The sequence below is a fragment of the Rhipicephalus sanguineus genome, chromosome 4 (genome assembly GCF_013339695.2).
Source record: "Rhipicephalus sanguineus isolate Rsan-2018 chromosome 4, BIME_Rsan_1.4, whole genome shotgun sequence".
Classification (NCBI taxonomy): Eukaryota; Metazoa; Arthropoda; class Arachnida; order Ixodida; family Ixodidae; genus Rhipicephalus; species Rhipicephalus sanguineus.
This window is the reverse complement of record NC_051179.1, coordinates 13,860,851-14,005,029: the sequence shown is the minus strand read 5'-3', so window position 1 is coordinate 14,005,029 and position 144,179 is coordinate 13,860,851. Positions and strand designations below refer to the sequence as shown.

The window sequence follows — 144,179 nt, the reverse complement described above, 5'->3', positions numbered from 1 at the left end:
TCCCCGTCCCTTTGTGTACTGTAGTCCACTTTATTGCGCCACTTAAGGATGCCTTTAGTGCTGGGGTCAAGGTTTGTTATCTTTTTTCCTGGCTACAACCTTGAGCACGAGTGTTCGAGTCAATCCAGACAACTCAGAAACGTGAACATGCGCAATAATTCGTAAATGCGAGATTGTACTTAAAATTATAACATGTCATTATTCAAATTTGTGAGCTCCAGCATGCCTAAGACTGCAATTGACGCCTCATGAATTTCACAAGCGAGTCTATGAAATAAAATCATAAAATCATACTGCGCATAAATTGTATGCTGCGTCACGCGGCGTTATATTGATGCCCATGATTGTTCAATCAAATGAGCCGCGGCTCATGAAAAACATTTTTAAAAAACATGTTCGACTTGGGTTTTTAAAGATTGAGTTGTCTCGCACGACGATTTGTTTCATACCGCCTACCTTGGGCGAGCTTTTCGGCGCTCTTGGGGGGAGGGGGTCAAGGGGGGGGGGGGGGGGCAGGCGAGAATTCTGGCGGGGGCTCCAGCCCCCTCGTGCACTCCACTGGCGCCGCCCCTGGCTGCTTAGCGTCTAAGGTACGGGTAAGTAAAAGGCGCGACTTTTTCACGCGCGCAAAAACGCAAAGTGACAACGTATAAAGTAAAAGAAATACAAATATCTCGCTTGTGTGCGCTGCGTTCCGTCTCAAAAAGGTATACATGTAGAAAATGAAGGAGTATTTTATATATCTCACGCAGAAAATACGGGCGCAATTGTGGGACTACATTCATTAGCGGTAGGATACGTGCATTGTGGTTCTGTAGCATTCGCTTCATTGCCAAGAAAAGTTGCCCGCGAGTATAGTGAAGGTGCGAGCTTTGCTGGCGCGCCTTTCACTATTTCGTCGTCGTCTGACAATTTGAGAGAGGTACAGATAGACAGATGAACTGGGTACTGCTTTTAAAAGAAAATCAGTGTAAAGTGCTTGACCCTCTAAACACCGTTGTGTTGTGGAGTGTTTCACCCTATAACACCGTACTTAACGAACGCGTTGTCTTGAAAGGCGCGCTGCAAGGGCGAGGTAATGTTGTCAGTATAACTAAGATTTGATGCAGTTCCCTGCTGCAAGGTTATGTGCCTGAGGCTGAGGAAAGTGAAAAAAAAAAAATGGCGAAGCTTGCACTAAGCACTAAGCCGCTCAAGCCATGAAACAGCGAAACTGGACGATTCTGAAGACTAATCTGGTTGCATCTATAGGTTGTTTCTAGGCCTTATATAGCTAGGATATGAGGGCTGTTTCTAGGTTTTTCTAGGTCATTGCTAGGCTTTAGCTAGGTGATGCTAGGTTGTTTCTACGTTGATTCTCAGCGCAGAGAGGTTCGAGTTAAACCACACACCGTCACAGACACGACACGGATGTCCAAGCTCCATAGACAGGAAGTCGCACTGAAAAGCGTTCGCACCTCTCATAGACCTACGGGCACGTCGTCGTTGGCGTAGGCCTTCCATCATTTCGCGGTCTTCTCGCAGCCGCTGTTGCCTTTCCCGTCCCCTCGTGTTGTGTTAACTGTTGCCTTCTTCCTTTTTAGTGGACCAGTGGTGAGTAGTGGGATTTGCCCAATTTCTGTGGCACATGCCCGTTTATGACGATGAACAGTTTTCTGATAGGCCGCACAAACTTCTGTGGCACATGCCCGTTTGTTGGGCTAATGGTTGTCTTCTTCATTTTTAGTGGACCAATGGCGAGTAGTGGGATTTACCCAATTCCTGTGGCACATAGCTGATAGGCCACACAGAGCAGGACACACAGGGCAGGCCGCACAAATTACGGCTGCCTTAAACAACTTCGCTGTTAAAATCCCGCTCAACGTGTGGTAACTTGCAACAGCGAAAGTTCACACATGTACGTGACAATACGTTTGTATGTAAAGCTAAATAATTCAATTCAACCTTTCCGTTATCCATATATAAATATGAAAGTTCGTATATAGAGATTATACTGCCTTTAGTGATCGTTACCAATTGCGTAAAAGTGAAGCACAGCGCAAGGATTGCAATGGAAAGGTGTGAATATAGTTGCTTCCAAAAATAGTGTCAAACACTGTACGTGCTCTCCCTTGGAAATTTTGCACTTGATTCGTCAGCGTCGACTCTTCGAGGCAAGTTCCGTTGATCTTCGGTGTGCTTCGAGGATGTCTTCTTCGGCCACGTTGAACACGCTCCGTGTCCTACCATTTCTACATCGCAGTAAGAAAAAGCTAGAGTTATAAGAAAAAGAAAACAAGAGACACAAGGCGTGAGACCTGTCTCTCGAGCTCAGACGTCAGGATGCGCCACCGGTCAGAAAGCGGGCTTGTATAAGGTACTTGAAAAGCGCAAATGACGAAGAAGAAAGAAGCACATACAAAAGGACTAACGGGCGTTCCTTTCAGACGAAGCTAAATACGCAGCTTGCTTACAGTTTGCTGCGCATTCGGTCACGGTGGTCGCATTATACATAGCGGCAACAAAAACCAAGTCCTGGACGTCGGCGCCTGCCATCCTGCGTGAGCGCGGCCCACCGGTTCCGGCCACCATTAGTCGGCGAACAGTGAAGGCGCGACCTGTCGTTCTCAAAGATTGATCGTCCGCGGCCGATTGTGTGCCGATCGTCGTCAGCCGCAAGGAACGTCTTCGCTGCTGCTCCCGACGCACTGCGCAGCCGCCTGAAATTTCTACAGCGAGATCACGAGCGAGTCGGAAAAAAAAATTGAAAAAGGAACACAGGATTAAGAAACTTTTATGAGTAACAACTCTAGAGACAGAGAAATTCTTATCCACTAAAGCAGAGACGAAAATGTGCTTGGCTTAACATTGCGGGACGGAAGGCTCGACTGAATACGTGTGCTTGGACTCCTGTACTACACAAAGAAGAAAACGACAACAAAAAACAAAAAGAAGGTAAGGCCGGGTGATTAGCGAGGCTCTATGCGTATACATGTATACTGGATAAATGGGCCTACGAAAACTTTTCTTTTTTAGCGGACGCCGGCACTGTTGGGTTTATATTGAACTAAATGACAAAATGTACAAAGGAGAAGTCGAACGTCTCCCGCAGAAGCAGAAGGGTAATGGCCGCTAATGGGCGGATACCGTTCGTCAGAACGGGTACGTGATATCTTTCCGTAGATATATAGCGACGTCATAGGTGAGGACAGTCTGGCCGAGACGCCTTATGTCTGTACGCTCTTAATCAGGTACCGGTCCAAACGCCAGCTATAGCAAGAAAATTAGACGAAAAAGGTGTGCTTTCCTGGATATGTCTACCCCTTTAGGCTGTATATGATTAAGAGTGTACTTGACGCTTCAAATGCGATGTGGGCCTCGATGAGGTGGTCTATAGCGATTGCTATATTTTTTGCTGTTATGATTATGAAGGAATCCCGAGTACCAGCGCCTGCATACTTCGTACCATGCGTGTATAGGGTTGTTTCACATGAGTTGGTTAAGGTTGTCGAGCAGTACTGCCAGAAATCTGATAAAAGAACAGTAGTAAGTTGTGCGGGACGTTAGTAGGCAGCAGCACAGGCTCTGAGGTGTATGCAAATAGGCGCACATTCCTATCTTTCTCTGACTCATGATGCTAAACAGGGCAAATGACAAGGGACTGTTTGAAAAGAAAACAGGAAGGTTCTGTTGTGTTGTCTTTTCAATGGGTTCGTCGTGATCTGCGCTGTTTAACATCATGAATCCGTACCAGCTTGTCCAACTTACCACTTTAACGCAGTAGCTTCCTCTGTGGCCCTAACCGAGCCCGCGAAACCCCAAAGTTATCAACTCAAATGCAGTTATCGCAGCCGCTGACTTGACGTGAGCGCGTCAAGTTCCGCGAACGATTGATGATTAGATTCGAAAAGGGGGTGAAAGGGGGAGGGAAGGCGGCGAATGAGCCACAACAGCCGGCAGTTCAAACATCAATAGCTCTAACATAAGAAAAGTTTACGTTACACAAGACGATTACGAGAGTTTCTTCAAGAAATCGGCATCGGTCGTTGACTCAGTCGTTTCTGCAGTATCATACTCCGCCGTTAGTGCGCTTGCCAACATGGAATGTGACAACTGGCATCTGTCGGCGCACATTTATGTAAGTAAGAAATGAACCAAACATTTCGAAAATCGCGTTGTACGTGTTTGGTGCCTGGGTGTGCGGGTGTGTGAATGTGCCGTGTGTAATTCTCCCGAATGTTTTTCGAAATTAATTACCAAATAGCCCAGCAACAGGTTCTTTTACTGAACCAAACAGTTTTGGTGATGATATTTTTATCACCATGACGGCCAGCGCAAGCGGAACGCGGGCGAGACAAAGAAACGCCTGTGTGTCATCGCTTCTTTTTCTCGTCCGTGCTCCGTTTGCGCTGGCCGTCATGAGTATTTTCCAACTCGCCCAACTCGCTACATTGTTATATTTTTATCATTCACACGCCGTGTGTTTCAACAGCCAATGCTGAACGAAAGAAGGAAATCTAAGGACTCGTTTCTTTGTTTGACACAACCTTAAGGAAAGCCAACGGGAAATAAAGACGAGGAAGGTATGAGGGACGTTAATTGTACTCTTTTAACTGCATTGTAGGAATCATGACATAAGTGTGGGCGCTGACTAACACTCCCAGGTTTGCATGAACAGAAATCCGAAGGTTGCAGGTTAATTCGGTCCCTGCCAGCGGCAAGTTGTCTTCTCGTCCAGATTACTTTCTTCACACTTATATCGTTATCACTAGAATACAGTTAAAAAAGTACAATTGACGTGCCCTATACCTTCCTTGGCTCCATTATCTGTTGGGTTTCATTAACAGCCAATGCTGGGCAGATTTCAAGGAGGTGTGGCAGCTGCCAACGCGAATTCGTAACTCAAGAGTATACCACAGGTCTGCCGAAACTTTTTGAATTTATATTTCACACTTTCATGTTGTATGGGTTCCTTCGATCATAGGGAAGTGTGGTGGATATTACTTTGTGTGTTTCTATGGTTGCGTCTGCGACGTACTATAGAAACCGTTATGACCATGGCGTCAAAAAGCGGAAGTACTCACCCGCAAATTTAGGAAATCTCGTTCTTTCCTTCATGAATTTTGGTCTAGTGTATCCAACGTGCTTCCCTAAGCGCCCTCTGCCCTCCTTCCCAAAATACAACACAGTGAAAGGCGGTGCTGTAAAAATACTTCGACAAGCCGTAATCCCGCTGTGTGTCGTGCACGTTGAATAACACTAAACACTAGACGACAAAAATCGACCCAAGCCCATAGTTGCTAACTGCTCCTTTTCAAGTTCTCTTTCGAAAGCAAAATATCGTAATGTCTTCTGAATTCTATAATGGGGTCGATAACTGCATGCATCGCTTGCTGCCGCTTAAGACCTTGCTTGCTTCGAGAAGCTTGGGCAACTAGACTACAGAAGTCTTTTGTTCGACCAACTATTTCGAATGACTACGTCGTTGTCCGTACGAATGCGCGTTTCCGCACCTGACGAATGCAACAGTCGCGTGAACGCAACTCGGCGCTTCTGTCGGCGTGTTCAGGATTGCCCGAGCCGCCCGTAGACCAGCAGCGCGTATAGGTCACTCGTTTTACTCTACAGCTTGACTTCTCGCAAGTGTCGAACGGATGCCGACGTGTTCCGAGAATATACCGAACACGGCGACCGATGTATCTTTTTGCTTCCACTTGAAACGACCGGGTAAGTACCTCGAACATTTAGTCAATTTGGTTCTTGCGCGGTTCCTATACTAAGAGAGCGACTCTCGAAGAATAATATAGACGAGAAAAGGAGGAAGCATTCCGCAGAGAAACTTTGGTGCCTGTACGTTCGCTTTCGGGATGGCGGTGATACGACCTCGGCTCGAACGCGGTGAGATGTAGGGAAATAGAGACAAAAAAGTAAAGTCCCGACGGGAATCCGGGAGGCTAAAACCACGGGGGACGACCTTCCCCTTCGATGTAATTCCCTGGGAAGTCATCCGTCTTACGCGGGCCCAAATGGCTTAATGACCCGGTGGCGGCGTGTACCAGAGTATCCCGCTCGCGCAGGTATTAAAAATTCCCACCTCCTTGGATCGGGCCGCCAGACCACCGGCCTGTTTTGCCTCGCCGGCGACGAGGAGATTGAGGCACGCCGGTCACTGAGCCACGCCACTGGCCGCGGGGAGGGCTTCGCGCGTCCACCGCGCGCGAGGCTGCTCGCGGCTAAGGAACTCGGATCTTTCGGACAACGCGCAAGTAATTCAAAATCAATACTGCGTTGATACATCGGGAAAGAAGACGCTTTTTTTTCCTTAAAATGCACAACTGCATGCATCCTAAATAGAGCGTAGACAGCCACCAATCATCAGAGGGGGGGGGGGGGGGCACCCCTAATCATCTAAGGGGGGCGCCAAATCTTCCCATGCATACTTTGACTGAGTCGGACCTGTCTGGTAATTGTTTCGACTGTGGCGACAATGGACCACCGATAGACTGCGTGCCAAGAACTGTTTACTATACCAACATACAGCCGGGGACCAAAGGCAGGCAGAAGCATGTTATCGCTTTCTCTTACCAGTGAAGCTGTTTAAATGTTTTTGACCGGGTTAGTTGGTGAAGATGCATTATAGCTTACAGCGCACTCTGGCACACGGACGAAGAAGAGACACGAAGACAAGTGCTCGTCTTCGTGTGTCAGAGTGCGCTGTAAGCTACAATGAAGCTTATAGTGAACTACTTCTAGTTCACTATAATGAAGCTATTTAAGCCGGCCGTAATGTCGACCTTGCCGCAAAACTATCATCATCATGAACATCATATCATGCCACAGCATTCGGGCAAATCCCACTACTCACCGCTACGGCAGTGTAGCAAAGGGGGTAGGAAAGTGAAGTGAACGTGAGGAGGAAAGATGTGATGATATTCAATAATAATAATGTCTGGGGTTTAACGTCCCAAAACCACCATATGATTATGAGAGACGCCGTAGTGGAGGGCTCCGGAAATTTCGACCACCTGGGCATCTTTAACGTGCACCTAAATCTAAGTACACGGGCCTCAAACATTTTCGCCTCCATCGAAAATGCAGCCGCCGCGGCCGGGATTCGATCCCGCGACCTTCGGGTCAGCAGTCGAGTGCCATAACCACTAGACCACCGTGGCGGGGCTGTGATGATATTCACGAGGCGGGATTCGAACCCGCGTATCCTCGATCCGAAGGCGAGCGTGCTAACCACTCGGCTATCTAGGCACGCTAGCAGAGCAGAGCATAGCCTTCTTTAGTATAGTGTAGCAAGGGGGTGGGAAAAGGAAGTGAGCGTGAGGAAGAGAGATCTGGTGGTAAGGGGGAGGGGAGAGAGTAAAGCGTAGTACAGAACGAATGAGAAAGAGAAATAGAGACCGAGGAGGAAGCCGCGCACCTTGAAGCTAGACGTGTCGGTCGAGGGGGAGTACGAGCGGCGACGGGACCGTGCTTCGCTATGCCAAGCTTTGCGCGACTTAGTGCAAACTGCCCACAATTATTTTTGTATTATTTTTGCATCTATTGCGAAGTTTGGTGTATATTGTACTCGACCAATGAGGGGGCGGAGGGGCCACCTAATGGAGAACCCTGCGCATGCCTATGCCACCGATATTAGTCGTAGAGTCAGGCCCGTAGCCAGGAATTTTTTTCGGGGGGGGGGGGGTACTTGCTGAAAACCTTGACTATTTGAGAAAAACACCTATTTTCATTATTTATTTTTGGTAAAAACACCTACTTCACCAAAATTTCGGGGGGGGGGGGGCTAGGCCCCCTCCCCCTGGCTACGGGCCTGCGTACAGTCAAAGACGCATCTGTTTCGATCACGTGGTGGCTGTCGGCATCACAGTCGATAAGGGGTCCTGTTCTAAATCTGCACAAACAATACAAACTGATTTTGTTTGCCGTTGATCTTTTTTAGATTACACACATAGCTTTCGTAAGTTTGTTTTGTTCGTGTTGTCCAATCAACTACATCTGTGAAGGAAACAAAAAAGAAACAAGCGAAGCGAACAAGCAAACACAAGCTTGTTGGTTCTTTCATTTGGTGCTGCCATACTGGGTTTTAGCCACGGGAGCGCTTTTGATGCGTTGTGCATTTTCCTACGGGAGACAAAAACAATTGCATTTTCAGAGTAACTAAATTCAGTTTCATTTTCGAACGTTTCCTTTTTTAACACAGTTGTTGATTCTTTTTTCCGAGCTTTATTTTTCTGAATTTTATTTTTTATATCAATGATGAGTTACTTCTAAACAATTTCTTTCTAAACGCATTCTTTCATAAAGCTAATTAATTTCCCAAACAAGGCACCGTTCGATTTATGGTCGATACCCAGGGTTGGGTTGCGCCAAGTATCCGAGGAACAAACAACCAACAACCAACCTATCCATTGCCTTGTTCCCTGTAAAGATTTCGCCGTACAAAGGATCCAGACCGTAGTGCTATATAACTGCCTCGCGTAGCACAACTCTCCTTTCCCCTTCCCCAGTGCAGGGTAGCCTACCGGGCTCAGCCCTGGTTAACCTCCCCGCCTTTCCTCTATTCTTATTCTCTCTCTCGGAGGCAGCCCTGCGTTGCCTGGGTCGATGAACGTGCCACTTTCGTTATTCTTTTTTACGGTGAAGCTGGGTACGGCTGTCTGCAAAAGCTCCTAGCGCAGGTGTGTGCCTCAGAAATTGGGCAAACCCCACTTCTCTGGGACGCTGAAAATGAAGAAGCCGTCCGCGGGCGTATGTGCTACAGAAAGTGGGCGAACCACACTACTCATCACTGGTTCACTAGAAATGAAGAAGGGAACACACGGGCAGCAAATGCCAATCAGGATCGGGCACGAAACGCTACGCGCATGCGGCAAGCCAGACAAGACGGCGTAGGTCACGGTAAAGACGCGTGCTGCTCAAATGAAAAACTTTAAAGGAACCTATGCTAAATTCAAAAGGGGTCTCTGCACAGATATTTCGGATTTAGTTCCACGGTGTGTGAACGGCTAAGGTTCGAAATTCCGTGTCACCTCTGTGTCGTGTTCTAAGCAACCTCGCCGGTCATCCCTTTTCACCGAGTGGAATGGCTCCTCTCTTTTTTTTTTCTTTTTTGTTCTACCGCACCTGTGAACCGTTGGCTATCCATAACCTTGCACGGCTCGGTCGACGAGCGGCCCTCTTTAACGCCGTTTCTTCCAGCTGTCACTTGAACACGATCGGCGGACTCTCCTCCGCCTGCTACTAATTACGACAGACACGCTGTGAGACTGAAACGTGACAATCGCTGACATCGACGACGATGGCTCTTCTTCTAGATTTCATGTATACAGTCTTCTGATTTACTGAAAAGAGTGAGTGAGTGAATAAACTTTATTAAAAGTCCGGGCGACGTTCTTTTTTTCGTTTCTTATGCTTTTGTTCCACTGCTGCTCTTCACGGCACGGCACAGCTCGAAACTATACAAGGCTCTGGTCGCCTCTGAAATCCTAACGGATAATAATGTCAGTGCTCCCTGAGAGCTTCGGTAAGTCAGATCAGTTATTCAATCAATCAATCAGTTTCGTATAAAAATACTATTGTTGCAGACAGCACGCGATTCATTGGTCTGAGAACAATGCCACTGTTGGTCAACCTGGCACTAGACAGAACATATAAACAACTACAACAAAACTTGAAACAAGCGGTCGTGTAACAAAAGTTCATGGCAAAGATTATTTTACAAAATTCAGAACTGCGGAAACCAAGTTAATTTAGCATGCAGGGTTCTTTCAGGGCCTTTAATTGGGGCTTTTTCGGTGTTGGACCGGTCGAGAGAAACTCGCCGCTCTCATAGGCTCTGACTGCGCCATTTGACTTGGAGTATAGTGTCCATCGCCTCTTGTTAGGCGCCGGACACTCTCTGTGGCCAGCGATACCTCGCCTCGAAAGTCAAAGCTTGTGACCCCACCAGCACAGACGTCGATAGGTACCACTTAGCCTCGGAGCTGCGTTAGCTGCTGCCAGCTCTAGCAGAAGTCCCGGTGGTGCAGCGGTTACGGCGCTCGGCTGCTGACCCGAAAGTCGCGGGTTCGATCCCGGCCGCGGAGGTCGAATTTCGATGGAGGCCGAACGGTAGAGGCCCGTGTACTGTGCGATGTCAGCGCACGTTAAAGAACACCAGACGGTGTAAATTTCCTGAGCCCTCCACTGCGACGTGTAGAAAAACTTGCTCAACCTCATCTTGTGACCGAGTTCAAGAAGGGCGGCACAGCATTTGTTGCTCCCACTTTTGGGTTGCATGAAGAAGCTGCGCGTGGCTCTGGCGGCCTCCAAGGGCTGTTGTGGTGCTGCAACCTGTTGAACAACTTCGGCGAGAGATGTTCTCTGTGAACATGACGGCAGAAGACGTTATCGTGCTCTTTGAAAAGTTACATTCCCGTTGAACTCGATAACAATAATCTCATTTTATTTCTTACAGGCTGCGCAATATCCTGAATGGGCATAGTGGCCGCAATCGCAGTTCATGGGAAGGCTATCAGCAGCGCAGTCATCGGCAGAGTGCTCTTTCGAACCGCCGTTTGCAGAAGTAAGGAGCCCTCGGCAGCTTTAAGAGGCATGACTGAACGTCTGACATTTGAAACACCAGTGTGGATTTGGAATGTATGGTCTCGCATGCATCTTAATGAAGCCTGTTTCTATTGCGTCCGGGAATGTGCAAGAGCCAAAGGTGAGCATATCATATGTTTGGTGTGCATTTCCTCCTTGTCGCGCTTGATTTTACAGCGAAAGCTGTTATGAGATCACAGCATCGGTCGTTTTTGGCGCCGCAGTTGTCCGCCGCCGCTGCCGCTGCAGGTGTCCGTAACCGCTACCGCGCGAAATAGTAATAAAAAAACGAAATAAGAAAAGATATCCAGGATGGAAGGCGGTTCGAACCTCGGTCCTCTGCGTGGGAGCCCAGTATTCTACCTCAGTCACACAAACGGGGACAACAGAATTATGTTACAAGACAACACATACATGTACGCGCACATCTACCGTCAACCACTGGGTGAACAGTATTGTGATTTAAAATTCCTTCGTAGTAAGCAGGGGTTCTACCCTATAGCCAACCATGAAGGAAGACATTCTTTTGTTTCACTAGGTAGCCATGGCTTCTATACCGCCAGAGCCATGCCAGTGTTTGAGACTGCTTTGCAAAAAGACCCTATACAGGCTTCATTTCGGGAAGGAACCACATTAACATATGTAATATAGCGTGGTAGAAAAGTAAAATATAAATATATTACATATAGCGTGGTAGAAAAGTAAAATATATCGCCGAAGCTCGGGCTTGTCCCATGGATGTATATAGGCTCTGCGAGCCCCTTCGAGTCCATCTTCGCTTGCTGACCCGACACAGGCAACATCCCCTATCAGCACTCCCTGTTACCCACCCAGACCGCTGTTATTCAAGAGCTCTATCGCGGCACGAGAACATTATGCCATCAAGATTCTCTCCAACATCTATTCCTGTGACACCTCCGTGGGTTCTGCCTAGACCGCTTGTTAGGCTTCAGATACCTGGGATTACGAAGAAGTCCCTGGTACCATCTATCGGCCTAAAGCAACTTACCCTCCTGCACATTTATACAATGTATGGCGGTGCGGCACACGTATACACTGATGGATCTACCACCTCACGTGCTTCCGCCGCAGCCTTTGTCATTCCGCAAATGACCGTCGCTAGAAGTTTCAAGTTGGATCACAAGACCACTTCAACTGCTGCGGAACTTGTTGCTATTCGGGAAGCAATACGATTCATTTCAGCAGAGCCCGCTCGAAGATGGACGATATTCTGTGATGCCAAAGCTGCTCTCCAAACCATCGATTGCATCATGATACAAGGCCCGTATCATACCTTATCGATAGAAATGGCTGAGCTTCTTGGCAATGCTATGAAAAATGGACATCATGTAGCATTCCAGTGGATACCTGCTCACTGTGGCGTGATGGGGAATGAAAAGGCTGACGCCGAAGCTAAAACAGGTTTACATAGTGCCCCGGAAGTGTGCATTGCGTTTTCGCGAGCAGACACTAACGCCTTACTTCGGCAAGTAATGCGCACCTCGAACTTCGGAGCACTGGAACAAACCAGAACGCCGGCACAAGCGGCTTCATAAATGGGACCCAGAAATGAAGTTTCGTATGCCTCACAAGCTGAAGCGAAATATGACATGCATCATTCACCGCATTCGTCTTGGTGTGGCATTCACAAGACGCTATGCCCACTTGATCGGCTGCAGTGACACAGGTCCCGATTGTGGTCATTGTCGGATACCAGAGACACTTGAACATATATTTTGCGCCTGTCCAGCGTACGCACGAGAACGACAAAAACTGATCTCATCGATTGGGCAGTATCATAGTAGGCCTTTAACCGATGAGGTTGTATTAGGTCCTTGGCCTGACGTCAGCAGCACAAGTGTGGTCATAGAAGCAGTCGTAGCCTTCTTACAAGCTACTGGACTGAATGCACGTCTTTAGATTTGCCCCAGCGTCACGAACTATATTCTCATCTCCCTACCTTACCATCGTCATTCATCACTATTTCGCTCCCCTGTCCCCCCTCCCCAGTGTAAAGTAGCAGGCCAGAGCAAACTATAGCTCAGGCCGACCTCTATGCCTTTCTGTAAATAAACTCTCTCTCTCTCTCTAAAATAACAACCAGGCGTCACACAACGCGAATTCTGTAATCTGGCGTCTCATAATGCGAATTGCGCAACGAGTGGGTTGTTGAATGCCTCCAACCAATTACAAAGGGCTCTGCCATAATTCTTCCTCGTCATCATGCACATCATCAACAAGGTGTACATAATGCCTTAGAGGTGTTTAGCGGGTACCACGGTTCTCCGCAGAATGACGAAAAATGGCATAGTGGGACTTGTGTTTGGGCAAGTTGGTTCATACTTCATACGGACATACGAGCGCTATGGGACGGGGACATAGACAAAAGGCACACAGGACAGGCGCCCAAAAAAAAGAAAAAAAGAAAAATGAGAGCCTGTCCTGTGTGCCTCTTGTCTATGTCCCCGTCCCGTAGAGCTCGTATGTCCGTATGGCATAGTGGCTATTTCCCTACTTCACAAAAATTATGATTTATAGCGTAAGGGGTTCCTCGCAAGTGCACTTCTCTTTGTTGCCAAGGGAGCCCATAAGGCCCCCATGATCCATTTACTTAGGGTTTCAATAAAGTTCTTTCCCTCTCTCTCTCTTTCTCACGTTAACGTATGTTATATAGCGCGGTGGGAGACTGAAATAACAACTGGGCGTCACACAATGCGAATTACGTAACTATAATGGGTCGTTTAAAGCTTCCAACCCATTACAAAGGGCTCAGTCATAATTCTACATCGTCATCAGCCGTCGCATCAACAATGTGCACATGCATAATGCCTTACAGATGTGTAGCTGGTACCTCGCTTCTCCGCCGAATGGCGAATAATGGTGCAGTGGGTGCTTCCCAACTTCACAAATATTATGATTTAAGGCGTAGTGGGTACCTTGCTAGTGTGCTTCCATTAGTAGTCCCAAGAGAGTTTACAGCGGGCTCTAGAAATGCCGCTCTTCCAGCTTTCGCTGTGACTGTGCTGCGCTTTCCGCGCAGGCTTGGCGTTTTTTTTTTATACGTTGTCCATTGATAACACTTTCTTTTTTTCATCCATTCGTGGCTTGTTCCTCGGACAAATCTATTAGGTTGTTCATCTGAAACCGCACCCTAGACGGCGTTCATCGTTTGGTGTACATTTACAGAGATAGGGTTTGTGTCCAAATATTGCTGGTGTTTGTTAATTTTTCACACTGCGCTTTGTCACAGACATAAATGAGCCAGTCGCCACTTGCCATTTTGGTTCCTTTACAGCCCCGCCCAGTGGTATCCGTGAGGTACTTCGACATGCATATTAACTACCATAGTGGTATAGTAATACTGTGACAAACGAGCGCTTAATTGAGCGCCCGTCACCAATTTAAAACGACGAAGTGAAATCCCGGCGCCGGCGGTTACCCGTAACAGCGCGCGCAACGGGAAAAAAAATCCACGCATCTCCACGAAGTGAATCATGACGACTGGGCTGAGCTCTGGGTATCGCATGGGTGAGTAACCGTACGTTACCCCCATATAATGTAAATTTAGTGACATAAGGTGACATAAAGAGTCGACGACAAAGCTAGGTCCCATGGTCCATAATGTCTACAAGTCGCCGACTAGTATAAAGGGTTTGTGCTTGTAGGTGTTTTGTATTGTTTTGTCACAATTATGATTTATATTAGTCTATTGTAAACCTTTTTTTTTATTCACACACATATATGTTTCGACTATGATTTTCCATATACCGTGACAGCGGACAGTGAGGGTCGACGACAAAGCTAGGCCCTAAGGTCCACGTTGAAGTCGCCGACTAGTAAAAAGGATTTGTGCTTGCAGGTGTTTGATATGATTTTGTCACAATTAGGATTGATATTAGCCTATTGTTAAACCTATTGTTAAAACCACGCATTTCCACGAAGTGAATCATGACGAGTGGGCGAGTAGGTGTGTAAGCACGGAAACGGACGCCACACGGACGGACATGCCTCGGCCTTAAGGTGTTTCGCCCCTAAAACAAGTATCAAAAGGCGTCGCGCGCTCGCCGGCGCGCCTCCTATTAACGGGACAAGGACAAGGACAAGTGACAAGTAACGGGACAAGTGACATACAGATTAATTCGCCCGTTTCACCCGCCGCGGCGGTCTAGTGTTTATGGTGCTCGACTGCTCACCCGAAGGTTTCGGGATGGAATCCCGCCCGCGGCGGCCGCATTTCGATGGAGACGAAATGCTAGAGGCCCGTGTATTTAGATTTAGGTGCACGTTAAAGAACACCAGATGGTCGAAATTTGCGGGGTCCTCCACCACGGCGTCCATCATAATCATATCGTGGCTTTGGGACGTAAAGCCCTAACGATTATTATTAACTGGCCCGTTTATAATGTAACACTACTTTATATAAATGTCCTGCCGTTCTCATGTTCTTTGGTCAAGTGATCCTGAAGAAGTCATTGCTTTCGCAGTCTACATATTCCAGCTCTCATTCACTACTACGAAAATCATTCAGACAACCTTCACTGAGTGCGTTTTTGTGCCTCCGATGAACTTCAGTTCTTACGTGGCCCGTCAGCGCGCCATGGTCGTGGCTTTAAACGGACATGAAAGTGAAACAATGAACTAGTTTAGACTGAACAATTAAACCTTTGAAACCATAGTGTCGTTGATTTGACCACCGTAGGTTTATTAATAATTGAGGAAATAAATGACAGAAGTTTCAGTTTTAAATTTCCCGCCGAAATCTACGATGGGACGTCACGGATTTCAAAGTGTTTTTTCGCACCTTGGCCACATTGGTTCAACGAAATGTCTTGAAACTTGGTACTTTAGATATCTGGCTCCCTCGGAAGACTATGAACATCATAATTACCGATTAAGAACTGCGTCGGCCCTCGTAACGTCGTCAAAATCTATGACGTCACGGTGACTGGTGCGGGTACTTGAAGGTGGCGTCGCCACCCGCATTTTACTTTTGCGCATTTTCTCGCTTACCAAGCATTTTCCCGCTGCAAGCGAGGTGTTTTTGGAATTGTGAAAGAGTAACTTACTAATACGAGAAAAATCGTTTTTCTCTTTCGTGTCCCTTTAACATTGTCACGGTGTTCGCGGAATGCGCTCGGTCAGTGTATAGGGGGTGTGTGGACACCTTTCGATTAAGCAATCAGTTGCGGGTATTTTACCCAACCCGCTAACATTGATTTCGGTTAGGCTAGAGGGCGGTGCTTTTGAAACGAGGAGGCCGGACACGAAAACGAACGCCCGAGTCGAAGCCCAGGAGCACCAGCTGGGCGCCGAGCAAACAGCCGCATCGACGCACGTTGATGGACCTGGCTGTGAGTCGAGATCGGCGAGAGAACCTCTCTCGCGGACCGATTACGAGCTCTCATTGATTTTGTGATTTAAACCCGGTGGCATAACCTTCGCACCGCAGCACGGCCGCAAAATTGATGAACCTGTACACCGCTTCCGCGCACTGAAAAGAGGGCTCGGCTACATTGTGCGTCCGAACTGTGTTTGACGGGAGAGACCACTTCTTTCTCTGTGGGAGAGACGTTGGCAAAGCGAGCCAATGAGAAACAACCATTTCACGACAGGTGTGGTTCGGGCACTGACACCAATATTCACGCACTCGCGTGCGCAATAACGGTTCGTGAGAACGGACACCGGTAAATGCTGATAACGTGCAATGTATGGTAACGACAAACTAAAGAGCTTCGCGAATCTATTCGGGGTGCAACGGTGTGCAATGTCACCTTGGAGCGCAGTTGCATGCATAGGTCGGCAAAAAGTGGAGCTCACTCTGACTCACTCAAAAAAATGTATTTTCTTAGGGCTCACTCAGACTCAGACTCACCAAAACTTTTGTTAACCGGACTCACTCCGACTCAGGCTCACCAAAACATTACTCTATCGGACTCATTCAGACTCAGACTCACGGCTCGATCTGAGTCTGTGTGAGTCTGAGTGAGTAGACTCACGAGTCTGTTAGCGTAAAATTAGCTTTCTCGATCATGGTGTCAACGCTTTTTAACACCAATTTCTCACATGATCGGTGCTCTACGGTATGCCTTTTGATCTTGTTCATTCAAATATGAGTTATCAGTGGTTTCAATCCAGTAAGGACATTTGCATAAAATACGCGACTCACACGAGATATTTTTATCGAGAACTTCCCGCGAAACAGCTTGCGGGAGGACATCATGGCACCTCCCCCCCTCCCCCACTTTAACTCACGCCTCTGATCAATAAATATTGAGGTGGCGCATGAATGCTAGTGCGCTGAGATATGTGTGAATAGACTCGAGTATTAGCGAAAGCCGATATAAGGCTGATAGTAATGCTGAAGATGAGTAGATAGGACGTTATGTCGCCAATAAAAGGTAGAGCTCACTGAGACTCAGTCAACAAATATATTTTGCGCTTTGGGCTCACTCGGACTCAAACTCACCAAAGTTTTCCTCAACCGGACTCACTCGGACTCAGACTCACGGCTCGATCTGAGTCTGGGTGAGTCTGAGTGAGTCGACTCATGGGTGAGTTTGCCGACCTATGCTTGCATGTCGACGTAACGCACGCAGAGTGCTTCACTCTTATTCGAGCGCTATGTAGCCGCGGCGGAATCATTCACCGAGGGCTGAAGCAACGATGCCCTCCCCCTCCGTTGTTATTCACACTGCTAAGGAATAGAACGAGGGCTTAAAAACACCTTTATAGACATTCATTTATCTTGCGCGTGCTCGGACGTATTTTGTGTGTCTTTCTGTCACACAACGATAACCGTCATCTGTCTCGCGTGCCTTGCGTTATTGCCGCGCGGCCGGTATACTTACAGGTCACGAACGGCATGCGCGATCACAGCGCCATCCACATAGCATCTCGATACGAAAGTGGCGCGGGCACAGTTTCCGCGAGAGGAAACGCTAACAAGCCAGATGTCGATGTTGCTTGACATGAAGACATCCCAAATAGGCCCATTTTTTCTTTCAAGTGTGTACTGAGCGAATGGCATAACAGAAAAATCTGGGGCACCAACACTGGAATTTCTGCGAAATCTTTGCAAAATTATTTGACGCTATCCCGTTAAAAAGACACATAAACAGCAAAAGAAGAGAACAGAAGGCGCAATAAGCAGAAACATATGTAATCGACGCGGTTCTTATGCAGTTACAGTCACAAGAGCTCCAATCGACGGATGACTGGCGTTCGCCTCGTTCAGTGTGCCAGAGATGCCATGTTTTCACTCCGGTCGGCCGGGCCGAAGCGGTCCCGAACAGTGCGGCGTTTCGCAGACGTATCCCGACGACAACGAAAGCGTCTGGGTCATTCACGCTCCACCAGAGCGCCGGTCAACCAGAGGCGCTGCGCTTTCGCGGCTGCTCATAACGGCTCATTTGACATGTAGGCTGTCGCCAAAGGGCTGCGACGCCTCCTTCGAGAGTCGTCGCGGGCGACGTGCTATGGGCAGCAGATGCCGTTTTCCGAGCGCACGTGGGCTGCTTTCGAAAGGAGACCGGCAAGCGCCCATTTCGCGCAAAACTCCTGTCGCATACAGCAGAAACGGCAGTGACCAGGCACGTAGCCAGGATTTTTTTTCGGGGGGGGGCCCAAGGCCTAATTGTTCGAAAGACAATCTTTCCATGGCAAAAACAAAAAAAAGTTGCCTGGGAATATAGAGGGCTGGAAAAATTTCGGGGGGGGCCCGGGCCCCCCGGGCCCCCCCTTGCCTACGTGCCTGGCAGTGACTACGCGCCGTGCTTAACGTATTCGAAAGATGCTTGGACCATTAATAGTGAATTCGTGAAGTGCGGCGTTCTGCATATACACGAACCTATGGGATGATTTCTGCCGCCCCAGCGTTTGTATTGAGGAGAATGAGAACTGGCAGGATCACGATCATCCGCTGCAGCAGTTAGTAGGTAGTAGTAGTAGTAGGTGGTAGTAGTAGTAGTAGTAATAGTATATAGTAGGCGGTAGTAGTAGTAGCAACAGCAGTGATGGCAGTAATAATAGTAGCAGTAGTAGTGGTAGTGGTAGTAGTAACAGTAGTGGTTGGTTGGTTTAAGGGGTTTAACGTCTCGAAAGCGACTCGGGCTACGAGCGACGCCGTAGTGGAGGGCTCCTGGTAATTTTGGCCAGCCGGAGTTCTTTAACGTGCACTGACAGCGCACAGTACACGTGCCGCCTCCATCGAAATGGGCCGCCGCCGGGATCTAACGGGCGACCTTCGGGCCATCAGCCGAGCACCGTAACCATTGGGCCAGCGCGGCGGCTAGACGTATAGTACTACTATAGTAGTAAGTGCATGGTTGTTAATATAAACATTACAAGTAAAAATAATTATGAAGGAAATCACAGCGGGCAGTGCTAACTCGAACGGCTTACATGTGAACGACGGTCCGCAGATGCATGGAAAAGGGTTGCGAAATCTCCGGAAATCGAAAGAGCCCAGCTGAAAGAATGGAGAACAAGATGAGAGCTATATACAAGGTTCGTCAGTATGTTCACTGCAGTTCACGTGTTTGGTACAACACACGGCGCCGCATGCCGCCACTGAAATTAAATCTTGAGATTCCGGGAAAACGGCGGCATCAACCCCAACAGGACTCCTACGTAACAACTCAGTCTAGCTCTTCTCGCAATTTCTTAGGCACCAACTTCTCCTCTCAAAGAAATGAAAATTTAAATCTAAAGCTCTGCATTTATTTCCTCATGCTTATAGGGGAACAAAAGTGAGTCAAGGGCAATCCATAACTCACCGGTCACGCGCCAGAGTTTTCCTTGCTTCACCCAATGAGATGCAAGGGATGTACTTAAATAGTAAGGATCTCGGCCTAGAAGATCACGCGACTTAAAAGGGCCTTCTAATGATTCCACCTATAGCTGCATGATGGTTCATCTGGGGGATTGTTCTACAAGTCTGCCGGTTAACTCATTTTCACAGCATAAATTAGGTAAATATGTTAATGATGTCAACGTAGTGAAACATTCATGATGCATCTTCAGAGAAACGAATTTCCGTGAAATAGGCGAACCATGCATCTCTTGTGGCGCCAACTGATATTGGGGACAGCGGCCCCATTTTAATTTTGTCCACTAGACCGATGCAAGGACGGGGATCCTTTTTCTGCACAACAATTATTTCTTTGGTCTGACTGCACGAAAAAGAAATAGTTATAGATAAAAGAAAGCACAGCGAAACGTTTTCTCAACACGCCGACCATCGCTTCACACACCTTCACCACTGATAATGTCAGCGCCATGCGCGCAGGGATTAAAAAAAAAGAGAGAGAGAAAGAAGCCGTAATGTGACTGCGTGGCAGATGAGCATGCATGAGCAGGCGTGTCATGAACTTCTATATGCATGTGCTTTTGAGCTTGAAGGAACCAATGCTGCATTCAGTTTAGCTGCCCTACAAAGTCCCGTTGTAAGCAGACTCATGCATGCAGGACCGCTTTTACATTCGTATATAGTCTAACAAAAAACTGACACCTGTCATCCGCAACTCACTTAATAATCTCGAAGCTTTGATTTTTTTTTTTTTTATTCAGACCCTTTCGTCGGGGACTTCTTTAGAAGGAACATTCGCGATCGCGTTGACAGGTGATTCAGAGTTACCGCGCATATGCCCATTTAAGCATAACAATAAGAAAAAAAAAGAGCATATTGATTAAAGGCCCTCGATATTTCTAGTTCGATAATTTTGATCGATTCCCAGCCCGGTGCTGCCCCTCGATCTACAGGCAGGCTTCGGGCGCGCCATGTTATCCGCGTTGTTACGTGCAATGTTGTGCGCGCACCGTGCGGGTTGCGTAACTTGCGGTTGTCTGGTTAGGTTACTATAATTGTAATAACATTCGACAATGCTAAAAAGTTTGTACCGGCTTATAGCACACACCTCGCTAAGCGCTCACTTTCTCGCGTAATGATTTCTGGTGTCGTCGTCCAGTTAGCTTCCTCGCTTCTTCATTCCCGCTCTCTCTCACGGCGTGCAACCTTACAGGAATAATAAGCTTCTGAATACGCCGGATTACTGCGAGGTTCGCAGTGGGAGGGACATCGTGAGACAAAAAACAAGTGGCTGCCTTTCCCAGTGCCAAGACTCCCGGGCGTGCATCTTATAGCATCCCCACAATCACGCATCCCCGAAAGGGTTTCGCAAAAGCCAGTGAGGCGAGAAATGGTTAGTCCCCCCCTGTAGGAACCCTTTCCATTCATTGTGCCAAGACGTACAATGAGAGCCTCAACCCTTCTGCTCCGGGGCCCGCTCTCACGGGGCTCCAAGGTGACCTTAGGTCCTGACCCGGCGACGATCGCGGTTGCATAATAGCACGCGCGCGCTCCTCCGCCAGGTCGGCATATGGCATTCCCATGCAAACGCCGGCGGCAGTGGCGGCAGCGCGTGGAACTCTCGGCGACCCCGCTTTCCCGCGGCTCGAGGTCAAGAACCGCGAGGTGCACTTGGCGCCCAAGGGTTGCGCGAGGGGCTCGCATGCCTCCTCCTTTGCTGGGCATGTATACACGGCGCTTGTTTCGAGATCAACGGGAGAGAGGCTGAATGAATGGGAACACCGGGCACCCCTCTCTGTGGCGCGCAGCGGTGTCAGTGCCTACATACGCGGGATCTCCTTTTCATGGATGTTGCGGCATGCTCTTTTGAGGGCGCACCATTCTCTGTCACGACCCCCGTTGCACTTCACGCATAAAAAAAAAAACCAAAGGTAAACTGCGAGTGAGGGCGAGGAATTGAACATATATGCTGCAACTGAAAACCACATCCCAAGAACGCAAGTTCTATGAATCTTCTGAAGACACAACGAATTTCACTTCTTCGATACCGAACAGTCAAGTCGAACCTGATTTATATTGGTGTAAGACAAAACATGTGGACTAGTGCGTTCAGCACTCGTGGAAAAGTGAGGAACATGAGTGTTGATATAGCGAATTTCAGTACTTCAGTGCCTCCGCGAAGAAACCCCTTAGTGGTATTCAGCGGTTGGTTTGCAAAGTAATGGCAGGGACAAGAGACGCAGTAGCCTATATTATGGTAATCTTTATCTTGTCAAAATCCGATTCGAGCCGGCAAGGTGATAGGCGTGCTTGTATGATCGGCTGACACTTAACAAAGAATGCGTATGACAAGCTTGTCACGGCTTCGAGAAAGCGCGGCTTTACTTTGCTCCGTATGCGTGAATCTTTTGATAACCAACACCGTCGCGAATCGGTCTTGATCGACGAACGCAGCGGTTGTCATTTAGTCTAGGTTCACGACGTGTGTTGGAGTTGCGTAACAACGCAGCCAATTGCGCTGAGCCTTTCACCTACCTCCACGTGAACAAACCTACTTCACTGGCTGTCGCAGCGACGCTTTCTCTCAACTCTTGAGGCAGGGCGCTGTTCACTTTCTCTCCTTCTCTCGGTCGCGAGCGGCTTTCCGAGGAAGTCGGGGCTCTCGGAGCTAGGATTTGCGCTCTTTCGAGGCCAAAGGGGAAAGGGTAGAGCGGGGGGGCACCTGCGCGCGCGCGATAGGAAGAAAGAGAGCGGCAGGGAGAGGAGGATTCGCCGCTGAGCGGAGTGCTGGGTGCCGCGCAGCCACGCACTCAACCTCGGAGCGCGGGGACGAACGGGACGGCCCGCGCGGGGTGCTTTCTTGGGGACGCGAGGAGCACGTGACGACTTGGGAAGAGAAGAGCCCGCTTTCCCCATGCCCGATGCGCGCTGCCTCGGTCGCGCAGAGCGTCGACGACGACCGCCCTGGACGGAATCAACCACGTGGCGTAATCCCATCAGTCACTCTTCGCGCGTACTCGATTCTCGATGCTGTCCTCACGATCGTCCGATGAGGTTGCGGATTCGCATCGTGATAAGTAGCCCTTGTTTGGCATTTCCGCAAGTCACCAAGTAAACCGGCTGCGAAGTCGGAGGAATAGTCTGCTAGAACGACAGTTGTGCGAGCACGACTTCGATGCGGTACGTGCTACAACAGAACCTGTTTCCAGTGCTACACGGAGACCTTCCTCAGCGCTTGCGCAGCACGGACGTTAAATCCTCTTTTACGTCAGAAGCTGAAGCAGCTCACAATTCGCGTCCTATAAGTGAGTAGCGAAGTTTCGGAACAGTGATCTCTGGCCTCGCCGCGTTGATGGTGAGGGTATCCTCCTGTGTCGTGGTGTGCAATCCCGTCGTGGACGCGTGGTGTGCTTCGCTGCTGATGCGAGAGTAGCCCTGGCTTGAGTGCTGGGCCAGCCTCTGGTGGAGATGCACTCCTGTCTCGAGCTTCAGGCTCCGCACCTGGCATTCCGACCCTGCGCCTCACCGCCGGCCAGACCCGAGCCGCCGACCTGGCGCAAAGCCGCGTACTCGGTAAGAAGAACGTTCGAGACCGATGCGAACTGCAGCAGTGTGCTTGACTGTGCTGGTTGGTGCATCACGAAATGTAATAAAACAACGCTTTGGACAGCACAAAGTGAAGACGGCTGATACCTCGCGATTGACTCAGTTGTCTTCACTTCGTGCTGTCCAAAGCGCTGTTTTGTTTCATTTCGAGCCCGATACATTGACGCTGGTCAGCCTAGCACACTTCTTTGGTTGCGTTGACAAGGAGTTGCGTAGAACACATTGACTTTGATAAATGTTGTTAGATGCAATAATTTTAATATGGATGGCGACTTACATCAGCTGATCTGGTTGGTTGGTCGGTTTATTGGATTTGTCGTCCCGATGCGACTCGGGTTATGAGACACCGTAGTGGAGGGCTTTGGATAATTTAGACCACCTGGTTCACGGGTCTCACCTGCGTACACGGGTCTCTAGCATTTCACCTCCATCGAAATGCGACCGCCGCGGCCGGGATAGAACCCGCGACTTTCGGGTCGGCAGCCGAGCGTCATAACTAGAGACCGGGTTTTAGGGAAATGCCTATTTTGTTCCTTACGCTTCTATCGTGCCATTTTGATATATGAGCATGAATTAGAGGCTAAGGAGGTCTTTTATAGTGTTTTTATTGAGCCTATAAATGTCTATTTCTGGTGTTAAGTGCCTATATAAATGCCTATTTTCGAAATTGGCGACTGTATGAACACTATTTAGCCTTAGTTTTCCCTACCGGGTGCAGATTGAGCCCGTTATTCATTTTACCGCGCAACATTGACCGTTAGGAACTCTATGGGATTCAGCATATGCAAGTAGCAGAGAAATGGGACACATGCTTATGCTTTAACCGATGCCTGATGTAGCAGGCTTAGGTTTTAATTGAAGCGTTGGGGCAGCCGAGGCGATCTTGTTCAGAATGTTGCTACAGTTCCTGAAGCAGTACCTAGAACTGGGAATAGTTCAAAACTCGCCTGCAAAAACTTTTTTTTTTCGCGGGCGATGGCGTCGCGGAACCCCGTTCGAGAACCGCAGATGTAAACAAACCCCCACCGACGCGTCCAAAGCTTTTTTTCACGGGCGCCCTTGTACGGAAACGTTTTCTGCACCGAAGACAGGAGAGATTAGCCCCTCCCGTGGTGCAGTGCACTGAAGTCAATCCTCTGCATATTGTCAAAAAAAAAATGATTTTGCTTGTATCTTGCGAACAAAGCGCCTTTAAATTTTAGTTTTTTTAGTTCTTTCAAGACACGTAGAATAAAATCGGCAAAAAAATCCCTAATTTTGTATCGTTTTTGGTTAAAAAAACACGGTAGAGAAAGGCTTAAGGTGTTCACCGCCTGGGGAGCAACCGGTTCTACGCGATTCGACCCGGCCAATAGGAAGAATCCCCTCCTTCTGGCATTATAGCGATCTGCATGTCTGCTCCTTCTCTACCCTCTCAGTCATTCCGAAAAGAAAGGCACAGAGGTGTGTGTTCATTCGACAGTGGACGCTTGACTCACCAGGCTACAAAATAAGCGGGGAGACCGCGTTCTGCAAAGCGTACGTGCCAAAGGACAACTGCACGCGTCTACATTCAACTGTTGGTGCCTGTGTGCCACCTAACATTTCTTGTTTTCCTGTCGTAAATACACATCGCGCACAAAATTTATTGTGCCTATATTTAGGATATTAAAGGACTAAAACGCTGTTTTGCCTGCCTATTTTTGGCGCCTAAAACGCGCTTTTTTAATGCCTAAAAATCAGGTCTCTAGTCATAACCACTGGGCCACTAAGCTCTGACTATATCAATGCGGAGAGAGTCGTGACCGCGCTTTGGAGGTCTGACAAAAGCTGATGTGCAAACATTCGGAACCGTTACATTCGTCCGCAAGCTCTCTCTGTAGGATCATCTTCGGAAATATTCGCGAATGGAAAGCTCAGGCTAATCGCGATTGTGTACTTTGCGAAGGCGCGATGGGCAGTCGTCAACAAAAGAACTTTTCTTAACAAGACGATATGCGTATATTATAGCACACTGCATGATAACCACGGGTCGGCCGCCGCGGAGTGGCCAAGGTGCTCGGCTGCTGACCTGGAAGTCGCGGGCTCGATCCTGGCCGCGGCGATCGCATTTCGATGGAGACAAAAGGCCCAGGTGGGCGAAATTTCCGAAGCCCTGCACTACGGTGTGCCTCAGAATCATATCGTGGTTTTGGCATGTAAAGCCCCAGATATTGTTATCATAACCACAGGTGGTCTTTATCTGTAGCTCGTTCAAACGGAGGTGGCGCATGGCAGGCGAGCTTTGTACGATACAGCTGCCAAATGAACCGTCTCATATCTGGCCGGAAACAGGCACGACGTCACACGGGTCTACGTGCAATTAGCTAATTCTAGCTTTTCATGCACGGCAGAATTAAGCAAATACATACGTGATGAGAATTCGTAACTGTTATTCAATGCAGGATGTCATGAAATAAAGGCGGATTTAGCTAACGATCCCAGCTAAGACTTAGAAATAAGTTCAAAACAACTATCTCTGGACTTATATCCAAGTAAAGAAATATATTTTAACCAAACAACGCTCTGCCCTTTTTTTTTTATGTGACGAATTTCCAAGCATACGGGGAGGCTACCAAGTGCTACTAGCCTGGTGCGACACTGGGGGCGCTGAAAATGCAGATAAGATAGAAGAAACACAGCACAATATAAGACGAGGACAAAGAAGGGCGACACGCGCACACAGCCCTGACTTGTAGCACTTTATTCATAGGATTCACTTTATTCAAGAACTATATACGTATACCACTGACATGCGCCACACAACCAGCAAAATATTACAGAATGATTTTCACTTAATAGGGAGTTTTAGCTTGTAACGTATACTTCTTTACGTTACCGTGTTACCGGATACCGGATGGAATCTGCGCATGCGCGAACCTTTACGGAACGTAAAGGTTTACGGAACGTAAACTACTCGCTGGATAGGCTTTACGTTTACGGCCCTATCTTGCAAATCCACCTTCGTTCGTGGCTACTCGAGATATCCGCTTCGCGGAGACTCCAGCCGCCGACTCAAAATAAGCCGAAGTGCGAGCGCCACTTACGATCACCTTATTTCAGCCGGATTAGGCTAGAGCGACCTAGAATACCGAATCCGCAAACGTAAAAAGCCTAAAGACGCTGACAGGCTGGATAGGTGGCGCCATCTAGCGGGGCCAAGGTGTACCAGGCGAGCACAAAATTGTTACTGCAAGAACAACGGGCATTCTACTCCCAATGTAAATGCCTTGCAGCGGCATTATTACGAATGCGTTGCCTTTTTAACCATTTTTTCCTCTCAAGAACACTAAGCGAAAACAAACGTGTCCACGATTGTGGTTGCACGAAGCGTCACAAGATGTCGACACCATCGCCCGAGTATTGCTACACCCTTTCGCTTATACCGGGATACTGCACACGCTAAAAACCTCTCTTATGATTTTGCCGCAGCGTAATTCAATATTATGTAAATTAAATGCTCTTTAAATGCAGTCTAAATGCAGTTATCATCACCATTTAGTGGTTTGCGCAAACGTAAAGGTTTACGTACGTACGTAAAGGTTTACGTTTGGGCAGCTAAAAAACTTTACTAAAACTCGAGTTCCGGTAAAACGGTAAACGTAATCCGGTAACGGTAACGTAAAGAAGTATACGTTACAAGCTAAAACTCCCTAATGCTGTAGATAGTACAAGCGAACACCGCGCACATTAGTATGTCATGGAATGCATGTTAAGATAAAATATTTCACGAGATAAAAGTGCTATCGAACGAGTACTGACGCATGTGCTATCGAACTTCCTGGTGAAGCCTGCCTCAATTATTTCACGTGTCAACTGCTAACAGATAGAATCCGCTTTGCCGAGCGGGTGCGTACTCCGTGTTTTGTTTCACACTTCGACTCTCGATTACGCAATACCAAATAACCTCACCTGACCCAGCATTTTTCCCGAATCAAATTCCGTTGTATATTCATGGTCAAAGATGACAACGTGAGTTGGTGTTTAAATGGAGCCATTGACCGTGCTCCATTGACAAAGCCGCAAACAAGTGTCCACATCTGGAGAAGTTACGTGGGGTTCCTATGACTTCGCAGTTTATTCACCTTTCGGCGCTGTCATCTCGAGAAAAGCGCTTAGACGACTTTTATTTGACTTTACTTGCTTGTACTGAGGCGCGAAAGCTTGCACGTGCGAGCGTCGCCAATTGTAGTGTATGTGTCACCGTCTCAGGCAGGTTAGTGTGTTTCTTCACCGCTTGCGTTTATCTTTCATTAGTTTGTCGCTAAGTCGTATAGAAACTTACGTCTGTGACAAACTACACAACTATAAAATTACCCCCAAGGCACGAATCTGTGCTGCCTTCAAGCAGAGTTGTTTCATCAATTAGTGAATAAATGAATGAACTTTGAATTTGAACAATTAAACAGCGCTAGAACATGACGAAGATGAGAGGACACAAAGGCGTCTCTGCCTTTTGAACTTTATTTAAGAAAGGGTGGCTATGGTTAATAAGTGAGTGGCATTCAAGGAGCCATCTCCTAGATTAATCCTTTCTTTATCACTGCGAGACGCTTCATGCAGCGGCAGGGCCCAAATGCGGGGGCGACACTGTCGAATTCGCCAGACATGTTTGTCTGCTCGAGGTGCCGCCGGATAAACGAGAAGTGGTTGCCACAAAGCAAAGCCGTTCCACCGTGCGAACCCGTCTGCATTTTGAATGGAAAGGGGGGAGCGCACTTTGTGCTGCGCCGGCGACCTTCGGCGGCACCGCGCCACAAGAGAAGCCGCCCAGCGCACCCGTTCACGGCCGCCGTGAGTAGCGAAAGGACTCAAGGGAGGAGAAGGGGTTGGGACGACGGGAAGCCGCTCGTCGTCTCGGTGTAGACGAGTAGCATTTGGCGCTTGCGGTCACAGACGCTCCTCTGCCCGTCCCGCACGCGGTGCAGATTGGGCACGTGAAGTGCTCTGCGACAAGAAAAACCCCTTTGTTTGCCGTTGAAGCCCCTTAACCGGCGAGTAAACGGCGCTTTTTTTTTTCCCACGATTTTGTCTCGTATATCGCTGAAACGCGCGTTTTACTCTGTGAAGGCAGCTGTGCCGCTGTGACTTTACGGGCTCTTAAGTTCGAACGTTTCGGTGCTGATTGTTTGTGCCACAAACAAGCAGTGCGCGTTGAGTCGCTCGCCTCATCAATTTGTCTTCATATGTCAAAGAAAGAAAGAGCTCCTGTGACATTTCCTTCCTTCCTATATACCATTCTTTTTTAAAAATTCCTGAAGGCGTTTCGGCTTCCTTTTATCTCGATAAGCGCACTTGCTTTGCGCGCAAACATGTTTTGCAGGGATGTTAAAAGTAATATTTCTAACACTGCCAAAATCACGTGGTACCATCGAGTGCTTCGCACGGCAAACGCCGCTATTGCGAAATGATTCGCACGACAAAGAAGTACTCCTGGCCCAGCCAGCTTCCCGGCTTTATGCGTGTCCCTTGAGCTCCGATACAATGATTGTTGCTGTTAAGCGGCTTCAAGTCGCCGGAGGCTAATGCATTCGTGGTATTTTCTTGACATTGAGTAGGAGAGTAGTTTGATCGTGCTTTCTCCCGATACAACGAATATTGTACCGCGGATTTGACTCCTTAGCGAAAGTAGCTTGCGCGCCTCCCGTCATATTTTGGCCATTTATAAAGAATATATGCGTCATGCACCTAGAGTTTGTTTCATGAGCTGTGTAATCTGACATTGCATCTCCGAATTACATTACTCGATATCTTCTGACAAGGACCGTTACAATGAGAAGGTCACGTGGTTTTTTTTTGTTTTATTTTGCGAAGCGTGGTAATTTAAGTATTTCTCTAGGCATGGTCGTCGTAAAGGATATTTAGACAAATTAAGTAGGTAATTTAAGTAGGTAATGCTCCTTGAGAATTTTTTCCGTATATGGTCGACGAGATTTCGTTTATTTAAATTGCGGTGGCGAGAGAAGTTGACGCGTATGCCTGTACTCTGAGGTAGTATGTGCTAAAAACGCCTTCACGCACCAGAGGTACTCTGGTGCTGTATGTTTGGCTCATACCGAAGAAGGTCTGTACCGCGCAAGTTTTCTTGAAGAAGGGCTGTCCCGCCTCTGTTCCCGCATTTCTTCACGTATACTGCGCAGTGCACTACTTATCCGGTCTACGTGTTAAATAGAGGCAAGCCATCATAGTATTGTGTTCGCGTTGTATGTGACAGGCAAGCCTCTCCTTAACGGATGCGTACTGCCTGTGGTACTATCAAATAACCGATGAGCATAGCTTCTGCATGACAAACCTCATTGCTTTAAAAAGTATTTAAAAAATAAAATGGAATCAAGGAATGAAAAAAAATCAAGAAAGCGCTGGCGCCTTTACAAGAGAGAGTTGTGCAGTTACAACTGTCCCGTGCACAGCGACTCAGCATGCAGCGGCGAATACTGTCCCTACATTTTATTATTTTTTTATTTACATTTATTTTTGACTGTGCATTTTGTTTGAGGTGAAAGTGAGCCACTAGCAGCGTGACCAAAGGCAAATTACCAAATTTTTTCCAAATTAGCTACATATTTCGTGTTCCTTCGTTCCTATTTCGAAGGTCGAAAGAATAATCGTTAGAAAAAAAGAGAAAAAAAAAAAAAACGTGCGGCAATATAAGAACTATTTGCTCTCAAGTGCTCTTCGCCATCGATTGAATGGCGTTTGAATGCCAAATGGATCAGAAGCCTGAGCGACGGCGCAGGGCTTGTCTTCACATAGAGGCATGATGTACTCTTGTACACATGATATGCTGGAAACCTTAATTTTAATACAGAAAGACTGTTTTCATTGGATTTTGACAAGAGTGTAGATATATCAGTATCGGAGGTTTTGTTATAAGAAAATATTGGTGTATAATCTGCGAAATATTTTATTCCGTTTTTTTTATTATTATTTCTAAGCACCGTCCCCAACTTCTGTTGCAACGGGAGGGATAGAGTGGAAGCGCGTGGATCGAATAGAACAGTGTATGTGAGGCTTAAGGGCGGCTTTGGTGCAGAGCCATTATCCGCCGTCTTATAGCAGAGAGGGATATGCACCGTGATGGTTAGTGTCCACAACTGTATCGCGTTTGAAACCCTGAAAATAAAGCTTGCGTTACGCTGTGGTGGGATACCAGCTTATAGTTGCTCGCAGCATTCGAGAGGCACGCGAATAGAACAGGGCAACAAAGAAAAAAAAAACGAAGTTTTCACAATGGATTTAGACGGGAAGAGACAAAAAGAAATGACGCACGTGCGTCGACAGCTTCCCGCGGCTGTTGTCCGCACGTGTCGACATAATCCACCCGAAAGGGGTGAGCGAAAAAGAAAACGATCGCCCGGGGAGACGCCCTCCGTTTACCACATACACGGCTCCCTACCAAGCCATGTTACTCTTGCCGCCAAATTCGCTGGCTCCGTGCAACGCTAACCGCGATCCTCGCCCCCGTGGCGCCCTTTCAATGTTAGTCGATGTAGCGGCGGAGTAGTTCATATTCCACGGGCGAACGACTGTGTTGTTCTTTCTGCTGCTGCTGTTCTTGTTGCGGACGAAGCAGGCGCTTGTAGCCTTTCAGAAAATTTGTCGGATTCGTCCGCCGTAGTTAAGGCTGTATTGTAATAATTCTGCGCACGTGTGTGTGAAATAATATCTGGGGTTTATGTCCTAAAACCACGATATGATAATGAGGGACATCGTAGTAGAGGGCTCCGGAAATATTGACCATCTGATGTGCACCTAAATCTAAGTACACGGGCCTCTAGCATTTCGCCTCCATCGAAATGCGGCTGCCGCGGCCGGGATCGCACCCGCGACCTTCGGGTCAGCAGCCGAGCACCGGCACGCTTGTGTGTCTGTGTATGTGTGCATGCGTGTGTTACAACTCATTTTATCACGCGTATATGTCATCTCCTGCAAGCTGGTCTTCGCTACAGTGACACAAACAGTTATGACCGATGGATACATGACAACACGTTCCACAAGACACTTCTTCACTTCATACACAACACCGGCCTAACGGCGCACATTTAACACAAAGATACACAACAAATATTATGCCTTAAGGGCAAGTCTATGTCGTAAATAAAAAAAAAAAGATATATGTTCGACGAATCAAGCTTTGGAAACTCCAGGGGCGAAAATTGCTAACATTTCTAATACTGTCTAATCAATAAGTGACGCAATCTCATTTCGATGAGGCCAGTTTCAAGAATTCACTTCTTCCATGTTTGGGGCACACAGAGAAAATAAAGTAAAACTCACGTGATCGAAAATAGTCCTCAAGACCCCACTTCGAAGTTCTGTTAGAACACTTGGGCTGTTATGCACAATAACAACAAAAAGATATCGCTGACAACCACCTTCGCCTGTGCATTGTACCCCCCCAGAAGTAGTGAGGGTCCTGTCGAGTGCTGCGTGTGAATGTGTATGGCGGGTTCTCTAAGAGAACTTCGCGATGGAGGCCAGGTATGGCTGTCAGTGCGTGTGGTTGTTTGTATATATACTGTCAGAAAGGGACTTGGACAAGTGGTTGTGACAGTGATGTCGCGTACCGCGCAAGAGTGACGGACTGTGTGTGATCTGTATTATGCGCTGTCTTTCTTTCTCTCTTTCCTCTCCACCTTTAAATCGCCCCCACCCTGTAGCCATGTGCAGGGTAGCAAACCGGTTTTCCTAAGCTGGTTAACCTCCTTGCCTTTCCTTCTCTACTATTTCTCTTCTTTCTGTCAGTTAAAGATCGTTCGTCGACCGTTCGAGAAAATGAGCCGTTGTAGCGTGATTCTGGTGCAGTGTACAGGCGAGATTATCGGGTTTTCTTTGCCTATTTTGTTGATGAGATTGGGAAGTTTCATGATATTTCGCGCATTTTTCGTGCAGGCTGCCGGGTGGATTGAAGCAAGGCACCGTCATGACTCCGTGAGTATTCGCGCAAGTGCAAATAGTCGGTGTGCAGCCGCTGCTGGCGCTTTTTTATTCCTTTTCGCTCTACTGGGCCTCGTGCACTTCTAAAGATACCATTGTAGCTTTTCCTTCGAGGCCCATTTCTTGTATTTTGCTGGAATAAGCATTCATTCATTTATTCTTTAAAAAAAGATACGTTACCGCTTTCCGCAGCATCAATGAAAGCAAAGTACCGAGAACAACAGGAAAATCAAATGGAGAAAGAAAGTGAGTGTATTCGAACGGTTGTGGGTGTCTGCAGCAAGAGAGCGAAGGAGGGAGAGATGAGTCATTAGTCCAGTCTTCTTCGCCTTTATCTCCGTCTAGATTACCTAGATACCAAGCCTCCATCGCCTCTAAAGGCTAGTACCCTATCTCCGCCGCGCCAAAAACATCCTGTTACTCCGACAAACTCGGTGGTCATATGCCTTCCAGTAACCTGTGTAGCACAACCGACCAGGAGAATGAATTCCAAGTAGTTTCTTTTTACAAGCCTTATCAACTTGCACTTCAACTGTGCGACAAGCTTTTTATCGCGTCTGGCTACGACCGTACCGCATTCATGGCCTCTCTCTATATCAGTCTCAGTTGTTTCGGTTGTTCCGCGCAGTACTTATCTCATGGTACGCTTTTACATCGAGACATCGGCCAAGAAGTTATAGTATATTTCAGGGTGCGTGACAAACCCATGATTTCAACAAAGCAGAACGCAATAAACTCTCCGATTCTTCACTCCATATAATGCACGCATGAGGCAGAATGCGAAACGTGTTTCCGGGGGATGAAGATGAATGAAGTGCGGCATGATCGGCCTCGTGATTCAAGTGTTGCAGAGAGAGAGAGAAAGAAACAACTTCTAAGAGAAAAGAAGTCTGATTGGTTAGCGCGTCTGATTGGCCAAGGGTCAAGTCCAGTTCTGAAAGTCGGGCATCCCATGACCGATTGATGAGTGCGCCGTTAAGCGACGGTGACAAGGTGTCTACCGGACGCTCTTTGCACTGGTATGTTACGTGTTCAAGTGTTGGGGCGGAGTCGCACCACGGACATTTGTCGCTCTGTCTTTCGAGAAAAATTTTGTGAAGCGTGGATAGGTGTTTGTTTTTGGTGCCAGCCCCTCGCCTGCTGAGTTTGGGATGAGGTGGGGCTTCGGTTCGCCTTCCCAGTCGTCGTGCCTCGAGTATGCCGCTCGGTGTGCCGCCGGGTGTCGGAGAGGCGTCCGTTCGAGCAGTATGCATCGACCAGGGGCGTAGCCAGAATTTTTTTTCGGGGGGGGGGGGGGGGGGGGGGGGGGTTCAACCATACTTTATGTACGTTCGTGCGTGCGTTTGTATGTGTGCGTGTATATATACGCAAGCAAAACTACCCCCCCCCCCCCCCCCTTGGCTACGCCCCTGGCATCGACGCTATTATGCGCGAAATGAAAAATGTCATATCGTTGCTTTGCGCGGGCAGCAGGGTTACTGTGAAACATTTGTCAGATCCAATATCAGTGAAGTAGCTGTTTCTGGTGTTCGTAATACGGAGTCAGTAAATAGTGAATTCCGTAGGCGCGTCGTGAAGTATATGTGTGGACGTATTCATTAGAGATGTTTTAACTGAGTCAACTATTTCGTTCTGGAACGTCAGAGACAGCGCGTGAAGACAGGACGAAATCGATAATCATCGAGGACGGGTTGTTTGTATGTTCTGACAACGACCCGTATTTAGTTTTTTCTTTACGTTTCGGCGTCTATCAAAGGAAATGTGAGATCATATCGATGGACTGTCTAGTAATTTAATTGCGCGACGAATTTATGTGTGTGTGTGTGTGCACATCAATTCTTCTCCCTTTCCATCCTTTCGTTGTTTTTTGCTTTCTTTTTGCCCGCTTTTCATCCCCCCGTGCAGGGTAGCAAACCGGGTACAACTTGGTTAATCTACCTGCCTTTCTCTTGCCTTCTTTCTTTCTTTCTTTCTTTCTTAAACGGGAACAAAAGAAACAGAAAGGCAGGGAGCAATGCTGACCAGAAAAAATGTGGGAAAGGGGAATAGATTTTTTTAAAAGGAAAGGATTTATATAAAATTCGCATCTTGATCTTCGAAAGTTGAATTAGCGATTCGTAGAATGTCTGTCCTGATTAAAAGAACAGCACTAATTTCCTGCGCTTGATTGATTTATTGATACTGTGATACTCCGCTCTTCCTCAAAAAATAAGGGGGCGGGCTAGTTAAGAGGGAAAGAGGGAGGGGCATTTCCTTCCACAGACGACGTAGTTCAAAACCGAGCACCATGGCGGATTTTCCTGATCGACTGATTTCAAGAGAGACGATCCGATAAGAGTTGTTCTCGACTTGCAGAAGAGTGGTCCTCCGGTGAGCTGGGCTGCCTCCAGTCCCCCGGCGCCCTTGTGGGACCACGAACAGCTGCAGCCTTCTCCAGCGGCCACCTGGAGTCTTCCATTGCAGGTTAGTGAGCTATAGCCGGCTTGTTTATCAAATATCACGCTTGCTGCATGTGGCAGATGAAGTCAATGTGAGATACATCGCCAACAGCGTAAGGAAGTGAATTGTCGAGCCAAGGTCTATCCAGTAGAGATGACCGTTAGCTGCTGCCCCGAATGCGTAAACCGAACAAGAAAACTTCATAATGTCCAACTTTTTGCTGCCACTGTTTTCTTCGCGCTGGTTCCCAGCATCTATAGACTCTTATGTTCACCAAGAATGCCATCTATAGTTGCGTGATAACTCTGTAGGCTTAGTAAAACTCGTGGCGCCCAGTCATCGTATAAAATGAGGGAATGTAGATTCAAGTGTAATTGTTGAGTTTCCGCGACTTCGGACAAAAAGAGACCGAGCGCTGTTGTTGCACTGATTTCGAAGAATGATCCCGCCGTAAAGAGATAGGGTCTTTGCGAATTTGAGTAGCGCGAGGTTCATGATTTGCGTAAATCGCAAGCTGACTTAATTTTATACGTAACTATTGCTCGTCACATTGCTTTTGGCTGTCATCGCTCTTCAATATTTAGTGCATGCGTGCTAGTTTTCTCTTTGTCATTTTTGTATTCTTTTGTCTATCATTATCAGTCGACAAACGTCTCGCTTCACTTTCTACTCCCGACTCTGACCCTATCCACTGTGTCCGCTTGCGTACGGAACGACCGACCACACACCATCGATGATTTAGCGCCGACGACGCGCGGGGGACGCCTGTGGCAGGTGGCCTGTGGCGTTTCTGCAGCTTCATCTAGAGTGTTTTCCTCGCAGTGTAGGCACACTGACGCAATGTGTTGGAGGGGGCCCGGTACATAGCAGAATTGGCATAGGTGTGGAGCGCGTCCGCTGGATGATAATTGCATGGACTTATGTATTGCTTAGCGAGGTGCAAAATCGGGCTAGTCGGTAGTTCGTGATATCGTCTCAGCGCAAAAACTTCAGGACAAGGGAAGAAACAAATGCAATACGCACAATCACTTGTGCGGGTCGCATTTATTTCGTTCCTTTTTCAAAAGCTTTTTGCGCCAAGACCATAGGCGTGCGCACAGGGGGGGGGGGGGGAGTGGTAGGGGGTCGCCCCCCCTACCCTATTCACCTAAGAGGGGGAGCGCAAAGTCAGCCATACACATTGACATAATTGGGAGGTGGGGGCGCTGCGACGAACCTTCGCCCCCCATGAAGGGGAACCCTGCGCACGCCTATGGCCGAGACGACAACATATGTATTGCTTTGTAGTGTGCGGAGGGCGGTGGCCTCTTTCTTGCTTAAAGTAGAGACGAGAAAAAGAAACAAACGGAAACAACCCCACTAGAATTGTATTTCTTTCGTCTCTAGTTTGTGTGTCCTTTTAGTAACAAACCCAGGCACACTGATAAAGACGTCCGACATTTCCACGGCCATATATGAAAAAATATCGGTGGTTGCTACCGCTGGCACGGGTGCTTCACGCAACTAATATTACTTGAACCAAAAGATAGGCGGCCGGCATCGGATTATTTTCCTAATTTAATTGAGGCGCTGTATTCAGCAGCAGCTTTCCCCTACAGCGATCTTCTCCAGCGCATTCCCAAGTGTGGCGGCGAAGTATGAATGCCGGTTAAAGGTTACGCTGGCGGCGGAAGAAAAGCCTCGGCGATGCGTGGTCCGGACATGCGCCGCGATCGCGCCCTCCCGTGGCGCCCATCCATTGCGCAGCGGGGCAACTGCTCTGAAAAATGGTTGCGCATTGTGGCCGCGTCAATGCCGTGTAAACGCGCTTGCACAACGCGAGGCGCTGATTAAACGCGCGCTTTCAGTGCAGACACCGTGCCTTGCGAGGTGGTTCTTGGCAGACGCCGCTTTCTCCCTGTATACCGAGACGCGGTTTTCTATTTTGCTCCGCGAGGTGCCCTAATACGGAGAAAGACATCGCCTCTGCTTTGTCGGCGATTTCAGAAGCAGTACGCAGATATAAAGTTGCGATACGACGTTAGACAGCGGCGAGCAGTTATTTTCGGCTTTTTCGTTTGGTTTGGCTCGCACTCGCTTAACTTCACATTCCCTATTTTGAAGTATCGCGACGGTCATCGTTGAAGCCTATGATTAACGGAACATGCCCATTGACTTACCTCTTATCCGTCGCGGTGGTCTGTTGGTTATGGTGCTCGACTGCTGACCCGAAGGTAGAGGGATCGAATCCCGGCCGCGGCGGCCGCATCTCGATGGAGGCGAAATGCTAGAGGCCCGTATGCTTAGAGTTAGGTGCACGTTAAGGAACCCCAGGTGACCGAAATTTCCGGAGCCCTCTACTATGGCGTCTCTCATAATCACATCGTGGTTTTGGGACGTAAAACCCCACGCATTATTATTATTATATTATTCGTTTTGTTTGGCTCGCACTTGCATTAACTTCGTATTCTCTATCCTTAAAAATCGCAACGGTCATCGTTAAAGCATATGAATTACGGAACCTGGTCTTTGATTTGCTCTTACGACACCTCCTTTGTTGCCACGCCAACTGCTGGCTTTTTCTTAAACCACCCCTGTCACGGGTTCTCTGAATGAAAAGGGAATGTAAGACATACAAGCGAACAAAGCTAAGAAGGGCACACAAGTGCAGTGCACTTGCGTAATCTTATTGGTGAACACCGGTGATAGTCAGTGAGAACATGCGTCTTTCTTACGAAGTAAATGCGAACGGAAACATGCGTTCCTCCTACTTTGTTTTTCTGCTAGTTTTGTTGCCTGTAAGAAATGATTCCTTATGTTCACACATTTCTCCTCCGTCATTCGCCTCTCGATTTTAGAAATGTTGCTGTCCTATGTCGACGCATGGGAAACCAAGTATTACACTCTCGGTGATAATTCTGTATGCCTGGGGAAAGTGATTGCTGGACGATTTATGACATGGTGAAGCACTCTTTACACGTCTACGGAAGCTGCATTTGAGACATCCATAGACACGATGGCCAAACAGTTAAAAACGAAACATGTTAGGCGAATATGACGACGTTTTGAGACAGATGGGGAAAGCTGTGCAATTCTGAGTCAATTTGATTTCTGCAAGTTTACCGCGCAGCCAAGACATTTGTGTGAAAACAAGATCTCAACGAAGCGTTAGAAAACAAACGGCAATCTCCTACGGATGTAGGAGTGACGAATAATGGAAAACATAGTGTGAGCTTTTGAAACCCGTTCTTATTATCTTCCTAAAGAGCGACATCACGAAACATTGACCCCCCCCCCCCCCCCCCGTCTCTCTCTAGCAGTAATAATAATATCTGGAGTTTTGCGTCCCAAAACCACCATATGATTATGAGGGACGGCGTAGTGGAGGGCTCCGGAAATTTCTACCACCTGGGGTTCTTTAACGTGCGCCTGAATCTAAGTGCACGGGCTTCAAGCATTTTCGCAACCATCGAAAATGTGGCCACTGTGGCCGGGATTCAATCCCGTGATCTTCGGGTCAACAGTCGAGCACCCTCTCTCTTTCTGCCTCTACACTACCGTGTTACATTGCTATTGTCTCGCTTTGTCATATATCCTCAATTTCTCCCTCCTCACGCGTAGGGTAGCAAGCCGGATATCGTGATCTGGTTTCTGCCTTTCCTTTTTCATTTTCCTCTCTCTCTTTTTATTATTATTACACAAAATGTAAAACGAGGATTTCTGCAACCGTTCAATTTCTATCAGAAGTGGTTGTCTAGTGCGATGCCACTGAAACAGCCGTAGTTCCCATAGCAGGACGCCTTATCAAACACACCGCACTCCGGTGAAAGCAGGTCGACCGGTGGTTACCTGCAGTGGCATCAGAGTCTTCGCCGTGGCGCGGCACTTCTCTAAAACCGTGGTACAACCAGCGGAAACGGCCTGTCTGAGCGAATCTCACCGTAGGTCCTCGCGCATCGGTTTTGAGCCCGGATTCTTCCCGCTATCTTCGCTCTCGGCGTTGACTCGCTCGGCAGGGGAGGCCGCTGCTCGCGCGGTCTCCCAGCTTTTGAAGCTATACCGAGATTAGGACGCTTCCCTGAAAGCGGCGAAAACGGTGGTTCCGTTTTCAAACGACGTCTCCGCAGTCGCTCCGCGCTTGCGGCAGCCGTGCCCCGCGGCCAACGGTCTTCCCGCTAGAGAGAGATTTCTGTTTCGTTTTTCATCCTGATTGCCCACAGCGCACAAGTGGTACGTATAGGCCAATGTTGGCTTCGTTTCATCAGAGGACGACCTGCAGCTTCAACACCGCGAGCCGCTGGGTTAGGAAAGCAAGACGGTGTTAGGGCTCCTACGTACATGTTTTGGTTACTTAAAAAAATTCTTTCGAGTTTCAGGGATATTCCTTGTACCGTCCTCCACACCGATTCCATGCGAAGCATGTTTGGCCTACGGTGTTCCGATTGGAGCAAAGGATGATTTCAGTTACCAAGCGTGAACTTAGGGCTATATCAAACGAAAGCGTTAGCTTACTTATCACTAATAAAGAAAATACATCAAAATGAAGATGGTTCAAGTTTTTTTTTTTTTCGTATACTATCTAATCGCGCGTGTATTGCAGCGTACCTTGTTCGTGGCAATTCGCGCGCGAGATTGAGAAGTCGAAGGCAGTTTCACACCCTTTATCGAAAATGTTGAATCAATTCCAGTCTGACCAACCCCGACTCAGCGGCGCCTTCACAATGTTCTGCTTAATAGGAATTCCTCCCATCAGGTGTCGTCGTTCGCTTGTATGTCGTCTCATTGCAGACTCCTATATATGTCGATGCCAGTTCGATGCGCCATACATAGCTGCGGATATCTGTTTACAGCAGAGCTGTTATGGTCGAGGTTTGCCGTGTGTCGTAGATAGAAAATTGTCATCATCGTGAACCGGCAGGCGCTCTCTTCTTCATCTTCTGCTTCGCTCACAGAACACGTGCGCCGATTTGTCCAGCGTGGGATGAAATAACGCTGATGGGCGAGAGAACGAGTACAGAGAGAGGAAATTCTTTGCGAAAAAAATTTATTGACGAGGTCAGATTTGAACCCGCGTCCCCACGATCCGAAGGCGAGCGTCTTAACCACTCGGCTATCCAGACACGCTAGCTGAGCATAGCATAGCCTTGTATAGTATAGTGCCACGCCTACTTCTTGTTTTATTTTGATGTAATCGGGTTTGACCAGCAAGGACGGTTATCAACGCTCGACGCTGTCCGCGAAGCAGTGTTCGAGAAGCTCCGCGATTGTAGTAGATCGTTCTGTTAAGATTGCGCGCCGCACTCGAATGTTCCAGCTTTGTCGAGAGATAACTGGAAAGTTCGATAGCGCCCGTATAAAAGCCCACGCGCTTGACCGCTTGTTAATTGATTGACGGCCGACCCTCTGTTCGCCGCTATCAGTGTATTGCTGTAGTTTGACTTTCAGTTTCCCGGCCACAAGTTCGGCCAAATAAAGAGTTTCATCTCGGACGTGCTGACTGCTGCCTTCGTCGACGTCACGACCACGTGACAATAATATAGTATAGTATAGTATAGTATAGTATAGTATAGTATGTAGCAAGGGGGTAGTTAAAAGAAGGGATGGTGAGGAGGAGGGAAAAGAAGAGGAGAGAATAACTGCAGAGAGAGAGAGATAGAAAGACAGAGAAAAAAGAAATAGATAAAAAGGAGAAGAAAAAGAGAAAGACATAGACACAAAAAAGATAGAGAAAAAGAGAGCAAACATAGCCAGGTATAGTATAGTATAGCAAGGGGTGGGAAATAGAAAGGAGAGAGGGTAAAAGCCCAACCAAGCCAAGAACCAGATAGGTGCCCACCAGCTCTGCTATTACTCATCCTTGCGCGACTTAATGAAAGCTGCGCTAAGTTTTTAAAAATTATTTCATGAGGACCTTCCCTTACGCGGTTCTTACTTCAAACTTTACTCTAAGGTAATCCTGGCGCTTGATAAATAAAAAGCTAGCCAGCCTCTGTATTCGTAGTAACATAATACAGTCGCTACTAACTGCCGTTCTATCTCGCTGTTCATGAATGTGTTATCGTGTCTTGTCAGATTTACGCAGAGAGAGAGAGACAGGTAATAAAAAGATGCGCAGCTGCACACGAAGACGACGTACAAGTTTCAGATTTACGTAATGTCCCAATGATCTATATGATGTCAAATTTCCGTTATGTGACGACTTCCTCTGAATTCATACATCGGGAAGTCTAGGAATAAGACAAACTGTCCTATCACTCCTCCTGGAGCGAGAGAGCGAGGTATGAGAAGCGTCATGCAGGAGGGCTCCGGATCAATTAAGTTTTACCAGCCTAGCCGGTATTCTTAATACGCGCCTAAAAAAACACGATTGGAATAAGGGAAATAACTCCAGCAATAGCTGTCCCGCACTAAACACTAAAGCTTCAACCCGGAGATGACGACCCGGAACGCGGTGCCGTTCCCCAAACTAAAACAAATATAGTACAATAATAAGTTTCGTCGTTTTTGTTTCTATTTTGCCGAAACCAAATTTGTATATGGCTGATCCAAACGGGATCATGAGTTGTTAGTCGCAATCAGATAATAAGCTCACTCGGCTGTATTGTTATTTTTTCACGCTCTATCGCGTCACATGGGAATGCACGGCTCACACCGAATAGCAAGAAGAGGATAATTGAGGTGGGAGGCATTTATGTCCAGCCCTCGGAGGGCCGAAAGGATGGCGAGGGCCAGCGGTGCCTTGGAATAGGGGCCCGACCACACGGTGTTGCCTCGTTTTAGAGGCCACGAAGTCTCGCGCAAATAAAGTTTTGTCCTTCTTCTTCGTCGCGTTTTGTTTAGTATTGTCCACCGTGCAAACCAGTGCGACGTGCACAGCGCAGTAAACGGACAAATGACGTGAAAAACGACACAAACTAAAGCTGAGCACTGCATATTTATGCTTCCACATCTTCAACAGCGCGTACGGGCCGTTCAAGTGAAGCTAAATTAAAGTGTAGATGAAGAAAGCGCTCAGATGACGGGCGAAAAGTTTCCTGCGCACCAGCCACACGCTCGCCTAAACGCAACGTGCTCAATGATAACTTCTCGTGCCCTCTCTTCCTTTAGTAAAGAAGTTTGTATACGCTCACCTTCCCTCGCGGTCTTTTAAATCTTGGCTCTGGAAGAGCAGACGCCGAGCGAAATGCGCCTGACCGAAGCTCGCGGCTTTTCGAGCCCAAGCAAAAGCGTGGCGTGTCGCGGACGGGTGCGTGGGGCGCAAAGTCGGGCTCGCTTTTACAGCGACCCACAGCTCGGCTGACAAATGTGCCGCCGCTATCGACCGCAAAAACCGGACCCCCGGCTTACAGCTCGAGGTATTGAAGGGCTCCTTTAGGGGATGGGGGGGGGGGGGGGGGGGGGGTTGCAGAAGGAACCTCGAGCTGACCCAGGAGGAAAGCCCGCGCACGCTCAACACACTACGTGCACGTGCGCGTTTGACGCGAGCTTCCTTTGCACGCAGCTGATAGGAGGCAAAACGGCGACAAAAAAAAAAAAAAAAAAAAAAGAAGAAGAGAGAGAACAGATCGAGAATGACGACACAGGCAAACGGTTCTGGCAGAGCGCGCTCGGCCAAAGGCGAACAACGCAACTGCCGGTCGCTGACAAAAGAACAAGAAAAACGCGCGCGAGATATCATTAAGGCAAGCGGCAACAGCAGATCGGCGCGCGCGCTTCGAGCCTGCACCCCTAAAGGAAAAGACACTCGTACACCCCGATTCGAAACAGAAAGAAGAAGAACCGGGGGGGAGCACCGTCGCGCGGACCACTGAGCATGCGAGGGAAAAAAATATCGGGCAGCAAACACGCGAGAGACGCAACACGAGAGCGCGCACAAAAAATGGGAGCCTCTCGCGCGCGTGCGTGTTCGTGGGTCGCAAACGCGCTCCTCTCCCGCGGGTGGCACATCTCATTAGAAGTCGTTAAAAACTTGCGCGCGCCTTTGTCTCAACCCTGGGACCAAGCGGGGTGAGCTCGCGGTGAGCCATGGCAGAAGGACGCTGGCCACGCGACGGGCTTCTCCCTTTGGCGCGCTTTCTGCGTCGAAGCGTTCTTTACTGCATGGCGCCAATGGCCGAGGGTGCAGTTAGGAAGTCAGGGGTGGCACAATTGAAAGCGCCTCTACAACGCGAATGGCGAGGAGGACCACGGCCATACATTCTTGCACGATTACGTGGAAGTGTTTATGTACAGCCTGTGTGAAGTATATTCAACTTCCGAGAAATGTCGGATAAAATAAAGGGTTCGATTATTTGTTAGTAACAACCACATAATAGCCAGCGTGTAAAAACTCACACGGTTCCTTATGCATTCGCTTAAGACGACTCGAAGGTGAAAGCCATCTTTCTTTTTCTTGTCATTCGATCCTCCCCCGCCCTCCTCCAAAGGCTTTCAGCGCCTAACGTGGTTTTGGATTGCCTCCAGTATCCGAGCCATTGCAAGCTTTCTGCACCCCACCTGGTTTTGCAGTACCTTCGTGATCGGCCCACCTTTGACCAAGCGACCGTGTCATGTGATGACGTCATCATGTGACGTCATAATTGCATCAAAATTTTTTGCGATCTGTGACGTCATGTGGTAACGTCATCATGGGATGATGATTTTTTTGCATCACTTGTGTTTACGCCGCCGACGTCGACGGGCAATTTTAGCGTGTGATGAGTAATCTAAGTCTTTCGCCTAAATAAGGGCGGGGGAGGGCCGGATGAAGGAAAGGTAAAAACTTAACTATACGGACTTTTTCCAGCTTGTTACCCTACACGCTGAGAGCGGGATGGGGCAGCAAAGAAAATAATTATGGGATTTTCTGTCTCAGAACCACAATATGGTTCTGGTGAAGCAGTCGCTGGTCTCTTCACATTCGCAGTTAGCACACGTGGGTGAATCGACCGTTCAAGTCGGGTAGCCTTTGCAAACTCATACAGCCAGCAGGTACAATGCCTCAAAGTAGACCATGGCTGCGTGAGAAATACGCCGAAAGCATTGTCGAAAGGCAGGGCAAATACGTTGCACGCATAGTTGAACATTAAGGCGAGGAAGCGAACCGACACAATAGGATTGCGTGAAAGCCATATTTCTAATCTCGTTGTGATGCACCGCGTCGCTTAATTATACGATAAACATTATATCCTTCTGCCATTCACCACTGAGTGCTTGTATATAAGCACGCAGTGGTGACTGACAAATATTTCTGCGGTATAAAAAAAGAAGGCGGGGGCGGGGAGAGAGGGGGGGGGGGTTCATAATCAAACAACTTGGACAAGATGCGAAGTTGACAAATTGCTTGGAATGGAGCTGGACCATAATTCAGCCGGTTAATTATGACCCTAACATTCCTCGTGGTACGAAAATGATGACCGCTGCCTATTGGTTAAGTACTCTTTGCTACTCGTGGTTAATTTTCCGCTGCTTATCTATATTTAACCTTTTAATTAGGCTATCGGAATACACACCTCGCCTCTACATCAAGCCTTTTAGGTGTTTGTAGCTCTGCCAATTTGCCAAGTTACTAACCGCTTTGTGTAGATAAGAGTGAGGGGCTTCATTTGCTTTAAACGTATTTGATTACATATTACAGTATGTTTTGCTAAACACTCGTCCTAATAAAATTTGACAGCAGCGGGATAGGCTTGTAAAATAAGTCGTATGAAGGGTGTGTTCAGCGCTCTATACGAGGTGCTCTACGACGGATCAAGTCTTATTAGAAAGAGGGTTCGACAAGGTACTCAATAAATGTGTGTGTTTTGGAGCGACAGACGTAATAATTAAGAATCGAATTCCTGAATAATAGAATTTAATTTTAAATATTTTCAGGGCAAGGGAATATAGCCACTTCGCACACGAGCGCATATATATATATATATATATATATATATATATATATATATATATATATATATATATATATATATATATATATATATATATATATATATATATATATATATATATATATATATATATATATATATATATATTCTACCCACGTCTTTATTGCGTTGGCTGTTTATTACTTATTACTTACTGCTAAGTGCCATTATATGAGATAGGCCTGACGTCTGTACAATATACTTTTCTTACTGTGGTGTCTTTAGCCGCACATTGTCTTCCGCGATATGACATTTCTTCTTCACGACTAGGGTCTAAAAGAATACGTTCTGTGGCTCGAAGCAGATGCATTACCATTGCTTTAATATGGCATTTTGCTTAGCTGCTTTTGCTTAATTAAAGACTTACACTTCACCGCATTTATGTATTTATGTATTTATGTATTAGATGTCATATTTCAGTGATTTCGCGTTAGGACATCTTCCTGTGTATAGTTTGTAACGTGTGTTATTTCGCACTGTTTATTAACTAAGTTTCACTTCACTTCAGATTTGACCTCAGCGGCAGTATAGCCATGTTTGGGCGAAATGCGCGTAGAGAACGCACTGGCTTACTCGGTGCTTGTTCGGTATATGATCTCGTTTGTTTGTTTGTTTTTATGGAAATGATGAATAGGAGAGGTTGGTGACCTTATGGCGGCACTGGCTACTCCTTCTCGCTTAGCAGACGAAATGTGCAATAAAAAAATAATAACCGGGGCACAAAATGTCATACAGTAGAAGACAACATGTGCAAGTACAGTACAATCGAACAGCACACGAGTTACAAGTAATCGAACACAAGTTCAGGTAGGCGTAAAATATAAGTTCACATGTACACGTCCACAGTCAGATATTCTGTATGCCATGACATGCACAGGAAAACGCACTAAGACAGATAATTGCACATAATATGTAGCAGACGATCACAACATTATACAATTCTGAACATACACCAAGATCAATGTTACGCATTTGCTTTCAGTATGAAGTGTACGCTAATATTTCCATAAAATATTTGTTTTCGAGAAACTTCTTGAAGGCGACGGGCGCTCTTTTCTGAAGGCCGGCTGTTGGCCATGGACTTATTACTTTCTTTACAGTAAACGGTCTTCTATCTAAAAGCAACAAAATTGCTCGTAATACCTTTCGTGCTGAATCATATTTCTCGCACTCGAGAAGTAGATGCTGTGCGTCTTAGTCATAGTCGCTAGTATATGACACTTTCGTTCCGGCCGTCACTTCGAAGTGATACTACAGCAATTGCAGCCGCAGCGACAGCAACAGCAGGTCTTTCCCAAACATTCGGAAATCTCCATGTGTAACTTCCTTTTTCGCGCTCTTGCACCGTCGGGCACATCGAGGTGCCTTTTTCAGCTCGCGGTTTGGGCCCGCCGTCGAGTCTGTGGCTCCCTCTTTGAAACACGGTGGGAAACGACGAGTTGAACAGCAAGAGGGAGGAGGCCCCAACGCGCGAAGTTTGAGCGCTCGGAGGTTGGTACTTTCGCAGACAAAAACGGCATCAAAGCTATAACGCGAAGCGAGAGTTGAAAAATGAAAAATAAATGACCTAAAATGTTCCCGTGCCGAACTCCCACTCTTCTCTAATCTAAACTGTATCCACGCAACATACTTCAACCGGCGGTTATAGGCAAACAACGATATTGCGACTGTGAGGAGTGCGACTTTGTGTGTGTGTGTGTGTGTGTGTGTGTGTGTGTGTGTGTGTGTGTGTGTGTGTGTGTGTGTGTGTGTGTGTGTGTGTGTGTGTGCGTGTGTGTGTGCGTGTGTGTGTGCGTGTGTGTGTGTGTGTGTGTGTGTGTGTGTGCGCGTGTGTGTGTGCGCTCCCCCTCTCCCTCTCTCCCTCTAACTTTTGAACTCCCACGTCTCTTTTTCCAGTGTAGGGTAGCAGACCAGTTTTTCTAGGCTGATTAGCATCTCTGCCGTTCTTCTCTCTCATGTTCCTTCCTTACTTCCTTTGCTGTGTGCAAACAATTACCATCCTTTGCTGAAGCAAACCACTAGAAAATGTGTGGCTGACTAGGGCGCCAGAGCTGTTGAATTTAATAGCTCCGAACGCCGAGCCTGAAACGAAACTTTTCAAACGAGACATTTGGTACAAGAATTGGCTGCGCAATGATGACCACAAAGTTCACTGCAAAGTATACATTAACGAAACTATCCTTTCCTTGTTAGGGCCGCTATTTCGTGACACCGAATCCAACGATTTGACAAACCAGTTACGAGGTCACATTTCTCGTTACGATGTATTTCAGCATGAGATGAGGGCGCGGTGTCCGCTCACACATCTTGAAACAGGCTCGCGAGATGGCGCCCACAATTTTAGCTGGTGCTGCGAGAGCACCCGAGAGCCCCTCGCGCATCTTTTCAAGCAAGAGAAAGCGCAGCATCGCCAGCCTGTGCAAGTGAAAGGGCCGGCGGGAGAAACATCTGCGATACCCACCACCACGTCCGCTTCCTCCTGTGCCTCTGCCGGCCTCGCTACCTCCGAAAGCTCTCGTATACGCAGAACTCACGTGGGAGGGGTGCAGATAGGTCGTGTCAGCACGAGTAAGCTAACGGGCCTCGTCTCTTCCCGACGCTTTCATCTAGAAGCGCCAATGTTTCTTTTCCCTTTTTATCTTCCGCATGTTTGCCTTTTTCCTTTGAACTTTTTGTAGTGCTTGTCTATGTTTTTTTTTTTTAAACTGGTGTGTTCAATTTTTTTTATCCTCACCGCATGCGCGGACGTGGGGTCCCTCAGGCGCGGTCTGCGTTCTTGCTTGTTTGTGTCCTGCGCATCGCGAGCCGAAATTCTCATCCTCCTCTCGCGGCTCATTAGAGGAGGGTTTAATTAAAGGGGAGAAAGAGATTAACACCGCACTCTGCATGGGGAGGCTGGGAAACGGGCCTGCTTTTTTTAATGCCGCCCAGCGCTTTGGGGGAAAGAGGGAGTTCACCCCCCGGCTTTCGTTTTTCTTGCGGCGCTTCTTCTTCGTCTTCTTAACTCGCGGGTGAGACTTTTTTTTTTTCTACCCCGGGTGCATCGCTGACTCAGCGGTCGCTTGTTTTACCGCGCATTTCATTTCGCCCCCCTCCCCTCGGCCTGCGAGCGACTAGCGGTACAACAATACAGCCTCGAGATCTATCGCAGGGGTGTTCGGGGGCATCGAAAGAAATGGGCGAAAAAAAATAAATAAAATCGAGAAGCGCGGCAGACTAACGCACAAACGACGAGTAATGGAGTTTTCTGCTTTGTTGGGGTGCTGTAATGGCTGAAACCTGAGTTTAACTCTTGGACAGAATGTTTTTGCAATTTGTTTTCTGCGTATTGCTATCTGCCCTCTCGGGCACGCCAGGTGTTCTTTACGTCGCGGCGGCCGATTGGTGCTAAGAACTGTGCGCCTGTTCCTCACCGAATGCGAGCTGAGCTGACGCACGCGTTGCACCTCGCGACGCCCTTAGCTCGCACCGTACTTGGGATGAGGGCTGTTCCTCAGCGGTCACTGATAGCGCTTGCACGTGTCGCGTTCCGCGTCAGCGGTGTGTCTGGCGATGAATGCGCATACCTGCAAGCTCCCCTCTTCCGCTACGAACAGGATGGTGTATTGCTGTGAAAACAAGATAAAGAAAACGTCTGTGCAACTAGATATAAACGGACACTAAAGAGGAAAACTGTTCTTCTCACATTAGCAAGTTACTCTTTCACAATTCCAAGATCACCACGCTTGCCGCGAGAAGAGGGTTGCTAAGCGAAAAAACGCGAAAAAAGAAAATGCTGGTGGTGACGCCACCTTGAAATTCCCGCACCAAGCGTCGTGACGTCATAGATTTTGACGGCATCTACTAGATCCTACGTATTTCCTAATCTGTCAAAATGAAGTACGTTGTTCTCTGAGAGGGCCATAGACTTAACATACCAAGTTTCAAGAAATTTCGTTGAGCCAATGTCGCCAGAATACGAAAAAAATACACATTGAAATCCGTGACGTCACGTGCGGCGATATTGGCGCTAAGTTTGAAAATTTAACTTTGGCCTTTATTTTCTCCTGTATTAATAAACCTATTATGGTAAAATCAGCGACATTAGAGTTCTCGCAACACAATTTATCAATCTAAACCGATTCACTTATTCAGTTCAGTGTCCCTTTAACGCCTTATGCAAGAACATCAATATAACGTTGCGAGCAAGAGCTGCTATCCACACAGCACCTCTCTCCATTTTTGATGGCCTTATTATTATATTTTTCTTTTTTGGAGCTAACCGTGGCAAAAACGTCGTCCTCAGCTTATCTTCACTTTGCTACTTCTCTTGCGACACGCGTTTGAGCTGAACCTGGAGAGTGTTGCACTTACTGGTTTCTCGTGACCCATTGTCGTGGTTAGTGGGAATGAAATCGCAGCAACGTTTCATTTCAAAGCGCTGTCGGAAAGCGAAGCTCTGCTAACGCGTACGCTATAACAACGCGAAGGTGGTGAGAAAACCTTGGTGCGCGTTTAAGCTGGCTTACCTCACACCAAGAAGTGCATAGCGTCGCACACAGAAAGCATTACTTAAGTTGAGAATGTCCAGCTTGTACGTATCGTCAAAGCTGCTGCTCGCGATGAGCCACGAGTGACCAGCAACAAGATGTGAAAGGCGGGAGGGCGGAGTGATTGAAATAGACAATAAGGTGACGCTTCATCTTTTCAGCCCTACAACCTAATTTGGATAATCAGATAGATTACACACTTCCGGATGCGCCACCGTTCCTATGAGCCGCTAATTCGGTAGTCGTAAATACTTCACCTTGATATGCGTTTTTCCAAGCGGAAACATTCACCGCTTGCTTCAAGAAGCTTCTCTGCACGATTGTACGGCATAGTTAAAGCTCTCCGATGAATGTTGTTCGAATTATCGCAATTTTCTTTTCATTTCTGTTCTTTTTTTTTCGCAGACCAAAATCAACGGCTCTGAGCACCATGGAAGCCCGCCATTGCAAAAAGGTATGCCACTTATTTCTTATATGTTTTTACAACTTAGCTGCGGCATTATTGGTCGCAGTATTCTTTGGTTTAAGTAAGAGCCAGTTTCTTTTCTGTGAGTCTCATTCGTGCGGACCTTCTTTTTTTTTCCGATACTCTGTTTGAACAGCTTGCGCCAAAACGCTTGTTTTGTGGACTTCAGCGCGTTTATTCTTAGCACTGACAGCGTATGGCGCAGTAATTCACCAGCAACCTAAGCTACTGGCATTGGTACATACACACTTATCATGCCTGCACTTCCACTTTGCTACACGCAAGGAACTAATCAGAAAGAGAGGAAAAAGTTTATTATGATATGAGAGGCAAAACGCGTCGCCTTACGTGCATTTCTCTAGCCAGCCACGTTGCGCAGCGGAAAGGGCAAAGGAAAGAAAGAGGAGAGCGATGCATGACGATAAAGGCAGAAGGAATATGCAGCACACCTAGCATTCAAGTTTAATGAAAGCATTAAGTCCAGACCTGTACTTGTAAAAAAGTCAAGCAAGGATGGAACGGCGTGAAAACTGTATCACAGAAACACTCAGCTAAATATAAATCGAAGAAGGGGTAGCTGAAAGAAAATCAGTGAACAACGTTACGAAAACGCATGGTCAATTAGACCGCGGACACCTAAAATTTTCTTTCCGCTGACGGTTACAGCTGAGTAAAAGCAAACTTTGTATTGTCCAGCGCCTCCACTTCGTCGCATATCGTGTCTGACTGCAATATTTTCGGATTGCTGTTCGGTTGCGATGTTTGTCTACCCTTGTAGACTCGCCTAGCTACTCTTTCCTTTTTGTACCTTTCTCTCCCTAGGCGTAAAGCTTCTTCTTCTTCTTCTTCTTCTTCTTTTTGATATTGTGGCTGTCAACGGACTGAAGCCGGGAGTATTCGAATGTCTCATCTGGTATGAAATGAACGAAAGAAAGGGCGTGACAGAGTGGCGCGTTTTTTGTTGGACATAACGGTATTAAGGCAACAGATAGTCAAGCCGAGGAAATTATAGCAGTTGTTATTTGTTGCTCTTTATTGAAATGTAGCAATCACGAGATACAGGACAATGAACGATGACAAAAAGACAACTTGGTGGTGGGCACCGCGCCCATTGACGACGAGTTGCTACCGGTGAAGCCGAGCAAACTGCTTGCGCGTTGAGTGCCGCACGGTATGACATTTGGTATGAAATTTTTTTGTAAACATTTTTGTAAAGTCAAGCCTAAAACAATGAGCAGATACGATAATTTCCATCAGCCTTGCAGTCCTGCGCCAGTGACCGGAGAAATGCTAACGCAGGGAAGCGGGGTTACTGCTGCGTTATTTACGCTTAAGAGTGGGACGGCGCGACAATTGCATTAGTGAATTAGATTTGAGCTAATTCTCCCTGAGCCTCTATTAGAATCCTAATCCAATACAACTACACAATGTGTGGTCCTTCAACCAGGTTGAACGACTGAGGTCAGCAGGATATCCAGACGGTGTTCTTGTATCTGTAGCAGAGGGCAAGCTGAAGAAACAATCAAGAAACGGAAATCAGTCTCAAGAAAGAAATAGAATTCGCACCGCTGTCATTCCATACGTGCATAACACATCTCACCGCCTATGGAAGATTGGCAACCGGAACAGAATCAGAGTGGTGCTCTCTGCTCCTGAGAAGCTAGAACGGCTTTGCCAAATGACGGACCCATTTGAGAAAAAGAAGTAGCTGTGCAATATCAAGCATCGGGACCCATTTGTACCGTGTGTATCAGAAGTAGTATACGAGGTCCCATTATCATGCGGCTTCAGCTACATCGGCCAGACTGGTAGGTGTCTGAACCAAAGACTCGTGGAACACAAGAGAAAGGTGGGGAACTAACGTGATGGCAGTCTTTCGGTGCATTGTCATGAGTGTGGGTTGAAGAATGGAAGGCCTTGTAAACCATTGTATGATATGTGTAAGGTGGTAGCTATATATAGAAGCCAAGATGTGAGGGACATAATAGAGGCGGATTTGATTGCAAAGGTGGGATCAGTCATGCGTATGCGCACCTTCCATTATCTTGTCGTCTAAAGAAACACAGTTTCTCAGCACGTTCACGTAATATCACCAGTACGATTTTGTGACGTCATGAAAAAAAAAAGAGTTCATATTATGCATTTTTGTAAATAAATGTCAGTTGGAAGTAAACGCTTGTGTTGTCGTCACCTCCCTTTGTCCTTGTTTGCGCGCGTTTAAGAGATCGGTGATGGAAAACCAACTAGCCCAAAAATCAGTGCTCCTTCAATATATGACAACGTCTAAAACGGCAATATTATCAACAGCAAAAAAAAAAAAAAAAAAACGCTTGTGTTGTCGTCACCTCCCTTTGTCCTTGTTCGCGCGCGTTTAAGTGATCGGTGTGGTCCCGGTTTCGCTGTTACCGTATGCGCACTGCTCTCAGGATTTTCACACAGTGTGCTCACAACTGCAAGCATGTGAGGGCTGCTTACGGCACGTCTTTTAACGTTAAGAACAACCTCTCATGCATTTACACTAGTTTAACTTCATACAGTTCCTCCCCAAAAACTCACGAACGCAAAGTATGTCTAAAGAGTGCTTTGCCACTGTACACCACTTTGACCGTTGCGGCACCCTTTACAGGGGCAACTGTCGCTAGTGGGCAAGCGCTGTCGATGAAGAATCGCAAAAAATAGCAGTTTCAGCAGCGTCTGCCGTACCTGTTCGTAAGATGACCTAGTTGTCCAATTGCCACTTCGTTCTTGTTCGTGTGATAAGATTGCCTCGTAGTGCGAGCTAAGATCATGGCACGTTTCGGACGACTGCGGCTTTAGCTTCACCGCCTTGTGAAGTCAGCCGAAAAGACTAACGCATACTTAAACACTCGCATGGGCTGGCCTCGCATTGTTCATTACAATGCAGTACAAGGATTCCTCACTTTACGCGATATAGCGAACGCAGTTGTAATGTCCTTGAGTGTGAAATTTACAGAGAACTTCACTAAGTTAGCGGATATTGCTTACCATGTTTGAGTGATATACAGAACCCAGTGTGCGAAAAACCAACGATAAACGAGATTTTTTTTTTCAAAGTTACTTAAGGCTGATGTCTTACCTGCCGTGGTAGCTTGGTGGCTATGGCGTAGGCCTGCGAAGCTCGAGGCCGTGGGTTCGATTTCCGGCCACGGCGGCCGCATTTCGATGGGGGCGAAATGCAAGAATACCAATGTACTTAGGTACTGTGCTCCTTAAGGAACTCCAAGTTGCAGAAATTAATGCGGAATCTCTCATTAGGGCGTGCATCATAACCATGTTGCGGTTTTTGAAGCTAAAACCCCAATTCTTCTTTTAAAGTCTGTTGTCTCAGTTTTAACAATGTAACCTTTGTGGATGTTGTGATCTCTTTTGAAGCATTTTCTCAGCGTGAGATCGAAAGATGCAACGCGACCTCATCGCTGCGAGCGGCGTCTGCAGAGCCTCCGGCACCGCTATACCCTCGCAGCCTGCTGGCAACTAAACCCGGCAGTCCGGCGGAGTCACCGCACGGATTCCAGCGGTGGAGCGCCTCAGGTGAGTTTTAAGGCGAAAGCCTTAGGTGCCTCATCAAACGCGAAAATTGACTGTCGGCCTCAGCAACGTCGGCTTCAACACGAATGATGCAAAAGAAGATGATGTCACAGATCGCCATAATTTCTTATGTCAGCGTGACGTCACTACGACGTAGCTTAATGTGACGTCACGTGACGGCTTCATCACGTGACATCATCGCTTGTTCAAAAATGCGCCGATTCCGGATGCAGTGCAAAAGCACGTTAGGTGCACAAAGCTTTCGGGAAGGGGTGGGGGGGTGGGTGGTTAGTACATCAACGTAGACGAAAAGGAAGAAGGCTTTCGCCTTCGAGTTGTCTTAGGCGAATGCAGGAGGGTCCCTGTGAATATTTTACACCCCGACCCGGCTGGCGTGCTTCCGTACCCTAAAGAGCGCAGCAGCGAAACTTTCGGTCGCTGTCACATTCGTGATACTCACGTGACCTGTCACGTGACGTGAGCAGAAACGTCACGAATGACGTCGTATCAACGCCAAATATTTCAATGAAAGAGAAAGGCTCGTGCATAGCGTTGCATAAGTACCGCTATTTTGCCAGTGTCACTGGTTGACGCGTGTCACGGGGATCCAGTGACCTACGCCGTGCAGCATCACTACTGTCAGAGCCAGAGTCGAGAGCGATGCCATACCAGTGATGTAATACGTGACGTTTCGGGTGAGGTCACGTGAGTCCCGCATGTGACAGCGAGTTACGCCACAGCGCTCTTTAGGGTACGGAAACGCGCGCCCGGCTGACGCGAAGCCAAGACATTCACAGAGCTTTCCTGCGACTTGAGCGGGACCTCATAGTCCTTTTCACAGAAGGCCCCCTGGGCGCCGCCATAATCCTCTCTGGCCTGCGCTAAAGACGCGTGACCCCCCAAAAATGCACCGCCGAGGTTGTGACGTCTGCCTTTGTACTCCCGTGCGCAGCCCAGCATGGCGCCGTTTTTTCTCTCGCGTGAAAATGTGTATATATCAAAGTGATAGGGGCACACTTGTGTACAAACCGTCACACTACTGCTCGTATACCGAAGAATCGTCAGAGATACTCAAACCACGTTACAAGTAAATTTAATACCATTGTCGCATTGTATTCAGCCGCTGTGTGGTCTAGCGATTATGGTGCTCGACTGCTGAGCAGAAGGTCGCGGGATCTAATCCTGGCCGCGGCGACCGCATTTTGATGGAGGCGGCATGCTCGAGGCCCATGTGCTTAGGTTTAGGTGCGCGTTAAAACACCCGACGGTCAAAATTTTCGGAGCCTCCACTATGGCGTCTTTCATAAATATATTGGGACGTAAAACGCCAAAAATTAATTATTGTCGCATTATGGTTACTTTATTGCAGTATAATAATATGTGGGGTTTAAGGTCCCAAAACCACGATATGATTATGAGAGACGCCGTAGTTGAGGGCTCCGGAAATTTCCACCACCTGGGGTTCTTTAACGTGCACCTAAATCTAAGTACACGGGCTTCAAACATTTTCGCCTCCATCGAAAATGCGGCCGCCGCGGCCGGGCTTCGATCCCGCGACCTTCGGGTCAGCAGTCGAGCGCCATAACCACTAGACCACCGTGGCGGGGCTGCTTTATTGCAGTAGTAAGACTGCTTAGACGTTAAACACTTGTTGATTCTTTGAGGGATTCACGCGCACTTTTCAATTGCTTCATTCTTCCATGGTTTCTTTAGCGAGCTCCTGTTGCGTAAAGCACTTGGTTCAAATGTATCACGAGGTTTCGAAATTGTTTGTTTTGATACCTTTGTTTTGTTGCCTCTGGTCAAATCCCAGCATTACAGCTCACTTGGGTACAAACGTCGACAGGAAAACAAAATGTCACTTAATGGTTTTAATTTTCATGAATTTCCCGCTATTACCGATGTCTCCCTTTGTTTACAGAAGCGCTTTAACCTCAGACATTTTCAAACTTTTATTCCAAGTGAAAAGAACTGTGCCATGTCACCATCAAACTGGGCTTAACAGCTATAGTGTGTCGGGGCGGAGTGTTCCTGCATCCTCTGTAGAATGTTTGCGTCAAAGGTTCTCTCACGTGTGCCAAAACACGCTCTTATTCGGCTTTATTTCTCTATGGTGGGTGAGTTATAGCCTCAGTGGCGATTGGCGACCCTTTTTGAGAGACTAACTACCAAAGTAAAATCCAGGAATAGGTCTGGTAGCACACAAATTAAAAAAAAAAAGTATACGTGTCTACGAGGCGGCACTACGATGCAATCTACGCCTCGCCTTAATGATGTCGATATTCAGATGTGTCTCTGACGTCACACGGCATAATATCGTGATCGGGGCCCATTTCCGTTGCCGTATTCTTCGGAGAAGGTACACGATAAAATATAACCTCTTACGAGGTCAGATGCCAGCCTCACCAAGCCCGCCGAGACACACAACGGTACAGGTACGACCTCTGGCTTCAGATGCGCATTAGAGCTTGCACAGCGTCTGTAACTCAAGCTTCTCACCAAAACTGGCATCGCCATTCTCAAATACAGCGCTGTTTTGCTGTTTAAAACGACCTATGGCCAGGATATGTAGCTTTACAACGAGTACGGTGTTCGAGGGTCATAAACAAGCAACCCGTGAAACAGCCCGCGCGTTTGTGCAAAACGTATTCGCGACTTTAAACAGCAACTTGGTAGTCGATTTCGCGTGAGAAAAAAAAAGGTGATGCACCTACACTACCCAATGCTGTATGATAACATCCTTGAACAAGTGATTTGTTTTCTTAGTTAAAAAAATAAAAATGCGTACTGTCTAGTAACTTCAACAAATCTTTAAACGTACAAGAAAACCAGCTTTCAGCCAAGTAGCTTTCAAGAAAGCAAGGAATTACCAGTGGATTTCAACGTGCCAAAGCAACAATGGTGGGGCTATGAGAAACGTCTAATGGTGGACACTAAGGTATTTTTTACGACTAGTGTTCTTCTATATGCGCTAGTGTTGAAGTGCGCAAGCGTCTTTGTATTTTTGACCCCATTAAAATCTCGGGAATCGAACTCGCGACCTTGTGCTGAGCGTATGCCATGGCCGTTCTGAGCTCCGCACCCATTCGGCAGCGGGGAGCCCGAGAAAAATGCTTGTCTCGAAATTTTACATGTTCGCTCCAACCATGAGGTTACCCGCGATGGTGGTCTAGTAATTATGGTGCTCTACTGCTGAGCACAAGGTCACGGTATCAAATCCCGGCTGCGGCGGCCACATTTCGATGGAGGCGAAATTCCAGAGGCCCGTGTACTTAGATTTAGGAGCATGTTAAAGAACACCAGAAGATCAAAATTTCCGGAGCCCTCCGCTACAGCGTCTCTCATAGTCATAACATGGTTTTGGGACGTAAAACCCCAAACAATTACATTATCAAACTAGGAAGTTTTCCTTGTGCTAGTGCGTACGTACCACACTGAGGCTCGCACGCAGCCGCAGTTGTCAGTAGGAACGGCAATGGCAAACCGCGTTCGCGCATGACCGAGCGTACGGTGCGTCGAAGTGATCCGTTCCGCTTCGGTTATTATTCATCAAAGAGCTCTTCCTGCTGATTGGCGCCTCAGGGGCAGAGGCTGGTCACCGTTGTCAATTAAGCTGATGGCCAGCGCCCGCAGAAAGAGCGGGTGTCGACGCTGGACTACTTGGTTTTACGAAGGAAAAGAAAAAGAAAGTCTCGTCGTGTGGCCATGCCGAGCTACTTCCTTCCTTTGCCGAGAAACGCTGAATATCCAATGCGATCCTTTCTAGACATCTTTCACTTGGGACGGAAGGTGTTCTTCTGACATTAGATGTTTAAGGCTGTATATCTAAACTAAACTCTGCGAGAAAAGAAACTAAACTCTGCGAGAAACTAAACTCTGCGAGAAAAGAAAAAAGAAAACACTGCACACGCGAGAACAAAAAAATACAAAATGCCATTTCAGTAGTACCATGAGAGAAGTGGGTTCGAGAGCGTAGATGAGGCACCGAATCGGCCGATGGCAAGTCTTGTATGGGTCGGAAGACGAAATTGAATCAGGTGTGATGTATAGTAGAAAGGGGCGAAACTTTTTGATACGACATCGCCATTTCTTTTTTTTTAATTTTGCGTACACTCCACTGCCTACATGCTAGTTCAACGCGTTGGCTACTCAGTTCAGAGCGTTTGCATAGGCAGAGGAAAATAGAGGCAGGATTCTGAAGTGATAGGATAATCTTACTCGCGCAGAAAAGAGAGAGAGAGATGAATTAGTTAATTGGGAGTGGCAGGTATGTTACCACTAGATTTGACCAGAAGAAGCAGCAAAGCTATCAGAGAAGGGTGACGATATTCAAATGTGCCGCAGCAGCTCCCATTTAGAGACTGATATTAATCGGTGAAACGAAGTTATAAAATTTCGACCTGACTGTCTCGCTGCTAAACAGCTGCTCAACGTAAGGTTAAGGCTCGAAATTCACGCTTCGTAATAATATTATATATGTAAAATACTTTCTACAACATCACGTGCCTTCATTGTTAGGATATATATAATTTTGAATAATTCGCTTGTCTATTGTTTGCCCGCGTGTGTTGGCTTCACCTTTTGCTTCAGCGCATAGTGGCGAAGTGCTCTTTGGTGCCGTTTCTTCTAATGCATTTACAGCGGTAGCTACCCGTTTTGAGACTCACATTTCAGTTAAGCGTTGAACATGGAATAGACTTCCTGTTACCACTTGGCAGCGCAGCAGGAGTCCAAGTATTTTGCTAAATGTCACATCTCCCAGGCATAAAGATAACGCCGGACACAGAGACTTGACACGTAGTTTCAAATATTCAGCTAGAAGTATTATATTACTTTTAATATTATTACACTGCTGTGTAACGGACTCGTGCTCTTGTGTCGGGGATCGCTACTTTCTTTCACTGAAGTGGTTTCATATATACTATTAAGCTAACTCAGCTAGGACCACTCGTTTCAATTTAATTGTTCACGTATATTGAGTACCCAACTTTTGTTAGCCTATACAAGTTTGGTAAAATTAGAAGTTATTTTAACTTCACAGTGATCTTCTACCAGCGACAAGTATTCGTCTGGCTAATTAAATACTATCTTTGCGATCAACAACACGTTATTTTCTATAGCGCACACACTTCTTGTTGTTACATGTCGTTTATCTTAAGTGCTCGTTTCTGTCAGGTAAACATTAGAAAAAATTGTCAGCAATGCCTGAGAGATCTAATATAGTCATGCTTTCGGACAATCAGATGAATAACTCAGGCAATTTCTGAGAAATTTCTGGACAGAGGTAAGTCATAAGCTGATCCGTTATGAAAGTGATATGTGCCCGGTCTTTGCTACCGATAATGACTGGTGTAGTATCGATGTCATATCGATGTTATATCGAAGGAATCCGGCACTTACGAGCATCAAAGGCGACGCCTTTCACACCACATCTCTTTCTTTTGTTCCTTTACGAAATCCCGAATGATTTGCTGGCGTGTGTAGGCGCCTTGGTGAACTTGATAAACACGCTTGATTGAGTAAGAGTTGTTGCTGGGCTAGTTGGTTGATGTCAAAGGGATACATATTAGCGCAAACTAGGAAACAGGGAGTTGAGAAAGAAGTAGGAGGAAGCAGAAAGGACTTAACGCCCGTCCTTTCTGCTTCCTCCTACTTCTTTCTCAACTCCCTGTTTCCTAGTTTGCGCTAATATGTATCCCTTGCACGCTTTCATTGCTGTCATTCGACAACACAGGAGACCAGTTTACTCGTATCCATTGGCGCGTTAAGGTTTGCGCAGCTGCATAGTTGAAGGAGGTGTCCGGGGCTGCGTCCTCCTGATCGACATCTTTAATTCAGCGCTGCCTGCATAATGGGTACTCTGTAAATGCGCGGCGATCAATACAGTTCGACTCGGCCGCGCGGGAATTAAAGTTGATTACTGGTTTTGGAATCAGAGCAGAGCTGGCTCCTTGCTTAACTGGTTGAATAACTACGTCTGTCAAGCTAGACGGTTTGTTGACTAAGTCGCCGACACTCAACGATCAAGCGAAACAAGCGTATAAGTTCAGTCGCATGTAGTATAAGTTCAGTCGCACATTCTTACGGCTTTGCTATGTAACGTAGCTATAGGTATAAATGATTTTTCGCACTGTGGGGACACGGACGTTCAATCTACGGGTTTTTATAAGGCACGGCTAAGCGTCATACAGAGTGCAGGATGCCCAGCTCAGACTTGATGACAAAGCGGAGAGGTGCGAGGATCGCCATTGACCGTGCGGCCAGCGCCCACCTAACGCTACAGCGCCACTAGTGGCAGTTATCGCCCAACGGCGATAGCTCACGGTCAGCCCGCGAGCTCGCGGCGCGGCGCAGCCACCGGAGGGTTCCCTAATTTGACGCCTCGGCAACGCGGCTTCAATTCCGCGCGAGTTGTGCAGCGGTGCCGGAACGCTTTTCGTTTGCGCGCCGCCCTGCGCCGCGTGTTGTGATCCCGCCGCCCGGGGGCGCCACATCGGAGCTCGGCGCGAGCGTGCGCGCAGGGCGGCGCGCCGCCATGATGGACAAGCAGCCTTCCCCAAGTAAGTAGTCAAAGAGAGCAGCCCTTTGAAAAAAGAAAGCCGTGGCAACATAAAGCGAACGCGTCGGGCCGCCTTCTCTTTTCTTTCGCGCCCCGCGAGCCGCGCGCGCCGCTGCATGCAGTCGCGGGCTGCCGGGCGTCGTCTGCTGCTCAGCGCCATTATTGCTGTCGAGTCGAGCCCGGTTGCTTGGGCTCGGCCGCCACCGTTGTCGCCGTGCTTGCTACGCGAGAGCCTCGAATGCACTGTACAGCCTGCATCGATCGCCGCTTGGGCGAGACGCGTGATTTTCGACCAGGTCGCGAGGCCAAAGAAGCGACGTCTTCTTCGTTAACGTGCGTAGCTGGCGGAAGGTAATCGTCAACTCTAAAAGAGTTTGCGCCGATGCCGAAGCAAGAGCCGATGGCGGCGCCCGGCGTTGGAATCGGCTCGGAGGGAAGGATGGCCCGACGCGTGCCTCGCTTTGACGCTGGCGAGAGCGCTCGGGCAGTTGTGTCGCGCGCCATGGCGAGTGGAACGGAGAGCTGCTCTTCACCGCAGTACACGCGTCCAGTGCAGCGAAGCTCATGCGCAGTGCGAAGGCGAACGATTGTTTGGAAGTTTTTAGCCGATCTGTTCTGAAGACAGAGGCAGTCAGAAAAGAATTAGAACACCGAGATATGAAACTAGAGCAGAGCGAAGTGTGCAGTTCGGTCTGTGCGGTGGTGACGAATATCAGGTGGTGACGAATATATACTAATATAGCAGCAGGCCGCTATTTAACAGTAAGTTCTTAATTCCGCTAAGAAAATGTGGCATTTTCCAGGATATTTCTTTATATACTGACTGCATTACCGTGCTGTTCGATGTCGTTTATACGTTTACAAAGAATTTCTAGAAGAAAAAAATTCAGTATAAAATGTTTTTTGACAGCCTTTATTCAGTATTTTGTAAATCCTCTTCGGCACTTAGCTTTGAGGGATGATGACAGAAAAAAGAAAAATTAAAGATCAGACGTCTGGCATGTCTAGAGCCGCTTATAGAGCGAGTGGTTTGCTGTAACTTCTTACCTCGAAGCCGAAAAAAAAAAACGTAAAATGGTTTGCGTTGCGATTGGTAGAAGTGGTTGTGCTTTTGGTAGCGTTCATGCATCACAGAAGCCTGCTGTACAGCTTAACGAACGTTAAAAACTAAGATAAGAAAAAATGAGAATAAATGATGTTCGTAAAGCGGGAGAAGTGTACCGGAATATATATATACAGTTTGCCGCCTTGCTGTGTGGAAGGCTGATGAGAGTCGGAAAGACAAAAAATAAAGTACTGATCCCGTCATTTCGATAGATGTGAAATGTCAGATGCCCGTGTACTTAGATATAGGTGCACGTTAAAAGACCCCAGGTGGTCTAAATTTCCGGAGCCCTACACTACAGCGTGCCTCATAATCATATAGTAGTTCTGGCACGTAAAACCCCAGAAATTATTATTAGTTAGAAAGAAAAAAAAGTTACTAAGAAAATTTGTTAGCTTACCAATTGGAACCGTATTTTGTCATTGTTATTGACATACTCTCAGTGTCATTATGACATTGCAGGGACGAGGGGGAGCTCAATGTTTGTTCAATATAGCAGACTTAAACAACAAGTATGGTCAGGATGGCTGGCGATGGACGCGGGAACGCGATTACATTTTTATGATGTCTCCAGTACGAACGAATACATGTGGGTCCTACAGAACTACACGTGAACTATTCAACAGCAATCGATGAAGCGTGGCACATAAGACAGAAAAGGGGTGCTACAACTCGGGTTTCGTAAAAAAAAAATCTTATTAAGAAGGGATAAGCGATGTAGTCTTCGTTCCTAAGAAGCCTTATAGAAATCAGAGATAACTTTGCTACGGTTACATTGCAGTGATTTTCACAAAGTTAAACGATTAGCTTCTTTTTCATACCTTTAGCAGTTCTCCAGAATTTATGCCAGTTGCATTGTCGAAGAGAAAGAGGCATATCGTTAATAAAAACTATATTTTGCAATTGCTTTTCGGTTTTAAAAAAGTTCTTGTTTGAAGAGGGCATGAAGTTATGCCGAATTCTCACTTGTGAGACCGATGACGGGCTTCTGAACAAAGCGCTCACGCGAATTCGAACTCAGCTAGGTGACAGAGCTGGTATCTCCCACTTTGTTCGACAGCAAAGTTGCAGTTCAAGGGGCAGAAATCCTGAGGTTATAAAGAAAGCTGACTGTAACAAAGATGTGGAAAAAGAATTCGTGGCCATTTGAAAACAAGAGCCTATGAAAATATAAGCTGTCACTGCAACTAGACTTGCCCTTTTTTTTTCTGCCTGGAATACCTATTGCGGCAAGCCATTGCGTGTGACGTTGTGCTGCTACCAGAACAATAGTTCTCTTAGTAGACCAGCAGAGTAGAGTCACTAGGCGTACTTGTGTTCTGCGCGATGGACAAAAAAAATCTGTTAATATCATTGGGCATATAATCTCGCTTCATGTGCACAGTATTCACGGACTGTAACCGAAAATTTAGGGCTCAGTAATGCACGTACTTTCCTTTGCAGCTTGTACAGTTCGTGTCACAAAGGCGTAATTTTGACTCGAACATTTACATCAGAGCCAAAATTACCTTTACCTGCCATATTTGCAACGAATTGATGCGGTTATCACGAGGAATAGCTCATATGAACCCCCACCCCCTTTTTTTCCCGCGAAAACAAATGTTAGACTGAAAGGTAGTTACACTTGATCACACAGCACTTGAATCGTTTAGCACTTTACTGAAGCTTCAATTGACACATATTGCAACGGGTGCCTTGCATCTGGAAAAACATTTTTTTTTCTGTACGTAAGCACGTAACAAACTAGGTTTAAGACTGTGTGATACTCTGTAAATGGTTCTTCGTGCGTAACTGCCAAATTTGTCCATTAGTTATAAGTGAACTTGTTGCGCAACTTGCACCTGTCAATTCAAGGCTGGGCAAAGGTACTTTGAAATTGTATCGTGATACGATACAAGATACTCAGGCAAGAAGTACTTGAGATACAGATACAAGATACTGTCGCAATATTTGTATCCGATGCGATACTTGGCAAATGTATCTTATGATACTTGGATACATTTGCAAATTTGTTATTATATGTCCATATAATGTAGCAGCAAACGCCTACGCATGAAAATGTCTGCGTGAAAATTTCTTAACTGCGATCAACTTTGTTTCATTTGAGTGAAATGTCTGTTAGTATCTCAAGTTTTGCCCATCATTCTCAAAGTACATTAGTTTCCTCCCGAAACAACTTGTTGGGGTTTGTTTTACCTTCTTAGCAGGACAGCTCTGTGTACACTTCGCTGACAGCGGTTCTTCTTTGTCATTTTTGCAATTGATGGAAGTCGCTGCTCAGCTTGCCGACCTGCTAGCGGGTTGCCATACAATCACAATAACTTCAATAAGATGCCTTCGCACGATGGCGCCAATACCGATGTGGACTCTTACCTCGTCCATAAAAGACCGTTTGCGCAATACCGAATCACTGGACAGGTGTATACATTAGCAACAACGCTGGTAGTGACATTGTTTTGTTTTTTGTTATTTTTCTTGTGACGCGTTGTGTATACCAGGGGTCCCAAACACGCGGCCCGCCAACCTTTCACTAGCGGCCCGGCCCGCATATATGAAATTCAGTGCCAATGGACTATTGCCTGAAACGGCTTGTTGGGACGCTCATGAGAAAAACGGAGTATTCGGTATAACAACGTTTCTCGAATCCCCTTCGTAACATCTTTATGATGGCTCCTTATAATTTTTATTATTACAACGCGAACTCAATTTCGCTATTTTACTAAGCGGTAAGCAGAATGTTCTGTACTGTATACTCAAGGCACGCCCACATAATTATATATTTGTTTTCAAAATCGCCTTGGAAACGTGTAAATGTTTAAACAGTAATAGAAATAATGCAGACAGTTAAAAGAATAAAGCAGAGACCTTATTTTGGTATCCCGTTGCAAAAGACATACTGCAGCGTACAGACGGGAAAAAAAGAAACATACAGAGACCTATGTAAAGTAGGCCATACAAAAGGACAGCTAAGAAAGCACTTGTTCTAAAATCAAATTAGGATTTCATAAATTATTTAAATAAAGATAGCAGGAAGAAAAAGTACGGTATACCAAGATATATTCTGTTAGGTGAATGCTTGCTCTGTTAGATCTAGCATCTGTGCCAGTTGTGCTAAAGTTGTTAGAATCTTATTTGCATATAAGTTAATTCATGTAAGTCAAACTTACATCCACGCGATCCTTCAAACCGCTGATATGTAAAAGCCACGAGACACAACGCAACCCCACTCTTGCGCACATCATATTTTGTTACGAAGCAAACGCAAGAGAATCTTCAACGACACTATAGCAACATCAGAACTTGCGCGATAGACGACGCTCGTATTGGGGTACACGGCGCAGGACAGCGGCCCAGAGCAAGTGTCATGGGATTGGCGGAACTAAAAAGAAAAGAAAATCGAGAAAACAAAAGGTACGTGGGCTGGGCGTAGACGTCCGCGCGCTTGTTTCTGTCGAGACTGCGTTAGCGCTGGCACGTGACTCTGCTCATCTTCAGACCTCACTGGAGGACTCAGCGGACAGAGTAAAATTGCGTCACAGCCCTTAGTTTTATTCAGATGGCTTAGCGGCGCCAGCTTGAGGAGCGGATTTTGTCCAGCGGTTATTGTTGCGCACGGTTGTGTTACGATAGCAGTATCTTGTATCTTAAGATACGCGATACATTATCGAACGTGTCGGAAATATAGATACAGATACTCATCTTACGAGACGTATCGCGATGCAGATACAGAGCGAAAACAAAAAGCTGTAAACTCTTGGTGACCGACATTTTCGAGCAAAGCTGCAGTGCTTTGAGCAGAATAAAAACACGATGGAATCACCACAACTCATAGTCTTTGCTGTTGCACGCTTAAAAGCACCCATTGAGTGGCACTTCACGGATAGCATAAAACTTTGTTTTACATGAATGAATGGCACTTACCTACGTATACGAAATCGCTTATGAGTGCAGGCTTGTTTCAAATACAGACAGACAGACAGAGGAACTTTATTGTGTCCTGGGACGAGGGTTCCTAAAAACCCGCGGAGGGGTCGGGAGCCAAAGGCTCCCGATCGCTTCACAGGCTCCCTGGACCGCCCGGAGTTGATTGGCAAGATCCGGACTTGCGATGCATTTTAAGAATTCTGTCTTGTTGATGTGATGCTTTCTTGTGCAAACGCGCAAGCGGGGGCACCGCCACATTAAATGGGAAAAAGTTGCTAGCTGATCGCAAGCAGAGCACTTTGGCGAAATGTCTGTATACACGGCCATAGTGGCCGGCGACGGGAACGATCTAGTCTGGAGGAGTCGGAGGGCGATCTCCTGGTTCCGAGTTAGCTCTCTGTGCGGATCTGGAAAGGATTTCCTGCCTAGCCTATAGTGTGAAGTGACCTCGTGAAAGGTGGTCAACGGGTCTCCGTCGGCGCCATCGCCACCCCCCTCCCCCGCAGCCTGCGGGGGGCTCGTTTGCCCGGGGCGGAGAATGAGTCCTCGCGCCCGAGCGTGAGCCGCTTCGTTGGGGTTGGCGATGCCGTCGACGGAGGCGCCCATGTGGGCGGGAAACCACGTCAACTCATGGGGGAATATTGTAGATTTAGTTAAAATGCTGTGAGCAGCCAAGGAGATTTGATTGGCGTCAAACGACCTGACGGCTGTCATGGAATCGGAAAAGATGGGGCATGGATCTTTAGGTGTTAGTGCCAGAGAGATGGCGACCTGCTCGGCCACTCCGATGGACCTGGTCCTTACCGAGGCGGCACTCACAGTGCGGCCGCTCATGTCTACCACGGCGGCCACGAAGCTATTCGGTCCCGAGCGAGATGCATCGACGAAGAGAGCGTTTTCTCTTCTGCTGTTTAACTGAGAGAGGAAGGCTTTAGCCCGCGCTCTCCTTCTACCGTGATTGTATACCGGATGCATATTTCGGGGAAGTGGGTGAACCATGATCGCCGACCTTACGGTGTCTGGAAGTGGAACTGCTCTCTCCTTAGTCAAGGGAGAGGTGATTCCTACTCTGGCTAGAATCGCTTTGCCCGCTCCAGTGCACGAAAGCCTGGGAATCTGAGCAGTGCGCTGCGCTTCTATTAATTCGTCGAGTTTATTGTGTATGCCCAAAGCCTCGAGTCTTGTGGTACTCGTTCTAGAAGGGAGCCCTAAAACCTTTTTGATAGTCTGTCTAATAAGGACTGCTAGTTTAGTTTTTCGGCAGCGCTCCAGGCGTGCATGGAGGCGACGTAATTGATATGACTTAAAAGGAACGCATGGAAGAGCCGGAGGAGGTTGTCCTCTTTGATGCCTCCTCTTCTACCTGAGATCCTTTGAATAAGCCGAACGGTGGCAGCGGTGTGCTGCTTCAACTTGTGTATCGTGGCTGCATTCCTGCCGTTCTCAGAGATGAGCATGCCTAGCACGCGTATGGTGTCTTTACGGGGGATTACCGCGCCGTTCTTTGTGATCAAGTGTATGTCGATCTCCGCGGTGGGTACCCAACCTTGGGGTCGTCGCCCCATGCGGATTGGTTGGTAGACTAGGAGCTCGGACTTGCTGTCAGATAGGACGAGTTTCATACGAGAAAGGTGTTTCTCGACCGTATGTACGGCTTCTTGGAGCGTAGTCTCGGTGTGACCCACCGAGCCACCCCGGGACCAAATGGTAATGTCATCGGCATAGATGGCGGAGCCGATGTCGCTGTTGTTATCTAGCTCTCTAGCGAGAGCCGTCATACCGATGTTAAATAGAAGGGGTGAAATCACTGCCCCTTGCGGGGTGCCCGTGTTGCCTAGATGGAACTTGGCTGATTCTATCTCCCCTAACCGGATGGTAGCGGTTCTGTCTGACAGGAACTGCCTAACGAACTCGAAGAAACGCCTTCCGAGACCAAGCTCAGAGATTGCTTCGAGGATGTGGTCATGAAGTATAGTATCGAAAGCCTTTTTGAGATCCAGAGTCAAAATGACTCTGGGATCTCTAGTAGAGGCATCGATGACCTGCGATTTGATGAGAAGCATGGCGTCTTGTGTCGATAAGTGTGGGCGAAAGCCCACCATGTTGGGTGGGAAGAGTTCGTTGCGCTCTATGTGCTTAGAGACCCTATCGTTTATGACATGTTCGAAAATTTTGCCGACACACGAAGTGAGTGAAATCGGTCTAAGATTTTCTGTTGTGCACTTCTTACCGGGTTTGGGTATCAGTATGACGGTGGCATGTTTCCATTCTTGTGGATACGATCCATTCTTCCAATGTTTGTTAAATAGATCGGTCAGGAAAGTGACCGAGTCATCGTCAAGGTTCCTGAGCATACGGTTCGTGACGCGGTCAGCACCCGGAGCCGAGGTGCTGTTGAGTTTGTGAAGCGCAGACCTTACTTCCCATTCCGCTATGTCTTTGTCCAACTCGTCGGAATCGCTTCCGGCGTAGCCGGGCGGCGGCGTAGACGAGGTGGTGTCAAGTGGCAGGTGAATTCTGGCGAGATCTGTCATGATAGAATCTTTGCTACGAAGAGTAAGAGCTCGGTGAAGAAGTATCTCGATTGCCGATCTCTGGGCGGCGCGAGTGTCGGTGGGTTTCAGAAGGTGTTTGAGCAAGTTCCACTTGCCGCCCACCCTCATCTGCCCGTCCACTTTGTCGCACATTTCGACCCAGTGTTTCTGTTCTAACACATTAGAGTACGAGGCAATTTCTGCATTGATCTTGGCGATTCGTTTCCTTAGTGACCTGTTAAGTTTGTTCTTTAGCCACCGTTCTTTGAGAGCCTTTTTAGCTTCAAAAAGGTGCGCTAAGTGGCTGTCTATGGTTGGGAAGAAGTCATCTTCCAACTCTATCTCCTTAATGGAGGCAGCGACGTCACTGAAGAGGGTTTCTATCCAATCTTCATAGTCTTTAGGAGGGCCTTTGTCCCTCCTGCTGGATCTGAAGAGATCCCAATCAATAATACGCTGAATTCTGATGGTTTTGCATTGAGCATGCAGTGTCGTTTCTATGATGAAGTGATCAGACCCCAGATCTTCACCCATGTTGCGCCATGACGACTTGCCGCCATAGGCGACCAGAGAGAGATCTGGGGTCGAGGGTCGCGTTACCGAGTTGCCTAAACGAGTGGGAAAAACCGCAGTCCGTGAGCAGCATGAGATTGAAGTCCTGTATGGCTTTGCATATGGAGGTCCCTTTCGGTGAGTCTCTAACGTAGCCCCATGTGGAGTGAGGCGCGTTAAAGTCACCGGCTACTATGAGTGGTATGCCGGAATCGGTAGCCATCTTTACTGCTTTACCGATAAGACCATAGAATTGCTCGTCTCGTCGCCTTGGTGAACTGTATACGTTGAGGATAAGTACTCCCCTGCGCATGTTCTTTCCTGGTAAGAGTTCAATACAGACATATTCGGCATGCGAGCGCTTATCTATGTCTCCGTGATCAATGACTGTGAAGCCCCTTTTGACTAGAGTAACAACGCCTCTGCCACCGTTCTGCACGCGTTCAAAAGACTCGTAACCACTAAACGTAGTACCGGGCGTGATCGTTTCTTGTAGTAAAATTACCTGTGGCTTTGAATCACACGATAGAATATATTGAGCTAACACTGCTTTTTTCTTTTTGAATCCGCAGCAGTTCCACTGCCAGACACGAAAGTTGGTGTTGGATTGCGCAGCCATGATTAGCATTTAGCTTTAGTACAAGGCTGAGCCTTCGGATCGCGAGACTGAGCCTGCGAATTGCTTTGAGGGCACGGTATCTGCTTTTGCACTAGCTCCGCAACGACGGTGGGGTCGGATATTAGCTGCGATAATTCTGTCGGAAGCGGCTCAGGCTCGGGTAGACCCATCTTACACTCAAGGTCCCTTAGGCGAAAATCAATAAACCGATTCTGTGCCTTGACAATTACTATGTCTTTGGTGATTTCTTGAAGCGTCGAAGAAATAAGCTTCAAGGACTCTTTGATTTGGTTAAGGCTCTCTGTTACGTCTACCTCGGGAACGTCACCTACAGCTCGGCGCTTGCGACCGTTGGCGCCATTTTGGTCGCCATCTTGTCTAGACGCTGAGACGGCGTTTTTGAGCGACGCCAGTTCCTTTTTGACCTGCGCTAACTCTGAGCTGAGTTTCGCGTTCTCGTTTCTTACTTTCTTAAGCTCCTCCGACTCGTTAGCGGTGACTGTGCCCCCGCTTACCTGGGTAGAGGGTCCAGCTTGCGTTCTGTAAGGTTCTGGATTCTGCGCCTTGGAGGCCCATTTCGCAGTGATGGGCAGCGCGGATCCACCTCCCACTGTGAAGGGCTGCAGCCAGCCGCCCGAAGACGGCCTAGGCATCCCCGCCCCGAGCGTGGGGAAATCCTGCAGGTCCATGTCGAAAGCACGTTCCATCTCTCGCTCCTTTCGCCTCTGTCGAATGACAAAGGGGGTCTGGTACTTCTGTTTGCAGGCCTTGTCTCCGGTAGTGTGGCCCTTGCCGCAGAGTTTGCATCTAAGTAGACATGAATGGCCTTGCTTCGGATCCTTGGCCCCATAGCTGTGGCACACGTTGACCATTGGAGTGGGGCAGACGTCCGCACGATGACCAACACGGGTGCACTTGCTGCACACCTCCATCTGTTTCTTGTAGAGGTAGCACCGGACTATCGCCTGGCCGACTCTGATATAGCCTGGGACATCTCCTCCGTCAAAGAGAACAACGACGGAGCCTGTGTCCTTGATGCGCTTGACGCCACGAACCGACGGGTTTCCTTGGTGCACGATGAGCCTTTCGAGCTCAGCATCGCCGATGTCACGCTCGACGTTGCGGATCACTCCCTTAACGTAGTTGCCTTCGGCGGCGGCGTACACCGCCACTTCGTGCTCTTTGCCGTTGACGCGAATGTTCTTGAGAGCCAAGATCTTGCGAGCGTTGTCTTCTTTTTCGGTGCACACCACAACGATGTTTTGCACGACGTTGGGGCACACCAAGTCGCTGGAGGCTTGGATGGCGGTAATTCCGGCCGCCGTGAAGATGGCGGTTGAGATGCCGTAGCAGCTGGTTTTGCGCAAGTCCAGACCGTCTCGGGGTCTAACGATGATCTTCCGATGTGTAGAAGGTAGCTCCGGCATACGCGAAGCCGCGATGACTCTCTTCTTTAGGGCAGCCGCCCGGCGGCTGCTTCTGGCGCCTAACTGGACGCAGCCTTGGGAGCTTCGCGAAGCGTTGGGTTGAGACATACCTCGTTCCACCGCTTGCTTCTTCTTGGTCGATTTCGACTGAAAAACCTGCCATTCAGTTCCCTCCATTGCTTGAATTTCGTCGTCTTCGCCCCCTTCGGCGGGGTTGTAGACGCCCGGCGTCGATAAAAGTGGCGCCGAAGCGCTCCCTGCCATGTCAAGCTTAGCCGTGCCGACGCCGCTCGTAGCGGCCGGCGTTCTTGCAGCTAGGGCTAACTAGGCTTCGGTGGCGTATAGGGAAAAGGTGCCGAAAAGTGACCACAACTCACTCAGATACGAAAATCCGTACTTCCTCGTGATCGGGGGATGAGACGCACACGATGAAACAAAAATCCGGGCGAAACTTGGCACATAAGAGATCGCAGAGATGCAAAAAGCCGGAGCGACGCGGAGGCACGTCCGCACAGCTCGGCGTTCCGACCGCTCTCCGTTTCAAATGAAAACAAAACAAAACAAAACACCGTAAGTGTCGTAAAAAACTAGACCTAACTTCGCTGACCGTCTTGATCTTAAAAGCAATAAGCAGAATATGCCTTAACCTGTCCGCTTCGTTTTGGAAAATACAGCAATACAGCACTACTTTTGTTTTACACACTTCTAGCAGGAAGGTCCTGGCGTAGCGTATAACAGGAGCTGAGGTGTGCACAAGTTCACTTATCCAAGGGTGTCATAACGGGCTTTCATGTCAAGTCCAAATATATGCATGCGGATATCAGCGGTTCAGTGTCTATGCAGTTGCATTCTTAAGGCAGGCGCACACCGAGACACCCTTAAAACGCGGCAATTTCTTACCACAGATTCATACTACGCTTCGTAGCTATAGCAACGCTGTGGAGGCTGGCGTGACTTGTTACGGTATACTTGAATTTAGATAGCGCGCAACAATTCTACGGGACACTCAGAAAAGTGTAACCTGCTTAGTAGCCTGTTTAGAGTAACCTGTTTAGCTAGGTAACCGACTGGTTTCATTAACATAATTCGCACTGCCATGCTGTTCACAAGCAGACTTTTTTTTTTTTTTTTTGCTCCCAATACAACCAGACGGTGCATTCTCTTCGCCTGTTGAGCACGGCAGATGGTGCGCGGCAAGCAAACGCTACTTCAATGTTTTTCTTTCGACGACTTCTAATAAGCGGCCCGCCTCGTCGGGTTCACTGTCAACGTGGGGCGAGCATTTACCTCGCACTTGAAGTTTAGCGCAAGTGCTCCTTGCACCTGCAGCAGTCGGTTAGGCACGGCCGAAGCACTGCGTCGGTTTCGCGTTTGCTACTACAGCCATAGAGTAACATAGCAACTATATTAGCCTATGCTGTATAGAATTTGCAAGCATGTTTACAAAGCCGTGGACAAAGACGAAGACGCCAAGCGGACGCCCGAGCACTCAGCGCGAGCACTGTAAGACACACGCGCAGCAGCGTTGTTGGATTGGCTCTGAATTTATCTTTACCTTGAACATCCTGCTGAGGAGGAGGAGGAGGAGAGGTTGAGGAAAGGAAAAGGGTTCTTGGCCCATTACCCTTTGTGGGTGAGCACCATCAGGAAGAGAATATCATCATTATCATTTGTGAGGAGCCTCTCGGACAAGGGCGTCGCATTGCATCTACGTCGAATATTTCTGCTTTTAGCGCATTATATAAGCATCAGCGCACTACATTGATCGTTTCTTTCTCACAGTGGTTGCGTTTGGTTCCGCTGTCTGGAATTTTGTGGACCAGAGGTGTTTCGTTATGGAGTAGCTCGTGAATCACAGAAGACAGAAGTTGCGACGTTTGGAGCGGCCCTTAGACAACGCGGTGAGAACTGTAAACGTTTAGCTAAAGGTCTGTATATATGGACCGCATGTATACCGTCGTCGATGCATGCTTTCTGGCAGTGCGAACGGTCGCTAAGTTCGTGAATTGCCCTTGAACTTTGGAGGCCCACAGCGCAGACATTTGAATTGGCACTGGGAAAGCTTCTCATTACGTTATCGCCCATGTTTCATTCGTGAAATGAACTATATTTCGGAATAGATGCGACCTCGCTGGCTTTTCTGACAGGACGTCGCGCGCGATATTTGTAATGACGTTGTGAAACGAGCACCGTGATTATGTTTGCTCGCCTATTTATTTCACTGTTTTGTTAGAGACCGCGAGTCTATCAACGAGATCTGCAATTTTTACGGCACCGTGACGGTAACTAAGGGACAAGAGTGTTGTGGGTTTCTGTTTACGTATGGTGTATCTAGGAACTTGGCTTCCCAGCAAATTCTTATTTGTTTATATTAACACGAAAGTGTTTTATGTTGGGTTATATTAAGCATCATTTGCGTCGCTAAGAGAGCATGGTCTTAAAGTATTAGCGCGAGATGTGTTTTAAACCACTCTCTGTTTCGACTAGAGGTCTCTTAATTAACTTGCGCATTCCACTTCAGTTCCCGTCAAAACCTGGCTAAAGCCTCTCTTAAACAAGTTCATTCATAAATGATCGTCGACATTGTGGACATAATAACCCTTTGAAGGAAATACGCGGAAGTGGCCTAGGAAAGCACATCGCGTAATGCGCGTATCGGGGCATCTGGTGAAATACTATGATACGGAGGAGTTTCGCTATATGCTGTATATTAGAGGGTTTAGAGACTCGGGATGTAGTAGAGAAGCGCGGAAAATCATCCGTCATTCCGCGGTCGAATTTTGGGTGTGTATTTACGCATAGTGCATTCCAGCAGTGTACGACATGTCTGCAATAAAATGCAACTGGCATATAGCTTCCTGGGATATATGACCGGGTCTCCTAAAATATACGGCACGACCCCCCCCCCCCCCATTCCCCTTGAAGTCTTTGCGTGTGCCTCTCGGCTGCTCTTTTTTACCCCCGCTTCGAAGGCATAGCGTCGCACGTCCTCAGAGCTCATTGCGCGGTGGCCTCCTGGACGTATACTCTCTATTCACGCTGTCTCTGTCCTTAACTGTTCAGACTATATATATGCAGTGCATTTCTGACAATTTCCGACATTCTCGCTGTGCTAGGATGTGCAAAAAGGCAGTTCGTGGCAGGTCTGCATGCGTACGTCAGTGAGACAACAGACGCTTGTTTCTTCCTCGGGCTGTACTATTCTAGCTCAAGACGAAATTGTTCATGCGTCTACAGCTGCCGCAACGCCCTTCCGCAACAACCACATCGTACTGACGATGCGGTTTCAACGACGCCTTCCTAGCACATTATGCCTCCTCCTCCTCAGACTGTTTTCTATCTAAGCCACCAGCATACTCCCGTATTTCCTGCCAGAACGTCTGACGTGCATCAGTACCGAAGTCGACAGGCTAGAGATGTGAGCGGTTTCGCGCAGTACTCGCAGGAATAGACACCTCCAGCGGCCACTCCGTCGAGAGACTTGTGCGTGTTCCCCGCGCGCCTTTGTGGTGCACGCCGTGCGCAGACACGTGCCACGTGCCAGACGTGCCGCGGCACGGGAGAGACGCGTCGGTACAGCTTCCTGGTATTCGGGGTCTTCCCGACCCTCTGGAGGGGTTGCCGCACGCTCTCATCTTGGCGGCGGTGGCATCAGCAGCAGCAGCAGCAGCACCGCTCTGTGCCTGAAGCTGCTCGTGTTGAGGAAGCAAGAGCAGCAAAAGCAGAGATGACGACGCGTATGGGGAGCGCGGCCGGGCATCGATCGTCGCAAGCACACGCGCGGCTTGCTTGTTTTTGAGAGACGCCCTCGCGAAAGGGTGACTCCACGCGGGGAACCCCTTCGATTTGGGGAGAGGGAGCATGCAAATGCAGCCAGCAGCAAAACACGCGCAAGGCACAAACAACCCGCCCGCGCACAAAGGGGCAAAATGAGGGGCGCGTGGTTGCGTCATCGGCGCGGGGCGGCGTTCCCTTGGAACCTGCAGGCATCGACGCCGAGCGCCCAGTGCGACGAGAGAAGCAGCAGCAGCAGCAGCAGTAGCCGGCGGCAGCGCGGGACGAGTCGTGTAGCGACGCGCGCCGTTTGACCGGTCGGCGACCGCACTGGCCACGTGCGGGTTCGTGGAGTCGCCGGCATGCCTGGGCACGTCCCAGGCTCCGGGATCGGCGTGCGCGACGCCCGTCATCTCGCTGCAGAAACTCAAGTCGTTCCTGTCGGGCCAGAAGGGCTGGCCTCAGAGCCAGGCCGAGAACCATCGCTCCCATGGTGAGCTGTCGCCGCAGAGGTTTGAGACGAGGCACATCCGATCACCGTTGGCCCCATCTTTTCGCAGACCACAGCTTTGGGCGTCCAGATCGAATATCGGACTAGGGTTCACGCCAGAGAAGAAACTAGCCGTACTGATGTTTACGCGTTCGTGGCTAGTTCCCTAGCACCAGAACACGCTGCGAGTGGCGACGCGTAGAATATGTTTCGTAAAAGCACGCAGATCTTGAACTACTTCGACAGCGGCTTCGTCACTTCGTGCTCATCACGTCTGCTTCAGATTACCTTGAAATCTTCCCGAGGAAAGACTTTTATCTAGCTCGCTTGAGAAAAACAGGCTATCATGGCTAGATTAGTTCTTGTGGACGTGCGCAGGTCTTATGACCTTTATGTAGCATTTTCAAGGAATGTATCTGGGACATTGGATGGATCAGTCTGCTCTTGCGGGGATGTCGAGGCAGTAGCTGGACTTCACGCACTCAGTAGTCCATCAAGTTTCCGACAATGTAGTACATCGTAACGTAAAGCAGGGCTGTCAGTTGAACTTTAGACGTGGTTCTAAAATTTCCAGAAAGGAGATAAAACGCTGATACGGAAACTATAGACAGGGCAACAACTGAAAGGCAGCATTCTTCAAGACTCTGTATAGTATTAACGAGGGCTATGACGAATTGGGGTTGCCTTTAACTTGTGGGATGAAGTTCAGCAACATACTAGGGGACTCTTTTCATTAGTTTGCCGAATGGTGATGACCCGCGGCGGTGAGAGTCTGCACAATCGCAAATTAGGCCTAGCTGGCAATGTTTTGTCTTCTTGGTCGGTATACAAGGCCGTCTCGGCCATACAAGAGCATTGCCCTGTTGGACCTTTGCAGGCCCGAGCTTGGAGGAAGGCGACCTGCTGCCCATGTACGGCGGCGGTGGCGGCCGGGCCTCAAGCAGCGGCTCGTCGTCTTCGGCCGGCACGCCCAGTCCAATGCTGGCCGCGCCGCAGCCGCTCAAGGCGGCCAACGGCGCGGCCACTGCCAACACTGCACCGCATGGCCACCCGACGCAGCCCAGAAAGTACCAGTGCAAGATGTGCCCACAGGTCAGTACTACTGCAAATCACACCTGCGGAATCCCGCTGGGTTAAGAAAGGGAAAATTAACAACCACCCGTTTGTAGCACGAAGCCACAAGGAAATTGATACTCGTTTGTCAGAAAGAAAGCCTCTTGGATGCCGAAAAATTCATCCTGGTCCGGGGATCAAACCCGGGATCAACGCCTTTCCGGGGTGGTCGCTCTACCAAGTGAGCTAATTTCTAGCTGCCAATTACTAATTTCCTGGTTAGCTCAATTGGTATATCGACCTCCCCGGAACGGCGTTGGTCCCGGGTTCGATCGGCGGACCAGGAAGTGTTTTTCGGCAACTTTCTTTCAGACAAATCCGCATGGATTTTTTTGCGTATTCGTGCTACAAACGGGGGGTTGTCAATTTCCAATTTTTTTTAAATATAGGTCAGTCGCCTACTACAACCTCTCCGCGTTCGGAGCCGCCGCACTTGTTTGCGAAGGCCCGCTCGCCGCTTTGTCTATAGGGCTCTCGTCTCCCCGGAATACATGCGCTACGCAAGAATCGTTATCAAATCGAATTGTACGGCATTTCCTGCACTAAATGGACGAGCAAATTTATATTGAATTATGGAAGCAAATTTTCAGCTAGGTGCTCATAGAAATAAAAAAAAAAAATAAGAATAATCACCGCACTCTAAGAAAAAAGAAGAGTATCTGTTGCCCTTTTCTATGAGTTGTGACTTACCACGTATATAACTCTCTTTAAAGAGACACGTACACTGTCTTTCGTGTCCGGCGACTCTCCGACGAGGGTGTAATGATCTCCAAAGAGAGTTCACGTGTCTATTTAAAGAAGGTTATATATGCAAGCTAGAACTTGCAAAACAGTAAAACGACTCTTTTTTTTCTTAGAGCGCAGATTCATGGCTCTATAAGGCCACAGCGAGAACAGGTACGTACATATTCGTGCGCAGGGTACCCCATCAGGGGAGGGCGAAGGTTCATCGCAGCGCCCCCGCTCCCTATTAAGTCAAAGTATGGGGCAGACTTCGCCCCACCCCCCCTCTCAGGTGAATAGGGGAGGGCCCCCCCCCCCCCCGTGCGTGCACCTATGTGTACGTATCAGAATTTCTAAGGTTCCATCCATTGTGCCTCTGGCACAGACGAAATTAGCACGACGATCGACAATGTAATAAAACTGTCAGTTCGGGTTCTTTAGTTGCATTTTATTTTGTCGAGTTTAATGTGTCGGCGTCCTCCGTTTACCCCGCAGTCTACTGAGACAAGTGGGCTAAATATTTCTAATTTTCGCCCCATTCAAGTATATAGAAACGCAGAAAATTTTGTTCTTTGGGAACTAATATGAATGATCTATTTTTCATTTCAACAGTAAGCATGAAAATTTTAGTAGCTGATGCAAGACGGTATTTTCGTTCGAGCTTTTTACTGAGATCTGAGAAAATAAAGAAATGAAATAATGACAAGCAATCAAGTGTAACTGTATCTTCAGAACGTTAGACGATATCGAAATTCTATGCACAGCTGTCTAATGTTTGAAGGAGTCACGTTGTTTCCTATTTTGTTCATGTAGAACCGTTGCTTCGTTACGTGATTTTTGCGAGGTCACACTGACAAAATACCGGTATTATGTAAGATTGCATGCAGCAAGTCAACTTCAGCAACATTAGGAGGTCCTGTGCGCTGTTTATGAAATTGCATTTCCTGGTTTTGCGGTATCACAAGGCTGCAAACTCTACGCAGCACTCTTTTGAAAATATTCGACTTTTCGTCTTTATTTTTGAAAAGATATGTTCACTCGAACAAAAACTGCTCCTGTAACCACAAATACAATTTGAATTTTTCGCTTAAAAGCCACCTATTTCGTTTTGATTACGTTCGAATTTGGTTCTGCACTTGGCTGAGGAAAACATTTCGGCATTAGATATAGTTTGAGTCTTAAGGCAAAGGAGCGAAATCTTGGTCAGGTCGCTTGAAAATCTCGTCTCACTTGAGTCTGTTGGCCATAGCAAAGCATAGGAAACAACACACACAATGCCTGTCTGAGGATAGAAAATATATTTTCCACTTCATTGGATTTAGTGCGTTGTTGTTGCTTGCAATGTCATCGAGCAATTTTTACCGAGACACTGAAAGTTCATCTCAGAAATAATGACCAGCGTAACAAAAGTTCTTGCGAGGCTTTGCAATGTTTGCGTTTGCTCAGGGCCACACGTCAAACCTGCGTCGAGTTGTGTGGTGCAAACACATGTTCAAGCAGAGGGAATCGATCAGCATAGGCTAGAATTAAAGCAACATTTAAGGGGATGAGAATGATGATAGAATGCAATAAACGACACTGTATAAAAGGAAGATGAAACTGAATGAAAAGAAGGAGTGACCTGCGTGATATTGTTTAACAGAGCCCTTGTGGCGTCAGCATTGGGTCGCTAAAGATGGCATAAAACGATTCCACTCTTTTTCTATTTCAAGCTTGGCATGAGCTTCCCGCGATGGGTCGAAATCATTCGGGCCTTGGCCAACGCGCTTCTCTCTCGCGCATTGCGACGAACTTGAACCGCGAAAACGTCCCCACTCGCGATGACATGTACCGGCTTCCTGTGCGCGATGAGGCAGAACAGAAGAAAAGAGATTGTTTCCAGTTCTGCACCTTTGTCGTCGTTAGCATCTTCGACATTGGTCTCAAATATGCCTAACGAAAGCGAAACTTAAAAAAAAAAAAAGCTGGAGAGTGTCCCGTTCTGAAAGAAATGAAAGGTGGCTGCCCTCCGATCGTTCTAGCGCTGGCTTCTCGAACATGACGGTGCGAATGGATTAATTTGAGTAGCATGAATATTTTGCGTGGCATATATCCACCAGCAGCAAGAAGAAAAGAGCGAGAAAAAACGTTATTTTTGTGTGCTTCTTTCTTCTTTCTCCTGGTGGTGCTTAGGCGTATAACTTTTCCTCGAAGTTATGTACCATCTATAGCCACGTTGTCGAGCTATTTCTGCACACATATGCTACATCGCTCCGCCAACTCTTCTTCGCTGATGATGCGTTGTAATTAACGCCCCGTCGCAAACGTGCCACGATCACTGCAAGCCACGGAAAGATTTGCGAGGTGCAGCGGACCAATAGGAGACGCAGACGCCGCCCTCATCTCCCGGTGTTCCGCTTTCGATCCGCGAGCGCGGCACAACCGAAATCCTCTCCACTTCTGCGCGCTCATAAGCTCCTGCCAGTCGGGGAGATAAGGAAATCGTGTCAGAGCAGGCGATGCTATTCCTTTTACGTTTCCAACCCTCTCTTCCACTGCACGTAGAAAAAAACAAAGAGGGGGGGGGGGTGCTCCTGTACAACAATGGCGCGTAATTGGGGAGTTCAGAAAGGGTGGATCCCGCGCATGCCTATGACGCCAGGCACATCGGAATAGAAACCGGAAAGGATAGCGGGCCTTATACCGTACCACAGAATACAGAATACTATTCGAAAAAGAGCGCTTTTCATTGGCCATTTCGAAATACGTCAGGGCCCCCACATGTGCGGCTCGAAGCGTGACGACACGGAGCAAACGTGTTCCGTATTCGGTGGTACAGTGCACGCCCGTACATTTATGCTATACCACTCTTGGTTTAGTGCTACGATGCACGGGTAAAGTAAATTTATGTACGATGCGACAGCCGCATCTTCAGAGTTGCTTTCGAAAAAGGCAGCTTTATTTCCTGAACTGCACTTTTACTATTCGTACCTTTTTAATTAAAGCTGCAAACTTTATTATTTTCTGCTTTCCTCAAAGAAGCCACGAGACGTAACGGCATCGATGTTCAATAGCTGAGAAAATGCGTGCTGTTAGTGATGAAGCTGGTTAGGCTGAGATCAGCTAAACGTGTGAACTCAGCAGTGGCCGCCGCTATCGCGTGTGGCACTGGCCAAGTTACTTATACCATTACTGAACGAAAGAAGGTGAGTGGATCAAGGACTGGTTTTCTTCGTTAGACACAACCTAATAACAGCAACAGACAATGAAGCCAAGGAAGGTATGGGGGGCATTATTTGTATTCTTTTATAACGTATATGACATAAATGTGAAGAAATGAAAGCGGACGGAAAGACAACTTGCCGCCGGTGCCTGGTAGGGAGCCTCATATAGGACTACCTGGAACCTTTCGTGCTTAGCCATTGATGGCGCTCTCGTCAACTCCCACGTGACGGGGCACGCAACGCTACGCACGAAGAATGGAATAAACAGTTATCCAATTACACGGGAGAAGGCGCAGCGCATGTCCTGGACTCCAAATATCGCAGAAGCATCTGTTCTTTTTTTTTCGTTTTTTTTTGTCTGCTGGTAAATGATGCAGCGATGGTCCCTGTATTGTCGCTTCAGCAAACAGCTTATTTTTGATTGAGCTCGTTCAGCACAGCCACCATAAAAACAAGTTTGCTCTTTAGAGGAAAGCCGGTGGCTATTGTCGTGGTGCTTATGGAATTTGCGGAATAATTATGGGCTGGAGCACATTCGGCAGGCACCCTCAAATAACGTCAGGAAATCTGCCACTGTCATTAAAGCGAAAAGTATACAATCACTGCATATACGGCCAGTTCTAACATGCGGGGCTGAAATGTGGAGGATAACAAGGCAACTATAGAGAAAAAGTTGACGACCACGCAGCGTGCAATCGAACGTAGAATGTTAGGAGTATCATTAAGAGATCGTAGTACGGCAGAATGGGTCAGTGAACAGACAGGGGTAGCAGATATTCCAGTTTACATCGAGTGAAAGAAATGGAACTGGGCTGGCCACGTAATGCGTATAGGACAGACAACCGGTCGACAGTAAGAGCAATGGAACGGTTACCAAGGGATGGAAAACGCAGTCGAGGAAGGCAGGGGGTTGGATGGAGTGACGAAATTCGCAGGGATAAAATGGAATCAGCTCTCACAGAGATAGGGTAAACTGGAGACAACGGGGAGAGGCCTTCGTCCTGCAGTGGACTAAAACAAGCTGATAATGATGATGATGACCTGAAGGAAGGCTGATCTGTGGGCGAAAGACCGCAGCGAGTTTTAGATTTTGCACATTCAAACGGCTTTCGGTGACCTTTGCGCACCCAAAGCTTCACACACTAATTGCGTTCTCTTCTATACCGGTCTGGGTTCTATATTGTACGCTCGGCCGTTCGCGTCCACCAACTTCGGTAGCGCTGTACCTAAAACTCCGTGTTGAGTAGTTTTCGTCAAGTGAATCTATGTTTTCCGATTCAGCGGTGCACCGATCCGTGTCTTTGATTTGAGCATGCACAGCCGTCTTCTGATGGCGTAAAAAGGCGACCTATCAGCTGAGTTAAGGTGATAAAGCTTTCGCCTCCGTTGGCTGGTGTTACTTGGTTCGATTTCCAGTACTGGTTCCTATAGGCCGTTGTTCATCATCATAGATTGAGGGGCACCAGAATCCTTCACTAGATTGTGATGGCAGTTGACACTACAGTTGCATAGTCAGCTTTAGAATGGACGAGTGCAATGAGCAGTCGACGAGTCGACCTCGTTCCAGTGCACATGTTTTTGCAGTGCGTGCGAACATCGACAAGTTGCATAGGTTGCGACGATGTGGAGGTGTTCTCCCCATAATAGAGTTTAGCCACCAAAGAATGAAATCACAAGGAAGAACTGCATTTTAAAGATTAACATGATCTAATAGGAGATGTTGATAGGTGGCAATGGCTATCTCCTCGTCGCTAAGCAAACGAACATTATTAGGGTAATGGTCGTCTTCCATGCGCAACGAGAAGCCAGTAAGCCAAGCTGACGCCAGAAACATCATCACAAATTCTGGACCAACTGTTACGAGACAAGCAAGATATGCGTTTTAACGCACCAAATAAACAAATATGGGCTAAGTGAAAGCGCGTAGACAGATGGAGCGGAGTTACTTTGTTTTGAAGTTTTTATAGTATCGGGTTGATGTTAAGCATCCTTAACTGCTGCAGACAGAGCGGACAATATTTTTCCCGCCTGCGGAAGTGCCTTGAAGGAAACCTCGAGAAACGCGTTTCACCCGCTAGAACCATATGCGCGTGCGCAGGTTCTCCATCAGTGGGAGCGAAGCTTCGCCGCAGCGCCCCCCGCTGAGACGATCAGAATGCAGTGCGAGGGCGAGGTATTAGGGGAGTAAGTCACACTCTATTTGTGTTCTGCTTAATTGCTTAATCAGGCAAGAATAATTAACGAACTTCAAAAGCAATGAAGCAGAACAAAAAATTCCAATGATAAATTTGTAGATCGTTTGCATAACGTCCGATTCGACAATTTCTAACTTTTTGTCTATTAGGTGTTAGTGTTTTTCGGCTTCCTACAGATGCCCGCGAATTGCAAGAGAAAAAAAAAAAGGTACCACGTGACATGCCCGCTTGAGCACCGTAATTGCAGTGCTTGTGATCCATACGGGACATCCGTGTAGGTTTCATTGTGGCTCCGTGCTACAAACGAGTGGTTTTCAGTTATCAATTTCATGATCGTTAAGCTTACAGAAAGAAATATCACAAGGAAATGAAAAGCTATTTGACTGTGACCTGCTTACAAATGTAAGGAGGGCAATGTCCAGCATTAAGAACTTCTAGGACACGTTACGACGGGTGATACTACGACAGCGAAAAGGAACTGGTTAAACATCGATAATTAAAAGATGCGAATACCACGAGGAGGCAACAGACATATTGCACAATTCAGTTTTCTTAGATGCTTGATATCACTCGGACTTCGCTTGCAAACGAGGAATAATCTTTCAGCAGCCTAGGCAAGGTTATTTCGTTGCTGTCCTGAGCCGAGCTAAATCGATAGGAGAATGAACACGTTCTCAACGGCATGCATCCGGTACACAAATAATACGAATTTCACGCGAGAGGAACGCTCATTAAAAAAGTAAAGATGATAGTCATTTCTGCGCAATTACTCGTAAAACACTCTGTATTGGTGTGCACCAGTGCCAAACTTTGGTAGCGCGAGAGCGAGCCATAAACCAATGTGCGCCTTGAAATTTCGCTGTCGTCTGCTAGCGCGCGTCGTCTGCTGTCACGCGCGCGCGGTTCGAGAGTTTTATAGATGCACTCTCGTTACCGGGGGGTGGGGGCGCTGGCGAATTTTTTTTCCAGCCAGCCCTCTTTGTTCGAGTGGAGGAAGGAGGGCGGTGGACGCGTCGGGAAAAAAAAATGGCTTTCGTCGAGCGACCGCGAGAAGAAATTTTCGTTTGTCACCACCGTCCCCGCGTCCGCCGCGAGTATCCCGCGAAAATGACACTGTGAACGGCGGCAGCTGCGAGCTGGGAACGACATGTGGCTATGCGAAGGTTGACGAAGGAGTTTGCACGCTCATCGGTGCTGCGGACTGGGCCGGCCTGAAGGTGAGCCAGCAACGCGCCGCCATTTTAGTTGTTGTGACTGGCGAGGGGGAAAAGAAAGCGAGGGCTTGGCGCGAAAGGAGGGGGAGGGGAGAGGGTAAAGCGGTTCACTGCTCTCAGCGGCACTGCCGGCGAAGCTGGCGTCTCGGCCCTTTTCTCGGCTGAGCGTTGCCGGTTGACGCTTTGGCGTACGGTGGCTGTGTGGCGCGTTGCGACTATCGGTTTACCGCAACGTACTGACTTTGGTCGTCGTAGCGTAGGCAGCCTGGAGAGCCTGCGTTCTTTCTTGGTCGGGCGTCTGAAAAGCTTGCGCCGATGGCGGCGGTCGCAGCGTTTTAATCTCGATACGGTGTGTTACATAACGCCACATGTGGATCTGCGCACTCTCTTTTGAAAGCTGCTGCTCGGAAGCTGTGTTTTGAGACGCAATGATGCATGTGCACGCCAATATCTGCTCAACGAGAGCGCTAGATTGCAATTATGCGTTAGCGTCAGATGCTGACACCAAGCCCGAGTGTACTCAATGAGCGGTTGCCTTCAGTGGCGCCACGTCTCCGGCCAAACGTGCAGACTTACACGATTTTCGTGGCGCACCCGTGCTGCTAATGCGCCTGTGGGCTACGCTTAAGCTCACCTTAAGGTTTTGATTCAGTACAGTGTGGTTGATTTCGGTTAAACAAGGCGCATTACATAAAATCCACGGCGCGTCCAACATCGGATATGAAAGCTGCATTATTAACCGATAGATGGTTAATTTTTCGATCTCCTGAAAAATACATGAAAACAACAACCGCTGGCTGGCGGACAATGAGTCTTCAATTTCTGCAGTTATTGCCCGATTCACATTTGCAAGTTTTTATCTGACTTTCATTGATTCGTCATATGTATTCTGACGAAAAAAAATTATGTATGTAGGCTGTGGAGGTGTCGGAGCTTGCTAAAGATGAAATATTAGGTTTCTTTAGCGGTTCCCTTACTGAAAAAGCCTTTATGCGGTACAATGTTGCATACCACATGTTTCGTACGTTTCGCACTTATCTGCCATGAAATCATATGTTGTTAATTGCTGACTCCACCCTTTATGCGATAACAGAATAGATAATTTTTGCGAAAATGATTTACTTGTTCATATTCCAAATTCAAATGCAGAAACCTTTATCAGCCGCGGAGATATGGATCAGCAACTGCACTGACATCTGCTCAATGAACAACATTCACAATTTCTCTAGCCGGTTGGCTGAATTCATCGACGAAGTTCCTTGTGATTGTAACAAGAAATCAAAGATGTTCTGTAATAATACCAAGAGGAGTGGAGAAGAACCGAATATTTGATAAGAATTGCACAGCTGATGTACTACGGAAAGAAGTGGAAATTTTCAGGGCTGGTTTTTCTTTGTTATACACAATATTAATGAGCACTGACAGACAATAATGCCAAGGAAAGTATAGGGGACGTTATTAGTAGTAAATGTAATGTAAATGTGAATAACGTCCCCTATACTTTCCTTGGCATTATTGTCTGTCAGTGCTCATTAATATTGTGTATAACAAAGAAAAACGAGCCCTTAAAATTTCCACTTCTTTCCTTGATTCATAGCGAGGGTCTCGTTCTGGTAGACTTGATGCTTTCAGGTGGTATGCGAGGGATTATTGGTCAGCTGCCTGCTCGTAATGAGATCACGTGCTACGTGACGCCAACAGGCGGAAAAAGAGTGTTCCACACTCGCCGTCATGCTTACTGGCGGCGCTGACTGACGCTCCCACGTTTAAATACACATATATACCCCATAAGGTGGGCGGGGGGGATGGCCGCCGCGGTAGCTCAGTTGGTAGAGCATCGGACGCGTTATTCGAAGGTCGCAGGTTCGGTCCCTGCCCGCGGCAAGCTATCTTTTCGTCCACTTTTCTTTCTTCACATTTGCATTACATTTACTACTAATAACGTCCCCTATACTTTCCTTGGCATTTGAGTATTGGTAGGTTGGTTCTTCAGTGAAATTGCTCAATTCACACTCGCAGGATCGGAAGATACTGTGTTTTAGACGCACAATTTGAAACGAAAGTAGTAAATAGCAATTTGTAAAAAAAAAAAAAAAAACTTACACTACGGTTGTCCATAGTAATTATGTATAACAGCTGAAAAACAATGCTGACCTATCCCTATATATGATTTACAGGGTCGCCCACATCTAAAGTGAACACGAGATTAGTATGTGAGCCGGTAAAACTAGAACGCTTATTCAACTCCACGAGGGAAACGGCCGGTATATGTCGCCTAATGCCCCGCCACGGTGGTCTCGTGGTTATGGCGCTCGACTGCTGACCCGAAGGTCGCGGGATCGAATCCCGGCCGAGGCGGCTGCATTTTCGATGGAGGCGAAAATGTTTGAGGAGATTTAGGTGCACGTTAAAGAACTCCAGGTGGTCGAAATATCCGGAGCCCTTCACTACGGCGTCTCTCATAATCATATAATGGTTTTGGGACGTTAAACCCCAGATATTATTATTATGTCGCCCAATCACGGTGTCGATAAACACAGTTACAATTTTCTGAATTATGTATTAAACATCGGCTTCTATGGGGTCTTGAATATTAATGAAGTGTTCACCTTAGATGCGGTCGACCCTGTGCACTGCAACTGTATGATATTTAATAATGCTTCGATGTACAACACACCACTCGGGCTCGAGTGATGAAGTGGATCTTGACTATCTATGAAACAGAATTGAACAAAACTTTTGCATAAATGCAGTGTAGGACTGAACATTTCTTTTCCCCGTTAACCAATGGACATGGTTCGATACAGGGGCTGTTTTTTCAACGAATTTTGTTTGATGTAGCTAGAGATGTTATATCCAGGAAATGAAGAAACGTCAATCTCAGCTAATGCGCCCTGGGTTGCTCTGTTCTGGGCTAAAGAAAATACGAGAGTGTAATGCAAGAACTAGAAATGACCATGACGTTTTAGAACTAATTAAACGAAACTAATAGGTAAGCGATTGTAACCATTTTCACCTATTAATGGTGTATGAAACAACAGCAGCAGCCCATCATGCTGCGTAGGTGGCAATGCTAAAATTCAAGAGAATCCATTTCATTTCACTATTTCCCTGTTTCAATCACAATCCATAGTGCTTGACACTTGAATCCTATAAGGGCGTAATCTCACATTATCTCAGTCCTATCGTAGTGGGAAAACTAAAATAGTGATTGTATAAGGTTATGATTTGTGCTGTGGTGACAGTCAAAAAGTTGTTTGTCACGTCAAACTGATCAACTAGTTTATCATAATGTGCAGATAAGAACACTGTGATAGACAGTAGTGGCACTTCCTACTTTACTGTGACGAACTAACTAGCAAAGAACTTATTAAAATTTGAGACGTGTTGACTTGAAAAGGGCTGCTCGGGATTACTTGGAAACCTTGGACACTTATCCGCGCATATCAGGCACAAAATAATTTGCGGTAATAGAAGCAGATAACAGCGATTTCTTCCTTTAGTACTTACTGAACGCTGACTTTTGCCGTCGCCGTGACGTTCCAAGTAAGATTAGATATATCGCGTCTTGGGCTTACGGTGTGGGGGAAATCATGCATGCAAGGGCGAGATGATTTGAGGTAGACGTTGGCTTGATTCGCGTCACCTTCCAGCGTGTCCAGCGTTCAAGGTCACTTGATCCAGCGTTGTGTGTGTGTGTGTAGAGTGGGGTGTTGCCTTTTAGCCAAGACGTGGGTTGATTTACGCTTCTCATCCTCTAGTCCTTCTGTGGTGACATCACTTTGGCTGTCCGGCCGACTAAGCGCATACTCGGGCCGTGCTCCTTATCTTGTAATTAATCTACAGCAGATGCAGAGGGCTAAGCGCAAGCCTTGATGCGCACTGTGTTCCTGCTCGCCTAATGTTATTGAATTTTGGGGAAGCGTTGAAGCGTTCCCTCCCCGCTGTCGGCACTTCTCATTGGCAGCGTGGTCATCAAGTTGATATTTGTTCGTGTTTGACTGTGTTCGTGTGACGCCGGGTATTATGAGTTAGCGAATGTTTACGGCGATATGCGTGGTCGATAAAACTACATACCTTCGTCTGTTTGTCCTTTACTTTGCTATCGCTGTCAGTGCTTCACATTTCGGGCAAATACGCGACTTTTTCTTTGGCGCCACGAGTCGTCGTTGGTGGGGCGAGGGGAAAGGGGAGAGTAACAAGGAGATAGAGGAAAGAAGAGGCCACCTTCTCGAGAAATGAGTACCCACAACACCGAGTGCCAGGCCGGGGTACTTCTGTTCCCATCAGAAAAACTGGCGGGTGCCCGGGGGCACTGAAAATCGAGCCTTGGTACCTCCCGCATTGGAGGCGGACGTTCTAACCACATGGCCGCCGCTGCCGTTCGGGACGCAATCCTGTCGGGTCCCGTAATCTCAAGCTCTCTTCTCTCCCCCTTATTTACAGAGAACTTAGGCCGCAGATATGAATACACTGGGCGAAGAAGGCTATGCACACAACGCGCGCGCTCATGTAATGCGTTTATACCTTTTTTCTTTTATCTGTAGTGTCTTGATATACTTATGCCCTAAGTTTTCTGTAAATATGCAATACAAACTGGCCCACCTATCCATCCTTCCCCCTTTTCTCGGCTAGCATCCGCAAGCGGCGTACCTTCCCTGCGTTCTCCCGTGCGCCAGAGCAGTGGGAGTGCATCACGTGGAGAAACCCCGCCTTTTTTTGTTTATATTTTTCTTCGCGATGGGGCATTTCCACAGGCGGCATCGCGCACTCCGCATTGGGTGAAGAGTTGAAGAAACGCGTCTTGGTCATTGACGTTCCAAGCAGTGCCTGTTGCGTAGGGCAGGCGTACTGTCGCGAGCAATATGAAAAGTAGCACCTGAATTACCTTGAAGGGGCCACTGCGGGTAAATCAAGTTGCCAAGCATCGACCTGTTCATAACACTATATGTTCAAGCGGAAAAGTACTTCTTGCAATCCAATACGTAAGATTCGCATCCGTGCTTCATGAGTAATCGTTGCTTAAACACGAAGTCGGCGTTCCCTTTCGTATTTCTCACGACTGTACGTGGGATTTTCGCTCTCGTTCGATGTGTGGCTCCATCTAAAGGAAGGCGTTTCCTTTGAAACTACAGCCGTTTTCGCGCTATGCGGCCGTTTCACACTTTGCAAACATGATCACTACCGCGCGCCGCGCTTGACTGAAGTGTCAAAACTTACGATAGCCGAATGACACCACCCTTCTGACAACATTCATACGCTTTATATTTGGCTGTAAATGTTGTATAAGTCCCACTAAACCAAGAGCTTTTGTGAATGTCTGGCACTTATACATTATACGCGTATGCATTGAATGTGCGTTGGCGTAGTAGCTTATTAGCATGATGTGCAGAGTATGGTATGCATATTTCGTTGATAATATAAATGGAACATGGCCTGAGATGCCAGTCCCGGGCAGAAACGAGTTATGAGTATCGCGTTGCTGCTAACTATACACATGTACAGTTACTTCCAACTGCAACTGGTTACCTTTTCATTCGAGTAACTTGTAACACTGCTACTCCGTTTCAGTAGCTATAACGTTACTCCTTTTTACAACGTTACTCCGTTTGAGTGGCTAAAACGCATGTGGCTTTGTCTAACAAATAATGACGTCTGAGCGGTGAAAACAAATTAAAAAAAAGAAACTCAGGCGGGTGACGGTGATATATATTTTATTACATAGAGACGAAAATATCTCCTTGCCATCAATCTCACTACCACGTTTTGAAACCTCCGCTCGCGCTTTTCTTGTGCTGTGCTTCGTTTTGCTAAACTAACGCACGTAAACTAACCTTGCCACTGACTTCTTAATTTTCCGTGAAATCTAATGCATTGTTTGTGTTTGTGACGTTCTTGCTACTTTGAGGTTGCTTGTTCGCCGTAGCTCTGACTGTAACAATTAAGTTACTCCGTTAAAACTTTTGTGCCCCAGGTGACCCAATGTGGAACGTTATCATGTTGATAGTAATATGCCCATGACCAGTATATATGCACGCCTCATAGCTGACGTGTTTCGGTGGTAACAGTGCTGTGTGTCGCTAGATTGCTTCTGCGCTAACCATATTAACGTCGACGTTCGTCGTGAGATGGCTTCTGCTGAAAGTTTCTTTTATTATTATCCTTAATTAGGCAGTTTATCAGTATTGTTTACGATAATAGTTATTGATCTGATGGAGGAAGTATGATTGCTAATTTGTGGTAAGCATTCCACATCATGTTCAACATTTTCCAGTGCTCTAAATTTGTTTTATGTGCTTCAGGTCTGAGGCGTGAAACGCGCGCGCAAAAAAAAAAATAATAAAGAAAGAGGTAGAGAAACGAGCTCAGCGTTGCCTTGCATGCCTCCTTGACAGCAGCACCCTCAAAGGAACATTAAACCACTCTTAGTTGATTGTCGAAATGGTGACCGCGTAAAGGTAACAGCAACTTAAAATGTGTGATACCTTCCCTTGTAACTTCTTACCTATTTCGCTTTACTGCCTGGTTAAAAATTCAATAACTAGCATCTGCATTTTGTATGTATGTATATTAAAGAGGTGCGCCTCAATGACAGTCGGATATGAGGATATTTCATCGTGATTTCAGTGTCAAAGTCCCCCAAGGGTTACGTAGAGATCGCAAAGTGGTTTCCTCGGCGTCTGTTAAGGCATCTGCTCTATCACAGCTGGCAGTATCTACAGCTTGGCCAGCTTGCTGTCCACTGTCTCGTGTTATTTCTTAACACACATTTCAAAACTCTCCTTGCTTGCCTTGAATGCTTCATTCGTACATGTCACCCGCCTTCGTGACTGCTGGCGTGAAAGTCTCTCGTGCTACCTTTTCTTTCTTTTTTTTTTGCCGTTCTTCTCACTCAGAAATTAGGTTCGCTGAATCAGCGAAAGCAGGTGAACTGCGGTAATGCCGATGTTATACCTCAGTCACGTGAGGCTCTTAGGATCGCGTTCGACCAGACCGGGATCCACTTGGCTTCCTTGCGCTAAGTGCGGCCAATCGAACTCGACAAGTCTGATCCCGATCATGCTCGATCACGATCGAAAGTGCGTCGTGTCGCCGTTTTGAGCTCCGAAGAACCGCGTGTTCGGACGCGTCATTGGGCATTTATGGACCGTGCAATATACATTTTGCGGATCTCCCTGCATTTGGCAGGGTAGCGGTACTGCGGTGCATTCCCGTAACACTAGTATAACGGAAGAAATTGCGAGCTCTTACTTGCTCTGCCAAAAACGTGAAACAAAAAATGTCGTTTTTTATATACACGTCATTGTCTTCGTGTGACGCTTGCCATGTACATTGTTGCGTTGTATACCTTAGGTACCCCTGGACTTTAGTACGGTACTTGCGTCGTTGGTTCACCTCGTTTGCGTCTCGATTTGTTCACTTTGCTCACGTCACCGTTATCCCTTGTCCAGGTTCCTCGTTCATTGATATTCAGTAAGCATCCTCTGCAACTTTCGCATTGATATAGCGTCGACAGCCCGCGTCATTTCGGCACTGCGAGCGTGCTCCAGCTGCGCAAGCCCCGAGGGCCGTTGTTAGGCGTAATTGTCGGTGGCCTGGCGAAGCACCGGGGGCTAGTGTAATTGGGGGCAGCAGCGCGGCGGCAGCTGCAATTGGGTGCCTTGGTTGACGGGCTGCCTCCCCCTGTTTTGCAGATGTTTGACGCCAAGGCAGAGTTGCAGCTGCACGCGCAGAGCCACCTGCGGGAGGCCAAGCCGTACCGGTGCGCGCAGTGTAGCAAGGCGTTTGCCAACGCGTCCTACCTGTCCCAGCACTCCCGCATCCACTCAGGCGTGAAGCCGTACCGCTGCGACCTGTGCGACCGCAAGTTCACCCAGCTGTCGCACCTGCAACAGCACGTGCGCACGCACACTGGCGACAAGCCGTACCTGTGCCGGCACCCGGGCTGCGACAAGGCCTTCTCGCAGCTGTCCAACCTCCAGTCGCACTCGCGATGCCACCAGGCGGACAAGCCCTTCAAGTGCCACTCCTGCTACAAGTGCTTCGCCCACGAGGACGCCCTTCTGGAGCACATCCCGCGCCACCGGGACTCCAAGCACCTCAAGACGCACATCTGTCCGCGGTGCGGAAAGAGCTACACGCAGGAGACGTACCTGCTCAGGCACATGCAGAGGCACGCGCACCCCTCCGCGCAGACCGCTCCGCCGTCCTCCCTGGCACCGCCGCCTCACACATCCGCGCCCCCTTCGACGCTGACGTGGCCCGAGGGCGAGTCGAGGTTGCCGCACCCGCCTCTGCAGCAGCAGCAGCCGCAGGGTGCGAACGCCGCCTTGGCCTACTGCAGCGCCCCACCGGTGTCGTCGTCAGCACAGACCCAGTACGAGCCCAAGAACGCCGCCAGCCAGCTCATCTCGCTGCATCAGATCCGCAACTTCGCCTCGATGCCTCCCGCCTCGCACGTCTGACACGGCTCCGGCGGCGTCTCGCTGCTGCTCGAGGCCTCCGAACAGTGCTCACTCGGTGATAGGCGAGCTGGACGCGACCGCCTTGTTCGCTCGACTTGTGGCGAAGTGAGTGTCAGCGCACCGGTTGACTTTCGAACAGTGCCGTCGCAGGTGAGGAGAACGACAGCCGCTGGCATTCGCTGATCATAAGCTCACGAACGCAAGGAATACGCACATCTGGAGGACTTCGCGCGGCAAGAGTTCGCGGAATACCAGTGAGCCTTGTCGGCCAGCCGCCGGAGATGCATCCCAGCGGGTGTGCAGATATTGCGGGACTCGTGGGCTTCCACTTGGTCACGTCATAACTTTTGTCAGTCAACTTTGTGAAAGCGCTCAAGCGTTGTGGACTGCAGTTTCTAAATAAGTGGTAAATGTGCTAAGTACGGCTGCCCTCATTTGTGCTTGTAACCTGGCAAGGTGAGACAGTGCGGCTTCGGCGCTGTTTCCCTCTGCAAGCATTTTTGGCAGCACTGCAGTGGTCTTTGGCCTCTGTTCGAAGCACTGCGTAACGCAGGCTGAAGGTTTTCTTTCCCGCACTTCGGCACCGAGATAACGAAGATGCACATCTTGCGAGATTTCAGCTCCATAATTGCGCAAGTTAAGTGATTATTTAGCTGTTTAGAAGCCGACAACACTTTCAAAATTTCTCTGGTTTTGTTTTTGTTTTGGGTCTTTAGGAACTGACGAGGCACGCAGGAGTACTCTGTTAACATCTATAGACGAAGCCTTTGCACGCAGGGAGTACAGCTGCCTAAAGCTGTCCTTGCATATTAATGAAATAGCTGTGACCGTAGCACTAACTGGTTCAGCTTGGGAGAACCATTGGAGGGACGTTATGTGTTTGAGAATGCAGGAGATTAAGTGCATCAAATAAACTTTTCCTATCTGGGTTTGCACAGAAACTGCGTGGGTTGCGGGAGGGATGTATTTGTTGAGATAGGAATAAGTATCAGCAGGCATGCGTGGGTAAATGTAGCTCATTTGCAACAGATCACTTTGTGAAACTTTTGGTAAGGGCAAGTTTAAGTGATCAAACCAGGCTGTAACTGTGTTGCCTGAGCACCATGTGCCATACGTCCCTCTTTCTGAAACACCCGTGAAAATGTGTGTGCCGACACACGACGACATGTGGGAAGTTTGACCATAATCTTGGCAGGACTTGAGAAGCGCGCACTTGTGCGCTACTGCCCGAGCCACTGTCACGTTTGTACTGTCTGGAGTGCCTCCCTGCGGTGGACAAAGGCACTCTTCATTACTCTGTCTCTGAGTAGCTTCATCTTTTGTTTTCTTGATGTACTACACAGCTACGCTCCTTGCACACTGTATGTTCATCACTGCTGGACGGTTTTGTTGGGAGTCTGCGAAGAAGTGTTTATGTGAAACGTGGGGCTGTGAAGTTCTCTTTCTATTTTGTTGTTGCTTTTAAGATCACCTAATTAGGATAAACCCATTTTTTTGTTGCTGAGTGCTCCAAAAGGGGCTAAATTTAGTCCTGAGAAGGAAAAATTGTGTTGCAGTAATGCCAACATTGAACCTGGCAGCAGCCATTTAGTCAGTGTAGCATAATCTATGCTATCAGTCAGAAAGTTGCTGTCCAGGCCAACCATGGCAAGTCACGGTGCTGAAGAACTGCAGCACAGTGTGTACAATCGCGTTTGCCAATCCAGGGGACAACCTGGTAACCCACAGGTACTTTAGTTTCACCGCTCCGCTGGTGTGGCTGTACATTCCAGCCATTTGAAATTGCCACTTCAAGTTGTGCGTTTAACGTCATACCACCACACTAAAATATTTCGGCTTGACGTGCGCATCGTATTGCTCTCAGTCTGGCACACAACGGGGAATGCAGCCCCATAGGCGACAACTGACGACACTGGTATAGTACACCATGTAGGGCGCTTATAGTGGGGCCCGTCTATTTGCACCTCAAACAGCTCGGTGCCACGTGACCCGTACAGAACCGTCACATTTGACGTCATTGGTAAGGCACGTCGCTGTCGACCTTGGCATTGGCAATAGTGATGCTTACAAAATAGTGAAAACCGCGAAGCGACATGGCATAGGTTACTGGCCCCCTAGGGACACGGTCCAACCACTAACACTGGCAAATTATTCATACGTGTGCAACGCCAGATAGAACCTTGCCTTTCATTCCAGTTGTACCGCGGTTGTGTGACGTCATGCGCGACGTTTCTGCTCAGGTCACGTGACACCGAGCTGTTGAGGTGCAAATAGACTCTCCCGCTTATTGTGATGCGCATTTTAAGTGTAATTAAGTTTTACTACAGTTCGGAATCGCCGTCGCCCTCATGAATTTTACGCAGTTACTTGTTACCTATACACTGACGAACTTAAAGAATAGCCCTGCAGTAGTGTGGCTACTACATTTTTAGTGTAGAACAGTTCTTCAATACATCGTCACTACCGCTGTACCTTACAGTGTCTCACCACCCCTGTAACGCTGTAAACGGCATACGCGTACTCCGGGTTGAAATGCCCTGTTTTATAGTGAAATGGCACAATAAGTGAGTCTTCAGCAGTGGTAGATCTGGTTGGAGAGCACGTAATCTGTATTTCAGCCAAAGCGAATCTTGAGGAGAAGGCAAACCGTTTTTGACCTTGCCTGGTGGTTTCGAACGTGTAGCCATAGAAAATCCATGTGCGCCTGCCTTATTCGCGCACCTGAGACTTTCTGTAGTCGAACTATTTAAAAAAGTTCGTTTGAAGCTGTAACAGTGTTATGTTCCCCTTTTTTTCGTGCATCCTGGATTGGCTGCTCACACTTTTCACTCTCAGTGAAAGTTCAAAAATGGCGTGTACCATCAGGAAGGCACAGCGAAGCCGTTTCTCAAAGGTCCCTTGATGAGAAAAATGTGACGGCATCTCTAATCGATGCGTGGCTGTGGACCACTTGGTGAAACTGGCATGGACCTTAGTGTGGAAGTCGCTTTTCATGTGTGTGATTGACTGAATGACTGCGCCAGTGAATCGAATACCCGCGACTCGTCAGAGCCTTTATGGCGAGAGCGTGGTTGAAACGACGAAGCGCTTCCGGTGAGAACGAAGCTAAGCGGGAACGAAGACGTCGACGTATGAAGAAGACAAAAATAAACTGTGTGGCTACGGTTGTGTCTCCGTGTGTACTACGTCTGGCTGCTCCTCTCAAAGTGTGATAGCAGTCGTGTGTAACGTTACGCGTAGTGGTCGGTGCCAGGCACGCGCAAATCTGTCCATCGTCTCCGCGCGTGTGTGTCCTCGATGTGTGTGTGTGTGTGTGGCCGTCAAATAAACATATTCTGACTCTTACGCTGCTTCCTATTTGCTGCGCATCCGCGCTCTTCTGGTACTTTTCAGGGTTCTTAGCCGAAGAAAGCCTACAGCATGACGCGGTAGAAATTAACTTCCGCAATTGCGGAATCTAATAACAGGGCCGTTATTCGCGATTTTCAAGACGTGGAGGAGGCGCCTCAGTCGAGAAAAGATGGCGGCTGGATTCAGGACTGTCGATGCTCAGCTTGATGTCTATCTCTCATCTTTTCTCGATTGTGATATTACATCGCGGTGTTTTGCTGAAGGCGAACGTAAGGCTCATTGTGGTTGTGGCCGTAAAAGAAGAAAAATACAGTCAAGTCTAAGGCATTTTCTCGTAAACGTCTATACTGTGTCAAGCGGAACCGCATAACGTCTCGGTGCGTTTCCGTGATCCTTTTAGTCGACGTTAGGCTGAGTGTTCCTGAACAGCGCGCTATAAGATTGGAGAAGTACAAGCGCATCTCCTGTACCCTGACATACTGATGTGGATAATGAATATCTCATTTTCCGTACTGCGATACACAGAATATAGGCAGTAAACTGATCACGCAGTGACACACCGTGACGACTCGCATGCTTTTCTGCACAGCAGTCTAAAGGCTAATTCACACCTGTGCGCGACCATTTGTGACTGGAGACCAAGAAGCAACTCAAGGCGACCGATGTTCACACCTTCGTGCGCCTTATACCTGTCGAAACACAGAATTCACGTCTGTTGGCATTGCCATTGCCCCGTAAAGTAAGCCGGCGTCCTGTTCCTGCGCATCTGATTGGTCCAGACGTTTGCGACTGCAGTCTCGCGACTGAAAAATCGAGCAGAGAACGACTGAGCCAAAGCGGCCATTTGCGGCCGTTTGTGACTAACTTGGTCGCACGACCGGTGCTAGTCGCAGGTGTGAACGAACCTTAAAATGACAACAGACGCGTTCAAAAAATAGCAAAAACGAACGGTTGTAAGCGTCTTGATTTAGGTATCTTTTCACGACACGCCGGCGTATATAGTTGTGCGTTTGTGACGAATTTTTGGATACAACAAAGCTATTGTCGTGTCATGGACTTGGTCGTAACGAGGTTTGACTCTACACGAAACACGAACACGACATGAACAGAAACCTGTGTGTGATGTCGCACAGTTGGCAGTTTACGTATCTGGCATACGTATAGTATGCTGTATTTTCTTCGCCTATCTGGCATTTAGGAAACGATGCGGCGACATCTTACCACTATTCCATCCGTAGAATACGCAGATTGGCTCGAAACACTGGGCCAATGTATGTGTTTCTTCTTGCACCGCTGCTCTGGTGTCATCAAAAGATGGCTTGACAAGCGACTGGAGAAAGGAGGACGTTTGGACGTGTTGGTATATATATAGTTCGTCGTCAGAAACCATAGCGCACAGAGAACACGAGCCAAGACGAAGACAGGACATAGGACAGAAAAAAAAAACACACAAAAAGACGAATGAAATATCGCAGCATATATACGTTTCACAATTCGCTCGCAGCACTGATCTCGGATGGTGAGGTTCGCAACGCCGTGTTAGTTTCGTGAAAATTGCCTGTGTGTAAAGATGTCCCGCTCGGTTGTATTCTTTATCATTCGCCATGTTGTAAATTGTTTGAACCTCCCGCGGGAATGTCATGCGCATCGAAGGATAACGACGACGAAGAACAGAACGGGAGTGGAATAGAACACGCTCTCTGACATGGATGCTCGGTGTTGCGTCTCTTTTCTCTGGCGCCTTTAGAAGCCGAAGCGCGGTTTTCCCACATTGATTTTGGTACCGAAACCCGGGCCATTCATTGATGACCGATCCACAGGATAAGTTAGGCGGATCAGCGTTCGTACAACTGACTGAGCGTGAAAAAGAAAAAGATTGGAATCGAATCGTTATCGTTATAGCGGCCCAGGTTTGTCACAGATGCAGTCCGTGACAACTCAAAGAGAATATTATGTATGACTGCACGTTTGCTAAATTATACGGTGGAAGCGAACTTATTTTAGTGTCGGCGTGTCTCGGTAACTGTGTTTTATAGCGGAGGAAGAGCTGTTCGAATAGTGGGATCTTGTGGGCGGAGCCCTCTAGCAGAGTGCTTGAGTGAGCATAGTGAAGTGCTCGCGAGTAAATGCCACGCTGGGCTACCGGAAGACACCCGAGAAGAGGACTGTTGATGGTGGCACTTTCACGATCCGTTTCTCGCTGAAACATTCGTGTGTTACACGATCAGTACATCACGGCGATGAATTCAAAGCGACTACACAAGCCGCTTTCCGACGTGTTTTTCCAACAGGCAAGTGAAATCCTGTCGGTCGATCAAATAACACTGCAACAGGCACATCATTAGATCTCGTCCACAGCGCTGCTGAGCCTTCTCGTTTTTTGCTGGGTTTAGCATGCGCCAAGTCACTAGACCTCTACTGTGCTGGAACTCCGGAGTGCGCAGTGGAGGCAAGCATCGAGGGTGGAATGCCGTTTATATACCAGAGAAGTCGGATCACAAGCCGCTTAATTCCACATAGCGCGAACAAATACGCGCTTCAGGTGTGATTTTTCTTGGCCTGATAGTTAGGAGGAGGTGGTGAAGTTGGGAGAACTTGGTGAAGAGAAACAAAAGACAAACTGTATAGCGTGTATTTTGCATTTTTCGACGAGTTTGAAAAACAAGAACACACTGAGACACACAGGAAACCAATAACTTCCAATAAACTTCAGTTGCTAGAGCGCTTCCATTTGTGGTTTTCTGTGTGCGTCACTGTGTGCTTTTAGGGGCGAAGCTCCTTAAAGCGGCACCCGTTCGTCCCCGTCGTAGTGCGTAACCAGTCTTAACGCTAGTACCAGATCTTGACCTCCAAGGTGGTGCCGGTGGGAGATTTCTCCTGTGCGTTGTTGAACAATAAAAAATTCGCAGCGTGCGCGTTAACTAAAAGCCGAATTCTTCTGTCTCTCACTCCCCATTAGCAGCCATTGGCATGTTCCAGTAGGAAACGTTAGTAGAAGTAGAAGTGTAAGTGTTAGCTAAAAGCCGACTTCTGTCTCTCATTCCCATTAGCAGCCATCGTTTACCTCCAAGGTAGTGCCTGGTGAGATTTCTCCGGTGCGTGATTAAACAATAAAAATTTTGTTCAAAACGCCGTTGATTGATGAAATAAACCAATGAAAGACGCCAGATGTTTTCTAAAAGCAAAACGAAAAGACACCAGATGTTTCTAAAGCAAAACGAAAAGACGCCAGCTGCTTAGCGAAAGACGCCATATGTTTTCTGAAGCAATGGTTTTCTAAACAATGAAAATTCACAGCGTACATGTAAAATTAAAGTGAGCTGCAAGTCGTCATAACTCTCATTGAACCAACCTTTAGTATAAACGCGCCCTATCTCACGTCGGTGATGATGTACTGGGCAGAATTCACGGAAGATTTACGGTTTACCGATGAACCTCCGCAGCTTCGCCCACTCATCATCATTCACTCCGTGGATATGCTGTGATTTTTTTTCCAAGCTCGTCGAAAAATGCAAAATACACGCTATACAGTTTTTTGTTTGTTTGTTTGTTTCTCTTCACCACGGCGACGATCGTGTCATCTGTAATTTCCACTCGAGGAGTCGAGCGCACCGCAGGAATCAAGTTCGCAGTCAGCGTTTTGCAGAGAGCCATGTGCTTCTTAAGATAACATATCGCGGCTTGTTTGATCTCGTAATATTTTTCGTCGTTAATATTACTTTATTTCACATATAAAATGAAACCGGATTGCAATAAACGTTGTCGCAGTGAACAAAAACACGGCAGTTTTAACTCTGAGAAAGTTTTCTTGTCCCAAATTTAGGGTGTGGAAGAGTTAAAAACTCGTATACATAAAAACACTGTTAAGAAAACGTTAAGTACGACCGAAAATCGGGCGAGTTGGTACAGATTCATTATCATGCAACGGCGCCGCGGAATAAGACGACACGTGTTCGCGCGTCTTTTGACTTCTCGTGGCGCCGTTTTATAATAAAGTTGACAGTCCCTCTAGCTAACGTTAAGAAACGCCCAGGCGAAAGCCCATCATCTCACGTTTCATTCGCTGTTAATTCCCAACAGTTGATTCACTGCTAATCCACATTTAATCTAACTTTGATTCCGTTTAGTTTATCCTCATTCATATTTGGTTCACCTTATGCACTTTTAATCATTTGGCATACACTTGACTGCTGCAATAAGGCACTTTAATTCGCATTTCATTCACCTTTAATTGGCTGTAATCCTCACCCGGTGAATGCGGATATAAGTCACACGTGACTTTTGGATGCCACTGGTGTTGTCAACGCCGGATGCCGGATTTTTTCACTCATGAGCCATATAAGCATTTCGTCTTAATAAGGAAAACACTTGCTGCTCTGAGAAATATTCTTGTCAGAACGTTAGCTTCACTGAACATTCGTTGTTAGACTTAGCGTCTCTTCGTTAGTGTGATGCATTGTCAGCACAAACAGAAATAGCTGATCAGAGCACCCCTCACACGCGCGACTACACGGACTTGCCACGTCCTACTGTTCTAGGCTTGTTCCTAAGCATGGAATGTTCACATGTGCACGTTTTGGAAGTCTGCATAAACCCACGGCTACAAAATTTTAAGTGAAGGTGAAGAAGCTGCTGTGACGTATGTTTGCACAGGCTTGGCGATATCGCCCCTCTGTCAATACTGCGAAGAAATAGAAACTATTGAACATTATTTTTTTGTTTTGTCGTAGATATTCATTACTTAGAAGAAGACTTCTCGTTATTCTGTTTGCCAAGATGGGTTTGAGCTTAACTGCAGAAATTGTACTAAACTTCGGCGCCTCCGTTTTGGGATATTGCCACGGGGATGTCTTTGATGCGGTTTGTAGTTTTATTCAAGCTACTTATACGTATTCCGTTTTAATCTCCGCTTTAATAAATATTCGTAAAGTAATTTAAGAAATGTATTAAAATCTAACTCATCTATTCAAAAACGGTCTGCGGCTGTCTTCTTGCACAGTCGCACAATAATGGCAATATTTCGTTGATATATTATCTGTTATTTCTTTTTTTTTTCATTTTTTTATTAAACATTCTTCAAGTTATCATCGAAATGTTATGATACGACGTCTTGGCCGATCCCCCAGAGTGATTATGTGCCATAGTGTTGAGGACAGAACAAACAACAAACAAATAAACAAACAAACAGACTGACCAAGTCAATGTGAAAACACACTTGAGATGTGTTGGGACCCGCACGGGTCCCTCGATCAGACTCGGTCACACTCGTTTCGGGATCCGTATACGGTTCCTGAAACAATGTGACCGAGTCCCGTTTCGTACGTGTCCCGAAACGTCTCTCACGTGTTTTAACCTTAACTTGGCCAGTCACTGCAACTTCTTCATCGTCATGCTACTTCACCACACGAACTTGAAGACAGAACAGAACAGGTATAGTTCGAAATAATGCTGGAATTGCGTAGCACAAGGCGACATGTGTGTCCCAAACTGCCTGCGCGCAGAATGCGAAGCCATGCTTTGCGCTTCACGTTGCTCTTGGCCACTTTTATTGCGATAGCAATTATATGGACACTCTCGGCGGAGTTTTGCCGTCGCCGTCATGTCCCGGATGTGTATATGTATGTAATATATAAAAAAGGCACAAAGAAAATGAAGCAGAAGAAAAAAATTCCGAAGCACCGGACCGGAGATTCGAACCAGCGAACCATCGCTCCCCAGCGCGCTGCGTTAGACAACTCAACCACACGCCATGTATGCGCCGGCGAAATAACGGCGAGCTATTTAAATATGCACAATTTACCGCTGCTGGTACGCAGATCTCGGAGAAGCTTGGGAGTGTTTTCTATCACGCAACCCTCCTACATATTCTTTAAATTTGAAAACTGCCCTTGATACGCGCACGACAAAGTGGCCCCTTTCTGTACCCACTCGTTATGTGGAACAAAAAAAAAAAACACCGGTCACATTTTGCATCAGACGCCCCCGTGTGGCAGGAGACGCAGCGTGGTCACTCCACGTGCCGCAGTTTAAAACAACAAGAAATATCTAAGAGCGTCTGATTCTCCATTGCCGACACATGCAGCGCGTTGCTCAAGCACAAAGACGTAACAACTGTGACAGCTGTTCACGCTTATCCTGTGTATACCTGTGCGTTCTTTTCGGACGTCCTTCATTGTGCTTCAGCTGCGCGCTGCAAGTATCGAGCTGCTTGTCGTTCCTCGTGTGACATTCCACCTTCTTGCTATCGTATTCATTGCTTCGCCCTTGCGGCGAAACTGTGACTTTTATTGTTTAGCGCGATATGCGAGCGCACTCCGATTAGGGTGCATGCATAACATAGGGAATGTGCCACCGCCCTTCGCCGGATTGCACCAGTCGACTCATTGTCCATAGTTCCACGCGTCAATTCTCGGCGGTAAATGGCGCATAGTGAATGGTCCCAAGATCAAAAAGACCCTATGCATTGAATTGACCCCTTGCAATAAAGGATCAGTTGTTGCTAGCTTCGCGTCAGGGCGTAGCCAGAAATTTTTTTCGGGGGGGGGGGGGGGGTTCAACCATACTTTATGTATGTTCGTGCGTGTGTTCGTATGTGTGCGTGTATATATACACAAGCAAAACTGAAAAATTTCGGGGGGGGGGGGTTGAACCCCCCCAACATCCCCCCTTGGCTACGCCCCTGCTTCGCGTGTCCTCTTCTACGCTGTCCTCTCGCTTGCCTATAGTTTCTTGTGTGTACCAACCACTCCGTTTCGGTTTAGCGCTTCACGCAGGCTGGCAAGCGAATGTGACGAAAGACAAGATTTTGTTTAGAGTTTTCGATTTCGTTTTGTGAACTCGGACGAAGTGTGCCCAGGTAGCGCTAACGTCTTATATACTAGTGTTTTTTTTATATGATATCATTGGAGCCCAACGACCAGCTTTAGAGATATTTAAGAATAAGGGGCGACATTCGAACATTCGTTATGTATGTACGTTCAACAGTTTAGCGCGTGATGCATGCGACAGCAACAAGTAGGGTCGATGCGCGGCTTAATATTGAATGCGAAGTGCAGCGGCACACCGCGTCGGATTTTAAATGCGATGTATTTCTTAGCGAACCTTTGGCACTTTGAGCGTTGCTATCTACGTATCTACCTAGCCGCCTACGTCTGGGTGCTCTCATGATCGCCTGCTTAACTTGGTGTAGGCCAAAATTGCCATGGGAGGGTACAAGTATTTGACAAATATACCTTTTGGTCATGACATGAATCACGTGAAAATTCTGTCGCGTACTTCGTCAAACCCTTTCCTCCAGACACGTGTGGCGCATACCCGTTTACCACGGGCCGCGGTGTGCGCCACTGGTGATTCACAGTTATATATCTACCCAGGAACGGCAAGAACAGACATTGGTAATTTAAATGCGAGAGCGCTAAGAATAACCGACATCGGCAGCGTTGACCCGACGAATGGAAAGAATAAAAATTAGGACCCCAGCAGGAATCGAACCCAAGCATTCTGCGTCGCAATCAGATATTCTACCACAGAGCCACGCCAGGTCTATAAACTGGTTTGGAAAGAACAGCCTATGCAGGCGCAATGTCGATGTAACGTCATTTGTGCTTTTGGGGCTGGCTATCTAATTCTACAAGAAGGCAATAAACACTACATATGTGCTCCTGCGATACAGGCGTCATATCAGATAAACATTTGTGGTTCCAGTGTTGGCCCCGCTTTTATAGCAGTCTGTAATAAACATTACATTTGTATTCCTATGATTCAGCAAGCTATATTGAATCATTGCTCGACCCTGGAGGAATACATTGACGAAAGTTACCTATGAGATTCACATGATTGCACCATAAAGTGCACTTAGTTTCGATATTACTGAAGTATGTATTCTAACATGAGGGCTGATGTTACGTCGTACTATAAGTTACCCTTTAAACGCCAGTGTTGTCGACGTGCCTGATAAGCCCACGATGTGCACACAGCTACTACACTTACAAAAACACGTCGATTCACCTCGTAACGCTTGGCTCAAAGCCATAAAATACAACATAGAAGTACTCGCTGACTGCTTCGCATGAAACCGATTCCCACAACACGTGGGATCTGCCGAATTGGTTTTTGCGTGAGCGTCACGACGAAGTCGCTTGTTTCCAACTCCCTTTGCCGCGATCAACGTCCTGGCTTTCCACGTTCGTGGCTTTTCTCGAAGACAGGGCGTGTGACTGTTACAGTTGGTGGTTGAAGATTCGTACATACAAACGCGAAGTATGTCTCACTAATATGTATGAAAGCCAACGCTCGCCCATTATTAATAATAATATCTGGGGTTTAACGTCCCAAAACCACGATATGATTATGAGAGACGCCGTAGTGAAGGGCTCCGGAAATTTTGACCACCTGGGGTTCTTTAACGTGCACCTAAATCTAAGTACATGGGCCTCAAACATTTTCGCCCCCATCGAAAATGCAGCCGCCGCGGCCGGGATTCGATCCCGCGACCTTCGGGTCAGCAGTCGAGAGCCATAACCACTAGACTACCGTGGCGGGGCCCGCTCGCCCATTATTCGCTTTTTGTACTAGTGTCGCATTTCTTCCGGACTTGTGTTTCAATAAAGTCCACTTACCCGCCGCGGTGGTCTATTGGTTATGGCGCTTCACTTCAGACCCGAAGGTCGCAGGATCGAGTCCCGCGACCTTCTGGTCGGCAGTCGAAGCGCTAGATGTCCCTGTGCTTAGATATAGGTGCACTTTAAAGAACACCAGATGGTCGAGGTTTCCGGAGCCCTCCACTACGGCTTCCCTCATAATTATATCGCTATTTTGGGACGTAAAACCCGGACAATTATTATTATTATACTATAATGAAGTCCAGTTGATATGTGTAGTTAGAGCTTTACGTGTTCCGAAAGCTTTCGGTCTCGTTTTGTCGCGTTCCTGTACTTGTGTTAATTCTTACGACCTAATGGAATCCATGGTAGAAAGTGCGCACACAACGTAAGCATTGCTATTGCTCGTTGCAGAGATTGCAGTAAGGTGCGTCGGTGGGCGTTACCTGTCCGCGAAGGGACGAAACGAGTATACAGAAGCGCGGGGGCACCCTCTGACTCAGCGTTTGTGCCGGGCGTTGATAGGTGACAGTGGGGCCTTGTCTAGAAGGTTCCCCGGCGCCTTAGAGGCAGCATGTCGGTGGGCCATGGCGGGTGGCGTGCGCGAACCGCGGCGCTGCAACTACGAAGCCTCGGCTCGGCGTTATGCGCTGTGCCTGACAGGGTGACAAAGCGGCGCCAGCGTGGGGCGCGCATTAGCGCTCGTTAGCGTCGTTGTTGGGAGCCCTGCTGCTGCGGGCGGGGCAAAAAGCGCGCCGATTTTTTCGAGAGCACGTGGTCGAGCCCGCTCCTCGATCACGTCTGTACTTGGGCTCTGCATGCTGTTACTGATACACAGCAACGTCAGGGAACCGGCCGTGCGGCTGGCGCTCGGCGATGCGGTACAGTTGGCGTTTACAGCGTACTATACGTGGCCAGCTCGTTGGCGTTGCCGCTTAGCTTTTCCGGTGCGCTGCCCCGTGTACCGTTAAGTGCGGCCTCTTTCTCCCTGCGTCTATTCTGTTCCGTGAGGCTGACCGCGGTCGGCGTAATTCTGGGCGTCCACCTCCGTTGCTCGTTGGTTCGCCTTGCCGCTTCGGCAGCAGAAGGCTGGCAAGGGCGGGCGCTGTTGCGGTAACGAACGCATATCTGAGGAGGGGACAGCTTCCGAGGAGGAAGAAGCGTCAGACGACGGCACTCCGCAAATCACGCATATATATACTGTGCCCAGAATTCTGCCTAAGGGGATCACAGGACCTCGCACTCTCTTTAAACAATTGTCCTAATAAACTACTCGCGACACGACGCTCGCCTTTCAACCCTTCTTGCCGTCGCGTCTTTTCTGCGCTCGCGTCAAGAACGAAACGTGTGTGGCGCTTGGCGCCAACACCAGAAAGGAGCCCCGGCCAGTGGTCTTGTCTTGTCTTGTCGCCTAGATCTTGGCTCATACCCACAAGGGGGATTGGCCACACTGTACTTTATAATGTAAATGGTTTACACAACGCTTGCTAAAAAATAAAAAAGAGAGAAATTAGATAAGAACTATAATAACATTCCTTAAAAAAATAAGTGAAAGGGGCAGAAGCTTTCGATAAATCGATAAACCATAATATATAAACAAATTAGCAAAAATGCTAGTTATGCTTGAAGAAACTGTCATTGCCAACTACTCAACAAAATACAAAGCTCGAGTTTCGATAAACTTACACATTTATTGTAAATCTCTTAAGTAATGCTCTCCACCGTGACCAAATGAGGATATGTGGCAGCTGGATTTAAGTGATAAAAGATGGAGTATTTCAAAGGGGGAGATACGATATACCTCACGAAAAACTATGTCACACACACACACACACACACACACACACACACACACACACACACACACACACACACACACACACACACACACACACACACACACACACACACACACACACACACACACACACACACACACACACACACACACACACACACACACACACACACACACACACACACCACACACACACACACACACACACACACACACACACACACACACACACACACACACACACCACACACACACACACACACACACACACACACACACACACACACACACACACACAGACAGACAGACAGACAGACAGACACACACACGCACACACACACACACACACACACACATATATATATATATATATATATATATATATATATATATTTTTTTTTTTTTTTTTTCGCGCCTGTTCGCATGTTCAATTAGTCGTTCCCCTTCGACAATGCTGTGGTGTGTAGTGTGCCACGTTTCATTCTTGCGTACATATGGCTGCTTTCGTTCGCTTGAACGACGTACTAAAGGCGCCTAAAGATGGGAACGCAAAACGTTGGACTCCTTTGTGTTGATAGTCTCCCTTTTCTTTCTTGTTTTTTGTCCATTCCCTCGTGGCTCGTTGGGCTTGCGGCCGAGATCAGAAATCGGCTCCAACAGTCGGCGTGAACTGTCGCCCGCGACGCAACGGTCGCAGCCCGGAAGTTCAATGTTTCGGAACCTGCCTCGATCGGCCGGTTCACTTCCGTTCGCCGACGGAAAACAGCGACGGTTGCGACCCGCGGCCGATGGTCTTTTGTTGAGGCGCCGACCCGGTGTCTGTGTGTCTTGCAGTACGTATAGCGCCGCAGCTTCCGGCTTGACTGCTGCTGTGCCTGTCAGATATATAGCTGCGGCGTCTCCTTGCTATCTACATCTGTTGAGATCATAGGCGTGCGCAAAATGGACGCAAAAATGAAAATGAATCGATGACGTGCTTCTCAGAGGGGCCTGCCATTGGTCCCCGACTTTCCGGGGCATATGTGGGAAGTAAACAGCTGTCTGAAAGCAACATCAAGGGTCCTTGGTCGCCATTGTCGTAAAAAAAACATGCGTTGCCATAACCCTGCGCATTAAAAAAATGACGTGAAAGGTACGACTGAGTAAACGTATGAGGCAGAATTGGCGCTCCTCTTCAGATGGCATTGGGGGCGCCTCCGCTCCCCGTGCGCACGCCTACGGTTGAGATGACGTCACCCCCATCCGCTTGCATGCAGCGTAACGTATACGCCCACAGAGACGAACACGAGAATGGGACGCGAATTGTACAACAGCAGGAGAGAGAAGAATGAGAGAGAGAAGCTTAGGCGCGACTTGTACCCAGTGCGCCTTGCCTGTACGCGTGTCTTGTAGAAAGACTGTACGTAATGTAACAGGCTTAGCTAGCCGACTTTACACATGTTGATGATCTCACCCTTGTGAGCGCCTAATTGGAATTTTTTTCCCTCCTTTATAACCTCACCGAGTTCTTGGACAGCGAGAGCAGTATAGCATTTTTGGTGCGCGTATAACGAAGTATACGATATACTCCATGGGCAGATGACATGTGACTTCATGACTAAGCAATTTACATTGTAAAGGGGCGAAGACCAGCCTCATTCAGGGAAACATAAAGCGTTGTATAAGATACAGTGCACGCAACGGAAAACGATTCACCGCAGCCGCACGACAAAAGTCGCCTTCGACGAAACGGAGTGATCAAATTTTTTGTAGGACACGTGCCGCGATCGCTCATTTGATACGACATTCCCCGCGGTTTCTACCTTACCAATAGCACGGCGTAGGGCTGATATACTTTGCGCCGTGGGTGCACTTTAAAGGACCTGCAGGTGGTGCATTTGAACGTGATGGCGTTAAAGAAAAAAAGAGAGAGCGAAACAACTTTAGTAAATATGAAGCTCCCTGAAGTGGTTACTTTGGGTGGAGCCCCTCGTCCAGGGCCTCACTGGCCGGTCCTTGTCAAGGGTCGCCAATTGGCTTCCCAAGTCCAGTTTGGAGAGTCGCGCCTCCCACGACCAATCTACGAGTCTGTCCTTAATTAGCGGCGAGACGGCGTCTGCTGGGCGCTCTGTCCCGTGTCGCTGAAAAAGCGGTATCAGTGTCGGCAGTAAATAAATAAATAAATAAATAAAGTTTGCAAAGCACAATTACAACTAAAAGGGTGTGCAGAAGAGAGTCCCCAGGTCAGGAAACCGTACCAGAATAATCTGTACATGATTATTGGATACAAATTACAAGATTAGCACAGAAATATAGAATTAACCAAACCAACAGAAGAAGCGGGTACATAAATTGACTACGCAGGAAAACGATATTGCACTGATAAAAGACATTGATAACCAAAGTTTATGAGCACATAAAACTCTATTGTAATGGCATAAATATATGATAATGAAACACGAATTCGCGTTATCACTGAAAATATGCAAGGAGAGAATATATGTATACAGTAACCGTACATCGTTATCATGTAATGTTAATTACGAAACGGAGTTGGAAACAATAAAACTTAGGTAAGGTAATCTTCAACAAACTAAAGTGTTGCAGATGTCCTGGACGATCTCTCCTCCCGCACCCGCTGATGTTGAATTTGTATTGTTGAGGAAGAAGGAGAGAGGGAAATCAATAATGGGCAAGGAGGTCAACCATGCCAACCGCGTCCGCTTTGCTATGCTACACTGGGGGTAAGCGAATGGGGTTTAGACAGAGGAATAATTTTCGAGCGGAAGCAACAACGGAACGCATCGAATATTCGGTGAAACGGCTTCCAAATCTTCGAATTTTAAAGCGTCTTTTTTTTTTTTATGCACATACCCCTCCCCTCCCTCCCGAAAGTTGCTGCCAATCCTGCCCTATAAAGCGTCCTGTTAAATCGTTGTTGATTGGTGGGTTTCAAGCTCTCAAAATAGCAAATAAAATTATGTGGTGCTGTTGGAAGGGCTAATTTTACAAAAACAGATTTGCCTATTGGGAATTTATATAAAGAGTATTTTGCGTTGGTTCTCCACCGAAGTGCTCGCAACCGGGAATCGAACCTTCAACATTGCGTTCAGCCAGCACCAGAAGGCCGCAGCAATCGAAGGGGATTATGCGTTTATAGGCGTTGAAATCAGTAGAGTCTTCTGCTCTATATGTGCGATTGATAACTGCGCGCAGGGCGGAGAGGTTTGTCAAAAAAAAAAAGTGTGTGTGTAAAGGGTTGAATGAAGGTGGGTGACACAGCATCACGCGCGTGTACCCCCCTTTGCCCCCTCGGTGGGTTCCCCTTTTGTGGCGTCGTGGGGTCCGGTTCGGGGATTAGCCAACGACGTCCGGTCGCCAAAGGCGTGGTCTGCGCAGCCGTGGTTGGGACGCGAGCCCGCCGCTCCTCATGTCGTTGCCGTCGCTCATACAGGTAGGCCTCTTCGTCATTGCACTTGTGTACTATGTTTGTTGTGACCGCAAACAGCACTTAATGTAAACAATCGTGCACAGGGTGGGCGTCGAACGTAGAGATATTCGCGGCTGTTTCCTAAACGACGAGGCAGGCGACGCATATAGCATTTCTGTTTTAAGAAATGTTTTATCTATGAAAGGCGAACAGAAAGTCGTTGATTAGACATATCGAAGCATTGGGGGCGTGATGTTTTTTTTCTGTTTTTTTTTTGTTTTGAAGCACATGCACTCACAACAGAGATGAGCAAGACACAACTAGCGTATGTGTTTGCGCAACTTTGCGCCGTATGTGTTTGCCGTGTGTGTTTGCACTCCCCGAAAAATCATAAATCTACATCAATCCGTTCCCCAGCAGAGGGCTTCCGCACGCAGACTTCAAGTGCTGAATTGATAGGAGGGCTGAAGTGATAAGAGGCTATACCATCGGCGCTAAATTAAAATTACATTTAACTTGCGTTTATTGATGTCTTGAAACAACATGGTTGGCCGGGTGGGAGGCTGATGTGGCGAGCTAATAATGATCGCTTTGGTTTCTTTAACGGGCGCCAGAGGCACGGCACAAGAACGTTTTTGCAAGAGTATCAGTTTGGGCGAGTTGGTACCCATGACGTTCTGAGTGCTTAGCGCAACTCGGAGTAAAAGCAAACAAAGGTACACGGGTAGAAGGGGGACAAGACGGCAGCGTAGCGCTCACGCTGTCGTCTTGTCCTCCTTTCTATCCGTATACCTTTGTTTTCTTTTACTCTGAGTTGCGCTAAGCACTCAGAACGTTATGCTTTTGCAATGCACCCACTTCAAAATGCGGCCGCCCCGGCCAGTGGTAATCGAAGCCTCGACTTCTCGGCAACCTCTGCGCCACCGCGGCGGTTCGACGCTGCAGGTATTGCTGTGTGCACACTTCGTGTTCGAATCAACTGCGTGTCTGCGCTAGCGTCTCTCAAACTTTACCGTGCTAAGCTCGCCTTCACGAACACCGCCGTCAAAGTTTGAACGCTGTTATCGAAAACGATGATTTGTTAATAAACTGCGAATAGGCATTCGCGTTACTTCGAGGTCTCGAGAAAGCAGAGTCGCGTCACTTAATTATAGAGCAGAGTGGAACTTAATTGTAATTATGACGCTGTACTTGCATTACGTTGGTCTAGTGAAGTGGCACAAAGTCGTAACCCCTCCGTTTATTGTTGTTTTTTTTTTGTATTTTATGGGAAGAGAGTTCCTTTGTGACGTGGTGCGGAGCCCGCTGAGAAGGAGTCTTCTGCAAACTGACTTTCTTTTTAAAATATTCGTATTTATGGCGTGCAGTCGGGAGCAAAAGCTTGCGGACCACTTGGTGCCGCAAGTAATGTATTTTTATTTTTAGCCTAATTATGCTGGTTAATATAGAGCGGTGCACCGTAAGTGTGCAGGTTCGATTAGTGCGCGCATTGAAGCAGTTGTACTCTGTGAAGCTGTGCTCGAAGAAAAATGTTTATTCTTTGTTGGTAAAATGGTCCTCGAACCCTTGCTCGCAGCTGTACATGTGACAGGCTTGCGAATGACTTTCATCAGATTCACCAGCGTCGAATGTAGCGCACGCCATTTTCGCGCGCCGCAGTTGCAGTCTGTTTTGTCTTCGTCATTCAGCCCAGTAGCTGGACAATGACCGTATGCTATGCACCACGCTCGCCATTTAAAACTCTGGGCGTACTCTAGTGGAGGAAAGTAACGTTTAGAAATGTCCTACGTTATATTAATTGCTCGTATTTTTACGTACGGCGTTCGACGCTTCATTTAGTCCGTTGAGCAACTCCGCTGCACAATTTCCTTCTTTTTGTGACTTCAGTAGGGCATAAAAATAAGCAAAGCTTTAGTTTGAGCTAGTTGGTCGTGCAAACTTACGCAAACATTTAGGCGCGAAAAGTACGAAGACAAAGAGCCCTGCAAGCGGGACGGCGCCATCTGCCAACTGATTTTATTCGTTGCCGAACGAGGTCATATAGATACAACCACACCATCGATGGACATGCGCACCACCACCATCAGCAAAACAACAATAGCTCGGACATGTGCATAGTCACAATCTTCTGTAAGATGGCTTATAAACCTATCTACTATATCTCTACAGTGGGCAGTCTTTGTCTTCGTCTTCTTCGCGCCTAGATGTTTGCACGAATCAAAATAAAGGCCCACGAAATGCACTCGAATCACGTCAGTGCAGATGAATTTTCTTCGCTGGCGGACATCATTTCAATGAGACGAAAGCAGTTCATTCGCTAATCACTAATTGCGTGAATTCAGCTTTCCCGCATAAGCATGTGTAGTAAAATGTTCTTAACTAAAAAGTTAATTATTATAATTGTAGTCTAGACAGAATTTGCTGCTTCATTTTTTTTTCTTTTGCTTAAACGTGTGTGAGTGGATGAATCATTCGTGGTGACACGTAATGGAGTAAATATTGTTGGAATAAAAGTAAAAGTGAAAAAGAACTCACAGGGTCCCCAACGCAATCACCTAAGACGACTTGAAAGCGAAAGCCATCTTCTTTTTCTTATCAGTCGACGTGTTTCCCCCGCCCCTCTCCGAAAGCTTCCTCCACCTAACGTGGTTTTGCACTGCCTCCAGGATCGGAGGCATTGCAAGCTTTCTGCACGTCACCTTGTTTTGCACGGCCTCCGTGATCGGCCCACCTTTGAGCAAGCCAGAAATGAGAAATGATGACGCCAGAAAACTTGAAGATTTGTGATGTCATGATGACGTCATATGGTGACGTCATTACGTGATGATTTGTTTTTTGCATCACTCGTGTTGACGCCGACGCCGCCGCGGTACATTGACGGTCAATTTTCGCGTTTGATGGGGCATCTAAGGCTTTGGTCTTAATAAAAACACTTATGCGTACACACATTGACCAACATGAACTGTGTGCAGCATGAACGCGTTAGTTGCCGTGGGCCTTTCTTGCACTGAGAAGAAAACTAACTCGCCAGCTTGTGGTTCTCGAAAATTCCGAGAGGGCTTCGACATCTCTGGCAAACGGAAGAAGGATGAATCTCCTCTGCCGGTCTCTTCGCGCTCGGCAGTTGTTTATGTTTAAACCGCTTCTTTCTTCTTATATTGTCTCTCGTCCCAACACTATTGGCCCTGATCGATGGCGGTGTACTACTGCCGGAATTCGAGATGTGTCCGTCTTAAGTCATGGAATGGAGACGCGCCAATGAGCTCCATGGAGGCGGGATCCGTGACCGGGATGCGGACTTGACATGCCTGCCTCTCGCTTCTGCTCGACGAGTATTCTTTTTATTGATCATTTTGCTTTTTGTTGAGCCAGTGCTCAAGCGCCCTCTCACCGGCCATCATTTGTCGTGCTTTTGGAAGTGGCCGGTGAGTGTAGCCGAGTCGGGTTGCCGCGAGTCGGTAGGTTTTTTTCCAATCGCGAAGTCGACATCGTTCTTTTGCGTCTTGGGAGGGCTCAGCGAGCCTGACGAATGCGTAGCGCGGGCGGGCGTGAGAGGTAGCTGCGACTCTCGACTTGGCAAGCTGGACAAACACGTAAACGTTGTTTGTCTGGGGCCCCCAGTTTAGAATGAAAACGCTGTGCACGCTCGACTCCCGAGGGAGAGCTTTGTTTTTGAACTTTGCAATTCTCAGGGTTCTACACTGGGCGCGTCGCTCTGTGCGTAAAACAAAAAAAGAAGGGGAGAAAAAAAAAGAACGCAGGTGGCCGGCCTAAGCGGAACCGATGGCCACACACCAGCCTGAACGGTGAAGAATTGCCGTCGGTCTTCGGTGCACGACGCGATCTTTTCGGGACCCCTCGATCGTGTTTAGGCCCCGGCTTGCCAGACTCCGCCCTTTACCAACTGCGCTCCCTTTTCGTCCGGAACCTTGTCACATCGCCCCCCCCCCCCCCTCCCTCTCTCATTGCGCTACGTGGACGCTTTTGGCGTCGCGATTTCTCTTCTCCCCGGTAGTCTCAGTGCGCCAATCATCTAATGCTACTCTCATTTGAACCGTGCACTGCTGTATGAGCCAGTTGAGGCACCAGCCTACTGTGTATAACAGCTAGACTTCTAGCGCATAGCAAAACGACTTGCGATGGACCGGTGCTGGCGTGCTAGCTTGGCAGTATGGAGGAAGAAAGAGATTAGGAGAGAGCCTTACGCCACGCAGCCAGCCATGGATAGGGAAAGATCCGTGAGGTTAGCACTGTCGGCCCAACACGTGACTTTTTGCGTCTATACGTGATTACCCCGCACCTCCACCAAAGATGCTACAGGGAGACGTCGGAGGGCAGATTATTTACAATATATACATGAGCACGGCGATCGGCGTCACAATAGCAAAGATGACGACACAGGAACCAACCCGTCCTCCTCTTCTTCGTCCCTTAAATAAGCGGCACGTAACAATATCACGCAAGGAATGAGATTTAATGAAACTGTGGGGTTTGGTGGCCTGTAGCTTTTAATCGAAGCGCGCTTGTTCGGCCGGCTCACGAACGCGCAGCGCGCGCGGTCACTTCGTCGTCATTACTTGCTTCCTTTCGCTCACGCCGGCTTTTCGGTCAAGGTCACATTCGCATGAGACACATAAGGCTTTCTTTATTATTAATTATTGTTTTTAATCTGTCTGTCAAAAATGCGTGTACTTTCAAATAATTTTCAAGGAATTCTATGTTATCCTGCCTTTATTTTTTTTTTCCAAGTTCCCTCTCCACTTTAACCGCCGGCCAATGAAGTAGTGGGTAAGCGCCTTGGAATGAGGAGCAAGGAAAAGGTTTGAATCGCATCGGACATGGGCGCGTTCCTTACTACAGATAGACACGAGGTACGGCAGTATTGTTTTATCTTTAATGAACTGTGTGCTTGTGTCGTAACAATATTTTCGAATAACCTTTAGGCTGGCATGCAAAAGGATTGGTGTCGCTATACTGCAGCATTCCACGGAAAATTTGAATGCACCGTTGATGTTCAATTCAACACTGTATTTATTCCGTCATATTTTCCGCAGCAGTGCTCTCCGATGTAGAAAAAAAAATCACAGCATATCCACGGAGTGAATGATGATGAGTGGGCGAAGCTGCGGAGGTTCATCGGCCCAGTACATCATCACCGACGTGAGATCGGGCGCGTTTATACTAAAGGTTCGATGAGTTATGACGACTTGCAGCGCACTTTAATTTTACATGTACGCTGTGAATTTTCATTGTTTAGAAAGCCATTGCTTAGAAAACATCTGGCGTCTTCCGTTAAGCAGCTGTCGTCTTTTCGTTTTGCTTTAGAAACATCTGGCGTTCTTTCGTCTTGCTTTTACAAAACATCTGGCGTCTTTTGTTGGTTTATTTCATCAATCAACGGCGTTTTGAACAAAATTTTTATTGTTTAATCACGCACAGGAGAAATCTCACCAGGCACTACCTTGGAGGTAAAGAATGGCTGCTAATGGGAATGAGAGACAGAAGAAGTCGGCTTTTAGCTAACGCTGCGAATTTTTTATTGTTCAACAACGCACAGGAAAAATCTCCCACCGGCACCACCTTGCAGGTCAAAGCGTAAGACTGGTTACATACTACGCTACGAGGGACGAACGGGTGCCGCTATAAGGAGCTTCGCCCCTAAAACATTGCAGGTCCGATTTCTGGTCAGGTCGGCACAATATCTATAGCTGCTTTCCTGGATCAAGAAGCCATAGCTTGCGCTTTCTGCAACACATGGCTCGTACAATGTCAGTGGGGCCGTACAGTGAACTTGCCTTGTTAATCCATATGGCAATGGTTATACAGCGCGCGCGCTGTGCGTGACTTCATGTTTAGGCGCTGCCATGGATATGCAGTACGCTGCGCAGCCGGCATGGTTGCGCAGCATGGGCCCAAAACCACGATATGATTGTGAGGGACGCCATAGTGGTGGGCTCTGGAAATTGTGACCATCTGGTGTTCTATAACGCGCACCTACATCTAAGTACACGGGCCTCTATATCATTTCGCATTTTGCCAGGATTCGATCCCGCGACCTTCGTGTCAGCACTCGAGCACCATAACCACTATAGAGCACCGTGACGGGTGCTCGAAGGGGGGGAGGGCGTACTTTGTCTTATGTACATTATAAAAGAAAGAAAGAAGCGCTGACATCCGGCGGTCAGAATTCATGATATTTCGTTGGCTCTGCACGAGCGCAGCCGCTATACGGCAGCCATTCTGCGGGGCAAACATTCATGCAGGCTGACGGCCGAGGTAAAGTACGCCAGCGCGTGCCATTATTGTACTGCCGCCTACAGATTATCCGTAGAACATGTCCGCAGCACCCCACGAGAAAGAGCCTTCGTGGTATCCTCGCTGACGTGTTCGATAAGGTTCATATGCGTAACTTGTGGAGGCAGCTCCATCGGCGAGTGACAATAATGCTATGGTGCGGCCGGGTCTCCGTTGGTGCTGAAATGAAAACCCGTCCTAAGTGGACCGTCTGGAGTGTAGGGTACAAGGAGGGTGTCCAACAGGACTTTGCAATCCTGCAGCGGTAAACTTAATTGCCGTCCATGTGTACGATGGCCCAAACCGTCTTTAAAGACTGTCTGCTCTCCACGCGTTGACGCCACATCGGCCGCTGCTAGAAACAGGGTGCAGATTGGACACGTAAATGTAAGGAAGACAAAGTGCGGGACAAAATGCCGCGTTAGCGTCGGGTGTCGTATTTCCCTTTCCATCCGTAGTGGACCATCGCACGGTGCCTCTATGTAACAGGCTAGTTCATCCGTGGCCTTCTCCGTCCCCGTGTCATACGCATTAGTGCATCTCCCTTCCCGTTTATTTCCTCTTTCCCAGCACGAAGTGTCCTGTCCAGGGACGAGTCTGACCGAGTGTATCCGTACACATGTCACCGCAGGTGTTCGCGCACAAGTCTGCGATGCAGCAGCACTCGCGCGAGGCCCACCGCGGCGACCTGAAGCCGCACCAGTGCACCCAGTGCCTCAAGTCGTTCTCGTCGACGCACCAGCTGGCGCAGCACGTGCGCATCCACACGGGAGAGAAACCCTACAAGTGCTCCTACTGCGAGCGCCGCTTCAAGCAGCTCTCGCACGTGCAGCAGCACACGCGCCTGCACACCGGCGAGCGGCCCTACAAGTGCCACGTCGCCGAGTGTGGACGGGCATTCATCCAGCTGTCCAACCTGCAGCAGCATTTGCGAAATCATGACAGCCAAATGGAACGCGCCAAGAGCCGACCCTTCCACTGCAACATATGCGGCAAGGGCTTCGCGTCGGATAGCAGTCTGCGGACCCACAGATCCAAGGTGGGCGTGCCTTCATTTCTCCGACATCACTCCTGTCTTTGTGTACCCGCTTTCCCGTTCGCTGAGCATGGTGTTAAACTGTGAGATTTAATAAGCTTCAGCGTCATTCTTGATTGCACAGCGTCGACCGCAAGGGCGGTATCGGCGGTGTCAAAGAACGTTAAATTAAACCACTCGGGTTTCGTCAAACAAAACATTCTACGAACAGCAAACACTGCTGCGAACTGTTCAGTTAAATATTGTAGCCGTGCGCTGCGCGTAGATTATACAAGCGGAGCGCGAAGTTGTCACTTTCCCAGGTGCCCTCTCTTCATACAGTCCCAATCCTCTCTCACTTCGGTGGGCGGGGCGCCAGCTGCTGTGACGTCAAACAGCAGATTGCTTCTTGCCACGGGGTTTCGCCACGTGCCGGCTTACACGGTAGTAACACTAGCGCGCACAGGAATCACAACGGGAGAGAGCGATCGTGTTTCATGACACGCGCTGACATAACAGAATTTTACTGCTGGGTACCCAAGCGGCTTACGTACCCAAGACGTTGGGGCGGCGGTACTGCGCATGCGCGAAGCCAAGCACATGCTTCCCTGGGTCGCCGGGCCCGTGCGTACGCACTGCCAAAAAACATCGCTGCCACTACTGGCCTCTGAGAGAAGATAAGATATATAAGCTTTCCCTAGCAGGTTACGTTACCCATGACGTCAACCACGTTTACTCTCACGGCGAGCCAAGCCGAGGCTGGCCAGTTCAATCCGCCCGGGCGCAAAGGCAGCAAAGGCGCCAGAACGTCATGTCTCGACTGGCTCGACCGACAGATGCCACCTCCGACGAAGCAACAAAATGTGAGGCTATTCTAGACGAAAATGAACGGTAGACGGGAAAAGATGACGCCGATCACACCGCCACAAATTCTCCACGTGTATGTCGTTGTCGGACAAGCCTTTTATATAGATTGTTTTGCACCGGCTTCAGCCGCAACTTCGACACGTACAAAAATCTTTTTTGGCTCGGGTTTTTGCCACATTAATTAAGAATATTTTATTGGAAGCAATTCAATTCACGCCACCAGGTGTCAGTATCCCTTTAAAAAAAATTGGCCGCGTATCTGCGTGCTTCGCTGCAAATGTCGTGTAAAGACGATAGAAGAGGCGCTGTGTGAGATATGGACGCCATCTGGCAATACGTTGGGAAACATGAGTGCTGTGTTGCGTACTGGTAGTCCCGGCGCAGCAGCAGGCGAAGACCGGCGGTGACCAACGCGACCGGCGGGGACGCCAGCCAGCCCGAAAACGCGGTTTGGCGCGAAGCGCTGAAGCAGAGAAACGTCCGCACTCAACGAGTACTCTCCACACACTCTTTTATTTACACGTCGCCTGGGTAAAACAGGAACGCCAGAGCGGCGCCCACAACCGGCAGCCTGAAGGCCGCCCACAACGCTGCTTTTTCATTTTTTAAATATTTTTTTTCACCTTCTTGGCCTTCTCAAAACTAGTTTTTCAACACCAACCCATGGCATTCGTACAGTGCAACAGAACCGAAACCGAAACACAACAATGAGCTCGTGCGAAGGGCACGGAGGAAGGCAAATTTCAGCGCAGTCGCATTTTCAGCTTTGCTGAAACAGCGCTCTCTAGACGACGACGAAGTAAAAGAAGGCACAGGACAGGCGCTGCCTGTCCTGTGCCTTCTTTTACTTCGTCGTCGTCTAGTGAGCGCTGTTTCAACAAAGATGAACGCATACCAACTCGCTCAAGCTTCCATTCTTATGCACTTTCAGCGCAGCTTAAGAAACTAGGGTCCTTAAAATTACGTATGTATGCATTTTCTATTAAAGGAACACGCCACCTAATACTTACCTAGTGATGTTGCACCTCAGATATGCATGATATTTACTTTTTGATCGACAACGTTCACAAGTATGAACAGCCGTACCAGTTCAAGACGGCTGGCCCTTGGGCAAGTGAATCAACTTTGGCCGAGTGGCTGAATCGAGGGACGTGCCGACAAACAGAAAGACAGACAGAAAGACAAGACAGACCAAAATTTCTGCGTTTAAGTTCCCCCAAAAAGACTATCGTCTTTAAAATAAGACAGGACCAATCCATACGTGACAAGACGCTATGATGCTGCAAGCGCGTGTGACATTCGTGTGACCTTCATGCGAGTTGCGTTTGGGTACGCGCCACTATAAGGCATATCTGCTTGGGTACGCAACCCCGTGCGTACCCAAGCTCTTGGGGCCCCAAGCGCTTGCGTACCCAGCAATAAAACTCTCAAGCTCTCCCGACCAGCGCTCTCGTCGGGACGAGAGAACATGCTTGAAACGTTAACTCCGCTCGTTCTTGGCGGATTCGAGACATTTTTGCGACAATCGCTTCATGAGGCGATAGACTCAGATACTGAGGTCATTCGATGATTAATTGGAAAAGTGGTTTAGGGTCCCTTTAAATGAGGACAGAGAACAGTTGTGGAGCGACCATGGTAATATACGAAGTATACTTCGTCACACATGTTTGTCACAGATATAGCCCTTCTGACGACCGACATTGGTAACAACCACTGCGTGAGGCGATGCAAAAGCCCACAGTGCAACGTAGAAGGGCCGCGAAAAATTGATTTCTTTCGCATCCTCATCGGCGCTTTCTCTGATCAATCTGCGTCATCTTCATGTGCGCTCAATATCGGTGTAACATGTTTCGTGGGCACGCCCGCCGAGCGATGCAAACTTCTGATCCAGCTAAACGCTCGTGGCCGCACGCACGCAGAAACAACCAAAACGTTGCAGTTTCTTCTGACAGAGGAAACATTGATATCGCGATAGCAGCACTTAAACGAAGGTTTGTAGCTTTGTGGGCCATATGTGTTGCATTTTTAAATATTCGTTTACTGATTATATTAGCAAGACGTCACGTGCTCACAGGCAAACATCTCACTCGGTAACTGTGAACACTCGTCACAACGCTGTCGTAATGAACGGTGCAGGCAGAGAAGCGGAAACACTTTGCTGCTTGTTGCTTCAATCCTTCAACACGTCTCCGAAACTTGAGATAAGCGTGGGAAAATAGCTCAAAGCCACCCCCGCCGCAGGTGCAAGATAAGGCGCGCGTGGACATTTTTCTTTTTTCATCCGTGCCATGCAGACTGAGCTACCGCGCATGTAAAGTGCATTCGAGTGTAATGCGGACAGCCTCGACATCACTGGTGTAGCCAGGGGGCGGGGATTCGAACACCCCCCTCCCCCAGAAAATTTTCAGCTTTGCATGGGTATATGTATACACTTGCAAACGCACGCACGAACATACATGTTGCCGAACCCGCACCCCCCCCCCCCAAAAAAAAAGAAGAAAAAGAAATGGCTACGCCGCTGCTCGACATCACTTTCGGTTTTTTATGCTGCCTGTGTTGAGCTTCCTCGAAAGGTTCGCGGTCGTGACAAAATGTGCCATCATGCTGTAATCTCACGATCAGATAATATACAGGGTGTTTCAAGAAATGTGTCTGAATCCGAAAATCATCAGAAATAATGGAAATAGAATATTTGCTCGCTGTCTTCATAATAACTTTTTCTGTGGTGGGAGACGTCTTAAGATGACCAGACACAGCAATTACGACAGTAATTAAAAATAAATTAACATTTTAAAAATTAGCGGATACAGATGGTTAGGACAAATGGGAGAATTGCTGTCCTTCCTGCGAAGAGGCCATTGCCGCTTTAAGATTTGGAAAAGTCGGCCTCAGTTATTTATTGTGGAGCAATGAAATTCAACCAATGTCTCCGGCGAAATCGAAACCGAAGCTCCTATGGTCGCAACTATAGCAGACGAACAGAATGACGTCAGTGTTCACGACAGAGATTGCAGTGGTGTTCTTCTGCATTTGTTAACGTACGTGCGCCATACGTGTTCTAATCGCGAACGAAACCCATACTACCACGAAGCGAAGTCGACCCATGATTGGTACAAGGACGCTCTCTGATTCTGGACGTTTCGGAATAGTATGGTAGTTGTGCTCTTCCGAGTTTCGGTTTCGCCGGCGAAATTGGTCAGATTTCATTCTTCGCTAATAATTGCCAGCGTTTGCTTTTGCGAAATCTTAAAGCGGCAACAGGCTCTTCGCAGGAGGGGTAGCAATTCTCCCATTTGACCCGACCGCATGTCTCCACTAATTAAAAAGTTAATTAACTTAATTTCTTTTATTACTGTCGTAATTGATGTCTCTACTCACCTGAAGATGCTTGCCGCCACAGAAAAAGTAATTATGCAGGCAGTGTGAAAATATATGTTCTTCCTTATGTTTGAGTATTAAAATTCTTAGCGAACCCTAGGCACTTTGAGCGTTTCTATCTACGTATCTGTCTATATATCTGTCTAGCCGCCTACGTCTGGGTGCTCTCGTGATCGTCTCCATAGCTTGGTGTAGACAAAAAATTGGTATGGCAGGGTAAGAGAGTGGGACGAATATAACTGGCTGGTCATGACATGAATAACGTGAAAAGCCTGTCACGTACTTCGTCAAACCCTTTCCTCCAGACTCGTGTGGCACATAACCGTATACCACGGGCGGGTATGTGCCACAGGTGATCGAAAGTTTTTATCTTCACAGGAACCCCGAGAACAGACATTGAACATTTAAATGTGAGATCGTACACAAAGAACCAACATCAGCAGCGTTGACCGGACGAACGCAAAGAATAAAAATCAGGGTCCCAACAGGAATCAAACCCAAACATTCTGTGTGGCAGTCACTGCTTTGGAAGAAGACCCTATGCAGGCGTAATGTCGGTGCAGCGTCAATTGTGGTTGCAGTGCTGGCTATCTAATTTGATAACAAAGCAATAAACATTACATATGTACTTCTATGATACAGGCGTCATGCCGTGTTAACGTCAATTGCGATTCCAGTGTTGGCTCCGCTTTCATAGGAGTCTAATAAATATTACATTTGTATTCCTATGATTCAGCCAGCTATATGTTGCTCGACCCCGGAGGAATACGCTAACGAAAGTTACGTATGATATATTCACATCATCGCACCGTAAAGTGCATTTCGTTCCGATAATGCTCACGTACGTGCTTTAAAGCACAGGACCGGGTTGATTGGCGGAACATGGGAGAGGCCTTTGCCCTGTAGTGGGTGTAGACAGGATGATGATGATGATGATGATGATGATGATGTGCTCTAAAGTGAGTGCTGACGTTACGTGAGACCATAAGTTACCCTTTAAACGGCAGTATAATCGACGTGCCTGGTAAGGCCACGATGTGCACACAACTACTGTGCTTACAGAAACACGTCGATCCACCTCGTAATGCTTGGCTCAAAGTAAAAAAATGCAGCATAGACAATGCAGCACAGGCAAAGCGTGGGATCCGCCGAATTTTTTTTCGGACACACTTGAAACATCCTGTAGATCGCATGTACCGTTATTGTACCGATCGCATGTACCGGGGGGGGGGGGGGGGGGGGGGGGTCAGAGGGGGCGCGAAGTCTGCCCCATACTTTGATTTAATAGGGTGGGGGTGCACTGCGATGAACCTTAATTCGCCTCCACCCCCACCCCTGCACTGGGGAACCCTGCGCGCGCTTATGATTTCACCTACTTCTAATGGGCGAGAGCCGTCGTGACATAAACGTTGGTCGTGACCATAAGCGTGCGCAGGGTTCCCCTTCAGGGGGGGCAAAGGAGGGCGAAGGTTCTTCGCAGCGCCCCCCCCCCCCCTCTCAAGTCAATGTATGGGGCAGTCTTTGCGTCCCCTCCCCCGTCTTAGGTGACTAGGGGGAGCGGCCACCCCCTCCCCCCCTTCCCCTGTGCACGCATATATGGTCGTGATTGTCTGTCTGTCTGTCTGTGGTTCTTAGGGAAAGGAAAAGGGGCGCTAATTTCTGTCTGCCCAGTGGCGACACGGCTAAGCGCCCTGTAGGGGTGGGGGTAAGGAGGGAATAAAAGAATAGTAGGAAATTAGAGAGAAAAGTGAGCGAGCCATCCATACAACGAAGAGAAAAGAGGACAGGAAAGATGTGGAAACGGTCACGGGAGTTCAGGGACGGGTCCGCGAAACACAGCTAGAGGCACAATGCACCGCGTACCACGCACGTAAGTGAACGTGCACACTTGCAGAAAGCATCCCGCTGCGGCGTCCCACTCGTCGGTGCCTCCGCGCGTGACATCAGTGGACTGTCACGCGTGGATGCGGGAGTCACGTGACACTAGTGGAGATCTGAAGGCGCGCGCGCCTCTCTTTGCCCCCGACCGATGGAGAGGGGTGACGCGGGAGAGCAGAAAAAAAAAAAAAAAACGACTCTACGCATGTCAGTTGCTATGACGACGCGGCAGCGGCGAAAATAGCGCAGGGAGCGATTCGGTCGACTGGTGGGAAATCTTGACGCTCCGCGGGAATATCTATCTCTCGCTGGTAAACTAGTGCCATCTCGCGGGGATTCTTGTAAATGTGCATCTATTTGACTGCTAGACGTTATGCATTCTCAGTGGAGCCCCGGCATTCTCTACCACACAGCCACGCCAGTGCCTCCAGTGGAGCCCCAGTGTAAAAACACTTCATGATAAAAATCACATCTGCAGTGTGAATATTCCAGTGCAGAGGGTTACGGTAACCATTTGCCCAGAGTTATGGCGGGGAAGGGGGGGAGGGTCAGGCCAGACTAACAAGCTTTGCAGTGAGGGAGAGGTACACAAAATAATTCTGGCATTTTTGTGATCACAACTACAAAGTTTGTTGAAGATTGATTCCAGTGTTATTTAGATGTCTAGAATTTTTTTTAAATGCAGCCGCTGGGCTGTTAAGGTAATATGTGGCCTATTCAGGGGGAGGGGGGGGGGAGGGGGTTAAGTACCCTCTTTTGCCCACATTATAAATGGCACATTTGAGTTGTGGTACAGTGATGTCTGCATAATCAAGCCAGCCTGAAAATCGGGCATCAAAGAAAACAATAAGGTTAGAGATCATATTCCTGTCTTTTGCAATGCCTTGTGAAATCAAAGAATAATTTACATCGACCTTTTGTTGTATACTGAGCAGTAATTTATACGTCCTGTGTTTCTTGTGTGCAGCAACACGCAGCGCTGATTGGAGGAGCAGCGTCGCAGTCTTGCCCGATCTGCCACAAGATCTGCGTCAACGCTGAAGCCCTAATGGAGCACATGCGTATCTCACACAAGGATCCACCAGCCACAGCACCAGGTATAATAAGGCAAAAATTACTGCAGCCAGTAATATGTCACTGGCGCAATGTTCCAGAAGCACATTATTTTGTTTTTACTCTTGTTCATTTGTCGCTTGATATCAGACTACTTTCTCGATGTCATTTTTGCACAATGAGACAGTATTATGGGGTCGGTGTGTTTTACGTCCCAAAGCATCGATATGATTATGAGGGATGCCGTAGCGGAGGGCTCCAGAAATTTTGACCACCTGGATTTTTTTACCGTTCGCCTAAATCTAAGTATACATGGGCCTCTAACGTTTCGCCTCCATCAAAATGTGGCCGCCACACCTGGGCTTCCTGTGTTATGACAGTAAATCAGTTTAGTATCATAAGTTATTCTTTAAAAGCTTTATTGTCTTTAGTTCATAATTACAAATTCATTATTACAAAAAAATTAAATCAAAGTTAAATTGTTAAAATTTTCCTGCAAAATGTCATTGTGACCTCAGGTATTTTGGCCATGTTGGGCCAGTAGAAGTTTCCAAAACTTGCATCTTCAATTATGGTTCCATGAGAACACAATGTAATCGATTTCTACTCAAAAAAAAAAAAATTATATAGGCCCTAGCAGGTACTGTCAAAGTCTAAGATATCACAGTGAGCTGTTGCAGGAACATCAAGGCAACCTCACAACCCTACTTTTGGCTTTATCAATAGTCCTGTCATGGCAAGAGTGGTGTTTTTGATATTGTGAAAGGGTAATGTACTAATTCAAGTGAAATAATTTTTCACTTTAGTGTCCCTTTAACATCCTACTAACTCTCTGTTCCCTTTGCATTTTCACATTTTCACTGTATTCACTGTGCCTGCCTACATTAGAGCAAAGAAGAGCATTGTGTTGTTGCCAGAAACACTTGAACACACTTTAGACCACTGCGTTATGTATGAACTTCAAGTGAACATCACTTTTGAAATTCTGGAACTTTCCTAGAGTGGTTGAACGTACTGTTGCATGGAGAAAAGGGCAGAAATAGCATTGTGCTTCTGCAACAATACTTCGTGGATCAGAACAGGATGTGTGGTTGCCCTGCATAACAACCCTCCTGAAGCCACTAGTAATCAATAAAAGAACATTGATGCACACTTTGCCGTTCATTACATGTTCTTCATGTGTCACATACTATTATGTAAACAAACTTAATATTGCATCATTGCTTGAACATTCTTGGTCAGGGTCTCAGGAGTCCTTGAAATTCCCGGAATTTTTTCCACATATCTGCTAAGAGCCCTGCTTATGCCTGTGCATTATTTAGAACAGCTGCTGCCTCAGCAAATTTTGCTTCATATTTGCATCATTGACAGGAATTGGCAGGTACACTGTACCACTCTGATGAGTCTCTTCACACGCAAATAAAAAAGCCAGTGACTTATTAGCATATTCCTAGGTTTGTGTCGCAGTGCCTTTTACCAGAAATGGGCCATTTACGTACTTTGATTTTCTTTTGCTGCAGGCACAACGTGGACCAGTGGAGACACTTCAGGCGGCACTCAGTCTTCAGAAGACCAAGGTCAGCATGGTTGTTTGCTTGAAATACATTGGCTAAAGGAGGGACTATTATGCACATCTCGATAGCATTTAAAGTTAACTTATTTATGTAATACATACATCCTAAGTATTTGAAACTTACCTTGAGTGGTCCCCTATACACAATGACAGCATGTGTTATGGCATATGTTACATTGAAATATATTATGTCTATAAAAAGGCTCTTCAGAATAATGCCTATTTTATTCCTTGTGTCATTACCAAGCTTTTCTGATATATGAGCATGAATTAAATGTTTATGAGACATTAAGTACTGTTATTATGGTGCCTAAACCAGTTGGAAGTCAGCGCTCATATGTCTCTTTGTGTTTGTCTGCTGTGTAGGAACTCCTTTAACAACGGAGCTGTTTAAGCCGGGTGTAATATGTCTGCTCTTTATTGATCTATTTATTTATTTATTCTCCTTTTTTTGTATTCTTCAGCGCGAGGGGGGCTACGAAAGCGCAGCCTGTACCTCCGCAATTTCTAGGATGTAAATATGTTCTCTCATGTTCACAAAACGGCAAATTAAAACAAAGCAGCAATAAAAATACACAGCTCAGTATGCTTCAGAAAGGTTGAAATTTTAACAGCGCATCAACTTTCACGTCCATAAGTCGTGTCGTCGACTGCCCTGTATTCCTCTACTGAGCAGCCTATGTGAGTGTGCATGCACTTCGTGTACTCCCATGAGATTTATGGCTCAGTTGCACAGCTCAAAGTGCATTTTAACCCTATCTGAACAAGCACAAAAAAAGGATTAGCTATAAGCGGAACTTTTGGAGTGTAAAAGATTTGGATAACGCCTTGTTCATGAGCTTTTTGCCAGAAGAAACTCTCTCCATCTTGGAAACTGCTTCAGCCTCTTCAAACAGACCGGTGTAAAATGTACAGGTGGGTCTGTGTCTGTCAGGTATTTTTTCCTGAGTAAAATTCTGTGGAGGAGCTAAACTTAGTCATTTACTAAACATAAATTTCTCCTCTGAAGATGGCGAAGGGGAAGCGTCATTGTCGGATGACCTGCACCAAGCGCAAGAAGGCGGAGATCGTGGTTGCCGTCTCCAGGACACTTTCTGCATGGACCCAATCTTCCTTCAATGCCCGTCTCGCGTCCTGTGTGCATTAGGGCTGAAGAAACTGTTGCATGCGAAAACCCGACACGAGTCTTGATCTGGATGAACGTTTTCCGATAATTGCTTTCTCCAGAAACAATACTACGATGAGTACAAACGTGCAAATGTACAAATTTGCACATTAAAGCAACGCTTCCATATTTTTTCTGTCACTTAGATGTTTCGTGAACACAAGAGAATATACTTAAGACCTAAAAATCATGACAATGCAACTATATCTACATGCTCGCTCATTTAAGTGGTTGCGCGTGAACGTCAATTGGGACACTTTGGTTGCTTTGTAACTCCGACCTCACAAAAATAATGCAACATGTTTTTACAGATTAAGTTAGAGCACACGCTTGGCTTTAATTCTGAGGAGTTTAAAGAAAATCGAAGACGACTTTTTTTTGTAATCGCATTTCAAAATATTGCATTTTTAGACATGCCTTCACTTATGCATTATTGGTTTGCGCTTGACATCATTCTCGGCAATCATATTTAGCACAATTTTTAAACTAATGTGTGGCAACACTCTGGGAAATATTGGAAATTCTGAGTATTATAGACGTGGAGCAAAAATTCTGAAATTAGAGCATTATTGAGCAATGTGCGATTCTTCTTCATAAAGTACGGTCAACAAAACTGCAAGATAACACCATTTTGAAAACGCACGTTACTCATAGTATGCCAAGAAAAACTTTGAGGCTCAGAGCTGTAATAGTTATTTTGTAGGATCTTGTCAAAATGCCATTTTCGCGCAATTCGCAAAATGTGGTTCTGCTGAATGGAGACTTCCAAATTTTTTTAACTAAGGCAAAGCTTTTTTGCAAGACTAAGATTGCTTTCGTAGCCCTGGGGACTCAGACAGCAAAATAAATTTTTTTCAACGAAATTAAAGGGGGTCTGCGGACGTGAACGATGTTCTTATGTGAACACACCCAGGAGAATGATTTTTTTTCACCAGATCTAGTAAATGGCACCGCGTCATTTTGCACATATGACATTCACTGTAGAAGATGTGGACTTGTAAGTGGATAATCTCCAACCCAGACTTGGCTGAAAGGCGAGCACTCTTTAACACAGCAACTGATGACAAGGTGAAGGCTTGATCACACGCGGCGCCAAGTGGAGGAATGCGGCTTCATCGAGGTGGGAGGGAGACGTAACCTCTGAGATAGGTTCCCAGCTGGGACCTTCAAAGTGACTCACAATGGCCGAAAAGCGAGGTGTCCTAAAGAAATCGATTCTTTCAAGGATTCAGCCGCACTGTAAATGCCAGTAACAGGACACCAACATCATTAAGCCTTGGACAAAAGTCGATTGCAAAAATATCAGGAGCCAACCATAGCACTGGTTGCATGCCATACGCAAATCTAGAGATGATGTCTGGGTGTCATGACCCATCCCTTGAAGTTTCTGTGTGCAGCACCAGCGTATGTCACGTGACAACTTCTCCGCAGCTGTTACTGTTTTGTTACTGGCACATTGGGCTGTGAATAAGCTTATTATCATAATTATAGACTGTAAGTGCCCGTGTAATCATAGCATAACATAACAACCTCAAAGTTGGACTCCCCCCACCTCCCCATCCTTAAAAAAAAAAAAAGAAAGCTGGATTCACATTTGTTCATATACTCACTGTGGGAAAATCCTGCTGCTGCCGTAACTGAGTTCAGTGACGAAGGAATTGCGGAGCTCTGCTGTTTTATGCAGATGGGTTTTGCACAACTCTGTGTATGACATGTGCTAGTCTAGTTAGCGTTTTCTATGGAATTAAGATTTTGGTGAGCCTGCAATGTGGAGCCATTGCTTGGTCATTTGGTACTTACATACTTGTGAGCAATTTAACAGTACTGACTCAAAAATGTTTTCTTTTTGTGGGTGCAGGCAAGCAGCAGCAACAGCAACAACAACAACAGCAACAGCAGCAGCAGCAACAACAACACCAGCAGCAGCAACAGCAGCAGCAGCGGCGTGTGGGCCAGCCACAACTAACCCACGCGTGCCCTGTGTGTGGCAAGGCTTATGTGAATGAAGGCTCACTGCGCAAGCATGTGAGCACCCACCCAGAGGCAGCCTCCCTGGGCTCCCCGCTGCGAATGTGGCCCTGCACTGTCTGCCATAGCGTCTTCACCCACGAGACAGGTAGGAACAGAGCTTGTTTGTCAACATCACTTAAAGGGGTACTGACACAAAAATTTTGGCCTCGCGTTTTTTTGCTGCAATGTGTTGCTGGGGGCCTGTTAGTCATAACACGGCACATCGTTTGCTGCAGCGCGCGACAGATAATTAATTACAGGCTCCTCATTACCGACCAGTGTCAGTTTCGGTTTCAAAAACGACAAGCATCCGGGTGCAACTATCACCACCTAGCGGCTGCAGCGCTCGATCACGTCAGCACACAGAAGTGTGACGCACTTCCGCGCTGTTCGCGTCGTCTCCTCGCATTCGCACGCTTGCCGCACGTGCTGCGCGATGTCGTCGCCATCATCGTCCTCGTTATCATCGTCCTCCTCATCGTCGTCTGTTGGCGACGATTTCCTTGAGACACCAACAGCGCAGCGGCGAGCGCGTCAAAACAAAAATGGCGGCTACGACGTCATCACAACTTGTTGTACCGGCTACAACGGTTACGTAGGGGAAGTAGGGGGGTCACCTCGGGTCACCTCCGAGGGTGTCAATGCAATAGGTGCGCCCTATAATGCTGGATCGCGCACGCGAACTTCAATATTCATATAAAATACCTTCCAAGCTTAATTCGGTGTCGATATTTCGCAGATGGTACACGCACGTACACGAAAATCGATCCAGCAGGCTATCTCGGCCGCGAAATTTTGTGTCAGTACCCCTTTAAGCCAATTTCTTGAAAAAGCATATTGCCATGAGTCCTTATTCTTTAATTTGATGTTATCAGGTTTCATCCACAAAAACTGTTAGCAGCGCTCGGCACAGCCCGCACAGCAATGTTAGGGAAACTTCATTATTGTTTCAGAGTGATGGCGAGGCTTAGTGCGAAGCACACTGGACACAGAAAAGAAGACACGGGACAGGTGCTGACTGATAACTGAAGTTTCTTATTGCAAAGGAATCGCGCTTCTTATAGTAGTTGGCAAGAATGTGACAACAAATCAACCAGTGCACCACTTTGCTTTGTTTCAGATTGTTGCTTTAAGATTATGCGCAGAATGCAACTATTGAAGTTTATTCAAGGGCTTGCGAGCACCTGCGATAACGCTGGAAGGTTCGATCGCTGATGTACAAAAGACAACGCGACCCGCTGATGATCAGATTACCGACAACCGCCGCCTGAACTTGCTGCTTCGGCTACACTTTGAGCGTTGCTTTTTTTACTGGGCACAAGTTCACCCAATAAAGCATTTTCAGGTTGCGTTTTGCTTTCTCCACTGTCTCAATCACATGACAATATGCACATGAAAATGAAATGGGTGAATGACAGTTTTTCCTCTCATTGACATTAGTCCACCTTGCAGAATTCCACAGAATTGATTTCCACTATGCGATGTTCATTTGCTTAGAGTTGTCGATTAAGTCATGCTCATGCTGCCAATAGCTAGCCTCTTAGTCACCTTGATTGGTAGAATGACGGCACCAAAAAAGTGTTAGTCCCGGTTTCAAACCTCGGACCAGGATGAAATTTTCATCAACTAGGAAGCTTTTATTTTTGAGAAATCTGTAGTCCTCTCATTAACTTTACTCCACTTTGCAGGATTCCGCAGAATCGTTTTCCCATGTGTTTGCTGTACTTCAGGCTTCCTGCATGTAAAAGTGTGAAACCTCAGCAAGTGTACAGGTTGAGAAATGCTTACAAGAAACTTTAACTTGATACTGAAGCTAGTCTCAAAGTGCTGCACCTCATGTCATTGATGTTACCTAGATGTTGTTGCCACATGGTTAGGAGCTGTTTGCCAGATTGTGCCATTCTACCAATTGTTCAAGTGCTTCATGACATTTCTCGAGTTTTTGCTGCACTGTGGGAGGTGGAAGCAAGGTTATTTGAGGCTACTCCAACACTTTGCCCAATACGAGACTATGTGGTTACAGTAGTTCAACAAAATTTTGTCTCATGAATAAATAGATCATAGAAGATACATGCTTGTCTTTTTGACACTGAAGACATATACATTGCTATCCATTTATTTAAACTAAAAATTAGCAATAACATTATTCCTGAGAATGTTCTCACAATTTTGAAGTCAGTCAACAGCTGTTGGGCTCACTTGCTTCCACTTGTTGTGGTGACGACATCGCACTGCACAGAGCAAGTGGCTTTTGGCTGTCTGACATGAGATTGTAAATTTCCTGCTGCATGCGTTGCAGTTTCATTAAGCTCGCATGTTCTCATGAGCCTCATCTACAGATAAGCTGCATTTTCTTAATGTTGTAGGTTATCGTAAACTTAACCAGATCACGAAAAAAGACATTTATTCCCTTCCTCATATTGATGACTCCTTGAATCGCCTGTGGCACTCCCATAACTTCTCTTCGATGGATCCATATACTAGCGGGTATTGGCATATTGAAGTTGACGAACGAGACCGGAAAAAACCAGCGTTTATAAAACCTGGTGGCCTATATGAATTTAAAGTCCTGTCTTTTGGATTGTGTTCCACTCCAGCCACATTACAACGAATGACGGACACAGTTTTATCTGATCCCAAGTGGCATTGTGTTTCGTGTACTAGGGTGATGTAGCTGTTTCTTCCACAACTTGCATAGCACATAGAGTGGCCTGATGTGGTTCCTCAGGCCATTCGCACCACTGGCCTATCTCTGAAGCCAGAAAAGTGCTACATTGGATACGAGGAGCTTAAGTTGCTGAGCCATATTGTCAGTAGCAGTAGTGTTTGCCATGACCCTGAAAAAGCTACAGCAGTTGCTTTGTTCCCAAGCATGATGTACGCTGATTTCTATGTCTTTGTGCGTATTGCCGCCAGCTTGTGCCATATTTTTCTAAAATCGCCGAACCTTTGCAGCAACTCATGAAGGATGATGTCACCTTTGTTTGGAGTACAGCATAATTCCGCGGACTTCAACAACAACTTCAAACCCCTCCGATTCTTGGTCACTTCAACACAGAAGCATATTTGCGTACTGATGCTAGCAACCGAGGCCTCGAAGCCATTATAGTACAATTTCAAGCTGGTGTTCAGTGCGTTATTGCCTATGCTAGCCACACATTGTCTTCTGCTGAGAATAACTGCTCAACAACTGAAAAAGAATGTCTGCTGGTCGTGCTGGTTATTACCAAGTTCCGGCCATATTTGTACGGATGCCGCCATTCAAATCATCACTGACCACCACTCTTTCTGCTTGCTGGCGAATCTCGACGATCCCTCGAGTAATCTTGCAAGATGGAGCCTTTGGTTGCAGGAATTCTGTGTAACAATCGTATGCAAGTTTGGCTAGAAACACACTGATGCTGACTGTATTTTCTACGCCCCCGTCAAGACCGCTCGAAAAGACATTGACGAAGACTGCAGTTTCTTTTCATTCTAGAATCTTTAAACGTGGCTCAACAGTAACGTGATGACACAGAATTGCAACCACTGATCGAATCCTTTGAAAGACATCACCCACAATCCCCATGACAGTCTGTGCTTAACTTGTCATCTTTCTGTTTACGCCACGTCCTCTACAAGCGCAATTTTCATCCCGCGAAAACCGTTTACCTCCTAGTTGTTCCTGCTTTTCTCCGCAACAACATTTTACATGCATGCTACAATGAACCATTGTCCGGGCATCTTGGTTTCACGCATACTTTGGCGAGGATCAAGCAGAAGCGCTACTGGCAGAAACTTACAAAAACCGTGAAGCAGTATGTCACAACTTGCACAGATTGCCAACGCTGCAAAATTCTACTCTTGAAACCAGCCGATCTGCTACAGCCTGTATGACCCCTCACGCATCTTTTGAACAGGTCAGAATGAATTTACTTGGCCCTTGTCCAAGTCTTAAGCTGATAACCGTCGGATTGTTGTTGCTGCTGAGTACTTGACTAAATACAGCAAAACCCAAGCCATTAAGCTAGCTACTGCTTCTGATGTGGCTAACGTCTTTGTCAAAAACATTGTTCTCCACCATGGTACCCTGGCTGTCGTCATTACAGATTGTGGTACAGCATTCACAGCACAGTTGCTCCGAGATATCCTGCAGTTGAGCGGTGCCAAACACTGCACGGCAGCTGCGTACCACCCCCAGACCAATGGATTAACCGAGCGCCTCAACAAAATGATGGCAGATATACTTTAGATGCATTTTGCCATGGATCACAAAAATTGGGACGAAACCCTTGCTTGTGTCACATTTTCGTATTACACTAATCTTCAGTAAACCACCGGGTTTCCACCTTTTAACCTAGTTTGCGGCCATGTCACCACGATGCTTGACGTTAACGCTCCTACCAACTCCGTCTGACACGACCATTCCGCATACAGATGTCTTTGTTCAGCGTGCTGAAGAAGCACAGAAGCTTGCTCAGCTATGCATCTTGTCTCAGCAAAATAGGGATGCTCGCTGATACAACATCTACCACAGAGCTGCAACATGAACCACAGAGCTGCAAGCCGGATGACCTAGTCTGGATTTGAACCACTATTTGACAACGAGGCCGCTCAAAAAAATTGTTGTGCCGGTATTTTGGACCCTACCGTCTTCTGCATTGTCTACGTGAAGCCAACTACGAAGTAGTCCCAGCAGAGATACCACACCGCTCTCATAGGCCACATTCATCTGACGTGGTTCACATCACCAAGATGAAGCTTTACTACTCGCACTCACTGCAAGTTACAAACTTTGTGGTGCGGAGCCTGCCCTCAGGTCCATTGACCTTCTTTTTCACGTTTCTTTAATTTTCTCCTTGTGCTGTTTAACGTGCCTCTAACTTTTGTGGCTCAGCTTTCACTCTTCTTTAGAGCTATGGCATCGAGATGACGCCTCTTTCTTTTCTTGTGGGTAGAGGTTAATGCCATGCTCTATAGGTGGTGGAGGATAGAAAGGAAAAGTGTGTAGTTGCTGTGGCCGAAAGTAAACAGCGTTCACTCCGGGTTGACTGTTTCTTGTTTCCTCTCGCAACAACATGTTCAAAATGTGTTTCGGAGACCCTTTAAATCTTCAACCAATGCAAGTCCCCTGGTTTAAACGTTGGCTCTGGTGATATCGCTTGTTTAACCATCTCAAGTGTCCACTTTTCTGTGATCCTGGTGTTTTGCTTGTATAAAAAAGCCCGTACTCTCGGATTTTTTTTATGTAGGATTGCTACATCACATGGAGCACATGCGCATGGACCCGAAGCACCAGTTTGCGGCCCAGTACTTGCTGAGCCGTGCTGCCGCCGAGCGCAGAGAGAAGCATGGTGGGCCCTCGGCGGGTCCCCCCCACGACATGTTGTCTGCTATCCAGCCACAGCCGCAGGCAGCGGCATTGGCTGCAGTCATGCAGCCACCGCCCTCCTCATTGGCCGTGTTGCAGGCCAGCCACCTGGCACACTCCTGAGGCATGGTGAGCCACTGTGTTCGTCTTTTTGCAATGGGGCTGAGACTGCGACACATGCTACTGGCAACTACTATTTGTATACATTCTGCAACAGAAGATTACGGGATGCGAGATTTTTTGAGAAAGCTGTATTCCCGCTTTGTCTCGGGACATAGCCTCCATTTAAATGTTTCATCAGACAGATTAAAAGTACCATGCACTCACAGAGCAGAAATTCGCATTTGCAGTGGAATCCATGTCCCATAAACTTTTGCTGCCAGATGTACATATGGGAAGGTGTCTGCTGTGCCGGTGAGCGGCATATTTAAAAACAATGTGTTCTTTTCTTTCTTCAGTAAGCTCACTAGATTAAGTCTTCTTTTGCCAGAGTTGCTCCATAAAAGATTTGTGGGAACTTTTAGGTATGCTTCTCCCGAAACACTAATGCGGGGACAGCACAAACAGAATATTTCCATGTAACTTCCAGAAATACCTTTACCAAAGTACCTGTCTAGGTGTTACATGTTGTTCAAGTACTGCCTTCAAGGGAGCCAGGGGAGGAGATCCAGTGGTTGAGTAATTTTGCTACTGCCATCAATTGACAAGATGCGTTACACATAGTCTGTGTAAGAGTAGCATGCTTTTCAGTATTCTGTGCATCGCTGTGCCACTTGTAAAGTGCTACGATACATTCATTGTAATGGCAATTGAACAAGAGGTAGTGCTTGTTGTTAAGTACCATCGAGTTGCTTTCAGCTCCTGGAGACACCGTATAGTACACATACCAGTGAGATATATTTAAAGTTTTTTAAGCTTACCGATACATTTACCTGGCACCTGAAGAATACCCTTCAAACCAGCAGATATGCATGGGCAATCCAATTTTCTCGTTCATTCCACTTTGGCTTCCATTAATTTATTCTCCTTGAACGAGCAGAAAGCATGACATGATCAATTAAGAAAGTTTGTAGTTTCACGACCATTGCTTCAAAAAAGTGTTCAGGTTTAATCTCCTTTTTTGTCTCAGGTATTCATTCATTTAGCAGCCCATGGAATTGTCAAAGCTCTACACCAGCGTCTGAGGTTGAAAGGATCCGGCTTTTTTCTTTTGTATACATATTTCCACAAGGTCCACTATCATACATCACCACATAAAAAACTAGAGTGTTAACCAGACTTTATTTCAGATTTAAGGAGGCCCTGCAACACTTCTCAAGTAATCACCAAATGGTTTCATTAAAGAAGTTTATTAGCTCACAAATTCACTGCCACAAAAATTTTCAGACTCTGTCAAGTACGAGCGGAGTTACAGGAATTTGTCACATGTAAACGTGTCCTCTCCTTACATACCAGCAAGTGCGCTGAAAACTGCGCGGGGTGGTGATGACAAAGGGGCAGGAAGATATGTCCATTCGTAAGTGCGTGTCATGACCTTGATCACTTTTTTTTTCTTTTTTTTTTTCGAACGCGCGGCTTACTTTCAGTGTGATCGCTAGCGAGTGCACGGGCATCTGGCAGCATCCCGTGGTAACTATGCAGCTCACAATGCTCAAATAAGCCAATGCCCGTGGACTTTGAGTTTATGGCGCAGTCATTTCTGTTTGACATCACTTGTCGAGAAAAGGGCGAACGATTTCCAGCTGACTTTGCGAATCAGTTGTAAATTCCAGGCTGCATGCTGCGCTTTAGTGTTTGACTCACATGTCTTCAGGAGCCTTGACTACAAATCGGCTGCGTTTTCTGACAGTGTTGAAAAAGTATTGCAGGGCCGTTTTAAGGCCGACATCATTGTCCTTTATGTATGCTATGAATCTCTACTCATTGATCTCTGTTCTAGTACAATTCCTTGCTGAATTCCTTGAAGTACAAGTACCATAACTCTTTTGTCTTTGTTGTATTTCACTTGTCCTATTTCCATAACTGTAAAAACAGCAAAACAATAAAGTTATATGAAGACCTCACCAGCATAGAGCTTCCACTGGATGGAGGTATGATCATACATTGCCGTCTCAGCAAACAGCCACAAGAAAAGGGAACTACCTATCAGAGGAAAATATTTGCTTGTCCGATAAGGTCCTCATAACATTTTCGCATGCTTGTGAGTCGTGGTTGCTTTCTGGAGAAGGACCTTTGTTATGTCCGTTATACTGGTCGCAGCGTAGAATTGGAATACTATTTATCTATTCTAGATGCTACAAAAACATAATTTCCTGCAAAACCTATTGCTTCATTGTTTATCTGAATCTGAGTACGCATAACATTTGGTGCTACAAGTGACAAACACATTTGTGCCTTCTTTGTTTGAGGGAGTTCTTTGCAGTCTAGTATAGTAATTCTTACGTAGATAAAGTCGTGTCATTTGAGACTTTCACTTGCCACAGATGTTGTTTGAGTTCTTGAAAATCAAATTAACTGAAGTTGAATAATATGTGATCCAAAACAAGATTACGATTTAATTGCTTTAGTACATTCACAGACCTGGTTGTGCATAAGCAGAGATATACAGAATATTTACATGATTCTGTGTATACGTAGTACTTTCTATTTATTAATCTCAGTTGCCACATTGCTTATATGGGAATAATGTTTTATGTAATACTGGAGGCCTATTTCATGAAAATACTGCAACTACTATTACTTGCAAAATGTGTTGTCCTTGAGCCGTCACTCATACCCGAGTTCATTTTGAGAGGCTACCTTTGTTGCTACCTTTGTTCCAAGGCTTGTTGAAAGTAGAGGACAAGCTTCTGCAATATTCGTTCGTGTTTGTGGTGACTTGGCCAGTGTCACCTACCGGTATGCTTGGCAGCCTGAAAATCAGATATCTTGGATGATATTCGTATTTTATAAATGCTTTTAAATCACCTGCTTGTTGTCATCTTTCTCAAAATTAAAAATTCTCAAATATTTATACAGTCAAATTGCTTTGTAATGAAATACTCGGGACCTTCAAGGTACATCATTACACAGTTCACTCTACTTTGAAGGCTGACAGTGCAGCTGGGATGTAAGGAATCCTTCATAACACAGGTCATTTGGTTGGAGAGGCATTCAACTGTAATCAACTCTTTAGCATTGGCAACTTCGGTATGCATCGGAAAAATAGCAAGCCATGTGAAATTAGGGGAGTTCAGTTGTTTTCACCAGTAATAGCGCGGCAAAGAATGAGGACGCACAAGGAAGGAGACATCTGATGACACACAGCGCTAGCTTCCAACAAAAGGTTTATTTGTGTTTTCCAGCAGTATTTATAGCCCTTGCCATCGAATGACATGCAAACATTGCATAGAAAAAAAAACATAAAATGAGCACTTATATTGTGAACTAATCTACTGAGCAAAAGAATGTTTACCTGGCACATTGATAATGACCATTTTTTTCTGACAAGAGGAGCTGTTTTTTTGCTCAGTAGATTAGTTCACAGTAAAAAGTGCTTTTTTTTTGCTATGCAATGTTCATGTGTCATTCGATTTCAAAAGGGCATCAATAAATACTGCTGGAAAACGGAAATAAACATTTGTTGGAAGTTAACACTTTGTGTTGTCAGATGTCTCCCTCCCTGCATGTCCTCGTTCTTTGCCGTGCTATTACAAAGTGAAAATGGTGTACCAACAAGCCCACATCGTTACCATTATAGAGTGAAGTTGACTAGAATCTCAGTTATGAATGCAGTATAAGTTTAGTGCAACGTAAGGAAATTCCTGTTGTTGTCTCACATGCATAGGTCGGCATAAAAAGGTGGAGCTCACTCAGACTCACTCAAATAATGTATTTTCCGCTTAGGGGTCACTCGGAATCAGACTCACCAAAATTTTCCTCAATCGGACTCACTCGCACTCAGACTTACCAAAATTTTTCTTAACCAGACTCACTCCAACTCAGACTCACCAAAATTTTCCTCAATCAGACTCACTCGGACTCAGACTTACCAAAATTTTTGTTAACCAGACTCACTCCAACTCAGACTCACCAAAATATTACTCAGCCGGACTCACCCAGGCTCATGGCTCGATCTGAGTGAGTCAGTCTGAGTGAGTCGACTCATGAGTCCGTTAGTGTATAATTAGCTTTGTCGATCATGGTGTCAACACTTTTTAACACCAATTTCTCACATAATCGGTGCTCTACGATATGCCTTTTGATCATGTTCATTAAAATACGAGTTATCAGTGGTTTGAATTCAGTAAGGACATTTTTATGAAATACATGACTCACACGACATATTTTTATCAAGAACTTCCCGCGAAAGAGCTTGCGGAAGGAGATCGTGGCACCCCCCCCCCCCATCCCCCACGTTTACCCACGCCTCTGATCAATAAATATTGAGGTGTCGCATGAATGCTAGTGCATTGAGATATGTGTGAATAGACTCGAGTATAAGCGTAAGCCGATATAAGGCTAATAGTAATGCTGAAGATGAGTAGATGAATGAATGAATGAATGAATGAATGAATGAATGAATGAATGAATGAATGAATGAATGAATGAATGAATGAATGAATGAATGAATGTTTATTTGATCTTGAGTACAAGTTCAAGAAAGGTACAGGGGCAAAAGGCGGGCAACGCCTGACAGGGGCCCCTGCACCCGCAACATATTAGAAAATCATGTTACATGGTATAATGGTAGTTCATTGGCAGTGATCAAAATACGCAAAATCATTATACATTTACATACAGTACATTAAGCCCACAGGACTTAAACAGTATTAATTTGACATAGTTTTTGTGCAGCTATTGGTTCTTAGTAAATAGATGGCAAATGCTGAAAGGTAGCAGTGCTGAATGCTGAAAAGTAGCAAATACAACTAAACAGATAATATGTAAAACGAAAAGATTTACAAGCATTAAAATGCAATGTTGTGCATGTAGATTACCACAGTGCCAGAAATGAAGCATACGAGCACAAACAAACATATTCACGTTAGATAGGATGATAGGTCAGCAATAAAAGGTGGAGCTCACTCAGACTCGCTCAACAAATATATTTTGCACTTATGGCTCACTCAATTCAGACTCGCCAAAGTTTTCCTCAATCGGACTCACTCGGACTCGGACTCACTAAATTTTTCCTCAGCCGGACTCACTCGGACTCATGCTCACGGCTCGATCTGAATCTGAGTGAGTCGACTCATGAGTGAGTTTGCCAACCTATGCTCACGTGTGCCCTTTTCCTGCTGCAGGACTTCAAAGGTGAAAGCCGCCAAGATGTTGCCCTCCTCCCCTACCTGTGGGCACAAGTCGCAGCGGCAGACAAGACAGAAGTCCGTGTCTCTAAATGATTTACGCTGAGTGCAGCAACTGCTGGCCGCTTCAGATGGCCTTCATGACTTGGTCAAATGTGATCTCCCACTACTGACGGGAGACGTGTACAATATTGCTGTCCAGTTGGCCCGTGTCTATGACGGGAGTCTGCAGCATGTTTCACTTTAAGCTTGGTGCAACACCTGGTTTTTTTTCTTCCCTGTGTAATTGCCGTGTATCTTTACCTTTCGTGCTTGTTCAGTTTTGCAGTTGCAATGTTGCTGCATATAAAAGGCTGTACCACGTGCTTAGCTGTCCCACGTCATTGCTGAAAGTGCTGTATTTGGATGAGTGTGCTGCGACCACTGACCATGGATGTAATGGGAGGTACAACTTCTAAGGTTCGAAAAATAGAAAGCAAATTATACGGCGTCAACGTGACTTGCTGTCATGTAAGGCAACCATGACAATATGTGTGGGAAAATAAGATGAGTGCAGTGGCTGCCTTTGAGCACTTCATAATTTCCATCAGTTGGGTACACTTTCTCGGCTCCTTTTTGCTTCATGTGAGCTATTCGACCCAACACAAAAGTTAGAGCTTCACTCTGGATGCTGCACCACATGTTGATATTGCATCACATTGCATTCTGGATGTTTGGGGAAGTCTGCTTAGCGAAGATTGCAAGATTTAGGTCCCTGCCTTTCTTCCAATGCTCTGATGTATGGCAATAGATCCTCTCAATCAGATTAAAAAATACTTTGTAAAAGTGTGTATTGTTCCAAATTTCTCACATTGCATGCTTTAAATACAGGAGCATTGATGTAAAATGGTCGCATTACTTTCATGGAAATGCCATACTTCCGATTTTTGTAAAGTTTATTTTTTATGTATGTGTGTGTGCAGAGGTTATCTGCAATTGCTACATTCAGTCCCAAGAAACGGTGGTTATAGCTGACGGAGCTATATAGTGTTGGAAGTGCCAAGGGCCCCTATCTTCGAATTGAATATTCAGAATTCACGTTTTCCCTTCTGTTGTATTTGACTTGGCTAGGATGCTGACGCTTCATTTAAGAGCCGCTGATATCTCATAGTGTTGCGCAGAGAGTGAAAGCATGGCTTCATCATTTCTAGTATGCAATTTGAAGCATGCACATAGTTGACTGCGCATGTTACGAAATGGCTGTGTAAAGGAATGAGAACCTGTTCAGTTAACATAGTGCCAAAAATTTGGCTTTGGGAGCAAGCATACTTTTTCATAGAAACTGTTGTGTTCAGTCTGCTTTTCTATGTGGGTGACATTTGAGTGCTTACCAAGATGCAGAGTTTTGCAACCATTATGAAGAGGGTAGTTATGAATCACTGCTGGTTCAACTGTTTCTATATTGAACATGGACATTTTTTATATTTGCCTAAGTTTTTTATCTAGCATTGCAGAGAGGATTTTTGTTTATTGTAATCGTCCTTGAAGTTGACAGTATACTGTCACCTTTTGCTCTACAACAAGCGTTGAGTACTTGGGGCAGTTGGTTACCATAAGTACATATAAGTAGCTAAACAGACTAACCTTGCAAAAACTAGCAGCAACTTATTCTTTACCATGTTCAATAAGGCAGAAACTTATTAGTCTTTCTGCGCAGCATGTAAAGCATAATGGTAATGTTATATGCTGCTAACTTGTGAGCAGCTCTTAACTTATGAGTCTCATGGCATGGAATGAATGTTGTTGCCCTCTCTAACATGCTGTACATTGATGTTAAGTTTCAGGAACACTGTATATGCATGTGGTAACCTGAAAATGATGGCTCAGCGGGGTTACGTTGTGTTGTCCTGCAGTGCAAACTCAGACATTACACAAGTTTATGAAGGCATATCATGGTCTTTATATTTGCTTTCTGCTCGTCGTGTTACTGACTGTCGAAAGCTGGATATCCAAAATGCATGTTATGTAATAATATTGTCTCTTTATGTCATGCTTTTACTTTGTTCCTGTATCGAGTGCAATTTTAATACACATCCTATTGTGGTTTTATCATAATAAGGCTTTTGTTTTACCATATGGAAGTACTGGGTTAGTGCTAATTACCCATAATACCTTAACACAAAGCCTTAGGTTTGTTTTGTTTGTGTTGAAGTATAGTTAAAATCAAAAATATCTTATCTCTGCCACAATGTAACCAAGTAGGCTGCAAACATTGTGCCATGCTGCTTGGGTATTGCTGTCAGACTGGTAAATTCTGCCGGTGCATTCCACTTTCTCATATAGCTGTAAGCACAGCATGTTTCTCTTATGCCCCCGAGTGTTTACACAGCTAATTTTATCATCAACAAAGGAATCTGCTTGCTCGATTCTCCATCCAGACACTATTTTTTCTTTAATCGTTATCAAACTTGCCAGCTATGTCCGGAAGCACTTGCATGTGCAGCTGTACATTTTGCTTAACCTGCTGCAGCCTTTCAAGCTTCACATTCTTTCATATGTTAGTCTTTTGAAACATGTTGCTTTTCATTCCTATTCTTTTAGCCCCCTCACTAGCATATGATTCCTTAGCTTTCTAGTTCATGCTGTTTTCATTTAGAGTGCTTGCAATCATTATTGGCAATGTGTCCTTGCCATTTGCTTTTCATGGATGCAGTCTTACCAGCATGACTCTCTTATGCTATGGTGATCATTGAGGGTCTGCATTCTGTGTAGACCTTGCCACCAGTATGATTGTAGAGCACTCAACCATAATGGTAGGATGAGTACTTGGCTTGTCTTGTTTCCCTTCACAGCCAGAATGTACTTCATTGATTGTCTGCCTCTCTATTATCAGTTTCTTAGATACAAGCACTATGCATGTTCCAGTGGTAAGCTGCGAATTCAACAGAAGACATGCTAAAATTAACTGCTACACTTTTATTTCAAGTTGTCTTGTAGTAAGCATATTTAGCATGTTTATGGAGCTATGTCCTAAGAGCCTTTTAGGCATTAGAGAGAAAATGGACAACATTATATTGTATTGAATATTGTATTGTTGCTTGCATATTAGTTTGGGTGATGAAGTCCTTAAAACAAAAGCTTTGCAGTAACAAAAAGTCAGAAATTCGGGCACTATAAAATGGTCTCCTTGATTTGCCGGGAATGATTCAAATGCTTCTTATTTGAAGCATTGTGGCCACAAATGTAACTGTTTTTATTCACATTATCGCCTGAATTTCTGCCTTCGTGGACTTAGAGAACTGATTGGCTACTGAGGGCAAGAGCAAGGAAATTTTTGTCACTTTGGATCGCTGGCAGACTGTTGAACAGTTATCCTCTGAGCGATCAACTTTACTCAGGCAGATTTGAAAGTCTTGAAGTTCCAAATAACTTCACATGCAGTCAGTACTGCAACATATAGAAGTGTAAAGTAATATGATATATTTTAGCAACATGTGATGGAGTTAAGAACATGTATAATTTTTTGGGTTGAATCACAATTAGATGATTCTGGAGATTACCAAATTGAACTTTTTTTTAGTGTGGTACACTTTTAGGGCTTGCCCCACACATGAACCAGTGCAGAACAGCTGAGCTTATAGGGTTCCCTATAGACAGGTACAATATCCTAAGGGGCCAGTTGGTTCATTATGATGACTGAGTGCAGAATGCGCAATATGGGATTTCAGTCACTGCACATCAATACTGGTGTCCTGTTTCTCAACTTGTACATTTAGTAATCAGTCACCATTAGATGTTATCAAGAGTGCAAGCTCATGACAGGTCATTTCTAGTAATGAAAGCTTACTAGATCAGATGTTTTCAAAATTACTGATGAATTAGACATTATTGTTCTGAATTGTAGGAAAATGGAAATACTAGGGCATGCAGTGATACTGTGGTATTGCTTGTGGCCCATTTTATCACTAATGTGGTTGTCAGTTAAGTTATGAAATCACTCCTTATTTGAGGATGCACATAGCAATTTTTCTTGAGGCAAGTTGTGCTTAGACCTAATGATGGCAACTAGATAGACCAGGGTAATGTTTCGAGCTTTTTAAACATTTTGTTGCTTGATAGCTATGTTTGGATATTGTGACACAGTCTAAATTGGTTACAGAAGTTCGTACAAAGCATATGTAGAATTGAAGCAGCTGAGCATGTATTTTTTTTGTAGAATGTTTCTCCTATCTTGCAGACCGCTTTGTGTGAATTTTTAAAAAAACCTTTCTGAATGATTGCAGCTGATGATTTTACTTTGTTTGTTGTCCATTATTTTAGGTTAGTGCAGTGGTGAAGGGGCTTTGTCATTGTTCTTGCCTCGTGTGCTTTGAATATTGCCTGATCATTTTCACTGCCATCATCTTCTGTTTCCTTAATCTGCAGTCATTGACGGTTTAGCCAGATATGCAACATGAACTATGTAAATTGTATGTATTGGTTTGGTTTCTTAATTTGACAATGGTTCCTTGGAACATGTGGATCTGTGTATGATAAAGGATTGGTTGGCTGTTTTTTGTTGAGAGGAAACATTAAGATGAGGACAGCTGGTGATGTCAACATGCTTTTTGTCTGTCTTGCTTCCCTACTTCAAGCAACCATAAACATTCATTTATGAAATCTGACCTTTCCGTTTTTTATTACGATAGCAATTATATGGACACACTCGACGGGTTTTTGCCGTTGGCGTCGCCGTCATGTTCCGTATAAAGTCCAAATCGATAACATCCCCTCGCGCATCTTATGCTCTGACCGTGGGTAAAAGCGCGCGAGCGGGGGCGACGAACGCGGCTGAATCTGAGTTCAAACGAGCCGGCCCATCTCCAGCGCTCGGAGTGCGCATGCGATAACATCACCCGCGTGCTGCTCAAGCAGAGAGAAAACGCCCCGCCCGTCTTGAATGAGCATGAAGGAACGGGGGGGGGGGGGGGTCGCTCGAGCAGCAACTATGAACTTTGATTCTAAGTAGGGGTGTGCGAATATTCGAGTTTCGAATTCAAATCGAATAATACCTGATCGAATAATTCGATTCGACTTTCGAATAACTCGACAGGACGAATATCTAAAACGCGACAAAGGCAATCGTGCAACTTGGTTAGGGTGGGGTGGCTGAAACTAACGCTAACGTCGTTACAGTAGGCCTTTCGTTAAAACTTTCACCAATATACTGGGTCAAAAGCGAGCGCATGTCTTTTAAAGGAGTTGTGTGATTTCTGAACGCAAAGAAAAAAAAAATTGGCCGCGTATCTGCGTGCTTCGCTGCAAATGTCGTCTAAAGACGATAGAAGAGGCGCTGCGTGAGATATGGACGCCATCTGGCAATACGTCGGGAAACATGAGTGCTGTGTTGCGGGCTGGTAGTCCCGGCGCAGCGGCAGGTGAAGACCGGCGGTGACCAACGCGACCGGCGGGGACGCCGGCCAGCCCGAACATGCTGTTTGGCGCGATGCGCCGGAGAAGAAACGTCCGCACTCAACGGGTACTCTCCACAAACTCTCTTATTTACACGTCGCCTGGGTAAAACAGGAATGCCAGAGCGGCGCCTCATGGCATTCGTACAGTGCAATACAGAACCGAAACCGAAACACAACCATGAGCACGTGCGGAGGGCACGGAGGAAGGCAAGTTTCAGCGCAGTCGCATTTTCAGCGCAGCTTAAGAAACTAGGGTCTTTAAAATTGCGTATCTATGTATTTTCTATTAAAGGAACACACCACCTGATACTTACCTAATGATGCTGCGCCTCAGATATGCGTAATATTTACTTTTTGATCGACAACGTCCACAAGTAGGAACAGCCATACCAGTTCAAGATGGGTGGGCGGTAAACAAGTGGTTCAACTTTGGCCGGGTGGCGGAATCGAGGGACGTGCCGACAAAAAGAAAGGCAGACCAAAATTTCTGCGTTTAAGTTCCACAAGAAAGACTATCGTCTTTAAAAAAACACGAGAAAGTTGTCAAGCCCTTCACAACTTCGCTTCCGAAGCGAATGCACGGACTCCTTGCGTAGTTCGGTAGCGTATGTCACAAGCGCCGTAAAGCGTCCGACTTCGGCCCGCGATACCCTCGGTGATTGGCTTCACATGTGAAAATTTCTTTACGCTGTGCAGTCGCCACTGCCGCATCGCACAACTCGTTCAGAAACTCCCATCGTTCCGGCGCGCAGTTAAAACGCTGCTGGGAACGGGCGCCTGAAGATTTTGGGCCAGGACCACCCATGTGAAGTACAACATTACCGTCGTCAGATGAGCCGTATTGCGCGACCATAAGGGGAACAAAATCTAGCTACCGTATCCCGCTCTATTAGCCTTTAGGAGGTTAGGAGTGCCCGTGGTGACTGGAAGGGCGGCTCTTCTAACAATATGCCTGCGCGCCCATAAAAGCTTAAAAAAAATAAAGCCTTCCGAATAAGCCCGTGATAAA

The 144,179-nt window shown here is 47.0% G+C and overlaps 1 protein-coding gene across 3 annotated transcripts; it reads left to right on the top strand.

The window, feature by feature from the left end:
- Positions 1 to 49,209: 49,209 nt before the first annotated feature.
- Positions 49,210 to 142,381, top strand: LOC119389436 (zinc finger protein 879). Of its 3 annotated transcripts, XM_049414429.1 has the most exons (9): positions 49,210 to 49,251; positions 52,657 to 52,815; positions 74,674 to 74,888; positions 114,793 to 115,200; positions 122,267 to 122,396; positions 123,873 to 123,929; positions 126,949 to 127,206; positions 132,332 to 132,579; positions 137,736 to 142,381. In XM_049414429.1, exons 3-8 carry the CDS (start codon positions 74,706 to 74,708, stop codon positions 132,571 to 132,573), a joined length of 1,278 nt encoding a protein of 425 aa, XP_049270386.1. In that variant the 5' UTR covers positions 49,210 to 49,251; positions 52,657 to 52,815; positions 74,674 to 74,705; the 3' UTR covers positions 132,574 to 132,579; positions 137,736 to 142,381. The 3 variants fall into 3 exon arrangements, with proteins under 3 accessions (XP_049270386.1, XP_049270385.1, XP_037512616.1); XM_049414428.1 differs by lacking the exons at positions 49,210 to 49,251; positions 52,657 to 52,815 and adding an exon at positions 59,286 to 59,372; XM_037656688.2 differs by lacking the exons at positions 49,210 to 49,251; positions 52,657 to 52,815 and adding an exon at positions 73,613 to 73,799.
- Positions 142,382 to 144,179: the final 1,798 nt, after the last annotated feature.

Bases quoted from the DNA above. Each gene is read 5' to 3' on its own strand.
- LOC119389436 (XM_049414428.1), top strand. From the start codon at position 59,348: ATGATGGACAAGCAGCCTTCCCCAA. The intron at 115,201-122,266 runs GTGGGCGTGCCT...TCTTGTGTGCAG, and splicing joins TGCGGACCCACAGATCCAAG to CAACACGCAGCGCTGATTGG. The intron at 127,207-132,331 runs GTAGGAACAGAG...TTTTTTATGTAG, and splicing joins CGTCTTCACCCACGAGACAG to GATTGCTACATCACATGGAG.